The sequence below is a fragment of the Rattus norvegicus genome, chromosome 19 (assembly GCF_021556685.1).
Source record: "Rattus norvegicus strain SHRSP/BbbUtx chromosome 19, alternate assembly SHRSP_T2T, whole genome shotgun sequence".
NCBI classification, from domain to species: domain Eukaryota; kingdom Metazoa; phylum Chordata; class Mammalia; order Rodentia; family Muridae; genus Rattus; species Rattus norvegicus.
In genome coordinates this window covers 4,919,017-5,063,195 of record NC_141552.1, presented here as the reverse complement: position 1 = coordinate 5,063,195, position 144,179 = coordinate 4,919,017, and the positions used below count along the sequence as shown (strand labels likewise).

General features: G+C 36.9%; 1 long non-coding RNA gene and 1 pseudogene across 2 annotated transcripts in view; one reads left to right on the top strand and one right to left on the bottom strand.

Moving 5' to 3' along the window:
• On the bottom strand, positions 25,354-126,974 carry RGD1563412 (similar to death effector domain-containing; annotated as a pseudogene).
• The window catches only part of LOC102546689 (uncharacterized), an 18,145-nt gene continuing 2,898 nt past the window's right edge, over positions 128,933-144,179 (top strand). Inside the window, exons 1-4 of one of the 2 annotated variants that reach the window (XR_015643517.1) lie at positions 128,933-129,176; positions 129,803-129,965; positions 131,215-131,266; positions 131,723-131,798. This is a non-coding gene — a long non-coding RNA (uncharacterized LOC102546689). Of the gene's footprint in view, positions 129,229-129,802; positions 129,966-131,214; positions 131,267-131,722; positions 131,799-144,179 lie in introns of both variants that reach the window. The other variant, XR_015643516.1, reaches the window with a different exon arrangement.

Here is a 144,179-nt window from a genome sequence, read left to right as displayed (position 1 = left end):
TACTACAACAATACCAGAAAGAATCAATCTATAAGGTAAGATTGGCTCAATATTCTAGAAGTCTCAATCCATGATTAATTGATGTCATTGTTAGATTCATGGATTGCAACAAGATTGAAAACCTAAGTTATCACAAATCAGGAAACACAGAGAGTCACAGGGAGTGCTCACATTCAAGGGCATGCATAGTCTCTTATACTCCCACATCTTAATGACTTTATCTCTTTCCAATGACATTGACCTAGAGTCCAAGTTTTAGCACAGAGAGCTCTCGGTACAGAACACTGTAACAGAGCACTTTCTTATCACCAGAAAAGCCATCAGAAAAACTGTTTCACACTGCACTGGCGTTTTGCTCATGCTAGAAGCATCCATCTCGTGAATAGCTACAGAAAGACCAATTAGCATTTGAGAAAGTGATTGGCTATCTCTCAGAATTTGAAGTCAAAATCCAGAAATCTTGACTATGTGTAAAGTCAGGAGGTTTGCACATTTAAGTTTCTGATTGTTGCTACTATATTATCATTGTCAGGTAAATATATTTGGATACCATTGAAAAAGTTATCTCCAGAATGATGTAAAATCTTTGCTGAAATAATTTTCATGTTAGTTTGTCAATTTCACTTGGACATTTAAGTAAAATAACAGCACTTTGTAAACTAAATCTTGATTCTGAAGCACTCCCTACATCCTTCCTGGATGTGGGGTTGGAACTGTCTCTTCCCTTAGACAAGATTTCAGCAGCAACAGCGTCACTTGGGATTATTCATATCAAAGACTATGAATTCATGATTACCAGAATATAAAGCAAATTCTTCCATTTGGAAGTCCTCTGGCTCTCAGTTCATCACTGAGTAACTTAAGTAACAGTTTACGCCAGTATTTGAATCTGCACTCTTGTTTTTCCCTGAGTGGATTAATCTAATTTCATTTGAGACAGCACAATTCCTGAAATCATAAACTTGAAGTAGGGATAAGACCTTCAGAGGTTTTCAGACCAAACAGGAACACACAGGTGGGAGAGGGTTGTAGAGAAAAGCTACTCATATCATGTTTCTGTGTAAGCAGAGACAGAAGAGAGTTGAAGAGCTTAAGGTACGACCTTCTAGGCCATAACTCCAGCCACCTACTTCCTCTAAGTAGGTGTTACCTCCTTAAGTTTCTCCCTGTTCTCAGTAATGCCACCAGATGATAAATGGAAAGTTAGAATTCAGTCATGGATGGGGCCAGGGTCTTTACAACCAGTGACCTTTCAAATCTCATCAGCTGACAACTAAGTCTTTGGCACACAAGCACAAACCACACGGGCAGCATTGAGGATGCAAATCATAATTCTATGGTAATATGTAAACTAGTCATTTCATGTTCACCTGTGAAATGGAGAACTATATTGTTTCCACCTTTATTTGGCAGTACAGATGGCTTCTGACACCACATGAGAAAAGTTGCTTATGATATACATGTGAAAAAATACAGTAGAGTCCTCTCACCTGCCAAAATGTCTGTCAAGGATTCTTTATAGATAATTTGGTAAATCGTCAAAGTTTTGATTACTTATGAAGTCTGTAAGATCTTGAACTTGACATGAAAAAAAAAACTATCACTTTCTTTATTGCCTCCTGAAAAGAATGTTTAGGAGTGGGGAGTACAGCAGTAGATAAGAGTTGGAATGATTGTGATTTGAAGTGTTCCTCAGATTTGTTGTTGGATTGTGTGTGTGTGTGTGTGTGTGTGTGTGTGTGTGTGCGTGTATGTGTGCATGCGTGTGTGTATATGATGAACATAGTCAGGATATATGAACACATACATGCTGGAATATGTGTACATACATGAGTATAGAGGCAGGTAGATTTCACACGGTATTCTGTGTTATTTCTGTGCACACTCACATGGGCCAGAGTCTTTGACTGAACCTAGAACTACACTAGTGTCCAGCAAGCTCACGTAATTTTTCTGTATCTCTTCTCCATTTCCAGTCCTGTTACAGTAACACTGTAGATCATGTTTGTCCTTTAATATCAGTTCTGGAAATTTGAATTTAGGATGTCATTCTCTCCCAGCAAGCACTTGCATCTACTATGAAATTCAGAGGGTCTTTGTTTATTTAGGGTTTACTTGTATGGGGTTGAGAGATGGCTTAATGGTTAAAAAACACTGACTGATCTTCGAGAAGTCCTGAGTTCAATATCCAGCCACCCCATTGGGTATGAACACAGCAACAGGGTGCTCACATACAATAAATAAATAAATAAATAAATAAATAAATAAATAAATAAATAAATAAAACATAAATAAATCTTTAAAAGTTTATTCTATTTTGAAAAGTGTGTGTGTGTGTGTGTGTGTGTGTGTGTGTGTGTGTGTTTTGGAGAAGGGATTATTTGTGCATATATACAGTGTCCTAAGAATAACAAAAGTGAGTGTCCAGTGTCCTCAGGAGCTAGACTTACAAACTGTTATAAGCCACCCTATGCAAGTGCTGGGAATGGAACCTGTGAGAAAGATTACATCATATCTTCAGAGTTTATTTTATTTTAATGCTGATTGCTAGGGCTCTGTAACATTATTTGATTGGTTCTGCGAGGCTATGTTCAGGATTTCTATGTGATTTCAATGGATTACATTAGCTTTCAAGATTTCTAAAACCAAAATTGTCTTAAATGGACATTGTATCTTCCTTGTTTGTTGTAGAAGGTCAACGTTCCTACAGACAAACTCTGAAGCAAAATTAGTATGCAGACCACTTTGGAGTTTGTTTTCTTACTTCACCACAAATTTAACTAGGATTGGGGAGAAGAAGATGGGGCTTAAATGCTAACTTAGGAAAAGGTCAAATCTATCCTATGGGAAATTCTCCAGCTAAGGCTGTAGAATTACCCTAAATTAAGTCAAAGAGAACAGGACCTTCTACTAAGTCTATGAGTCTGTGGGGGTGGATGACTTCTCAATGGGGATCTGGTTTGGAAAAGAAGTCCCATACTTATGTGTTTAGGTTATGCTTAGCTTGGATCATCTTCAAAAGATACTATACCTTAAAACATCAGTCTCCAACCTCATCTTCAGCAGCTGTATTTAGTGCTTCCAATATGAGGGAAATAATCAGAGCATTTCCAAAGTACTTCCAGATTAACAACACTAGAAAAAGAGCCTCTGTGGGGGAAGAGTGCCTCCTTAGAGGCCAAGGTGAGGGCTTTAGTTAGGGTGGCATGTTTGTTGGGAGGGGAGACTGGAAAGGTGGATAACATTTGAAATGTAAACAAATAAAATGATTAATAAAATATCAAAGAGAGAATGCAAAGTAGAGGAACTTCTGATGGAGGCAAAACCGTAATTTTTTTAAGTGAAAGAATCGGGCATAAACTTTTAATATTTGCGGACTCACCAATATTAGAGCTAGGAAACTGTTTGCACCTTAGAATGTCAAAGAGTCTCAGTTAGTTAATTATGCTGCAGGTGGCCAGATGTAGATAGGAAGAGATATTTGCAGATGCAAATCGTGAATTGTGCATGTGCGAAGGTAAATAGCTAAGATGATTAGTGAAGCACAGTGGGAAAAATAAAATGATACATAAAATGCTAATGTATGGTGGCACTTTGCTGGTGAACTTTGACCTTAGTCGGTTTAATGTCGCTGCAGTTCTCTCCTTGCTCTGTTATTTGCCATAATAAGAATGAGTTTCAGAATGTAGAGTTCATGCCCTGCACAAGACACTTGCTTACCCAGGGCTCAAAGTTAACACTTTATAAATTACTTCTTCAAAGCAGGAGTCACCATTTGTGGGCAGCAGGGTGAGGTGAGTTTCATATGATATCAGCACTATCCTTTATGTATGGTCCTGTTTCGGGTTTATTAAAGAAGTCAGCCTTTCTTTCTAAGGATCAAGGGCTTTGTTAAGGAAACAAAATGAATTCTTCAAAATTAATATCTTGAGTGTTTATTGCCAAATGGCCTAAACTCTTTATCATTTTGGACCAGATAACACTCATACTATATTATTTCCCAAAATGCAAATTCTCATGCAAGCTCATAATCTGGCACCTCAACTTTTCCAATCATGTCCTTACACATATCTACATGAAATTAGTCTATTCTTGTGCTAGTTCGCACCCGCTCCTGCTCCCACGGAATGACTTTTCTCCCTGTCTTCAATGTCACTCTTCTAATCACACACTCACTCCCTCAGGTGCTCATTAGAAACATTTTCTTTAAATGAAGCTTTTCTCCCAGGCAATAACCTGATATTTGAACACAGAAAAATAAATCAAGTACGACCCTTACCCTCACATTTATTAGGAAGCAAACCTTGCAATCAAATAAGTTAGCTAAACTGTCTTTGGAGTTCAGTTAAACATACATATATTAAGGTGCAGAATTAACATTGCCTTAGAAATGGAAGTATATGGGAAGACTTCATGATGTTAATTATTTGTAGTTTCAGAAAACACTATATATATATAGTGTAAAAGTAACAGGAAGCTCACGTGGGACAGGGAGCGGTGACGAGCAGCCCTCTGATCAGGGCGTCATTAATGAGGCAAATGGAGTTTGTTATTGTAAATCCTTATAGGAATATATAGAGTGGTTAATGTATGTTCAAACCATACTAGTATGCTTCTTATAACACTTACTATATAAATATTATAGCAAAGTAGCATACTATACTCATGTTACATGTCTGGTTTTATTTGTGTGCAATGTGTATGTTGAAGCTTCACACTTCAAAGACAGGTACATGTATCAGAGTGTCTCAGTTAATTATCTTATGTGTCCAATTTCTTCAAAAAAAAAGCCAGATTTGGCCCAAGACTAGGTAAAAGCACAACTCCACTTGCTGTTGAAATCGCTCATTTTCAGTTATCTTTCTATGAGAGAACATCAGAGAATGAGATTAGAGAATATGGATTTCAAAACATGCTTCACCTGTAGAAGCTTTGGTACATTTGAAGATGTAATTTGGAAATGGATATTTTCTCAGTAAACTCAGCAAAGAAAGAAAAGTAACCTCTTTTTAAGTTCACTGAGGACTAGAATATCATGCAAGATTCATTTTGGATGCTCATGAGAATTCAATGCTGTGGGCATAGTAAATGTTTTACAATACATAATAAGTTATGATCAGTATATATGTATGTATATACACACATACATATATATGCTTTACATATATATTTATATGTAAATATATATCTCAAAGGATCTAAAGGCTGAATAATAATAAGTTATGATCAGTATATATGTATGTATATGCACACATACATATATATGCTTTACATATATATTTATATGTAAATATATATCTCAAAGGATCTAAAGGCTGAATAGAAAGGTCTAACACCTATAATAAAAGCTTAGATCACTCATTGGCCATTTCCATCTTGACTGGGCTTTAACAGACTGAATGTTAAATTCAGCCTTATAGGAGAAATCCTTCTGTGAATGACAAGCATAATTTCTCATACATTAAATAAGATTTGACCATGGATAAAGCCCAGAGGCAGTGATTTGGACACTTTTCAAATGATCATGAATTAAATAAAATGTTGAAGATTTTCAGGTTAATGTATTAGACATATAATAAAAATACCATTGGATTCATAATTTGTCTCAAATTTGAAAAATAACTATGTTAACATATAATCAGTACTTATTTTTAAAATGGAATGTTGAACTTTCCAAAACAAAGTAGTCTTCCCATGGACATACGGCTCTCTACAACAGTTCTATTTTAATTTTTTTAAATTTTGTTTTGTGTAAGTGTGTGAAGGAGGGAGGGCTACTATATATAACTATATTCACTAAAGCAAATATTTACAGAAAACGTTTCTTCAAACAATATAAATTTTATTACCCTCTTAAGATAAAATTGAAGAATTTATTGAATGTCTATTGCTCCTCAGCAAACCTTGAGATTATACATTATGGTTATTGGTATAGTAAATGATAAAAATCATCTCATGTGGTTTGGCTCAGAGTGTTAAGCTATTTATTCTAGGCTACAGGGCTACCAAGTGCTGAAATCATGTCCTAAGACTCCCTTAGGATCCTACCCACAGAACTTCTGCTTAGGAATTTACACGGTAAAACATGATTGTGCAAGGATGAGTAGATTCCAAAGAGTGACACGTGTTTACAAAATAAAAAAGGGTGTTTTATGCAGGAGTACAGTTGTAGGGATCTAATGGCAGAGTAACATAAAACAGAATGAAAGGTAGGCAGGCTCTAGGTTAGAAAGATCTGCATGATGCTTTCTAGTTCCATCAATATGCCTGCAAAACTCAGGATATCCAGTTCTTATTAACTGAGTAGTATTCCACTGTACAAATGAACCTTATTTTCTGTATCCGTTCTTCTGTTGTGGAATATCCGGGTTGTTTCCAGTTTCTGGCTATCACAAATAAGGTCACTATGAACATAGTGCAATGCATGTCCGTGTCACATGGTGGGGTAACTTTTGGGTATATGCCCAAGAGTGGTATAGTTGGGTCTTCAGGTAGATCTATTTCCAGTTTTCTGAAGAACCTCCAGATTGATTTCCAGAGTGGTTGTACAAGTTTGCAATCCCACCAGCAATAGAGGAGTGTTCCCTCTTCTCCACATTCTTGCCAGCATGTACTGTCACCTGAGTGTTTTATCTTAGCCATTCTTATTGTCTGCCCTCTGGAAAGCCCAGCAAGCAGCTGAAAGAGTCAGATGCAGATATTTACTCCTAACCAATTGACAGAAGCTGGTGACCCCTGTGGTTGAATTAGGGAAAAGCTGAAAGAAGCAGAGGAGGAAGGCAACCCCATGGGAAGACCAGCAGTGTCAACTAACCTGGACCCCCTAGATCTCGCAGACACTGAGCCACCAACCAGGCAGCATACACCAGCTGATGTGAGGACCCCAACACACATACAGCAGAAGACTGCAGGGTCTTGACTCAGTCAGAGAAGATACAGCTAACCCTCAAGAGCCTTGGGACCCCAGGGAGTGGGGAGATTTGGTGTGGTTGGGGAGGGAAGGGGACATCCACTTGGAGATGGGGCAGGGGGAAAGGAGGTATGGGATGAAGAACAGTTAGAGAATGGGCAGGGAGGGGGATAAAGTCTGGACTTTAAAAGATTAAAGAATAAGTAAGAAAAAGAAAGATCTTCATGACTTCGATTTTACTCTAAAGTCTTCCATAGCTATAGAGTGGCTTTAACTAGATGTGTTACCCTGGATGGGTCTTATGGAGATCGTTCCAGGAAGAGTGTGAAATGTAGATTGGAGACATAAGAATGGAAACAGTCATCATAAAAAATCACTATCCAGGAGTCTCTCTCAACTATGCTTGTAGTAGTTGCAGCCCAGGTGTCACTCATTGTCTTATGTGACAATCAACATATATGGTCCCTGTTCTATTATATTTCTGGAATCTTGCTACTCATGTGCAACCATTTATTCATATCTATAGTGCCATAAAACCATTTATCTTATATTTTAAGGCATTCCAAGGAGGTTGCATGACATGTATCTGTCTCAACACAAAACATACTGTCAAATTTAATTTTTTGCTAGGGTTTACAAGAAATTGAATAAGGAAGCAACATTCCATGTATTATGATTTTAATTTGCACAGAAAAATGTTGTTTTAAGTGTTACTTAACCTGCGATGGAACATATCAAATTTCAAATGACAAATATTTGTTTCAGTTTTTCTCGTCGGCAGTGTTGTGGTATGTATATCTTTCATCCATATAATTAGTCTTTCATTAAAAACAAGGAAAATTCACTGCATTGCACTCAGTCAGAAGTTTTGTTGTTGTTGATAAGGCAAAACTTACCATAGGGAGGGGGAGGGGCAAAGTCTAATTTGCTCGAAGAGAACCGAATATAAAAATAGCATTATCCATTCAGTTGGATTGAAATTTTGGCAGCTGCTCTTCAAAATGTTGCTGACGTGGTTGATATTATATTAAAATTCGGAATTACTGCATTTTCATCAGTTTCTCTGTCTGCAGCTGGCATATGAGGTTGTCAGCATCTTGGGATTTTACAAGCTTCCACTGTTCTAAGAATGTTCCTTCAAATGGGCATTTTCTATGCGTATTTGTTTATTGACAAGTGACAGTTTTGTAAAGTGTAAACATATGTTATATAAAACATAATGTTTTAAAGTATAGTGGATCAGTTAATGAGTTGAAGTTTTAACCGAAAATTTGATAAGATTTGCTGAAACATAAGTATACCTGGGATTTTTCTAATTTTTAATTTTGTTTCAGTCATTGATTATTTCAATAAGAGATATTGCTGGAAGTTTAAATGACAGGCAAAGCCAGAACGTTTCATTGGTTTAAAATGTAAATAACGAAACTTGATGATCAGAACAAAATAATTTCAAATAAAGAAATATAACTTAAGATCAAATAGTGGAATTACTGATTTTACATATTAAATGGATATATTTTCACTAACATCATAATAAACATTTTGAAGAACACTGTGTTAGTATATTTCTCGTGAAGAATTTAGAGTTCTTTTAAAGTTATCAAGACTACCAACTCAACAGATTCATAAGACTTTCAATAATGCTAAAATATGTATGTCTACACGTGGATTCTGCAGATATTTATAAGTACTTATGTGGTTATGATGATAAAACTAAATTAACATATTCATATCGACTTTAGAGGATTCTGAAAAATTGGATTTGAGGCTAAATAAAGCTGACTTCCTTTGTAGATTGAAAACGCTTGAAGCATCTTTGATTGTACCTGAAGAGCATAGCAGATGCATATTTGGGTTTAAAAATAATAGTTTTGACTTTCCATAATGTCCATTTAGAATGCACATGGAAAGATCTAGAAACACAGTTGAATTGCCTGCTGTTTCCTGTTGAATGGAAGCCTAGGCGAAACACAGGCAAGCATGATCAGAATGACAAAAAAAAAAAAAAAAAAAAAAAAAACTAACAAGAAATAACCTGGCCATTCTACTTGGATATTTGTTCCAAAGTAATGCCTCTGCACACACACACACACACACACACGCACACACACACACACACACACACACACACGCACGCACACACACACACACACACACGCACACACAATCATGGTGTTGACTCATCTTTGCATAATAACCTAAGGCTGTGACATATTAAATTGTCATCTTTGTTAATTATATAAACTATAGCTTCCTAATGATGACTTCTAAAATGCTTATAAATCTACAACTGGTGATCAAATGTAACGAGGAAGAAGAAAAGATGAGGTCACAGTTCTGTAGTTCCAAATCCATTCTCAGCATGCGTACACACAACTTTATGGAACTGAGAGGCTGACTAAAACTGATAGAGTAAGATTTTTTTTCCTACCCTCAGTGAGACTGCAATAATTGCATTTCGATGGAATTGATGTCATTAATTTATAATTATTACTTTCTTTACTTAAAAATATGAATGTGAAACTTTTGGCCCAAGTGCAATCTCAAGAGTGAAATTAGCACCCTCATGATCAATAGCAGCAGAGTATTCTGAAGCTCTCCCAGCTTTTCATTAGCTGGATGAGAGTGCCTTTAAAGGAATGCTAACAAGTATTGATGTTTAAATTTGATTTATCAATGCTATTTAAATGTATATTTGCACTGTGCTGAGTTTATTTTTTTCCACATTAAAGATTATCCAGTGACATCTCCTGAGTTCAGACAACTTCTAAACAAGATAAAGCGCCCCGTGAATTAATTCATTTCAGAAAAACAAGAAAACTTAATCTGTGTCTTCTTTTTCAATAAATTATCCTCTTAGTGGATCGATTTAACAGGATCCAAAAACTTATTTACCTAAGAAGACAAAACACAGATATAGTATTCTGTCATTGTGGGAACTCCTTTTCTGCAGAGAATATGGGCTCATATAAGAGAACATGGGAACTGTGTATTTATGCCTGTTTCTGTTTTGTGCTGCTGGTTTATAAGAGAAAAGTACGATTTAGTTCCACAGCCTCTGAAAGGGACAACGCGCCTCTTTTCATTGTAATTGTAATCCACATAAACAATAAACTTATTGTGATTATATTATCAAAATGAAAACAGACAAGCTGAGCAACCATTTGGAACACAAACAATTACGAATACCCCAAGGGACCACCTGAGACCTCCAGATAACTGTGATTTTTCCAATCTATTCCATCAACAGCTAACTCAGATGTCAGGGAATTTTAGAACTGACAAAAACATTAGTCTATTCTGTAGGAACTATTTCCTCATATGTGCAGCTTGTGTGTGTGTGTGTGTGTGTGTGTGTGTGTGTGTGTGCCCGTGTGCACATGTGCATTTATATTTGTGTAAAGATGTTATTCATCAGTTAATTTTAATCTGTACAGAATACATATAAATTACTATTTACTCAGGAAGTGTTTAGTCTTGTGAACCTGAAGAGGTGAATGGTTATTAAATCTGGTCTCTTAAGAGCAGTTACATTCTGATGAAATCTTGAAGAGTGAGCCTGCATAAGCTATCATTATGTGTGAAAAACTGCCCTCTGTAATTAACTTCCGATATTATACATAGGGCTCCAGTTACAGTAAAATCCAATTTTCCATGGTGTACACACCAGGCAGCTTTGCTGAATATTATATTTTAATGAGATTTATAACCTTATTCATAATTTAGTCTTTAAGTTGCGTTAATTTTGGTTAAAGTTAAAAGCACTATCAAGAAGCAGGAAAATAAAAACCAAAAGCCAGTCACCTCTCAGACATTAGTGTGTGAATTCTGAAAACAGAAAACAGCTCATTTGGTTCTCAAAACCAAGTTACCCAAAACAATCCCAGCTTTGAGATAGAAAACCGATCTGGTAATAGGAATTATTATTTGACTGTTTGGGGGTTAATGCTGAGGATGTGACATAATGGATCTTATTGGGTGGGTATTGGGCAGCTTGAAGCTATGGTGTTATCTAATCCAGCAAGCCTCTAATGATCCTGAGCAGTCAAGACCTCCAGAAAACATTGGAAGTTCATTAAGCATGAAGAGGACTCTCCAAATGGAGGGAAAATGGTGAAGTTGGTTACTACCCAGGCGAGGACCACACACTGAGTAACAGGAGTCTAGCCTGTTACGCTACTATGCTGTAATGTAGACAGCTCCCGTAACCACTTTTGTTTGGCCTATGAAGAAACAAAGACTCAAATTGATGCAAAAATACCTTTATTTGAAATAGTAATTCTTACTTGAGATAGATAATGTCAATCACCTGGCAAGTATTTACTGCAATACATATCTATATCTATATCATCTATATCTATATCTATATCTATCTGTATATATATATCCATATATATATATATATATATATATATATATATATATATATATATATCTTACTTCACACCAATAAAAGTCAGAATTCCTGGGAACAACTAATTTAAGCCTTCTCTTAACCAATGAAGTTGTTGTTGTTGTTGTTGATTTTGTTTTGTCTGTTTTTTTTTTGCGGGGGAGGGGTTGTTGGAAAATTTCTGTAACCCTGGTCTCACAGTCAGAGTGAAAGAAATGCTTGGCTGATTGACTGATGGACTGGTTTATTCCTGATGGATTTCTGTTTCTCCTAGGCACATATTTGTTGAGGTTTGTTGCAGATAAAATCAGATTCTTGTAATAAACAGAGTCCTCTCTTTAGTAATATCTCAAAAATAATAACTCCTCACAAAAACCTCCTAAAACTTATATCTAAAACCATGGCTTCTGTCTGCTCAAGCCATGTAGTCCAATTTGGTTTAGAAAGAATTCTTTATTGATTTCTGAAAGTAAATCATGTGTTCATTTTTATTGTGTGCCTTATATAGCTGTACCTCTCACGGAGCACAGAGAAAGACTGTCCCACCTGTGACCAGATCTTTTATTTATACATCCCAGAATTAGGATTTGTTAAATAACTGTTAAATTGAGTCAGTCCAACTTACATACTGCAACTTGCAGGAACAGCTTCCAGACAGAGGCGTTGTGTGTTGATAGAGATTTGACTGACCTTCCATTTGATGTATTTCTACTTACATAGTAGCCTCCAGCTACTTCATAGAGTTGTTGTGGTGTAGAGATGATTGGTTTAGAATGCTTAACCATGCTCAGTGTCTGACACATGAAAGACTCAGTGAAATACTAACAATGACCACCAAATTGCCTGAAGTTTATGACAGTTGACGTTCTATCCAGTATCAAAATAGCTGAGGTCAAAAACATAGAACAGAGAAAGGGTTACCTTGCCTTCTGGTTTAAGTTGATAGTCCCTTTGTCTCTACTACATTGGGCATGTGGTGAACTAGAACATCAGGAGCATGCTGTGAGAGAAACTTGGCAACCTCATAGTAGATGGTAATCAAAGATAACCAAATATCCATTTCAAAGGCACAGATGCTACTGCTTATCTTCCTTCTATTATGTTTTATTTTCTCTTAAGTTCCACCATACCCAGTAGCTCCAAAAGCTGTACATTAAATCTTTAAAACATGGACCTTGAGTTATATTCAAGATTCAAGGTATAGAAAAATTAAGTTTAGTTATTCCCATCTGGCAAGTGGAGAAATGTATCTGTTTCTGTAAAATATAGCTGTAATATATTCTTTAAGAGATAATCTGTACAAAGTTACAAAATAGAATTTGAGATAAAACTGGGCTTAATATGAAGTTATTTATAAAAGTCTTACATTACATGTTGACTGGTTAAACCCACATTAGATGATACAACTAACTATCTTTGGAATCCTAAACTGGTGTTGTCCACCTTTTTGCAACTTGACTAGAAGCTGAAGACTCAACACTTGTATATCATCAGCTGTTGCCCAAGCCTAACACTTATTGGTGAAGCCAACACTGCAGGCACTACCACATACTTCCCTATAAGATGTCTGACTTGGGCTTTTGTTCAGAGGACCATCCATCTTCACAGAGTCTTTGTAATGTAAAAACTGTAACGCTAAATGTATACACAGAACATTCCATGTCAGAAAAGAATTAATGAGTCAGTCAGGCAATTACAGCTAATAATCACAATGCAACTGTATTTAACACCCTTTAGTAATAAAAATGAAGGAGGAAATAGTGTGGAGTCACCATACTTCATGAAGACAATGGACTAAACTTTCTGAGATATCAAACACACTGGAATCTCTATTTGTCTAATCTTCAATGGGGAATTAGGAAGATCCTGCAGAAGACTTGAAATTCCTTCAAATTATACATACATACATATATATATATGATACATGTGATATAATATATATGTTTGTATGTAGATATGTTAATATGTGTATGTATGCACAAATACATATTTGAATATGTATATGACTATATTCTGTATTCTGTAGTAATCTTTTTAATACATATGTTGTGTATAAATGTGTATCATTTTTACATGTATGTCACACTAACACATGAATCCCATAACATGGATACTGAAGGGGTAGATACTTGTCCTGCTGGGAAATTTAAATTATGAATTGATCTTCACTTTAAAGGATCTAATTTAAAAATGAACAGATACATGCTGTAACTGAATTAGCCATAGGGAACCATTGTTGTTCAAAGTCCTGAACCAATTTGGGAAGGGCTCCCAAAGGAAGTGACTTTTAGATATATCTTAATTTTGAAATTGTGAAGTTAATTATAAAAATATTCTCATAAGCAAAGCAAACATGTGCAAAATTCATAACACACAAGAGGTTGATGTGTTTGGGGAAATGTAAAAATGTTTGTTGTTGAAACTTGTGATGCAGCGGCCCATATATTATGATGAGAGAAAACAGGCTTCCATTCATAACATCTTAAAAAATTAATCCCCACTGAAAAGCTATAAGATGCTTCCTGTACTCTTTGCTAGTCAAAGAACAGCAGAGGTGAGCAACAAAAATGTCTGTGAGAATTCTGCCAACAAGGGTTTCTGTTACCCTACAGAGCAACTCAGGAACAGCTAATACAGCAACATTTTAGAATGTCTTAAAAGATAGTTTTAAAATTTATTTTTCATATGCAAGGGATTGACATTTCTCTTTTCTCTTTGCTCTTTGCTTGTTGATCTGTCAGTATTTACCTGGCACACTTACCAGTCTGACGAATCAGTTTACTTATGTCCAAGAAAAGAAAATGAGAGTCATAATACCCCTTAAAGGTAACAACATGAAATGCCCCCTTGCCCTAGAAATTCAGAAAGTCCTCAGCTTCTGGAGCTGAGATTCCCACTATGCCAGAAGAGTGGTTTTCAAGCACTCCACACTAGAAATGACTTTCTTCTTTGACAAAACCTACCTTCTCACCGATGAGATTTACAAAGGGGAACACAGACATATTACAGAATTTGGATTTCCTGGTGTGGCTTACCCTTTTTTCTAATATAAAATAGTTTGCATTAGTATCAGAAAAATTAAGCATTTAATCATAGCTTTCACACATTTTTTTTCTGTTCTGAGTGAACTGAAGAAGGCTGATTAACCACTCTGGACTATGATTTCATTATCTACTCTCAATTATAATATTATTATATTTCATACAAGATTGTTATGAAGACCAGCTGATAGATATGAAGTGCCTAAGGAGAATAAGGTACTCAATTAATGGTGATTATGATGAGAATATATTGATGGTGATTAGATACAGGGAAGAGCGAGGGAGATGAAGAAAGAGGAAGGACGTGGGGGAAAGATGAGTATTTTTCAGAGTAGTGCTTGTAAATGAACCTATGCTTCATTACCCACTATATAAACTGGGGTTCTGTCCTGGTTTTTGAGTGCCACTTTAAACCAGAGATCAGGACTAAAAACTAGGATATGGTACATTCCTCTATCTCATGGTCTCTGAACATAATCTTACCTTCTCTAACTTCAGGAGTAGGAGTATAATTTGTTGATGAATAAGACTATGTATAGGTACTTTCTTGTTTACAAGTCTTGTAAGTAGAATAAATCACTTAATAAACTATGTCATAATAGGCAGTTTTCTGTATTTATTTCACAAAGGAATATTAAACTGCAAACATGTTATGTGCAACTCCCCAGGACTGCCAACAAGAAGGATTGCATGTGTACTCTCTGCCAAGTAAACTAGATTTCTTCCATGTAATTCATCTTGAGCCTTCTTCCTTTTTCAATTGTATGTTCCTGTTTTATTCTTTCACAATAGTTAGTGATATTTTCCCACTGCTATATGTGTTACAAACACGTCCATATCTGTCCAAGATCAGCTAAGAAGTTAGAGGAACTAGTCATCAGAATTTCAAGACTGGGAGAAATATTCAAACCCATTGTGTAGTCTTTTGGCAGCCACTAGCCAGTCTAATCTTACTTTCTAGAGCTTCTTCCTCCTGTGTGTGTGTGTGTGTGTGTGTGTGTGTGTGTGTGTGTGTGTGTGTGTGTGTGTGTGTTATGTTTATATCTATCTTTGTGTGTGTGTGTACACACAGTGGTACATGGGGATATATTTTGATGTATGTATGTGCAAAGATTCAAGGCATTTTGGGGTATCTTTGGGTTTACACTTCATTTTCGAGTATTTGAGGAAAAAGTTTCTCACAAGTATGAAAGTCATTGATTTTATTATACTGGCAAAACAGTAAGCTTTTGGAATGGAGTTGTCTTCTCCCTGAATCTGCAGCTGTGGTTATAGCACAGGTTTTTACATAGAATCTGAGAATCTGGAAGTCGGCCTTTATGTTTGCACTAACAACTTTTATCAACTGTGTCACTTCCTCCAAATACTAACCTCATTTTAGTGTCCTCGATGCCTCTGTTGTTTGCTATTTCATACACCATTGAAAAGTCAAGCCATTGCTCTACCAAATAGAATGACAATAGTAATAATGGTATCATCATTAATAATAGTAAGGCATTTAGTTAAAGAACAAAACACAAAATAGTGTAATTCCTGACAGTAGCCTAAGTTACTATCCTTTTTAGTAATTTAACCAGAGAAACGAAAGAGTTTACTGTGCTAATACTTTAGTTTGGAATTAGGGATTGAGAAGAGAGTGCCAAATTTTACTTCCAAGTGTCAATGTTATTTATGGAGCCAGCATGAAATTCTCAGATATTCTTATCTTTCAATTTCATTTTACTCAATTGTTAAAATCATCTGCTCACATCATAGAAGTTTTGTAAAATGGAGAACCTATAAATGTAAAGATTCTTGTGACACTCCCACCTGAAGGTAATCACTGGGAACCTTGTTTGCATTTAGCATGTACACAGATATTTTACTTTAACTTTTAACAAGTAAAGTACAATTCATAATGATTGGTTGCAATAAAGGCAAAACTGTAAAACTCTTGAGGACTCCCCGTACTTTCATGGCCACGGCTAATGGGGCAGGCAAGCATGGTGAGAGGATGGGGAATAGCTTATCCAATACACCACACCATCCAACCTAAACTGTTCAGTTTATAGGTTCCCCTGTGATCACTTCAACTGTTATGGAAATTTCTCTGCCCCAAAGCTCCATTTTAGTATATTACATAACTGTCTGCCTGCTGCAGAAGCATCCCTTTCTAGCAGCCCCAATCCACGATGCACAGAACTCAAATTGGTAGATAAGTTTATGGAGACCCCATGGTATTCTAAGGATGCATGGTGAGAATTAATTTCCCATCAGTGTAGAGCAGCACATAGAAATGGCCACTCCAGAAGCAATTTGGTGACACGATCCATTTGTGGGCCAACAGGGAAGAAAATAATCTCAATTCAGTGGTGCCCATGAGAAACAGTGGTTCAGTGCTTTAAAAGTGTGCATGAGTGGAGCAGGGAATCCACTCACCAGAGAGAGAAGCCTAGTGGTTAGATTTCCTTTGATTTTTATATTTGTTCAATCCAAGAAATATGAGGATCCCTTTTACAATCCCTTTTAGTTGTCTATTTCATAGAAATACGTGCTCTGGAAGAAATGGGTTACTTTCAGTCCAACACATCGTCATCTGGCTTCCTAAGCTAAAACATTAGTAAGAAAAACAGAGATTTTTGTACTGCTCATGGATTACGTGCTAAATCATTGTCCCTAGGTGATTTATTTCTTCTTGCACGCTCCAATTTTTAGCAAACCCTAAGGCTGACTGAACATATCACCATATCATTGCAGCAACTTAACACAGTGCTTGGATGATTCACTTAAAGGGTCTTGGCAACATTGGGGACATAACTTAGGCTCTCTTTCTGCTGCAGCCATTTTCAGGCATGATTATGTCCAAGTGCATAATTCTTTTCTTTCTCTTATATCACACATGTGTGAACATGCACAACACAAACACACACACAAACACACACACACATGCACACACAAAATATGTGAACAACTTTAAACTCTCTTTCTCATGACTAACAAGAATCATGGCTAATAGGTAGAAAATTCTTGAAGTATCTGTATATAGCATGTTTGTGAAACTATTTTCACGCAAATAAAACAAAACTTTACTAGCTCTTAGAAAACATCTCTGGATATGTGAGCTAAGGACTAATTTAATTAAGAAATTATTCTCTCTTGAAAATGATAGTGTATTAATATATATGAGTATGTGTGTTGTATACATACATGTATACATATATACATACAAACACACACATATATATGTATATTTATACATATACATACAAACACATATATATGCCTATATGTAGTACATCTATCCATCTATCTATCTATCTATCTATTTATCTATCTATCTATCTATCTATGTATCTATCTATCTATCTATCTATCTATCTATCTATATATATATGTATAAATATATGTAACAGTGAAATTGCTGTGGCCTCAGCATAATCAAGGTTTTAACATCGACTCTCCTAGAGCTTAGTACATTTTTCTTTTACTGTTATGCCCTTGAAGTTTGAAAATCCAGTGGTACTTTAAGAAGAGCCTTTGTCAGCATTCTTTGTTAATATATGGAATGTTATACAAAACACATCTACCACATCCTTCATATATTTACCCTAGAGAAGAGCTCATCTCATACAATTCTATGTAAGCTATATCATAGAATAGTGTTTTTACTTGAAAAAAAGAATAAAAATTGTGAAATTACAGAATTAGACTTCTAAAATCAGTCCCACCTTCTAAAATGAGCTGCAAATACAAGGGTGCCCCAGAAAAAGTTAACTCATTTAATTAATTGACAGAAATAGTCACAGAAGTAGATGGAAAGTGTTAGTTAAAAAACCAGCTACAATTTTTTTTTTCCGGAGCTGGGGCCCGAACCCAGGGCCTTGAGCTTGCTAGGCAAGTGCTCTACCACTGAGCTAAATCCCCAACCCAAGCTACAATTTCTTAAAGTGCCTCCTTTATTCATGAAGAACATTGCTATCCTGGCATTAATAGTATACATTATTGTCTTAGTAAGGGTTTCTATTACTGTGATCAAAATACCATGATCAAATCCTGAATGGGAAAGGGTTTTTCACTCACAGTTCCATAGAACAGTTCATCAAATGCAGTGAGGGCAAGGACTCAAACAGGGCGGGAAGCTGGAGGCCAGAGCTGAGGTACAGGTCATGGAGGACTAGAGTTTACTGTGTTGCTTCTCATGGCTTGCTCAGCCTGATTTCTTATAGAACCCAGGGCCACCAGCTCCGGGGTGCATCCTCCCTCATCAATCACTAATTAAGAAAATGCCCTGAAGCCCAATCATAGGGAGGCATTTTCTTAATTGAAGTTCTCTTCTCCCAGCTGACTTTGGTTTGTGTCAAGCTGACACAAAACTAGCTGGCACAACTGCATCATATAAAGTGTGTATTTCCTCCAAAAGTTTGGCAGATTCTCAGTATTTAGAAAGTTTCCTGGAGAAATCAGTATTATTATGAACAATCTGTCAAGTATTCTGTGATTAATTATGTCAAGAGAAGGAAGGCCTGTTTATTCTAATCAGCCAATGTTTTACAAATGAATAATACATAATGTTACAAGCCATGCAATGATAAAAAAAAAATTCAAAGTTTGCGATAGCTGTTTTAGAAGACAGTATAGGAAAAATGACTAGAATGATCTTTCAATTCAAACATTTACTCACCTTTCAAGAAACTCACAGATATACTCAGATATTGTGGCAGCATTCACAGTCCTGCTCAAGTTCAAACACACAGAATTCTAGCCCGAAGAAGGATATGTGAACAAAAGCTCCCAGTGCTAACTGCAAAGGCTTAATATCTCCTGGGAAAGAGAAGATTGTTTTATTCCACTGCAGTGTTACTGGGAATATCAGGCACTTGCTTAGTAGCAGTTGGCCAACACAAAATTTATTTCTGTGTGTGCATACGAGTTCTTGGATGCATGCCTTTCCATACTCCTTTCGTTGTTGTTGTCCTTTGATATTAGCTATCAAATCATGTGTTTGTTTTCTTGTTTCTGTAATTTTGTTTTGCGCTTTTGCCCTTTTTTTAAGATGGAGAGAAATCATGAAGTTGTGTGCCTAGAGAGGTAGGGAAAGAAAAACTTGAAGGAGTTGTGGTAGTAGAAAAATATGATCAAGTTAGATTATAAAAAAAAATCTTTGAATAAAATATTTCATTACAAAACAGAAGCTATCAATAGGATTATCTGTGATTACTTGATAAAGCTATTTAACTAATTTCAAAAACATCTATCACTTTAAGATTCACTTTATATACTATGCCATATTGTTTTGAACACAAAGTATTTATAATATCTATGTTCTGTTAAACCAAAAGTTACATATTGACTAAACAGTAAAAGCAAGCTTCTCTCATTAGGAACTGCCCTTTTTTAACTCCTTTCTTTTTAATTATGTTATTGTCATCAATGTGCACTTCTTTTTAATAAGAAACATAACATATAATGTCTGTTTTTATAATTCTCAGTTATAATTTTAATTTTCTTATGATATGTAAGACATTATTATGTATAAGATTTATTAGAAAGCATATGTGGAGGTAGTTGTAAGTGTAGGTCCCTAAGGTCACTAACCCAAAACTTTGAAAATTCTTAATTAGAATAAAGTATTTCATGTTTTAAAACATCATATAGGACTTAGTCAATATGATCTCTTACATGAGAACTCTGGTGTGGGGAAAAACCACGTTTATAAATAAAGTTTTATTGGAACACAAGCATTCCCAATTGTTTAGGTATTATTTATGACTGCTTTCAGACAACAATGACAGAGCTGAAGAGGTACAGTCAATGTTTGTTGGTATAACACACATTCTGCATACAGCTCACATGACCTATAATATTTCCTCTGTGACTTTTCAAAAAGAGATGTTTGTTAGTTCTTGACGCTTGGAGACATGAAATTACATTGTGGTCTCTCAATCTGCTGTGTCCTGTAAACTTAAGAGTATCTTTGAAGAAAAAAGAAGGGGAAAAAACAAAGAAGATGTTTAATAAGGGAACGCCCTAGGAGGAATTATTATTTTGTAACAAATTGATTATATAGTATATGTGAAAATCTATATATGTTCATCTGCCGGGTTTAGTATTATGTGCTATTTTTTGTTTCCCTCTAATCCACAGGGGTTGGAGAAGAGATTTCATCTGAAATACAGGACAAGGCATATAGAATTAAAGATTTCTAAAATTGCATTTTTACTTTGTAAATCACCTTGGATTTTCTACACAGTAGTAATTGGTAGCAGATGAATCTAAAATATAAAATTGATATATTTACCTCAATCTTACTGCACATTTTCACAGATATTTATGTAAAATCACTCAATAATTTTATAGACTGCAAATTACACCAACCCGTACAGTTAGGGTTATGCTTCGTGGTATTATTTTAAGTCTAAATTAAAGTTATTTTCTTTACAAATCATTGTAGATATGTTTATTATTTCCTAGACTAAAATTAGTCTACTGTGTGATATGTTATGCACTTATTTTCATTGTAATATATAAATATAATTTCAGAGTCTACATTTAAAGTTGTTTTTCAGTAAATCCGTACATCAAAGATACACCTTATAAGAACATAATATCAATTTTTTTCAAAACTAAATATAGTCATGCAATAACATAAAATGTATATCTTTTACAATGCCATTTGAAATGTTCTAGAACTGCTTTATTGAAGTTGTTCTTTTGTTGAACATATTACTAGAAATTTGAGGATTTATTACATGAATAGAACTATTCCTTACCATCAAGCAGGAGTGTGTGTGTGTGTGTGTGTGTGTGTGTGTGTGTGTGTGAGAGAGAGAGAGAGAGAGAGAGAGAGAGAGAGAGAGAGAGAGAGAGAAAGAGGGGGGGTTCAAAATTAAACAAAACAAAAAAAGCATAGAAAATATCCAACACCACCTGCACTAAGGAGAGTGGACACCACACCTCAACTGGGAAAAACAGCCTGGGTAGAACCAGCTCTTGTGGTGTGGTTGTGGATGTGCCAGTCCAGGGAATATGAGAACAGATTTGATTTGGCTCCTTTTATTCTGGAGCATTGGGTGAGATAGCTGGGGCAGTGGCGGAGAGCCAGAACTCACTCTGGTGGTATCTGGTCAGGAGAGCTAGCAGGCTGACCAACTAGGATCAGATCCAGGGCTTTGAGTTGGCCTACCCAATATCCACCTCAGCTATGAACTGCTGGAGTGCGTTAAGGGCCAGTCTTGCAGATTCAAACCACAGATCCCTCATGGAATATTTTCTGTGCTTTGTTTTGTTTATTTTTTTAGTTTTGATAGAGTACACAAATGTTCCCTTTTTTAATGAATCTGGACATATATTTATACAAACAGTGATATAAAGATAAGATATAATTTTTACACAAACATAAGCACATGTATAATATGTGAAAGCATAGAGGCATGTGTGAGCATGATAGTGTTGTGTTCACCTCCGTGTCTGTCTATCTGTAGAGAAATGGGTGCATGTGTGTCAAGTCCAGAAGACAGAGAGCTTGGTCTCTTGTGTGCAGACACCACAATTGACTCCTCTAAGTTTTGTCTAATTTTTTTGTAACACAGATTTGATAATTTTTTACATGTCAAGCCTTGACCAAACATGTTTTATTTTTAAAAAACAAAAATAACAATTGCAAAAGCAAGTAAATGAAAGCAACACAAAGCAAGAAAACACAGAATCAAAAATAAATATTCGTCACCACTAATGTGTTCAATGATTATGTATTTTTTTCCTGGAAAATGAAAATATATAGGGTTCAGGAAAAGGAGCTGTAGAGATTTTTAACTCCTTCAATTTCCCTTAGAGTGTAACAGAACAAAAAGATGTATTATTTGTCAATGACAGATAAGGAGAAATACCTTATGGTATCTGTAACACCATCTAAATTTCTAAAAGCAGGAAAAAGTCTGGGTGATGTCTCTATACTCTTTTAGGCATTTTAGCTTTGAACATGAATTTTAACAGCAATACTATGAATATAAAATTCAAATATGAGGGAAAAACAAGAACATAAAGAATTCCAGCCCATATATTAATAAACCTCTGAAGCTGCGGTCAGTCACCATCTACCAGCAGCCTTGCTTTTGAGTTAGGAAAATAAATTAGTATTTGTTTAAGCACATGTAAGAAAAATCCATTAGAGTATTTCTAGGGTTAAAGAGATAAGGCTTTACTCCTGTTAAGGTTAACCAATTACTGTCAACAATGTCAATGCCAGGCAATTTGTTTGTAATTTAGACAATTTATCTATGGGTTCTTTAAGTGTTAATTGCTGAAAAATCAAGGCTCTATAAGTGTGTGGAAAGACACAAAGAGGAATTAGAGAAGATGCACAGTCATTTGCCACAAGACCTTGAAAGTGACTTAGGAAACTGAGCATAATGAGGCATGAGAGAACTTCGTGCCCATAGCAGCTGGGAGGAAGTAGGCAGCCAAGGATCACCTAGGAATTGTGCTTAATTTATGGCCTGGGTTGAAACTACACCATCCTGATGGTTGCAGAAACTTGAGAAATGACTTCCCCGGTTGTAAAGGAGTATTAAGCAAAGGTTACCTTGTCTTCATCAGAGCCACCTGGACTCTGGGAGTTCATTGCCTCAATGGCACGACCATCACCACCACCTACTGCTCCAGACCAAATGAAAACAAAGCTAAGTTAACCCACAATCCAAAACCAAAAATAATGAAAACAAAATAACTCTGATACATTTGATTACTAATCTAGAAACATATATTTTCAAACAAGCATAGGAAATATAATGTATATTTATCTTATCATAATTTCCACTTTATATAAACAATTTTCCATTTCATCTTGGGCATGGAGGATGACACAACTATTTGACACCACTCTGATGTCCATTAAGGAAGAATATCCATTTCTGTGTGCTATGGTGGACTCAGGCAGAGGAAAGTTAAATACATCAGAAATATATGGAAGCTAAGAGAGAAAAAAAAGACACTTTACTTCCCCTACTTTTGTTATGTTAAATATCATTAAACAATCTTACTGGAAGCCAATATTCCTGTCACTTAGACAGTAACTTGTAAAGTATGTTAAATGGTCTACTCTAAGTAAATACTGATTAATGATTAACCAACCCCAGCATTTCTCATTTTTAAAAGACGAGAGTGGGAGCTTAACAGAGAATACATCTACAGTGAAAGAGAGATGTACAGAGGAAAGAAGTGAGCAGAATCCAAATAGTGAGTAAGACACAAACATGTGGTGGCGATGATAAGAAGAATTAACATTCTATATTAGCTGTCTCAGTTAGTAATAATGACATAGCAATAGAATGTCCCAATACATATGACAGATATTCTCTTCAACACATATATCCTTAGATGACTTGAATCACAGATTTATGACTGTTACATACTATCTCTTCATTCCACGTTTGCTTCCACTATAGGAAGCTAATCATTCTCTTAGATTAAACAACAACAACAACACAAAAAATGAAGTTACTTGTTTTATACTTGTACCTTGATTGGTCATGTGAACAGTCAGTCCTGAGTGACAGAGGGCTTGTGAAACTATCAGCCATCTTTGATGCATTACTGACAGGAAGAATAGAGTCATTGTATTAAGTTGTGCTTCCACGGGTGAGCCAACCCAGCTCCATGAAAGAATTCTGAACACCAGTTCACAGAGAATCCTCATTCCAGCTCAGTGAGCCACAAAACAAAACCCAGGAATGTGGAAGAAAGGGACTTGTAAGGGGAGACTGACAGAGATGCAGGGACATAAGAGATCTAATGAGTGGTTACAGTAGACTATCTACATGTATGAAAATAGCACTTGCAACTTTAAAAACAAAAATTCATTTAAACCTGTGTAGGTGGAAAAGTTTGGGTGTTGCTGTGAGAGTGTTAGAGGACAAATTTAATTAAAAAAGGAAAACCATTTATAGAGTATATAAGTGGAAGAGTTTGGAACACAAAGAGTGGAGTTCAGAGTCTTTGTTATTACCTGTTCCATAGCATTGCCTCTCATGGGGAAATGTGGACAGGCCAATGATGCTTTGGGGCTGACCTTAAGGGCAGGTGCTTTGCTGTTTCTGTTCATTGTTTGGCTCTTGTATCCTTAAAATAAGCCCTACCTGCCTTCCTCTACCTTAGAATCTTAAAAAAAACACTCTTTAATGAGATTTTAGGCCAACTAGTGCTGGCAATATGAAGCTTTAGCATGAGAAATCATCTACAGTATCATTTGACCTTTGGCTTCTCTTTAATAACCTAGGAATAGGAACATCAGCAGTGTTTTAGTGGCATGCCGGGAGAGAGAGAGAAAACTCTGCCAGAATCAAGTTCTACCTTTTGTCATATGCGACTCGGCACAGCAGTTTCCTACATCAAGTGTTTTGTTTGATTGAGTTCACACAAATTGAAAATGTTTAGAAAATATTGCTAAAGTCTCATAAAGGCTGTGAAAGTCTGTCAGTGAAAAACCTACTCATTTCTTCTCCTCTGGTATGTTTGCTAGATCAGATTAGGGATCACTTCCTGTGATATAAAATGGATCTTTTGCTTAGAGGGAAAAATGAAAAGTCCTGATATGTTCATCATTCTGCTCGTTTGAGAGCATTTTTTTCCTTTCTACATTAGCTCCATGGCATCTCTATCATTTTTTTTATCCCTGTAGGGACCAATCTTACAAATCACTCCTTGGTTTTGAACAGATATTAGAGTGAACAATACTGCTGGGACCACTCTTGCCTCTAGGGACAACTTATTGTCAATCAGCTGTTGGAGTGGCTGAGAAAACATTGTTTCACTCAACTAATGGCACCTTTTGCATCAGGTTTGGAAAATATAAATGTGAACAGTGTCGAACCAGAAAGTCTTATTCTTTATTTTGTTTCAATCTTTTAATTTTCTGTGGCTTTGTCCAAGTTTGAATTCTTGTGCATGGTGCAAGTTTATGGCTCTATTTATATTTGGTTGTCCTATCATTTATGTTTAAGGTAGGCTGTCTTGCACAGAAACAAAAAATAACCAAACTAATATGTTAGCTGATGCATATGAACACATGCTCATGTTAAAACACTAGCACTAAAAGCAAGTCTGAATGAAAAGAGGAAGTTAACAAACATCCAGTTCAGTTTATTTAGCACATCTCTAAACAGACAGATAGCAAGGTCATCTGAAACATCTCATATGCCTCCTAATATTTCTTTGAGAGATAAATATTAATTTATTTTATGAAAATAAAGCTGATAGGAATTATTCTGAAGGCCACATAGATGGTAAATAATCATGATAGGAATTTGAACTCATTTGTATTTGACTACAATTTCCATATTCCATTTCAACATTATTATTTCTAAACCTACCCATTTAACTAATACACTATGTATGTATGAAAAACATAAGAAAGTTTATATATAATCTAAGTTAACTCAATTCCCTTATGACTTCTGAGTGGTATAAAATTTTGTAACACTTACTGTTGTCCAAATTCTTTCAGAGACCTAAAATTGCATGCAGAAATTTAAATGTTTGTTGTTATTGTCTTACTTTTTATAAAACATCAGGAAATAAGGTGGCATTTTTCAGTAGAGATCGTGTCCCTCTAACTTTACATAGGGAGGTATGACTAATAACTACCCATGTTTGTTTGTAATATCAATGGGACTACATTTCTAATGAACACTATCTTAATCAACTATAATTAACCCAATAGAATATATAGCAGTGAATGGCAAGTGGAATTCATTTTCCAAACTTTCGAGGCAGCAAGCCTGAGTCACTGGGTGTCAACATGATTAACTTCCGACGAGGGCACCCTTTTGGATTTTTGCATGGCCATTATCTCATGGTATATACAGTGCCTTTCCATATTGTGTATTCAGAGGGGTATGCTTATGGGTGGGAGAGCTGGGGAAAAAATACAAAGAGGAAAAGAAGAAACAGAGATATTTACAGGAAAATGTATTTAATAATGATACTAGTTTAACCTATCATGAGGTAACACATTTGCACAAATTTCTCAGGGCAATTTCTTAGAAATACATAAATGACAATTCGCTGGGCATATTTCTAAAGTAGATTTTATATTGGGTGATTTGATCTGCGAAGACCAACCATAATTTTGAGTGACATCTTTCCAGGGGTAGGAATCCAGACTGAACAAAAAAGAGAAAGCAGTATGACTGGATAAAGAACTCAGTACAAACTTTCACAAGAACGTATATCTGAATTTACAACCCTGACACACATATGCATAATCCAGTATAGTAGAAAGTATGTAAAAATATGGGATCTGGTAAGAAAACAGAGACACATACCTGTTAGTCATGAAACACAGTTCACATAGTTGATAATTGCTTATATGCTCAGTACATAAGAGTTTCCTAGCACAGTGTATTAAACTGAACAGATAGCAAGCACCGACAGATACATCATGCAAACCCATTTAAGTCTCAGCAAGATAAAGTCAATGAAGCTTGTGGTATATGTGACAGTAAACAAACCAGTCCTTAGGACTGCCATCACTGCGTCCAGTCAGGCGCTATATCACAGTGTTTTGCTGTATAACAGACAGAATACAAGTACAGAAATGTAAATATACTCACACGAGTAAAATTTATACTTGGATAATTCAATGGAACAATGCCCATCTGAAATCCAATTATGGCAGTTTTCTAGAAAACCAAGACCTGTCATTTATTTGGCAATGATATTTTACAGTGTCAGATTGACCCTGGATTCCTGGTTTTAGTTTTAAATTTGTCCCATGAATGTTCTTCTATCACTGAATATGTTTTCCTGTACTCTCTTAGCATAAATTTTTTATAGTTATTATAAAACATTACCCAGAAGTGCCTTCAAAGTATATGTTTTAGATAAGAAATGAGACAAGTGTATTTTCCAAAGTTCTGTGTTTTGTAAAATAGATATTTCATTTCTTTCTGTAAATATCTTAGTATGTCATTGATTTGATGTATAAGAGTGCTCATATTTTAAAATGTTAAGTTAAAAATTTGCATTATAATGAAACTGTTAACTGTCCTATGTCTTATTCTAAACCACAAAGTTCAAGTATTCTAGCTTCAGGGAACAAAAGCCAAATTTTAATCTAAACTAAGTAGTATAAAAAAATCCGAAAATTTAAATGTCTTTCATTATAATTTTTAAAATAGTTCTATCTCATATTTTCTTATTTTTTACATTGTCTTCATCTATGTAAGCCTATGACATAAATTTTAATACATGATTTATGGTTACAAATTCATTTTTTCACTCTCATTTATTATAGGGTGTCACATTTTATCATGCCTGCATTTAATCATCTCCTGTCTGCATATTAATGGTTACAAATATGATACCTGAATAGACCCAAGAAGCCAGGAGTTTAGCTGCTGTCTAGGAGAGTAACGGTTGAGTGCCTTGAAAAGTGGGGTTGGAAAAAAAATCTCACAAGTCTTACATGCATATGCATTTAAATAGCTCCATATAGTAAGAAAGGTTTTCTACTGTGTAATGTCAGTTTGTGTAAATTGATTTTTATAAGCCCCCTTAATTTGTACATCCATAACTGTAGTGAACACGTAATAAGCCTAGTGTCGAAATCAGCTGGCATTGTAAACAAGACAGTGCTAGGTTTTAGTGTTAAGCTTAGACCACTGAGAAATGCACTAACACCTCTTGGTAACCTTCATTCATGTTGACAGATTCATTCTATCAATGGATAAAGAACGTAAATGAAAAAGCAAAATTTGACAAAGACTTAATCTAAACTTGATGACATGAGGTTGGATATGCTTGCTAGAGAATTTACATTTAAACACTAGACAATGAAATATGTTGCTATTAAAATGTGGATGTGCAACAGGAAGTATGTTTTAAATACAATCTTCTTTCTGACTTTTGAGCACTAGTTCCAAGATCATTCCATTCTCTACCTATGGATTCCAGTATCAGAGTGTTTGTAAGTCCCTCCTATCAGTTGACATAGAATTTGCCTATAACCTGTACAAATCTTCCCAGACTCTTTCAGCCCAATGCTGCACATAAATAAATGTTGTTATGTTAATTAGAGAATAATAAAAAGGGAAAAATGTTTGTAGAGTACAGGCAAGTTTATCTGGGATTTCTGACATGTAATTGAATCTTTGGATATGGACACTACAGCATGGACAGTGCATGTGTGTTGAATTATTTTTATTTTCTGTTTTCAAAAATAAAAGAAAATAAATAAATAATGACAGGGTCACGTCTGGTGGGTCTTAAAGCAAATGAGCTGTAAATCATTCATGAAATAGCACTGCAGAGTAGGCATGAATGAAAGGCCAGACTAAGTATATGAAAGTATCTACCACAAGGAGAGATTAAAAAGTAAATCACAGGCAGCATAAATTTAAAATCTCGAATCTAAATCATGACCAGTGAAAGCCACAAAGATATAGAAACCAGGCTAGAATATATTTGGAAGGAGATGTAGCCTGAGAATTAAAGTACAGAGAATTAACATAATTGAGAACACCTGTCTGTGATCAGCCGCACAGACTATGCTGACTATGCAAATTGAGGTTAAGTCTGGGTTCTTGAAGAACCCATGAGGAAGGAGGGGAACACCTTAATTAAGAGGAACTGCATGCATGATTGAAATTGTGGCAGACAAGGGAGCAACATCATCTGTGTCCTTCAAGGCATCCAAAGGAACCCCCTGCCTTGCTATAAAGAAGATCCAAAAGAAAACCCAAACACAGAAACAGCAACAACCAAACTTTGAAGCCACAGTGTAGACAAGAAAGGCTAAGAAGAGAAATAGTGATTCATTGTGGATATTTAGGCAACAGCATCCACGGACAACGGATAAATAGACACGGTTAGTAGGCCTATTTTTAAATGCATTGTGGTCTTCAAATGACCTACACAATGCCCCCAAATTTCTACTACACTATTTTTCTGAAGGTTATCCTAATTTCTCAAGGAGAATACCTTCCAAACAGATTTCATTGTTGAAAACTAAGATAACTACTTAATCTGTCATGGATCCTTTATTTTGTCCTTTTAGGTAAAACTGTAAGGTTAAAATCTCAATGTAATAAAACAGATCTGTGAATTTAATTAAGCCATTCCACTGATGGAAACGGAGATTTCTGATGAAAGGGAAGCCATGCTTACCTTCCCCAGACGTTCTTTGTAATGACTTCTGTCTTTTCATACATGATCAACTCCCCATGAGTAATAACCACCATGGCTGTTAACAAAATTGACAATCATTTTCTAAGGGTATAAATTTTTCAATTAGAAAGATTTCAACAGCTTTGAGCAGAGTGATAGCCCTGTAGTTTGATGTTATGGGTCTGTGAGGTATGTGGATTTTCTGACGTCCTGTATTTAAGCCTCTCTTGCTCTCTCCCATCTAAGAACACAACCCGCTCTGCCTCTTCACAGGTGATTGACATTATTATATTGATAACTTCAATGTGTCCTAGTCTATGAACTCTAATGAAGTTTCATTTCCAATAATTGCTTATGATGACATGACAAAGGTCATCTTAATACCTGAAAACTTCACAAGGTTTCCTTTTTTCCAATAAAGTAATGGGACAAACCTAGTAAGACTCATTGAAATGCATGGTTGATATCAATGTGATTTCATTACTGTCGGTTACAGGTACATGGGTATTTTTAAATGTAATTTAATTATTTGTAACATAATACAGTCTATTTCCCAAAAGCAGCTCAAAACTATTTAATGAAGTTGTATTTTAGTATTTTAAATAAGAAAACAAATATATATTTGGCTATTATTAAATATATAAAACATTTCACTATTTAAAAATATTAATAAAAATCAAGTTTCACCTTAACTATTTCCTGAACCTCCAGTTCTAAGTGTTATTTTATTTTGTTATTGTTTTTTCCTGTAGAAATTGAACAGAGATCCCAACACAGGCTAACTGCGTGTATAAGCACGTAGGCTATATGCCAATAGCTCAGGCTAACTTGGAAGTTTTTCTCCTCCTATCACTGTCAAGTATGAGAATTAGAGGTATGTGTCATGATACCTGATTTAGAATCTTAGTCTTATCATTTTATATAGTCTTATCATTTGTCTAACTTCTTCCGTGTGTCTGGGAGGAAATGCTGTGATCAAAAGCAACTCAGAGAAGGAAAGGTTTTTCTCTCACCTTACATTTAGAAGTCAGCCACACATTGAGTCAGCCACATATTGAGGGATGTCAGGCAGGAACTTAAGCAGAGTAGAACGATAAATGATGGTGGAACAGTCCTTACCAGCTGACTCACTTTGAGACACTCCACTAGCTCTCTTATATAGGTCAGGGCCTCCTTCTTAGATGTCTACTGGGCTCTCCCACATTCATTAGCACTCAAGACAATGCCTTTTAGACATGTTTGCAAGCTAATCTGATGAAGGCAATTCTTCAATTGAGTTTCTCTCTCCCCAGGTGTCTTAGTCAGGATGTCTATTCCTGTGATGAAACACCATGAACAAAAAGCAAGTGGGAAGAACAGGGTTTATTTAGCTTACAATTCCAGATCTATATTCCATACCTGAAGGATATCAGGACAAGAACTCAAGAAGGGGTAAAACCTGGAGGCAGGACCTCATGCAGAGGCGATGGAGGGGTGAGGCTTAGTGGGCTACTTCCCATGGCTTGCTCAGGCTGCTTTCTTATAGAACCCAGGACCACAAGCCCAGGGATTGCAGTACCCACCATGAGCTGAGCCTCTCACTTTTGATCACTAATAGAGAAAGTTCCCTTCTTCTGAATGTTATAGAGGCATTTTCTCAACTGAGGCTCCTCCTTCTCTGATAGCTCTAACTTGTGACAAGTTGATAACCAAAAGCATAAAGAATAACTGACCCCTTGTCAATCTGACACATAAATATATCACTATTATGCAACAACTTTTTTTTCTTACTCATACACAAGATCTCATATTAAAAATATGAATAGCTTTAAAGTAACACAAGTTATGTGAATTAATATACACATTTTTAGTGTTTTTAAAATATACAATCTCTCTAAAAAAAACCCCAAATCTCATTTAAATATTAAAGGACTTTCAACTGTGAACTCATAAAAATCAAAATTAACTACCTTTTTTAAAGATCCAGGGCACCGTCATAATAGGAACTGTCTTAGTCAGGTTTCTTATTCTTGCACAAACATCATGATCAAGAAACAAGTTGGGGAGAAAAGGGTCTATTCAGCTTACTTCCATGATATTCATCACAAAGAAAGTCAAGAACTGGAACTCAAGCATGTCAGGGAAAAGGAACTGATGCAGAGGCCATGGAGAGCTGTTTCTTACTGGCTTGCTTCCCTTGACTTGCTCAGCTCTCCTCCCCTCCTCTCCCCTCTTCTCCCCTCCTCTCCCTTCCTCTCCCTTCCTGTCCCTTCCTCTCCCCCTTCTATAAGCCCCTATCCCATCCCCTTCCTCTTCTATAAAGGTGTTCCCCTCCCCATCCACCTCCCCTTTCCAGCCCTCCTGACATTCTAATACACTGGGTGGTCCAACCTTGGCAGAACCAAACGCTTCTCCTTCCATCAGTGCCCAATAAGGCCATCCTCTGCTACATATGCAGCTGGAGCCATGGGTCAGTCCATGTAGTGGTTTAGTCCCTGGGATCTCTGGTTGGTTGGCATTATAGAACCCAGGACTGGCTGGATCCTCCCATCTTGATCACTAGTTAAGAAAATGACTTACACCTGGGTCTCATGGAGGCATTTTCTCAACTGAAGCTCCTTTTAGAAATAACTCAATACCCAGTATCTGGGATACACAGACTCTCTTCTGTACTCCTCCAATGGGCAGCTTGCACCTCCGCCTTCGGTTGCATACACAGATTATCGTCTCTGTACTGGCTGGCTCCACTTTACCTCTGATGCTATTATTGCTGCTCATCCCATATTATCAGGATCTTGAAAACTGCTGGAATTCCTTCTTGCAACTGGGTTGCACTTTCACCAATTGCCTGTCATAAGCTCTCTTTCTGGTGCCAAGATTCAACTTCTTTGTTCAACTCCTTTAGTCCTTAAAGCAGTCAGTACCTTCACCAATGGCCTCTCACTGTGCCAAGTTTCAGCTGCTGATTGAGATCCCTTCATGCTTTCAAATTCGGTACCACCAAGGTAACTCTTACACATAAGCAATTCAAACTGCATGGCTGCTTCTGTAACACAAGTTTTCTGTGCTCTCAAAAAATACTGCCCAGAATATATCACCACAATGATGCTGGTCTCTTCTTAATCACTGCTAATCTCTTGGCTGCTTCTAACTGGCATCAATTGACTCCAAAACACAAAGGTTTACCTTTAGTAGTTCTGGTAGCTTGTTATTCAGATCTGATTCTTCATCCCAAGCTAACGCAAAGCACAGAATCTTAAATCAAGATAGCAAACAACCCTAATAGTCACTAAACTTTCCTCTGAAATTTCACAAGCCAGGGCTCCATCTTCTACACCACTGCTCTCAACATGCATATCTTCCAAACTCCAAAAGAACTTCCCACTGAACTCTTGATACTCAATTGCATTTTCAACCCAAGGTTTCAGCATCCTTCCACAATCCTCCTCAAAACATGGACAGGTATGTTACAGCAATGCTTCTCTATGCTGATACCTATTTGTCTCATTCATGATTTCTATTGCTATGAAGAAACACCATGACCAAAAAACAGGTTGAGAATGAAAGTATTTATTCAGCTTACACTTCCAGAGTTATAGTCCATCATTAGAGGAAATCAGAAGAGGAACAAGCAGGGGCTAGAACTCGGAGGCAGGAGTTGATGCAGAGGCTATGGAAGGGTGCAGCTCTACCAACTTGATACCCGTGGTTTGTTTAGCCTGCTTTCTTATAGAATCCAGGAGTACCAACTCAGGGATGGCACCATCCACCACGAGCTGGGCCTACCCCTTTAATCACTACAGAAAATGCCTTACAGCTGGATCTCAAGAAGATATTTTCTCAACTGATGCTCCTTCCTCTTTGATGACTAACTTATGTGAAGGTAGCTCACAAAATGATAAAGTACAACTTGAGTTCTGGTTCTGACTTCTTTGGTGATGAACAGTAATGTGAAAGTGTGAGCTAAATAGATCCCTTCATTCACAGCATACTTGTTGGTCATGATGTTTCCTCAAAGCTATAGAAACCATAAGGTGCTAAATGACTCCAGTTTTGTCAAGCTGACAATAAAAATTAACCAGTGCAATGTGTAGAAAACCCCTCTGAGCATAGAGGAAGTAGATTTGATTCTAAGAATTTCCAATTTCAGATTTATCCCAGTGCACAAGATTGTTGTTAGTATATCTTTTTGGATTTTAAAGTCTACTCATTAAATTATGACTAATTTTTGGTATTGGGGATGGTGATGTTACCTACGAAGTTCCTACTTAAGACTCAATAATAAAGAAAGAAATCAAAAGAAAAGAAAAGAAGGCTGACAAGACAGAATCGTACACTTGACCAGGCTGGTATGTAACTTAGAATAGCCATCACCTCCAGACAATTTGATGACCTCCGTCTCCTCAATCTAATTTCATGGGATTGAATTGAGTGGGTGAGTTGAAGGAATGTCGTCATACTGCAGAATCACAGTCCTGACCCCACACTGAAGTGTCATAATAGATATATGTTGATATACTTTACTTTTGTCTAATACAATATGCTCCATAGACACACAGAACTGCTAGTACATTTTGTGCTATTATGAATGAGTACAGTGACTAATTTATAATGAACAGTAAGGTATTTCTTCCAAGATTTGTCTTCTGGGTAGTTCTAACTGGAGGCATTGGCCATAAAGAAGTTAGTCTTTGCAGAAGGCTTGGAAGCAAGCTTTTTCTAAAAGTCTTCTTTTAGAAGGGCAGTTATCCTGCCATAATTATAAAGAGGAACCTATCTGCTCTAATCACCTCTTTATGACAGCATCTCTTAGAAATGTCATAATGAGCTTTGCACTAGAAACATTCAAACCACAGCAATTACCAATTTTAGAAACACCAAATAAACAGATATAAAGAGAATTCAATAAGTTGTCCAATCTAAAGAAATGTATATAGATCCTCTATGGTGTGTTTGGTCTATTAGTGAAATATAATTATTATCTGAGTGCTCACACATGCCAGGTCTGCCTCTACAAAAGAACATCTGATGGCCCATTGTACATGCAAGAACAAATTTCTGTTGTTGACAAGTTTTGCAACAACAAAGCAAAGAGGGAACAACAAAAAAAAATTAAATGTGTGCACACTTTTGCAGGCATGAAGAATTGTAACCAGACCAGAAAAAGAACATAAGAGCAGTCTAAATCATTGAAACTCTTGTGCAGAGTAAAAAAAAATTAATAACACCATGGTTTTGTGTTTGAAGCTTTTTAAACACAACAAAAGCTCATGGGGAACTTTGAAAATACTGCTGTGCTCCATCAAGTCTTTTTGACTACTACAGGAGATAAGGCTTATTATTTTTTTTCATTATTGATTATTCAGGCTAGTGTGTGTAAGCATGTCCTTTTTGTTTCTGTTAAGGAGCAAAAAGGAGGTAGGTAATTAGGTAATTTAACAATAAAGCAATTCTTAATTTTACTAGGCTCACAACGGGACTAAATATGTTTTGTGAGCAAATGTGATTACATTATTTTAAGGAATTGATCGTTGGAGCCTGAGTTCTGTAGCCTATGTAGTCTCCTTTGGTAAATGGAACAGAGAAAATTTATTCTTGGCTTCTTTTGACAACTGATGCCTAGATTCAGGATGTGATTTGTTCTCAAGGCTAAATCCATCTCTATTCCCAAAAAGGCACTGCTAAATCCATCTCTATTCCCAGAAAGGCACTTCCTCTCCAAAGGGGCAATATTGGGTGGTATATTCTCTCCCCCAAAATACTACAATTATTTTTTTAACTCTAGGAAATTCTAGGTTAATGCAAAACACACACACACACACACACACACACACACACACACACACACCTGAAAATGTACATCGGCATCTTAAAATACAATCTTTTCTTTTTGCTGTTTTCTGTATTCCTGTTGGTGCCCTAGACAGTTTGGTTGAATTAGACAAGTTTATATGTCTCATTATTTTGAAAGGACTGGGGGCTATGTCGGTTATATATTTTTCCAAATGATGAAAAAGATATAAGAAGATAGGTATCTCAGATATCTGTCGCAAAATATCCAATGAGGTCATTTCCTATCACGGGTACCACATAGCCTGGAGACTTTCAGAACATTGGCAGATTTGGAAACAGATGTGCCTGATATTAGCAGCATCTCCTTCTCACTTTTTTCTTCTAGGAAGTGACTATTATAATAACATCACTGGAAGATTACTTGGGGAATCAACTGTGAAAAAGACGCACAAGTTTTAATGGACCATTGTTTACAACATGGCTGGTCCATTATACCCAACAACTTTTCTCTTATGTTAATGACCATATTTCATGTGGTTAGTTTGAAACTTCAGTGTACTCTGCCTTGGTTGTCTGCCAGTTGATAATGAAAGATGCTCTACATAAGACTACCTTCCTGAATTCAATCAGTCATTTCTTTGAACGCTACTGGCACTGCTTACTATTGTGAAACTCTGGTCAATAATTAGGTATGGCCCTAGAAGAAAGTCCTTGCAATAGTGTCACAGTAGGATATCTTTCATAAATACTTTAAATAATAAAAGGAATATTACTTAACTCAATACCTGACATATATTAAATTATTAGTGCTTCACTTGCAATATAAAATGTTGGCAGCTGTAGAAATGGTTAATTTTTCTTTCAATGTGTTTTCTCATCCAGGTGTCTTTGGGAAGACTCATAAAATCTGTCTTGTGATCAAAATATGCAGTACCATCAGAAATGACTGGCAAGATTGGTTTATTTGGGGGGGGTGTTAACAGAGATTCAGAGGAAGATTTTTGTATGGAGTTAAGCAATAGAAGCAAATATGAAGTAAAATAAAATTTTAATTCCACAGAATGCAACACTGTGCAGCATAATGTTTGATCGGTCGCAATTTAACAGAGATTCATGTCAAATTATACTCTGGACAATTCAAAGATGTTGATGACCATATGCTAAATTCCTCAAGGTACAATAAGAGGGCCTTGCATGTTTGTTAAGGACATTTGAGGCCGTCACCAACATATATACTAGATGGCTTCATAACACATATGCTCTCAAAGGGGATTGCATGGGAACATCATACACTGAAAGAGGAATTTATATACCCCTTAGTGCAATTAGGAAGATTGTAATTTCACATTAAAACTAAATAAAGCCTTTCAATACTTATTCTTGAAATATGTGGAGTTTTCTAGATCTCTCTTTAGTATTCTGCAGTATTATTTCTTACATGTTTTGTCCATCTTTGGAATGGACAAAATGTTCACTAAATGGTTATTATACATGTTTTCTGTTGTCCCTAGCAGCCCCATCAATAGCATCATTTTCAAGTCAACAATTAATTTAGTCTGAGAACTGTTTTATATACATAATTGTATTTCATCTTCACATCAACATTGGAGATTTTTAATCTTCATCTTTTAGGTCATAAGATCAATATTCAGTAAGCAGCAGTTTCCTCAAAATCACCCAATTGATTGAATGGGTCTAGATTTTGATCTCAAGTTAAGCTGGGCTCCTGTCTACTTGAATATGAATAATGAACATGCATATTTAAGGGATAAGGATATCTTACAAATTTGAATAAGTTATTATCATGATTTTATATCAGAAATGTAGGACCTATGGAGATATGAGAAATGCTTGCCTGGTTAGATAAAATTGTGTTTTCTTGACTTTTTACTCTCAACTAAAACCACAGTTTGTGTAGAAGCATTCTGATAGTGACAACTCATTAACATCATAATTTAGTTCTCATTGACTCTAAGTGAAGGGTTTGTGTTCATAATCCAATGCAAATGACAACTCTTTAGTCATGAAGTTCAAAATATGAGTTGCGGAATGCAGAAGATAGAGGAAAAAAGAATATACATTGTCTCCTTCATTAATATCCTAGAGAGCAGTTTCTCATGAGGGTGATTAGACATAGGAGTCTATGGCTTCATCAGGCTATAGGTGTTGTATTAGTTACTCTTCCCATCGTGTGAGAAAATGTCTGACAAAATCATCTTGGGGAGAAAGGACATACTCCATGTAAGAAGTCAGGGGGTCAGTTCATAATATATTCCTCCCACGTGCTTGGGCAGAATATCCTGGGAGCATGAACAGGTGACAGAGGAACATCTTCTCAAGAGAAATAGGATAAAGAAAGATGTATTGGAAAGGAACCAAAGATAACATAAGCCTTAATGAGTTCATATCTCCAGTTCTATCTACTTCCTGGGGTGTTTTACATCTCTACAAGTAACACTACTAGGTTGAAACCCTTGAATATTTGAATCCTTCTGGAGGAGCATGACAATTCACACCCAAACTATAATGAAGATAATTGGGAAATATGACCTCTTCTGTGGTTAGTAATACACCCAGGTAAAAATACAATTCTGTAAGTTAATCTGAAGAGACAAATTCATATTGCATAATTTGTAGGCTAGATAAAGTAAAATCTTAAAATGTAAAATATTTAAAAGTATGCAAAACTATTTTTGCTATAAAAGTAACAGAAAACTTTATGTTGGTATGTTGTAGATAATATGAATTGTCAGCCTTTAAGCTATTTTTTAAATATCAGGTTTATATTTGCACTTCTGCATATAAAAGTCTGAGTAGGAATTTCTTGAGTATAATGAAGGAATAAAGAGAAACCTGTGCTTACTTTCCACCACCTGGGAGATATAATAGTAACATAAAGATCATAGTTTTGATCCTCAAAGTAGCTACAAACATAATAATCGAACTTTCACTGCTTGCCAAGAAATAGTCTTGCTTTGTAATGTGAATTGTATAAATTGTAAATTGTATGTGCTTCATCTAGGATATTGTAGCTGTTTCTTAGAACTTTCTAATGATATTTGGTGCATAAATGTATATGAAAATTATTTTAAATTGGTGCAACTTTTAGATAACCTATTCCTCCTAAGCGCCCACCTCTGGGCTTTATTCAAATTTTGGAAGCAGACACTTAATGTTCACAAAAGCGTGGACTGGTGGACTCATATCAGGCTCCCCGAAGAATAGACCCATTCACTTGCCGCTAGGCTGCACAGTTTCCAGTTTGAGATTAATTGACACTTTTCTCTTCAATTCCCTCTTCTCGAAATCCATCATTTCCTTCGGTGTCCCCTGGGCCCTTGTGCCATTGATCAGGAAAGATTTAATGCCAGTACTTTTGATTGCTCATTTTGAACACTTTTGAAATATAGGATACGTGGAAGCCCGTCTGGACATTTCATATGAGTGAATGATGGATGGGTGAAGGGACCATGTGAACACGCCTGAGAGATCCTGTGGTATGCAGATGAGCTTGACAAACCATAATTCAAGTAAGGAATTTCTACCCAACAACTGGAACTCTGTTTAGCTTCTACCCCATTGCTGCAATTGGAGGTAGGTGTTTTGAGTGCAGAGGTTCTTTGCTGCCTGCATGAGGTGAGATAAGAAACCCTTTTGGACACATGGAAGGACAATGTGGGCTGCTTCGAGGCCTTGTGGAGCATTCATTTCAATCTCTCACCTCATTTACTGCTTCCCCTCAACTCCTTCCACTGATCCTTAACAGCCATCGTATGAGCCACAGTGCTTCTCAGGATCTGCTCTGGGGAGCCAGGACTATAACCAGGAGGGATAACTCTGTCGTAGGTCCTAAGTTACAGCGCTTGCCCCTCATCCAGATCCACAGCCACTCTCTTGCCTTCTCTTTGATTCTCTAATAGTAGTTTTTCACGAAGTGCACGTATCACCTGCCTGCTCTACATAAAGTTAATGAGAATTCAGTGAAAATTGCTTAGTCAAAGTCACACAACGGGTAAATAATAAAGCCAAAAGACACTTATGACTTTAAACCTACTACTCTATTCATTCATTTTCTGCATACCTTAAAGAAGATTTAATTAATGTTTAATTAAGGTCTGAAACAGTGGTAAACTTAAGGTCTGAACAGAGTGTAAATATGAGCAGAATAAAATAGATGGCCTCCCCTGCCCATGTGACATTTACGGTCTAGTCTGGAAGAAGACAAAGGCATTGCAATCTCCACACATGGTTAGGAGGACTTATAAAATAAATTTGAACAATATTAGGAAATTACTGTGGACCTTCACACAGAAATTATTCAAATGGTCTAGCGAGTAGCTAAAGTATTTGCCTTGCAAACAAAAAGACCAAAGCACAGATCTCCAAAATGCACATAAATCCCAGTTAATTTTTCACAAACCTGTTATTCCAGAATCAAAAGTCAGAGACACAGGAGACCTGAAGCAAGATATTTAGAAGATATTTAGCCACATAAGTGGACTTCGATAGTGAATGAAAGAGTCAGCCTCCAGAATATTGTTTGTAAGGAAATGAGAAATATTTCCTTCATTTATCTTGCTACTCTATAGACACATCACAGATAGACACAATGTGAAAGTAAAGAAAAGAAACATCACTGTGTTTTATATTAACATAAGTTTTAACTAAGCAAGAAAACAATATTTAATATGGAACACTGTGTGTTTAAAGTTCATTGGGAAGGAGGTTTCACGTTGGTAAAGAAAATCTCTAAATCCACAGCAAAGAAGGGATCAAAACAGAACATGATTAAGCCAAGATTTCTCTTCATGTTTAAGAATGGCTAGAAGACATTAAATAATTACAGACAAATTTGATTGTGAAATCGCCACCTTTCATCCCTCTCTCCCCCTTCCATTCATTCTGTCCTTCTTTCCTCCTTCTCTTGTTAGCCTCTTCTTTTCTTCCTTCACAGGGTTGGCTTTTGGAGAGGGATATGAATGACCTTCTAGGAAAGTCAATCCCTAGTTACCAAGGGCTTAAAGTGGATAGAGTGGAAAAGGACTAACAATTAGCACTTAGCTTTCTATGTTGTATAGGAAACATACAATAAATATAGAAAAATAAAAGTAGATGGTGTTTGGGAGGCAAATAAAACCCTTGGAGTCTCTAGCTAAGTAGGTCAGAGTATTTGCTGGATTAAGCACTGCTGTAAAGCAGAGGAAACCCATGCCAGTCAGCCTATAACACGCTGAAGAGATAAGAGGGAGTGGATTCAGAGAAACAAGTGGGCTGAAGAAGGTGGTGACAGCAATAATTCTTACCACTGTTCAAGCATTGAAATGATCATGTGTTATACTCATCATTTCACAGCATCTTGAAGAGTCATTCTGTTTTAGTGACTTAGCTATTGTATAATGTAGCCTCAAATTTATAAATATGAAGTCTGATTTTGGTGTTGTATAATGTAGCCTCAAATTTATAAATATGAAGTCTGATTTTGGTGTTGTTAATTATCAGTGACCATTAATTTCCTATAGAATGAATGCATTCATAGTGTTGCCATTGGCTAAAGTATCGTGGTGGAGATCAGCCCCTAAACCTTAAGTGTTGGCAGGTAGAGGTATGAGCCTTTGCTGTAGATATTAAACCTTTTAGTTGTCTGTATGGTGCTTATTGATTTGTCTACTGCGTTCATCGGTGCTCCTATATTTTCAAGTATTCTAAAGATGATTTATTTCTATGAGTGAGATTTTATCTCAGTAAAACAGATAACAAGCTAGCAAAAAAGCCTTTCTTTTCAAAGCAATATACATGTTTTAACTTGTACAAGTAGTGTTGAGAGCTACAAGACAAGGCTGAGGGAGATAAATCAATATTTGGAGCAATAAATACTCTACTTTGTTCTCAAGAAGGGACACCATTTTTTATTCCTCCTCATCCTTTCATTTTGCCCCATCCTCCATATCAATGCATGTTTAGAAACTAATTTAATCACAACTGGATCATGCTTAAAATCTAGTGGTCATTGTCTGCTTCATACAGAAAAATACACACACACACACACACACACACACACACACACACACACACACACACACACACCACATGTATTCCCTATCCTGAAGTTTAAGGATCTGCAAACTTTGATGCCAAGCTACATTTCAACTTTCTTTTTAACATATATATCTGCATGAACATTAGTTTGTTCTTCCAGAATTATTAAGCTTTTCATCAAAATGTGTTTTTCAATTGGTTTTTCACTTCTCTCTTCCAACATGGAATTCCCCCCTTTTCCTGTAAATTAGTCAATTGGAATACATTCCCTCCTTCAAATGTCAGTCTCTTCAATGGACATCCTGGAGTATCCCTTTCTTCTATGTTGCAAAAGCTTATAAATATCCCTATTATCTTATTTATCATAATTTTGTATGCTGAGATCTCTCTATTTTTATCTTCCCAAAGGACTTTTTCTCAGAAAAAAAGGCAGGGAATTGGATTTAAAAGAAAGCACCTAGTCTAATATTTAATGCCTCTCCTTCTTCCCCTCCCCCTCCTCCTCTTCCTCTTCCCTTTTTCCTTTTCTTCCTCCTTAAGAGCTTTGTGAAAGCACTTTAATATCATTTCTAAACTGGTTCAAATGGTGCCAGATAGTTAAATCAAGTGGATTTTCAAAACACTTTGCTTTGTTTAGAGTGTTATTTTCTAAACTAGGGTAAGTTCTGCAGTTAAATATGTGTTGCTTTAAAATTAAAAGCTTCATGCCTTCTTACAGAAAATAATGAAGTGGTTTGAAAATACCAATCTTTAGAGGACACCTTTTACTGTATGTGAGAACCATGATATGGCTTCTAAGTCCATTGGTCAATATAGTCAAATAGACATTTGAATTTGATGAGTAGAAGTGTGGACTAGTTTAAATGTATAGGTTAGGATTTCTGAAATCACATTGCTTTCACTTTAGCTTTTCCTATGAAATCCATCCGTGGAAGTAGGGGCTTAAGAGTAATCTCACCAGGGGAAAGCACTTGTTGTTCTTCCACAGGACCAGAGTCTGATTCCCAGAACCTACATGTTAGCTCATAAACTACTATAACAGGTTCCAGGAGATCCCCCGCTTTTTTCTGGCGCTCAGTCACCAGGTAATAATAATAATTAATATAATAATAATAATAAATAAGTGAAAGAAGATTTTCTCTCTGAATTCTCCTGCTAATGTCCTAGGGAACTGTAATCACAGAACATAACTAAAGTTAATTCTTCAATACATGCTTTACCTCAGAATTAAATTTGAAAACTTCCAGTCAGTTGTGAGAAGCAAGTAGTGAAGTTTGGACAGATCCTTTCATTCTCCCAAAAACACATCAACTGTCCTTACTGTACATGCAAATCTTTTTTATTCCTGTTTTCAATCTACTTCCTTATATAATTTGAATAAAGAAAACATTGTAAAATTGTAAAAACAATGGAATTATACAAAGCTCGCCATGGATCAAATACCTACTCTGAATGAAGCCATAATCCTTAGGTTACACCAAATGCCATCTCCTTCAACTCCCATAAATGTCCAGAAGCTACATATTTAATTTCCTCTTCTCATTTTTATGTGATTGGGCATGCCATTCTATTCTTCTCATTCCTTAAAGAACAAGTTATGGGAGCATAGTATTTGCTAAAGACAAAGTTCACATGTATCTGGAACTCTTAGTGGCAACATCATTTTTTCTGAGCCTAAGCAAATCCCAGCATCTACACCATTCTTATTAAATAACAATTCTTGTGGTTATATTGTGTAAAATAATATCATGTCACTATATTTCTAAAATGACATTCAAAGGCACATATTTTATTATCTTGGTTCTATGTCGCTTTTTCTTTGGTTGTTTCTTTGGTTGGTTAAGTTTTTTTTTGTTTGTTTGTTTGTTTGCTTCATTTTGTTTTTTCAGACAGGGTTTTTCTGTTTAGCCTTAGCTGTCCTAAAACTTTCTTTGTAGATCTGGCCTTGAGTTTACAGTTTGCATGGTATTAAAGGCATTCACACATGCGTGCTTGGGTACACACACACACACACACACACACACACACACACACACACACACACACAAAGTCTCCTGGCTAATGTCCCACTTTATAAAGAACACTTTAGTGCTAATGGAAGGATGACTATGTTAACATATGGTAACTGTAATACAGATATATATTTTATTCAGGGGTTAATTCATTTAGAGACTATATGCAGTGAATTGACTCTATTTTCTGTTATCTGGAAACTTTAGGTCTTCTTTCTTGTATTGTTTCTTCTCTTTTTCTTGCTTTTCTTCTCCCACTCTGCCTCCATATCTCTTCTGTCACTTTCATTCCTTATAAGATTTTGCTATCAAAATCATTTGACATTCTGTCTCTTAAGTTAATTTTGACAAACTAAGCATTGGCACTTCGTTGGTGCTTATTTTTTTACATGTAATTTCTCTTCTCTTTGAAGATAATATTATACAGATACTCCAAAATCCAAATCTGAAGTCTGAGAAACTCAGCTTACAGCTAAACTTCTGATCGTTGGAAAATGTACAGTTTATTTTTCTCATCCACAACCCTTACTCTGAGCATCCAGTGAGTGATGTGTCCCTTAGATGTGTTGTCTGTATTCACCAAATAGAGTGGGTTACAATGGAGCTTTTCTTCTCTCATTTTCTATATTTGGGCATTTGGAAACAATCTAGTTGTTTCATAACAACAAAAAAATACCTTTACAAAGCAAAAGATCTTTATACCTCATTTCATCAGTACCGCTAGCCCCAAAACCTCTTCATTTCACTGTGACTTCAAGCTGATTTAACTGTATGCAATATTCGTTTTCGTGCGCATAACTCAAACTGGAACATTAAACAGAAGAGTTTGCCCAGAGCTCATCATAATCTTGCCCTAAGTTGTTCAGGGCAAAGACAGATTTCTCCCATAGCCTTGACACTCTCTATACTTAAGTGTTGGTATCACTTTTTGCTGTCATCAGAAAGAGTGCTTCCCTCAAATTTGCCAAATTAGAGATTTGCAGGGCATTGCTTCAAAACATCTTGTCTCTACCACTGTGATTAGGGATGAGGGCCCATGGCAGAGATAAGCATCTTTGGAGGAGAGGAGCTTAGAAATCTGTCACAAAAGCATTGAGGGTAAAGAGTGGGAGGGAAAGATCATGTCCAGGATGATATGAAATGCCAAGAAAACCAGTCGATAATCACCAGTGAGTGGAAAATGAACAAATTACCAACTTGATTCAAATTACGTTTATTGCAGGTGTCTTTCCTGTAAAAGGCATACTCCCAAACTAATTACATCCAAATGGCTACTTAATATTGCCAAATGGCTTTCCCGTAGCCCTTTCAGTCTTCTATCCAAATGTGCACATTTTAAAGAATATGACCATTCACAAAAAAAAAAAAAAAAAAAAAAAAAAAAAACAATATTTTCCTTTCCATGAAGCTAAAGGATGATTTTTTAGGACACCACTCGTTGTTCCATGGTTAATGAGAATATTTAACGAGAAAGTTAAGCTTGGCTGCAGTGCCACATTTTCTTTTGTTTTTAATGAACACTGACGTTTTTGCTCAATTAATGATGACACAAATAATCATGCAAGCCTTTGCTCTGATTCCAACACAGTAATGCCAGACTGTAAGGAGTTCTCCCTGTGTGATCAGATCAAAGCCCCTATGCAGTGCGAATGCTCAGAGCACGGCCGAGGCAAATTAATCATTTCTCTCTAATTTTAAGTAACATCGTTAAAGAGCCACTGGGAAAAATGTCAAGGCAGGGGCATAGGTTCAGGTCATGAAAGAGACAAGGTACCATGCCTGACAATATCTGTTTTCAGCTTTCTGCTTTGCAATTTTGCTCATGGGCATATCAATTAAATTAGCTCACTACCCTTTTAATGAAAGATAAAAAAAATAACTCTTTGGTCATGATACATAGCACATTAGCCACAATTATGTCAATATGTCTTTTTTAGTTCTTTATTATGATTTTATTACTATTTTTTTCTCTCCACCCTACTTTCTGAGCTCTTTGGAGTAACTTTAATTGATAATGAGAAGATTGTCCTAAGGGGATCGTTTGAATTGTTATGCAGTTCAAATAAATCATTAGTTCAGAATGCTAATCATCAAAATTTGTATTCTAAATGTGAGGTAATTACAGTGACCCATCACAACTGGATTGATTAATATGTAAATGAAGCTAATTCTCCTTCCAAAAGTCAATATTAAACAATGTGTAGATATATATTCAGAGAAAGCAGAAGTCCTGTAACTAAAAATTTTCCTGTTGCCATGATAAAATACCCTGATAAGTGCAACATAGTAAAGAAAGGCTTTATTTAACTTCACAATTCAAAGGTAAAGTCCATCTTGTTAGAAAAGGCATGGCAACAGGAGCTTCAAGCAATTTAACATAATCCTTCCATAATCAGGAAGCAGAAAGAAATGAATACTTGGGGTTAACTCATGCTTTTATATATGGCCTAGGATTCCAGCTCAGAATTATGTCACCCACAGTGGAATGTCTTCCCATCTTAATGAACCCAACGAAGACAATTCTCTAGAGTTCTTCCCAGAGGCCTTTCTCCTATGTGACTTTAGATCTCATCAAGTTGAAAAGTAAAATTAATCATCACAAGAATTTTGAGGGAAAATCTGGTATTGAGTGAACAACATTTAAAGTTACTGCATGCATTGCTGTGTGTATACTCTTGGCATTTTTTTTCTTAAACTTCTACATTATTTCATTCTTTAATAGTTTGAACTAAAGCTCAATCAATTATGAATTCTCTTTCAACCATGTTACATAAAACCGATTAGCAACATGGTAATGTTACCTGCCTGAAACAAGATAGAACACATTATCACTCTCATCTAAGACACTTAGACTGTGGTACCAATGCTTAGTGAAAGAAAACCTAACAGGCAAAAGATAAAGGCAGGATGAAGAATACATGGGTCACAAGGCAACAAACACATTCTAAGACTCATAATTTTAATGAATAGTGTAACAAAGTCAAGAACATGTCTGTATTAAACTCTACAATTCAATGGAAGTTGGATTTCAGATGTCTTTCTTCTATTTTAGATAAAACCTGCACCTTTTCTAGTTTGAATTTCTTCACAATACAAATTAAAACTTTTGGTTCTTTTTAAAATACCTTTTTGTGAGTTTTAAAAAGCAGATTAAAGTTCTTTTGTGGGTGAGATTTTCAGAATACACCCAGGAAGATTCAGGTTTAATTTACAGATTAGTATCAGTGTTTCAAAGCAGCACTCAAGTAGAGAAATACACTTGAGCCTCATTCTCTCTATTTTCTAGGTATGTTGATAGAAATGTATGTACTTCTAGGCTAATAAGACAGAATGGCACTAGGATGACATTCAAGTATTCATGCTGGTTCAGGTCCAATACATACTGTGCTATGCTCTGCTCCAGCAACCTTGGAGAGTGCAGTAACCAAATTAAACAATTCTTCATTTCAGAAACTTTGCTGTGCGATGGGAAAGATGATAGAGATGCTAATAAGGTAACTTGTTAGGCAAATGAGTTTGTCTAATAATCTCTACAAATAGAAATGCCAGGAGCCGATGACAGCACGTGCTCAGATATAGGAAGAAGATATTCATGTTAGGTATGTTTATGAGGGGACATCTGAGCGGTAGACTTAAGATTAGCAGACACATAGCACGTAAATATCTAAGAAAACCCTTCTATAACGGAGGAACCAACATAGGCACTGTTTTAGACTGAATATTTAATGTCTCTCAGAGGATAGAGTTTTAAATGTGAGGTCCATGTTTGATGATGATGCTTACGGGGTTATGTAACCTTTACAAGGTATGGCCTTAGCAAGAGGAGGTAAGCCAGTGCTATAAGGTATTCAATGGTCACTTCCTGTCTCATTCTTCTTCTTTATGTGCTATGAAATAGACAACATTCCTCTACCATATCAGGCTCAAGCCACCATGGTATTCTGCCCAATCACATGGGGCAAAGAGATGATGGATTTTCTTAACTAGAAGGCAATAAACAAAGAAACAAAGAAACAATGACAGCAAACAAGGGCACAAATCCTTTCTCCTTGTATTTAACTTGTTTCTGACTTTCAGGCAGCCTTCACTTAAGAGCCTTCACTTAAGGTATTTGAATAGACACTGTACTGTGAAAGTGTTCAAAAGATTAAACACTGTGGGACTTTTAACTATATTTTTATTGTGGTAGTAACATGGGATAATGGGGACAAGTAAGAAATGAAATGTTATGGCTTAACAATGATGATTTTTGTGTCAAGTTGACAAGGGATGGATGGTTCCAGCTTACTTATGGTGTCAACTTGACACAGCCTGTGATCATTTGAGGGATATAAACTGGGGGACCGAGCATATCAGATTGGTATGTAGCTAAATCCGTGATGAACTGTTTTCACTGATGATTGATATTGGAGGCTCCAACCCAATGGTATTGCATTGATCTTAGGAAGGAAATCCTGCGCTGTATAAGAAAGATAGCTGAGGGATGGAATAAACCAATAAACAGCATTCCTCCATATTTTCTGCTTTAGTTCCAGCCTCTAACTTCTATCCTCGACTTTATTCTATGACTTCTTATAGTTATAAATAGTTATGTGGAAGTTTAAGCTAAAATGAGCACTGTTTCCTAAAGTTGATTGCAGTCATGATGGTCATCAAATCAATATAAAAGTAACTAGATTAATACAGCAAGGATTCCCTGCCTCCACCTCTCAAGGATCATTCAGAGCCACCATACCAGAAGCCACTACGATGGAGCAATGGAGAAATGGGAAAGATGTAAATGTGGAGCTGTACTGTGCAGGACATGTGGGGGGGAGGGAGAATAAGAAAGGGGGAGGGGGAGGGAGAGGGAGAGAGAGAGGGAGAGGGAAGATGTGGGTAGTGGAATGAGTTGGCAGAATCAGTAATGAGTGAGGGATGTTGTCAACAGTGATATAGGTCATTAACCTGTGTTGTTGGCAGAGTAGAGTGCAACATCTGGAACTTATGTAGGTCCAATTCAGCCACCAAACACACTGGCCTGGTGATTATTCTTGCTCTGGGAAATAAGGCTGAGTCCAGGAATAGTCTACTTTCTGGACTGGACCTCAGAGAAAGACTACTATAGTCCTTGATACTGCTGAGAGCTAAGTATGGCTCAGTGGGCCTGACTAGACTGGGGGACTTCTAGATCTCGAAAGCCCTGTTACTACCTAAAACCATGTGGTCATCTGGGGTCTGTGCCTCAGCCATGAGCCATGGCAATTACCACGCTACCACCAAAGACTATGACTGCACTGTGTTCTTGTTGCATCAGGATATGTTGATATCCCTGGCCCCTGTTATTACTGGAGGCCATGCAGATGGCCATGGTCTATGCTGGTGCCTGAAGTCATGTTGATATCTGTGGCTTGTGCTGCTACCATAGGCTATAAAGATATAAGGGGCCTGGGTTACCACCTGAGGCCATGGTGATATCCCCACCTATGCTGCCAATAAAGGTCATGTTTGGGTCCTTGTGCCTGCTGCAAGAGGGGTCTGTATTTATTTCTGTGTTCATTCTACCAGAAAAGGCCATTCAGATGTCTATTATCTGTCCAGCAGCCTGAATCCATGATGATGTCTGTGGGCTGTGTTGCTACAGGTGGTTAAATGGATGGCTGTAGTTTTTGCTACCAATAGAGACCATGGTGATACCCAGCATATGCTGCCCCCCTAGGATGATGTGTTACCCTGTTTTCTTACAGATCTGAGGTTATATTGGTGTCTGCATACCACACCAACCTCTGAGGACCATGCAGGTGTATATAGTGTGTACTGCATCCTGAAGCCATTCTGATACCTGTGGACCATGATGCTGCCTGGGACTGTGCTGATGTGGGTGACCTATGCTACCACCTGAGGTCATGTTGACATCTGTGGCTCAGGCTGCCTCAGAGCATCTTGACTGGGTTCATGGTTCTACTTTGGCAGTGGGCAGTGTTTGTCATCTGTGCCATCATCGGATCTCTAGCTAACTTTAAAGAGCAAGGACAGTACTTGGGTAATGATATAAATGGCTACTGATACACAACTGAGAAAAAGGGACATGGAATGCTTCTTTGGTAACCCTTACTCCCCTCAACCCTCCCCCAAACATTACAGCCTTAAAAGGAAGCCAGCAAGGAGATAGCTTTGGCGTGGCACCCAGTTCCACATAATTCCTGCACCTATAGCTGAGGTAGTTTTAGAAAATGGGGCAGAAGGAGTGTAAGAGCCAGGTCAGGAATTTGATATTGAGCTTGTCTGCTAGAAATGTGTGAGATGCTATTTCCATGCTGTCCCATCAACGCATATATCTAAACAAGATCTGAACCATGAGGATAACATTGGGCATGCAAACCCAGAAGGGGAAATGTGTATGAAAACAATGCTAAACAAACAACAACAGCCAAATGTTGACAACTCAGGAACTCTGAGTTCAAGAAAATGGTCTTTCCTAAGAAAGAGCACACTGATTATGCCAAACCCCAGCCTCATCCTGGAGAGGGGTTCTGAGGAAGGGTAGTTTGAGAATCGTGAAAGACAGGACTAGAAGTCGAATTGTGGTACAAGCTAACAGTCTGTGTTTTGCTCAAGACAGCTGTCTCTCTGGAGATCTTAAGATAATTTATCCAGATAGCTCAGCTCTGGCAGAACAAAGCCCCGGGTCTTTTATTTACATATCAGTTAGATCAGCTATCCCAGGAGTCTTTTTGATTATCAGTATTTTATGACCCCTTGACTCTTGGGAAAAGTTTGCAAGCACTTTTTCTTTCTTTCTTTTTTTTTTCCTTCATTTTTTTAACATAGCACATGAATTCAGAGATCTGCCTGCACGGACAGTAATTTTAGCTGTGTGGTATAGCATCCTAAAATTACCATTCCAATCATGTCAGGGCCTAATCTAGCTCTTTCGTAGGCTGTCCTTGAACTCAGCAATCTGCAGACCTTTGTAAGCACACACAATACATTTAACTGGGTAAGTTCTTGCCCTGCAATCACTACTCTGCACATCTCTATCTTCTTCCTTAATATTTTCTAAGAAGTTCGCTCATGGAATAATGCTTCTGCTCTTTTAGATCCCTAAGCCCCTCATGCGATTCATATTGCATTGTTATATTTTGCATAGCTGAGAAATTTTATATTTTTGAACTTAAGTTTTCAGAGTTTTTTCCCACACCCTTAAGAGCTGTCCTGAAGGTCACAGAATTTACCCTATTTTTGCTAAGGATATAAACACAACCTTGTTTTCCTGACTCCTGCTGGCATTAATTATCTCTGATTATCAACCTTGGCAGAGAGGACATTCCCTGATAATCTTGGCAGGGAGAATATTTACATATTTCCTAAAGAAACATGAATATATATATACACATATATATATATACATATACATATATATATATATCAACCTTATACCCACCAACTAGCAACATTCATGGAGGCCCTGTTGACTCTGCTTCAAGGACATGAACTATGTCACACCATTCCTTCCATGACCGTGCCGGACTCAGTATGATTGGTTACATAACCAGTGGCAAGCTCTGAGAATATATAAGTAGAAGTAACATTATTTACACTGAACATATTGTGTTTATGCATTTGTGAGTATTTATAACAACAATCAAAGAAAACGAGGGGAAAGATTGAGAAAGAACAAGGGGGTACATGAGAAGAGAGGGAAGGAGTGGAGGGACTGATACAATTATATTTCAATTAGATTTTAATTCTTAAAATCTAATTCTTTCTAGTACTCTATAGGATCCCATATTTTATCAAAATAAAGGTGATTATTTTGTGATTTCTGCTATATCTTAAGTGTACAGCATCACTAGGACACTGTCTGAGAGGGTAGCTATTCATATTATTATGTTCATCTGGAATGTTTTTCTCACTGCATTTCAGATTTTCAAAGCATATTACTCAGATATCTGTCTTTATTTAATACTTTACTTTGCCTTGTCTTAGTAATTGCTTTAATTGTTTGTTCCTTTTACTGTTTACATGAGGCATAGTTTACTTATGCATTGACCATATAGCCCATAGAAAGCCTTTTGTATGCTAACTACAGAGTTTGGAATGTGGAACACTAAATGTCATTAAGATAAAATCCCAGCTAAGGAGTGAGGTCCAGCATTACGTTTAATAGACTAAGGAACCCTGACAATGAGTGTGAAAACTCTTCCAGAAACCTCTGAGGACAAGTTTGTAGTAAGTTGAATGAAGCCTATGAATATTTAAATGTCTTTATCATGTCACAGATAATTTACAATGAATTTCTTTTATTGTTTGAGATGATAATTTTCTGTTAGCCTTTTTGTGCATGTCACTTGTTTTTCAAGTTTATCAAATCAAAGTTTCCATCATATTACCGCAGTATTGTTTAACGTATCACATGTTTTTGAAAAAAATATTTGAGAACTTATACAGCTATATATTCTCCAAGTTAAATTTTCAAAGTACATGCTATGATGCTCAAGTCCTTTCATGTTTTTATTTGACAATGTTTCATATACTATAATAAATTACACATAGAATTACATATTTGGGAAACAGTGAAAAAAATCTTCCAGTAATGATTCAAACTACTTAGAGTTTACAAATTTGATTTCTATTTTTGATAGCATCCATCTCGTAGACTTCAATGCATTTAAAGGAAGACTTTTTTTTCTTCCAATGGTATGCCTACAGAACATGACAAGCCCGTTATTTATTTATTTATTTATTTATTTATTTATTTATTTATTTATTTATTTATTTTTATTAACTTGAGTATTTCTTATTTACATTTCGATTGTCATTCCCTTTCCCGGTTTCCGGGCAAACATCCCCCTAGCCCCTCCCCCTCCCCCTATATGGGCGTTCCCCTCCCCATCCTCCCCCCATTGCCGCCCTCCCCCCAACAGTCTAGTTCACTGGGGGTTCAGTCTTAGCAGGACCCAGGGCTTCCCCTTCCACTGGTGCTCTTACTAGGATATTCATTGCTACCTATGAGGTCAGAGTCCAGGGTCAGTCCATGTATAGTCTTTAGGTAGTGGCTTAGTCCCTGGAAGCTCTGGTTGCTTGGCATTGTTGTACATATGGGGTCTCGAGCCCCTTCAAGCTTTTCAGTCCTTTCTCTGATTCCTTCAACAGGGGTCCCGTTCTCAGTTCAGTGGTTTGCTGCTGGCATTCGCCTCTGTATTTGCTGTATTCTGGCTGTGTCTCTCAGGAGAGATCTACATCCGGCTCCTGTCTGTCTGCACTTCTTTGCTTCATCCATCTTATCTAATTGGGTGGCTGTATATGTATGGGCCACATGTGGGGCAGGCTCTGAATGACGAACCCATTATTTAAACTGCATTGTTTTAGGATCCTATGTTTTTTAGATCTCACCACTTGTATGGCTTAAAAGGTAATCACAGACTCAATGACAATTTCCCGATCAAGCTATTATTTGAACATAGCACATAAAAATGTATGTTTCATCAAGTTTACATATTAATATAAAGTATCTAGATGAAAAGAAATACCTGACTTTTGTGAAATACAGAGAAAAATCGAAAACACTTGACAGTGAATCTACCTCTTCATTTTCCTTTAATTTTTAACAAATATGTGACTTCTGGTAACACTGTTTGATAATGATAATTCAGGAGACACTTAAGTTGTCAATATCCATTAATTCCCTGGCTAAACGTTTATTCCCAAAGCCCAAACAAACCTGTATTCCATTGTAAGTGGTCCTCAAGCACGTTGACTTATATACCCTCTTGTCTAAAACCTTCATGGATTATGTTTCTTCCTTGGCTTGTGCAGGATGTTTTTTGTTATTGTTGTTGTTGTTGTTATTGGTGGTGGTGGTGGTGGTGGTAGCGTTGGTGGTGGTGTTTGTCATTTTGAATGGACTGTACTTCAATTGCTTCCACTCACATGTTCCTTCAATGATATTCAGTATAATAGTTATTGAGGACAGATGAAAATATATTTAACCAAAAACCACAGACCAAACTGAAGATAGGAATACAAGAAAATACAAAAGTTCTCACTTACCCAATATCATGTAGATTATCCTTAGGGGAAAAAAGTGTCTTCATATTCTTTCAGATGCTCTGGGACTTGAGTTCTGCTAGCTTGCACAGTTCCTTTCTCAACACTGCCAATAAGTCTTATACTGTGCCCCATTTAGATATTATTTATCTTCCTCCACAGGGAGGGCGGTTCTTCTCTGTTATGTCCTATACTTGTGACCCCTTCTCTCCTGTTCACTTATAATCAGCTCCAAAGAGGTCCCCATCCAGTCTTTCTTTACAACTTCTCTAAGTGTTAAGGACCCTGCCTCAAACTCTCAGCATCATTATTATTTGCTATATTTTGTATTTTCTTACAAATGTAACTATCCTGTTTTGCTTATGTGCTTATAAACATCTTGGAATAAGGGCAGTGCTTTTAACTTCTCTGTATTTCTAGGATTTAATTCCACCAACTGAGTCTGTCTACTGAGGAACCCATGAACCTAAGATAGAGACACAAACAACTATCGATACATCAAAACTCATCAGTTTTGACTGGGAAAGCACTCTAGGATTTTACTCCGAATCTAGCAGTCCTAGCTCAGGAATGTCTGAAAGGGTTTCTTGATTGATGCTAAGTAGGAAACTGATAAAGAGGGAAGATTTCCAAAGCCCTTTCTGAGGTTGGCTGCAATTAGGGTATCTTTCCATAAAGGAAGAAATAGAACATCGACAACAACATCAACAAAACTGAAATAGACAGGAAAGCGATTGTGCCCTTGAAAACTATAATATCCATACAGGTTAAGAAAAGACTAAAGTCACAGGCAGAGTGGTATTTATAGTAACTAACAATAGGCAAGAATGGCCTTTGTCACTCTACATATTCAGAAGTTATGACTTGACTATGTCAGTGTTCAGTAATCCTTATAAATGATAACACTACTTTGAAACAAATGCATTTTGTAGTAGTATTTGTTATTGACCAATTGCAGAGATGTTTCAGAAAACAAATATTCTGCATTGTTCACACTAGTGAATAACCAGGAAAGGCAGGAAGCAAGGGTCTTGATTCTAGAATTACAAGAATTAATAGACTCAGAGGCCAATGAGGGCGGTCTTCTCACTCTTAGTTAAGTCTGGACCCCTTCCTCTATTTATGTGATATCACTAGAAAGGAAATCCCCTCCTTCGGGTTGAATTTACCATAGAAAAAATGTACAGAAGTAGCTTTTGTTGCAATCCATTAAGGTCAAATAATAATAATAAAAAAGAATCTAGTTCTACCTCGGCCCTGGGCAAAGATAGCACATTTTTATCTAACCAAAACATTAAATATTATCCTCCCCTCATTTAAAGAGTTAATTTGAATTGGCCTGTCAATCACCTGTTCAGGAAGACACACTCCAGGGAAAATGGTTCACCAAGGACAGGCTAGGAAGACAGGACAACTAATTAATTGTACTTCAGTTGAGATAATGTAGTTGCTCGTTTCAGGATTCCCTTCCTCCAGGCAGCTTTGTCCAGTGATTTTATCATGTAACCCTGCGGAAGCTGCCCGTTTTCTTAAGTATTACATGATTGAGCTTATTTCCCTAACAGAAAAGAAATAAAAAAATATAATATTTAAGTTTTAATGAACAACTTTTAGAAACAGGAAGAAAAGGTATATTTAAATGAATTAAAACAACAACAGAAAGGCCTTGTTTTAGGCCTATGAGTCACAGAACTCAGAAAGGACATAATTAGCTGTGCTTGTGGGGGCAGATCGCTGCTCTCTGTCATGCACGAGTCAATAGGAGCTCAGTCAGTCTGTAAGAGAAATATCCTGAAACTCCGTGTCAGTGTTTCAGCTTATACCAGTTAGAGCTTTAGATAAAACCATCATTGAAATGACATGAAAGGGTTAAGGACAGCATGGTAAGAAACAATATTTCTAAGCATTTCAACTTCATTTTCTTGAACTGCCTTCTGGACCTTGCACATTTTATTTCTCTCTTATATTGAGTGACTTTTCAAGTGGTCCTGCCGTGAACCAGTAGAATTACTAAGAGGGTTCTGATTTCATAGCTATTTTTTATTATATTTGGAAGCTGGTCTTAAGTAGAGCGAAAACTCCAGGACCACTATTTTAGAGTAGCAAAGATTGACATCTAAATTATGATCTCAAGAAAGGACCAGGCCATAGCTTTCATTGAATGTACGGGGAGGGAAAATGGATTTGTCTCTGAAAATGTTGGCTATTTGACATCTTTGAGGAATTTTTAAGCATGTTATGTTTCAAATCTCAGCAATGAAAATGTAATAGACATTTGGCTTACATCTATTATTCTTGCTTAATTCTGAGTTAAAGTGCCTTAAGTATGTTACTAAATGGCTTTCCCTTTTCTTGAGGAAAATATGGTTGTATATGATTTAAGAGTCTAAGGTGGATATTTTAGGGATTAGTAATAATCAATGGTAAGGCTTAGTATGAAAACATAATTTGTTGCAAAAGGAAACAGGAGAGACAAATGCTATGATGTAATTTCGGTTCCAGTTGTAGCCACAGCACCAAGAAATTTACATAATTTTGCATTTAAATCTATGCAAGTAAGTAGGAGATGAATGTTTTATCTTCCATTAGCCATGTGAACAAAGCCCAGAGAAGTTAGGAAATCACATCTACATTGACTTGGGTAAAAATCCTAGGCAGCCACAGTGAGTTTCTACGTCATTCTATTCATCTTTTGAAATGAATTTAAATAGTACTTCTAAAGGTATTCACGATTTCATGATTAATCTTAATGATTCTATGTGACACAGATGTTTAGGCTTTGTGTTACCCTTGCTATTTCAATCTAGAATAGAATAATAGGAAATATGATCATTTTTAAAAGGAACCAAATGCCTATCTTAACAAATTATATGTAGTAAGAAATGAGAACCAAACAATAGGTACATAAAATGGCATCATTATGAATCAGACGAAGATCTACATCTTTCCAAGGCCCATGAATTTAAGGAAAAGAAAGTCAACCATAATTGGGAAGGACTGCTGTACAACCCCAGCAGCAAACTAATGATGGACTAGGTACCCTCACATAGGATACTTCTTTAGCTTGGCTTAGAACAAGCTTCAGGTAACTATTTGCAAAGCTAGTTTAGCCATGGTAATATCTATGTATTCTACAGACAAAGATGGACATGTAGTTTTTTAAAACACACACACACACACACACACACACACACACACACACACACACAAACACACATACTAGTGTACCAATGTAATTACTCAGGGTTAGGTATTAGAGATTGATGCCCCTCCAAATGATTGAGGATGGAGAAAGGAAAAATGGACCAACACAAGGTACTTCCCACCATCATTGCTCAAGTCTGAACTCTCAACATGTATGTGCAACTTAATGATCTGACATTCAAAGCAATATTATAAGAATGGGAGCTTTCCTTGAAATCTGTATGTATCAAAATTGATTCAAAATGGGACAGTAACATAACAAGACCTGCATTCTATTCTAATCATTTTTGTGTATGATATACAGTCTTTAATTTTTTTGAACATCTGATCAAACATCTTACACAGGAAAATGGTGTTGCTTACTACAGGCTGTGGGAATGGATTTCACCTTCTTCTGAGGTGCTGACTGTGTGTGCAAGAGCAGAGAATGACAGAGGTAAATATATAGTTCTCAGGGTTGCACATAGCAAGGATTAAAACCCATGATTGCTAATATCAAGGGTTTAGCTTGTTAATTGATATCTCGAAATGTGAATATGTATGTGAAGTTGTAGCACAGAGAGGAGCTGAAGGGACAAAGGGAGGCCAGTTCAGATATGTGAGAAGATGGCAGAGAAGTACAGTGGTTCAGGAATTTGAAAGGAGGTGTGTAGCAGTGGGGGAGGAGGAACTGTGGATAGCCATGAGAAAGACACAGATGCCAGGGACCCAATAGGTTTCCAGGATCCAACAGGGAAGACATTAGCCAAAATACCCAACAAAGGGAAAATAGAACCTATAGAGACTATATCCAGTGGCTAGGCATGGCCTCCCGGTGAGGGGTGGGGCCACCCGCCTACCTCAAAAATGTTAATCCAGAATTCCTCCTGTCAAAAGGAAATGCAGGGGCAAAGAGTGGAGCAGAAACTGAAGGAAGGGCCATCCAGAGACTGCCCCACCTAGGGATCCATCCCATCTACTGACACCAAACCAGTACACAATTGCCAATGTCAAGAAGTACTTACTGACAGGAGCCCAGTACAGCTATCTCCTGACAGGCTCTGCCAGAGCTGGAACAATACAGATGCAGATGTACACAGCCAAACATTGGAATGAGCATGGGGACCCTAATGAAGAAGTTAGGGCAAGGATTATAGGAGCTGAAGGGTTTTGCAGGGACTAAAACACCAACCAAAGATCACACACGGGGCACACATGGCTCCAGCTGGCTATGTAGCAAAGGACTGCCTTATCTGGCATCACTGGGAGGGGAGCCTTTTGGATCTGTGGAGGCTTGATGACCCAGAGTAGGGAAAATATTAGGGTGCTGAGTCAGGATGGGTTGGCAGTTGGGGGAGCACCCTCATAGAGGCAGTGGGGGAGGGAGAAGGAGGTACGGACCTGTAGAGGGGAAATTGGGAAGGAAGGTAACATTCGAAATGTAAATAAATTAAATAACCAATAAAAATGAAAATAAATAAATACATTTTAAAAAGAGAGTATATTTGTAACACTTAAATTCTGGTAATAAACGTACTCAGAATGTAGATTCTTACGATATATATTTCACAGCCTTACTTTTCAGAAGCTTCTGTTATTACGGGTATTATATTCATTTTTTAATAAATACTATATCCAGAGTAGGTTAAGTGAATTTCCCAGGCTAATACTAATAATGTAGAATACAATTCAAACTGGTAATGCCTGTACTTTCAAAGCCCAGGTTTACGATAGTAATCTGGGTATTATGTCACATAATTTTATTTTGCTTACTACCTACAACATGGTCATTTTATGAAGAGACAAGATTCTATGGGATGAACTTTCATGATTAGTGGCTCATCCTAATTCCAGCACAATATAAAATGTCTGAATAATAGAACTGTGGTACAACTAACTACTTGGGGAGGTGGTGACAAATGCTTACCATTGATTTGCAATTAGTCAGCTTAAAGGCTAGTGCTTTGAAAGTGTAACAGGGGCAATAGAAGCAGGACTTAAGCAAAAAGGAGGGATTAAAAATAAGGGATACTTATTCTTCCTTTTCTTCCTTCCTTTCCTTTCCTTTCCTTTCCTCTCCTTTTTTATTTTTAAGTTGTGTAGCTGAGGCTGGCTTTAAAAATGTGAGCCTCTGTCTCTTCAGCATATCTTACTGTCATGTGTCATTGTCTTAGTCATGGTTAATATTACTGCAATGAAACACTGTGACCAAAAGCAATGTGGGGAATAAAGGGTTCATTTGGCTTACAGTTCCATACTACAGATTATCAAAGAGAGTCAGGAAAGGAACTTAGGCATTTTAGGAACCTGACACAGAGGCCATGAACAAGTGCTGGTTATTCAGCCTGCTTTCTTCTAGAACCTAGAACTACCAGCTCAGGGACAGCATCGTGCACAATGGGTAGAGACCTCTCACACCAAATGCTAATTAAGAAAATGTCCTTTAGACTTGCCTACAGCTCAAATCCTTCAGAGGCAATTTCTCAATTGTGGATCTTTCCTTCGAGATGACTCTATCTTGTGTCAGTGTGACATAAAAACTAGCCAGCAGTGTTATGAACAACCAACATTATTTTATAATGTTTAGATAAAAATAGAGGAAGACAGAAAGAAAGAGGGGAGAAAGAATTGGAGGAAGTGACTGGTGTCATCAAAGTATATTATACCTAAAAGGGAGTAACATATTGAAGTCCTCCCTTTGTGTAACTAATAAACATTAAAAATTCAGACAAAGAATATTATAAAAAATTAAAAGAAGAGTCCTATGATTTCTAGGCTGGATTGATCCTGGTAATTACAGTAAAAATGATTGTGAGTTTCGGTCTGATTTTACTACCAAATCCATTATCAAATAATGTGCATTCTTTCTTTTCTTCCATACGGTAATGGAATATAGATATACCTCATGCATTACACACACACACACACACACACAGAGAGAGAGAGAGAGAGAGAGAGAGAGAGAGAGAGAGAGAGAGAGAGAGAGAGAGAGAGAGAAACATATACTCCTACATGGAAATTCACACATTCATCACTTCTCCTATCAGAGACACTTTCTGTTATATAGTTTTTTGGAGCGGGGGAAGTCTCGTTGTTAGTTAGGTACAATTCCTGTAGGAGAAGAAATAACTAAAATTACACTAATTAAAGCAAAGTCACATATCACATACAAAACCTCCTAGATGGAGTAACACTAATTTATCGTTAAATGTTCTGTCACTTTTCTGTAGATTGTCAGACAGACTAGCATGTCTACCCTTTTTCCCCTAGGATAGTCTAGATTTTTGTTTCTGTTTCTATATAATATTTAGCAATATACCTTTGAGTCTCTGTCAAATAAATTCTTCATTTACCATGTTGATCTTAGCTATGTCTCTAACATTTTCAAGTAAAATCGCTCAGGTTTGACCTGGATTAGATTTCAGACAAACACTGGAATGAGAGACATTGAGGCATTTTAAGGTGTTCCTTTCCAAGCATATCTCTCTTTCATTCAGGACAACAACATAATCTTTAGGTTATCTGTGAGCCTCACCCATAGTACTCCATCCTTTGGGTGGTGTGTCCCATCACTTCTATTAACTTAATTGCAATATATATTCTTAGACATGAGTGCTGTGATGTCTTACAGACAATATCCCCAGCCTCCAAGCTGACCATTTGTCAATGCAAACACAGAGAATTCCAAACAATTCTGAAGGTGAAATTCAACAAAAGAAACAAGCAGATATCAAATGGCCACATGTAAAAATGTCTCTGGCACTCTGTTTGCAATTAAAATACTGCTAAATATACCCAGCACACGTCTGCATCCAATTAAAAAAGGAAAAGTAATTTGTAGAATTTATTTCCTATAAATAGGTATTCATTTAGTATTTTAATTCCTAAGAGCTTACAATTATAGTTCATTTCTAAAGGAAGTCCCAGTTTATATAGGTTGTCACACTTTATAACATATGCCCTTTAATTAAATGCATTAGTACTTTATAAAAAAGAATTCAAATATAAAATAATCCATTTTATGATCCATTTCTTTTAATTGTGTGTTTTAGCTTACCTTAAAATACAGGTCTAACTGTACACACATATTTTGGTGTCAGTATGGGACTTTCATTTTGACCAAGAGTCAAAGCTTTTTTATGTTCATTAAAATAGCTCTTTATTTGTGAGGCCAGAGCAAAATGAACAAAATACCGAGTGGTGGAGATAGGTGTATAAAGAAAATATCTGGCCCAATCTATCAGTTAAACAATTTATTATTTTATAATGAAAAGACGTTATCACTAATAGGTCAAACAAGTCTTTCAGACTCACTCTGTTTTCTCTTTTGTCATGGTAAATACAATGCTGTTATCACAGACAGGATGACAGCTTCAGGCAAGAGATACAACTCTGGGGACTAGAACTTTAATTTAAAAAGCCACAAGGAAAAGGCACAGGAGGAAATCAGACAGGACAGGTCTAGAGACAAAATGCTGCACTTCATAATCTAAAGCCCTGCCTGACTGCAAGCCTCCCACAGAAGCTGGACTTTTACCATCGAAATGAGAGGAAATGGGATCCAGCAGAAGCCTCTTTGGTGAGAAAGTAGAAATGAACAGTTAATCACATCAAAATGTTACCCCAACCAAGATTGAGGCAGTCAAGAAAGACAGGTGACATTAAGGGGACAGAGGAAGAGAAAGGAGCCCCTCCCTCTGAAGTCTCTCACCAGGTCAAACTAAAGAATTCCAGTATAATTCACAAAATTCTCTGTAAAGACCACCTATGTGGGAACAATATTCCTTTTATAAAGAAATTTGAAATGAGAATGCTAAACTAGCCACGAGACAGGGTTACAGACTATGCATGCAAGACCTTTCTCCTGTCCTAGATAAAAACCTATAAAATTCTGACAATTTCACAAACAAAACTATAAATTGCACTACTAGGAAAAGTAAATAAAAGAATTTTAAGACCCTCCTGAAATCCATATAACTAATGGCTTTACCTGTACAACTGCAGTCCTGCAGTGTACCATAGAACATGATCTATGACTTCACTTTCTAACAGGAAGGGAGAATAGGAATATCCATTCTTGGCTTTCCCACTGTTTTCACTAAAGATCTGAGATCCTGCCTCAGTTAGAATTTCTAATACTGTTACAAAGCACCATGACCAAAGGAAGTTAGTGACAATGAAAGGAAAATTATACAGATTTAAGGTTTAAAAATATGAAGTTAAACGAGTATGTTTCAACTCAGGATTAAACACTGTGAAAAGCAAGTCCAGGCAGCCCCGCCCTGCCGCTAGAACTAACAGACCATAAAAGGAAAGGAATGCAGAACAGACCAGGAGTACCGGATCTGACTCACAGGCCACCTGGCAGGAAGAGATAAGCCCCCAGCCCCCGACATCCAGGATGCCCCAAACCTGCCAATGTGTGTAGCTATACCTTATTACCTCATCATGTGAAATAGCCAATCATATGTGAACATGTCTATGTGCCTCGTTTGAATCCACCAATCCCCGTAACTATGCATCTGCTTCTGTACGCCCGCTTCTGCTTCCCCAATCCCTATAAAAGCCCCATGCTGGAGCTGCTGGGCGCGCAAGTCCTCCTAAGAGACTGTGTGCCCGCAGGTACCTGTGTTTTCCAATAAACCCTCTTGCTGATTGCATCCAAGTGGACTCGGCTCGGTCATTGGGCGCTTGGGACTCCTCCTGAGGGAAAGGTCCTCTCCGGGGGTCTTTCAACAAAAGGGTGCATTTCATTGATTTGTCTTTCTAACAGTCTATCATTTAAGGAAGTCAGGGAAATAATTCATGTGGGGCAGGAACCTAGAGCAGCAGCTAATGTGGAGGCCAGGGAGGAGTATAGCCGCTTTGTTTGTTCTCCATGGCTTGGTGAGCCTGCCTTCTTAAACCTTCCAGATCCATCAACCCAGGACTAGATCCCGAGAGAGCTGGGGTCTAACATAAATCATTAATCCAGAAAATTTATTTCGGATACAGTTGCAATTTAATATCATGGGGGTATTTTTTCAGTTGATAATCCTTCACTCTTACATAACTAGATTGGGTCAAGTAGGCATCAAACTAACACAAGGGGCTGGAGTGGCGGCTTAGTGTTTAAGAACAGTGGCTGTTCTTGCAGAAGACTTAGATTTCAGTTGTAGCTATCCACATGGTGGCTCACAACCACGTGTAACTTCAATTACAAATGATCCTATCTCTTCCGACCACACACAACAGGCACCCATATGGTTCACATGCTTATTTCCATATTGATAAAATATTTTTAAAAAGTTGGAAAACAAAACTAATGCAAAACCCTGAACCCACTTTTTTTCTAGAGCCATCGACTCTAACTCAAAAAATATGCCCTCCCCCTCCTTGTCATCTTTTAGCTCTGAACAATTGTGAGAAATTACCTATTGCTTGCCCTGGTGTCTATTTCCTAAACTACGTTCTTAAAATATCAAGAATTTTATTTTTACTTATGTTTTTAAAAGTCTGCAATGGGTAAAATACATTTTTTTAATTAACTTGAGTATTTCTTATTTACATTTCGAGTGTTATTCCCTTTCCCGGTTTCCGGGCAAACATCCCCCTAATCCCTCCCCCTCCCCTTCTTTATGGGTGTTCCCCTCCCCATCCTCCCCCCATTGCCACCCTCCCCCCATAGACTAGTTCACTGGGGGTTCAGTCTTAGCAGGACCCAGGGCTTCCCCTTCCACTGGTGCTCTTACTAGGATATTCACTGCTACCTATGAGGTCAGAGTCCAGGGTCAGTCCATGTATAGTCTTTAGGTAGTGGCTTAGTCCCTGGAAGCTCTGGTTGCTTGGCATTGTTGTACATATGGGGTCTCGAGCCCCTTCAAGCTCTTCCATTTCTTTCTCTGATTCCCTCAACGGGGTCCTATTCTCAGTTCAGTGGTTTGCTGCTGGTATTCACCTCTGTATTTGCTGTGTTCTGGCTGTGTCTCTCAGGAGAGATCTACATCTGGTTCCTGTCGGCCTGCACTTCTTTGCTTCATCCATCTTATCTAATTGGGTGGCTGTATATGTATGGGCCACATGTGGGGCAGGCTCTGAATGGGTGTTCCTTCTGTCTCTGTTTTAATCTTTGCCTCTCTATTTTAGAGGGCTCTTGAGGGCAGCCACACCCATACCTCCCTGTGTACTAACTGATCCTCCAGTGTCTCTTTCTGTTAATTCCTCCTTCCACTTTAACCTATGCTTAAGTATCCTCTTAATAACCTCCAGTTCTAGTTCTAACTGACTTTTTCTGGAAGTCTTTTATGTGGAGACTATTAAAAATCCCCTGTTCACTTGAACAGATGTCTGTGATAAGAAGTCCTGGGTCTGTTACAGGGGTACCAGGAACTGGGTCTCTAGTGCTTCCTCCAACTGCCACTGATTCCCAAGCAGACATTTAAAAGAGAGAAATAAAACTAAACTGGTTGTCACGTGTAAGACAACGACTTTCTTGGTTTCTTTGTTTCTTCAAGGAGAATACAGTCACATGTAACTTGGTGGCCCGGTGTCTATGATTTCATAGCCTATTATCACAAGTGGGATATAGAAAAAACTGTTTCATCACTTCTAGCAAGTAAGAAATCCCCCAATTTCCTGTAGGTATTTCCCAAAGCAGTGCCTCCCAAAAAATATAAAGTAAGGTATACTTAATCAGGAAAATATACATCTTCCTCCAGGAAATCCTAGCTGACACAGTAGAGGTGGACACAGTATTGAGTTACTGTTGCAGATCTGTCCTGATTTGAATAAGAAGAATGGCCTCCATGTGCTCATTGTGTTTGAGTGCTTGCTCCCCAGTGGATGAAGCTCTTCAGGCAGGGATAAGAGGTATAGCCTTTTAGAATAGATTCCACCCCAACCTGCCATCACCATTTTTTTTTAAGTTTTTGCACAGGCTGCTTCTAAGTTTTCTGCCTGTACCTGTTTAGCAACTGTACTGAGAAGTTTCACCCCCAGCCAACATCACTTATATTTAAAAAAATGAAGTAGATTAATATATAGAGAGAATGAATGAAAAGAGAACGGAGGAGTAGAAAGTACTAGAGGAGGTAACTGTGCTCAAAGCACATCATCTCCATGCATGAATACTTTTCTTCTGCCATGCCTTTGCTCCACTCTCACGGACTCTGAACCATAGAGACCAATTAAATCATGAGCCCAAATAAATGCTTTCCTTTTATAAAATGCCTCGGTTATGATGTATCATCATAATAATAGAAAAATAACTAATATATAAAGGCTATTAATACATATGTTATCAAAGAGCACATTTTAAAAACAGCAGTGGACAGAAATGCCATGTACGGAGAGTTAGCATTACAATGAGCAAAATTACTCTAGGTCACCTAAAAAAGTGAGTTCGGCTGATTCTGATACTTTGGCTGCTTCATGTAAAAAGTACAGCAGGACTCAGTTACCCTGAAAACAAACCTAGGTCGTTGACCCTAAAAGAAACTTCTTTAGTACAGATCTATTATGTAATTATTCAAAAGTAAATAAGACAAAAATAAAGCAAACTAAAATGATTGTACCATGCCTTCCTTTACTTTATCAACACATTGTCATTTTTGATGATATGCCAAGTAGTACATACAGGAAAAACAGAAAGATATACCGATAAAAATGGATTTTATGCATTAATGAATTCTCTAGTGTGAAATGTTCAAGATGCTAGAGTTTGTTTCTGAGGAGCATTGCAGGTGGGGTGTGGATTACAGACTGGTAAAATAGGTACACGTGTACATGCAATCTACTCTATGCAAATTGCAAGGAAGTTAATTCTTGCTTATGAGAATCCCCAAATATTACAGAAGTAAATTTGATAAAGGAACAGTTTTAAAGTTGAAGAACCTAAGTATGCTTTACTGCTGTTAGAGATATTATTTACAATAATTCAGTTTAAAAGAAAAAGGCTGTCTCGGTGTAGGCCACCTTTACAGTGAGCATTGCTAAGTGTGCTGAGATTCTTGCATTTGAGCCAGCAAAATAAGGCAACCAGAGCCCAAGGAAAAGGGGATAGGGTGTTTATCCCTCTCCTTCATCCTTAACGCCTCCTGTCTTTCTACTGTACCATGTAGATTTGACCCGTGGAAATGTCTGAGAAATAAAAATATGAAGCACCCAGAGCATTTTAAGAACATCACAGAGACATTCCAAGAGAGAAACCACCACATTTAATTCAGCCTTAAACATGAAGACATTGCTAAGTTTACAAGGAAAGCTGTTCTCGCTTCTGGAGACACAGAACAGTGTGTAGTCCTGTTGGGAACATGTACCATGTACAGTGTAACAAGGACATAGTTATGGGATAGTGTTAAAAGGATGATAGGGAGGTGAGAAAAAAGGATCCAGTTCGCAAAGTATCAACATTTAAAATTCCCAATGTTTTCATTGACTGTTTTAAACTTTTCACCAACCTTGCTCTGATTCATTAATCATCATAAAAATCCAATAAATTTAATGTAATTCTTAGGACAAACTGTCAGTATTTTTAAAAGCCTAGAGGAGAATCTTAATAACGTTACACGAGTTAAATAAAATAACATCTTTCATATTTGCTAGAAAGAAATGATATCAATTTAGTATGGGAACCCTGGCTACGTATCTCAAGGTAATTAAATGTTCTGAATGATGTATGTACATAGCTTTGAAATATAAGAATAGAGAAAAATAGACATTGATTTAAAATGCAGTTCATTTGGTACACCAAATAAAACATGGGTTTATAAGAGGATAATAAACAAAAAATTTAGTTGTGAAACAATTCAAAAAACAATGTAAGACAGAAATTCTACTTGCTACCTTGGATTTTTCTTATAAATCCCCAGGCTTGAATGAATTAAGATGCCTCATACGTGGACATGAAATAAGTGCAAATGGTCTATGGACATCAACGTCTTTTGATTCTGTGAATCATACAAACAGCTGATATAATATTTTCCCTTATGTTTTAAATCAACTGTTTGCGTGTATGTCACTGTTTATGAGCAAGTCAGAGAAGTTAATTCGTTTTCAGTTAATATCTGAAATGAAAGTTTCCCCTGTTCTTTAATCTTTTGCCACAAATTAGCAAACTAACAGAGAGAGTCCCATCTATTTTATATCTTTACTTTGAAGACCAACTCTGTCCCCTCCCTCCTTGCAAAATATTGACTCTTCCTTAGGTCTGCCTGGTCTTAGTCACATGGAAGACTTACGCTGCAACTCTATTACCTTTTCCTTATTTGCCTAAGTGGGATGTTGTAGTAGCTAATGTGATATGCCTTTTGTTTAAATAAATATGCAATCATCAAACACGTCACACACAATGTAGGCAAATGGTAAAGAGTTCTTATCGTATATCTGTTACCTGCTTTCTCTTATCTTTCATTGGTGTGGTACAATTATTATACTTGAATAATAATACTGATTCATTATTATTTACTTATGTCTATAGCATACATAAAGATTGACTCAGTATTATATATAGTGCTGATAATGTCAAATAAATAACAATATGTATCCACTGTTATATTACTAGGCTGACTGGTTTGCTCATCTCTTAATTCACTACATAAGTAAATGAAAAAATAAAATGATGAAAATTACATTAAAAATAACAAAAAAACTCAGCTATCAAAAACAACGACTTTATGAAATTCGTAGGCAAATGGTTGGAACTGGAAAATATCATCCTGAGTGAGCTAACCCAATCACAGAAAGACATACATGGTATGCACTCATTGATAAGTGGCTATTAGCCCAAATGCTTGAATTACCCTAGATCCCTAGAACAAAGGAAACTCAAGACGGATGATCAAAATGTGAATGCTTCACTCCTTCTTTAAATGAGGAAAAAGAATACCCTTGGCAGGGAAGGGAGAGGCAAAGATTAAAACAGAGACTGAAGGAACACCCATTCAGAGCCTGCCCCACATGTGGCCCATACATATACAGCCACCCAATTAGGCAAGATGGATGAAGCAAAGAAGTGCAGACCGACAGGAGCCGGATGTAGATCGCTCCTGAGAGACACAGCCAGAATACAGCAAATACAGAGGCGAATGCCAGCAGCAAACCACTGAACTGAGAATAGGTCCCCTGTTGAAGGAATCAGAGAAAGAACTGGAAGACCTTGAAGGGGCTCGAGACCCCAAAAGTACAACAATGCCAAGCAACCAGAGCTTCCAGGGACTAAGCCACTACCTAAAGACTATACATGGACTGACCCTGGACTCTGACCCCATAGGTAGCAATGAATATCCTAGTAAGAGCACCAGTGGAAGGGGAAGCCCTGGGTCCTGCTAAGACTGAACCCACAGTGAACTAGTCTATGGGGGGAGGGCGGCAATGGGGGGAGGGTTGGGAGGGGAACACCCATAAGGAAGGGGAGGGGGGAGGGGGATGTTTGCCCGGAAACCGGGAAAGGGAATAACACTCGAAATGTATATAAGAAATACTCAAGTTAATAAAAAAAAAAACAAAAAAAAACAAAAAAACAAAATAAAATATCTATTGATAAAAAAAAAAAAATAACAAAAAAAAAACTTTGTTCTTATTTTGTTCACCCTTCCTCTCAAACATACTCTTGATAACCACCAAATCTTCTCACGTTCGCTATACTTTTATTTTCCCCAGGTTGTTATCTACTTGACATGATATATTACACAGGTTTTCATGGGCTGTTTTCTCTCATATGCAATATGTAATTGAGAATACTTTATGTCTCGTCTTCATTTAAACATAACTTCATTTTCTTATTGTGCAATATATTCCATCGAATGGATATACCATGGTTTGTTTAGATTGATCTACTGAGTTACAGCTTGGGTATTCATATTTTCTGGCTATTTAGGATAATGCAATGTTAAATGTTCATGAGTAGATTTTTGTATGGATACAAGTTTTCAACATTTGAGTGGATACTAGAATGATTTATCACTGGGTTTTGTGTAAGATAGATTTACCTGGGTATAAGTGGTGGGAACTTTTTTCATTCCCTCCAACAGTAACAGGATGACTGCTATCTAGGACCCTGGGTAACATATATATATATATATATATATATATATATATATATATACATATACATATATATGTATATATATATTTAGGGGCATTATAGAGTGTTGATAGACTCGGGCAGTGAAATATCATTGTTAAAATTTTCAGTCCCAAAGGCTCATAATATTGAATATTTTCTCAAAAAGTTATGTGAACTTCTTAGGGCAATTTTGACTAAATGACTCTATACATTTGGTCAATTCTTAATTATTTCCTGTCTTTCTCTTAAGTGTTTACAGTGCCTTCTCACTGGATATTAAAGGTCTCTGTTCATCATCTTAGAGCTCCCCCATAGCAAGTCTTTGTCTCAGTAAAAGTCTCTTTTTTAAAACATTGAATTCAAGTCCTATAAGAGACATGCACTAAAATCTATCTCTCATCATTGTGTTGCCTGATTTTCAAAATACATTGCATGTTTATATACTTATTTTAAATCACTATCAACATTTTTTTGTATAAAGCTTGAGAATTTGAACAAGTTGCATCAATTTTCTATAGTTAATCAATTTTTCCAACAAGATTTGTTGAAGAGCTTGTTTTCCTTTTCTATGTTGTGTTTGTATTTCTGTTAAACCACAGAGGATCAGCATCTGCATTGACTATTTTATGCTTTTCCAATGACCTATGTCTCTCTACAAACACCATGCAGTTGTTACTAGGGTAACTAGATAATCAGTGATGATATCAGAAAAACATTTTTTCCTCCATCCTTAATTTTTGGTTGTTTTAGTTATTTTATACTTTTCATCTTTTGATATCAAATTTTGAATAATATTAGCTATGCCTTTAAAATTTTTGCTACTGCAAGGTCTGATGGTACATACCTATAATTCAAGCAGTTGGAAAAAGATGCAGGGGAACAGCTGTGTTAGTTCCACATAGTCTACAAAACGGGTTTGTTGAATAAAAGGCTCACATGTGAGACAATCTACAAAGCAACAATAAAATATGTAGCTTGAACTGTTGTAGGAATTACCCTTAACTTATGAATTTGGGAGAGTATCTTTACCTTATGTTGAAGTCAATAGTGTGGTGTGCTTCTAGGTTTATTTCATCTTTAAGTTTCATTAGCATTTTATGGATTTGAGAGTAAACAAATCATGCACATGTTTTGCTAAATTTACATAGAAGATTTTCATTTATTTTTCAGTGATGAGAAATTATATTTCTTTCTATTTCTGGAGTATACATCTCATTGCTTCATAAGCATAATTACTTAGGGAGATTTTTAGTCATTACCAGAATTTTTTATTTTTATCAACCATGCAATCTGCTAATACATTCAAATTTCTTCATTTCCACTCAGAATAATTTTAATTTCTATTTTCTGTTACTTTCCTTGGCTAGAATTTCTAACTCAGCATTACATAACAGCAAAGAGAAGCCCTTATACCATACCTTAACTTCAGGAGACAGTTTAACTGAGGTGTTTTGCATATGCTCTTTATCGAGTTGAAAAGGCACCATTCACTTCTGCTTTTCTCCATTTTTACCTGTAATCGATGTTGTTCTTTATCAAATGCGATCTCTACACTGACTAATCTCGTCATGCTTTTTCATTTATAACCTCTGGAATACTGAGCCTCACATGCCATAGTGGAACAAATCACGCTTGTTGCATATAATTTTACACACTTTTGCATTATATTTCCTAAGACTTCAGGAGTTTCCTTTCTAGCTGGTGATGCATGTAGCTCAGTAGTGGAATGCATGCACAAAAACCTGGATTCAATCTCAAACCCACACATGTCTGGAGTGGCCCATGCCAATAATCCCTGCACACAAGATGTGGAATTGAGGGAACCGGAAGTTCTATGTCATTGTCTACCATCCAATAAGTATATGAACCAAGCCTAGAAAACATGACACTAAACGTGAAAACAAGCAAGCAAACAAAACAGTCTTTCTTTTTATGACACTCAGAAAAATTCGCTGATTCTCTAATCTGATTTCATCTTCCAGATCTTCACTCAGAGTAGCACCTAGTTTTAAAAAGTAAACTAGAAATTGTTTCTTTTTACTTCCTGGAAGATTGTGTGTAAAGTTAGTGCTAATTTGTCTTTAACACTTGTTCGAATTCTCCAGTGAAACCATCTGGGCATCGGGATTTCTATTTTGGGAAATTTAATTTTATATCCAATGTCCTTAATAGGTGCAACATTATTCAAATTATATATTTCATATTGGGGGAGTATGGTAGCCTGTATTTTTTTAGGATGTGGTCCATTTCATCCAAGTTTTCAAATTAATGCATATGGATGTCTCAGAATGGTCCATGTGCTTCCTTCTGTGCTGAGCAGAATTAGGAGTAAAATTTTTTGTTATTTAAGATTTAAGAAATTTGTGACCTCTTTTTAAAAATAATCAGTTTTTGAAGAGCTTGCCAGATTTGGCAACTTTTCTTTTATTCTATTGAAACTTTCATAATGATATGTTTTTAGATATCAATTTTAGTCCTGATTATGGTTTTAATTTTTCTTCATCTCTATTGGGAGCACTTTTTGTAGATTATTAAATATGAGTGGAATTTATTTAATCAGCTAATACTCCCATTTTCCTGTTTAAATTTGCATTTTCTCTGATAAACACCGTTTGATTTATGTATTTCTGTACACTTTATTTTCATATCCATTCAGTTGAACAGTATTTGTTTGCTTGTTTATATATTTACTTACTTATTTATCAATTTTGGACAGTCTGTAATGTTCACTGTCTGGAATTTTGTGAATTACTCAGGCTGGCCTTGATTTTGTGGTCCCCTCCAACTTGGTGTCCCAAACCCCGGAGTTACAGCAGTGTAACCTCATCACTGACTGTCTCCTAACACTTTCCCTTTTCTAACTTTCCTTGAAATTTTCTATTTGACTAAAGTCCAATTGTGCTTTATGTTTTTTGGAAATTTAAGACACTGTGATGTCTGTTATAGTGTGTAGTAATCTAAACATGTCAGCTATATATAACTGAATTTGCTAATAATTTTAAAACTGTTCTGTTTGATCATCAGGGTTGATGAGCCTATGACTATGGATTTTCCATTACCGTTCCCTTCTTATTTATTTTTGTTTCTCTTCTGTTTTGTCCATGTATTATGGTAAGAAAATGACTAGGACTGCTCTGTTTTCTTGCTAGATTTACCTATTTATCATTGAAGAAAGCTACTCTGTTGCAATTATATTTTACTGAGCTCTTCTTTATAAGATGTTAGTAGAGTCACATTTTGATTTGTGTAATCTTCCTTTCCATCCTTTCATTACACCATAAAGAAACATGTTCAATGAGTTCATGGAGAAAGAAGATGAGACAAATTACCATTCATTAATTAGTAGAAATAACACTTCACAAACATGCTAGCCTTAAGGTAGAAAAAACATTAAAAATAAAGGTAGTAGATCTTTCCAGAGATAATAGATGGGAGATGGGCCCTTATGTTGCATGAGCTTTATAGGTACTATGAGAATATGAATGAAAAGGAAAAAAAAACTTAAAAAGAGACACAGTCTCGATGGCAGCATAACTGAGCTGGAGGTGGGGTTTCATAGGACTGATGAAAGGGGCTTTCCCACTGCACTGGCAAGCACCAATCCCTGACACTATTAATGATACTCTGTTATGCTATAGACAGGAGTCTAGCACAGCTGTCCTCTGAAAGGCTCCACCAAGAAGCTGTCTCAGATGGATTCAAAGAACCATAGCCAAACAGTGAATGGAGCTTCGGGGCTCTTATGAGAGAGTATGGAGAAGGATTGTTGGGCCCAAATGGGGATAAGAACTCCACATGAAGACCAACAGAATCAACTAACCTGGATCCTTTGGGCTGTTAGCGACAGAATGATCAACCAAATAGCATAAACATACACAGGATGGACCTAAACCTTACTGCACATATGTTGCAGATGTACAGCTTGGTCTTCATATTGGTCCTGAACAAATGGAGTTTGAGACATCCTGAAAACTTTTGCCTGTCTATGGGATACGCTCTTTAGCTGGGCTGAATGGGAGAGGATGTGTCAAGCTGCTCGGAGACTTGATGTACCAGGTGTAAAAACACATCTCTCACCACACACACACACACAGAGGGGGCAGGCAGATAGGAGGGGGAGAGAGTAGGAGGGAAAGGGAGAGGAAGAAAGATTCAAAAATGTTGCTTTTCTGGTTCATGGAGAAGGAAGATAACTATTATCTTCTAGTAATGAATGGTATGAGGAGCAAGAGCACCTCACAAACACTGGGGCCATGATTGGGCCTTAAAGTAATCTGCAATTAAGAAGAGAGCATATTTTTAGAGGTAATTATGTTTAGGTATGTATGTGATCATGACTCTATGTGTGTTTGTGTGTAGCTGTGTATGCATGTATGTGTGTATATGAAACAGAGAGGGGGGTGTTGGAGGGGAGTTAGCAGATTGGGACAAGGCATCAATATTATGTGAGTTGAGCAGCAGAGATAAGACAGAATATTAGAATATTGTGAAAAAATGGATCTTTTTCCCTCCAGATCTTGTATAACCAAGATACTTTATAAAGTATGGTATTAGGAATTATTAGCCAACCTAAGTAGGAGTAAAATAATTGATCATAATGTATTAAAATCTGTTTAAATTGGTGTACAATCTCTCAACCTCTTTAAAAATGTATGCACGCACATACAAACACAACACACATATACATACCAGTGAAATAATAAAATATCTGGATTCAAGTAGAAGAACATAAACTCTAAAATACAGATTCTGGTAAGGAGAATTTAGAAATGGAAGGGGTCTTGCCCTAACATTCATGGCTACTTTCTGTAATTTATAAAAATTTATTGAAAGCAGAAAAGTACATGTTGCTAAAATGATGACAAGTTAAATTTTTGTGACATTATGTTATAAGCTATCATTTTTCCACACATAAACTCTCCTAAGGAATTGCTATATAATTAATTTTGAGTGACTTTTAAATTTTTTTCTGGCAAAACTCCTTTACTTCAGAATCTTTTCCATGGAGAAACTTTGTATTATGTGACTAGTTAAGATGTTTAACTAGTCTATTTACATTTAAAGAAACAACTATTTAAATATTCTTTGCCAAAGTGGGTGTAATTTTATCGCATCCTTGCATATATATTGGTTCTTACATAGATAAAATAAACATAATGTATATAACCTTCTATATTAAGTCTAACTTTTGACATGGGAACACTGAATTATCCAATCTTTTACTTCTAGTTACATTCAAAGACCAGTTTCTATGTGTTAAATTTTTTTCCTTTTATGTACATTTTCTACTATTATATATAATGTAATAAAATAGTACCCTCTGTAGTTAATTCCAACATTGTAGCTTGAGCAGAAGTAGCTCGTGAATGATGAATGTGTAGCCATCACCCAGGTTCCTGTGTGGCAAAATTTCAAATCCATCATTTTCTAATGTCTCCACATTGACAGACATCCTGTAATAAAAAAAGGATATGTGCCAGTTACTGGATTCAATGAGTAGCACTGCTGGCCACGAGGGCTAGGGGGCTCAGTGACATCAGGTATGGGGCCTATTGGTTTCTTTAAGACGAGTCTGCCATAGTGAAAAGTGACATCTTAGAACTAAGTCAGTGATTAAATGTAGCAAAAAAAAAATGATAGCCATCTTATTGAGAGGCAAGGAGAAAGAAAGGAAGGATGGAAGGAAGGAAAGAAGGAAGGGAGGGAGGGAGGGGGGAGGGAGGGAGGGAGGGAGGAAGGAAGGAAGGAAGGGGAAGGGGAAGGGGAAGGGGAAGGGGACGGGGAAGGGGAAGGGGAAGGGGAAGGGGAAGGGGAAGGGAAGGGAAGGGAGGAAACTGATACTTTCAAAACAATTGCTACAGCCCCTTATAATCTTTTGGACTTCTACAACATAATGTCACTATCTTAACTTCCAGTTCTGGAGGACAGCAGTCCTAGGTCTTTGGGGCTTCCCTTGTCTCCTGAAGGGGCTTTTCTCACAGATAAACCCCTACTGGTGTTTCCTAAAATAGGGCAAGGATGCAAAGGAGATAGAGGAATCTCACTTATTCATGTACCACAGCCATACACAAGGGCTGCACTCTCTTTTAGCTTCATCTATCAAAGTCTCAGCTTCCAGTTCTCCCACATGGTGATTGAGGTTGTCCATGCTTGCACTTTGCAAGTAAACACTCAGATCGCTGCGGCAGAGACACTCCTCTATCAATCACTGTTCCTTACATTTCCTCAGAGATAACGTCCACATGTCATTGGTTATCTTTGCATCCAACAGAATATCCCCTACGACAAACGGAACAACGTAAAGCTATACCGAGTCTCGAATAAACATATTTGGGAGTCAATTATATGAACGAAGTTATTTGAAAAACTAATGGAAAGATAAATCTATAGTCATTAAGTTGGGGCATTCTTCTTTAGGCAAAAAGATGATCGATTATATCAGGACACACAATTGTGTTGTGAAGGAATTTAGAGGTAAAACAAAAATAGACACAATGTAATTATAAGAATAGTAGACATTTCGATGATCGAAATATCAGAAACTAACACAAAAGAAGTACTCCCAATGCCTGAAGCTCTTAGTCTATACAAAGAAAATGAGATCATTTGAAACATTTTTTGCAGGAAATGGAGGTATTAATATTAATTTCATATTCGTAAAGGAACATTGAAAATTTTTAACGTAACACTGGATGTGCCATCCATACACATGCAAGACTAGTGCTATATTCTGTCCCTACATTCCTGTTTCCAATACACTTCTTGGTTTTTTGGGCAGTAACTGCAAACCTGTAAGAGCTAAGCTGTGTTTTGTTGCTGATATTGTAGCTGTATGTTTTGTTTTTTATTATGCCTGAAATACACTGACATAATGAAAGGTACACCTGGTAATTAAATGAAGATTATATAAACTAGTTTCTGAGCACAGGACATGAAACTAGATTATTGAAATCATTCTTTTCACTAGAAGAATGATTCTGATCTAAGGTGACTTGAAGTCAAGCAAAAGAAAATGAACACTGGTCTGCCGGTGTCTTACAAGAAGATGAGGAAACAATCATCAAGAACCTAGACACCAATGTGTGTCTCCTTTCATGTTTAAGACGTTTGTACAATGAATTAACAAGTGAAATAACATTAATATTTTAAAAGTTAGTGAGTAAGTGGCATCGTTTCCTCCTTGAATCTGAGGGATTTATTCAAATAAGTATAGTTCAGAAATATTTGATAATTATTTCAAGTTATATGAAGGGAATAGCATATTAATATGATGAAATGCTTCGTAAAACTCAAGAAATCACTGATATTTTATTAATCATGACACAATAAAACCCCACATAAATATATAGTAGCTATCAGATTTAGCAATAAAATCTAATTATTTTTATAATATATGTTGATTTCCTCAATATCGATTTTGCTTTATTTATATTGGGCCTTTGAAATTACACATTAGTTATACTGGTTTCTATTTAAATTGGCATATTTATACCTAGTCTTATGGTTACATAATTGGTTTTATTTTTATTATAGTGCATTCTTGCTGAAATTCTTTCCTTTATCATTGACTTTATTTTATCATGTATTGCCTATGCCAAGCTCTTAAATTAGTTCTTGCAATACAAACAAAAAGAGAGGCACATACAAGAAAAAGCTTAAAATATTATTTTCTTTCTTTCTTTTCTTTCATGTGTTTTTTGTTAATAACTCTGTCAGGTTCAGAGCCAACTGTTATTGGGTATTTTGGAAAAAAATCCCTAAAGTTTACCTGGTAACAACAATCTTGAAATCAAGGGGTTTTAAAGAAACCAAGGCAAAGTCTGGGTACTGAGACTGTACTCTGATCTGAGCTTCTGCAGGAAACATGGGGGATGATCACAGAGCACCACAGAATACATGAAGCTAAGCGGTTTCGGGATGGGGGGAACTGAAAAATGGACAGGATGGACCGTGTAAGTAAAATCTTCAAAAGGAAATCCAGAGACTTCACCATGATCACATCCTCAGAAACACCGTAAGCACTCACATGCTGAGAAGCAAATCATTATGAACTTTGTCACATGCCTACGATAGATTATATAATGAATTTTCGTAAATTCTGTGTGTGTGTGTGTGTGTGTGTGTGTGTGTGTGTGTGTGTGTGTGTGTTTTAGAGATGGGTATGCTTGCTTATAGATGTTAAGGCTCAATAGTAAGTGTCACCCACCATGTTTGTGCTTCACCTTATTTCGTTGAGACACAGTCTCACACTGAGTTGGATTCTCATAAATTCAGCAGAACTGGCTGTCTACTAAGTTTTGGGGATCTGCCTGTCTGATAGTTGTATTATAGATACATGCCACCACTTGATTTTTCATGAGTTGTAGGGATCTGAACTAATGTCCTAATAAGAAGCATACACTTAACCACCTGATCAATGTACAGGGCTTTTGTCAATCTAATAATAAAGATGGGAAACTCAATGTGCTCTTTGTTTTGTAACTGAAAGGATGAGTCTGACTGTTTTGCACAGCCATGAGGAGAAAGGTTAGCTTAAAAGAGATCTGAGATGATGAGGAGATAAAGTCAATGTGCTGTGATGAGTTTTGAAATACCTTCAACTCAAGAAGCAAGAAAACAGGAAGACTATACTAGGAAGATCACAAAAAATCAGATGTGGTGTTCCTTAACAGAGTAGTTCATTCCACTGCCTCTGACCTAACATTTCCTTCCTTGGCATTTTTTCTACTCTTGTGAATTAAAAAGATCATAATAATTGGAGACAGAATCTTTGAATTTCTCATACTTCCTAAATAATGCTAATGGTTTCTTCTACTTGACTTCCTGAGCTGCATTTTCTTCCTTGCTGTGGGTAGCTCACATGGTCCTGAATTCCACTCTTCAGAAAATATAATCATTTTTTTCCCTAAAAGACAGACTAGAACTTTACTTGCTCCATGACTTTTGTTAAGTACTAACTACACAGCAGTTGTGCTAAATATCTAACACATTATCCAATATCATTTTAAGTAAAACTCTACCACAGAAATTTTTTCTTTACAGCAAAAAAAAATAAAGACAACTAAATACTAGAGAAAAGCAAAAAAAGTACAAAACTATCAGTTCTGTATTCAGATTCATATATATTCTGATTTTAATGTTATGCTCTTTGATTTACACTCTTTATCATCATGGTCCTCATGATAAAATCCTATGTCAGAAACTTGCTGTGTGATGTTGTCACCAATTTTACTGGATTTACAGTCATCTAGGAGATGAACTTATAGGCATGTTTCTGAGGATATTTTCAGAGATGTTTGAGACAGGGATGGCCACCTTTTGTGCAGGTAACACTGAAAACATAGGGATACAGATGGGACACAAGGGAAAAAAGAGAAAGCCAGATAAGGTCCAATATCCCTTCCTTTTTACCTCCTAACTGCAGATGCAATGAGACCATATATCTCATGCTACTGCTACATGCTTTCCCTGCCATGATAGAATGTATTCTGTTAAATAATAAGCCAATCTCTTCATTTTTCTAGTTGCTTTTGTCAGACTGCTTTTCTACAGCCCCAAGAAAAGTAACTAGTATGCTAAAAGATGAGATTCAAGCATCTACAGAACTCTGAACATGTCTTCCTTAATCTTCAGATTCTTTTTACTATCACTACTAATAAATTTATTTATTTATCTTGACAATGTTTTGCCTAATGTCTGTCAACAACTGGATTAGTCAGGGTTCTCTAAAGTCTCAGAACTCATGGAATGCCTCTATATATTAAGGGAACTTATTGTAGTGACTGATAGTCTGTAGTCCAATTAACCCAACAATGGGCAGCTGTGAATAGGAAGTCCAAGAATCTAGCAGTTCCTCAGTTCCATGAGGCTGGTTGTTTCAGCTGGCCTTCTGTAGAAGATGGAATCCTGAAGAAGCAGTTTCCGACAGATGTGCTTGCAAGTAAATGCAAGCAGAAGAGTGCATCTTCCTTCTTCCAATGTCCTTATGCAGGCCTCCAGCTGCAAGTGTGACCCAGATAAAAGGTGTGTACCACCAAGCCTAGGTTGGAACTTTCTTTATTCCAAGCTGGCCTTAAACTCAGAGATACACTTGCCACAGTCTCCTGTGATTGAAGGCATGTTCTACCTTACCTGGACCTAAGCTTTTCAAGGCCACTAATTCCATGTCAAGATCCAGGTCAGAAACCTTTGTCTTTGTGCCTCAAGGTCTGGATTTCAGGTGTGACCTCCATTTCTAGATTGTAGTTCATGAATGACAACCAGGAATAGCCATCACAATAACAGAACCTTACATTTAAATAGGAAAAGGATATTGACGACAGCTGTCAACTTTTACCTACCAGAATCCAAGATAACATTTTTAATGTGCACAAATTCACAGTCTGGATTCATTAGAAAAAAACACCAGAAGACAAAAGATGGAAGAGGTTGTTTTGTCGTTATTTCGTTGGAATTATTTCTAAGTTATTTGTTGTATTGATTGAGCTGCTTTATTTACCATCTGCTTTTGAATATTTTAAATTTATTATATATCTAATATATATGTTTATCACGTACATACACAGTTTATGTACATGTATAACCATATATATTATATTTCATATATACATTTAAGAAATATGCCTTTAATTTCCTTCTAGAATCATTTCATGGGCACACTGCAGTTCCTATCTTCCCAGACACAGAATAATGTGTACTAAATTTTCCTAGGTTTGGCAATTATAAGATTTAGAACTATATTGGAAAAGAAACAGTAAAAAGATAAAGATGAAACATGAATTAGGAGCTAGCAACGTGTTGTGAATCAAACACAAGACAAAAGAGTCAGAGAACACTCTTTGACCTGACCTTCAGGTGTGAAAAATAAAAGGATGTGTCTCAGTCATCTGATATGTGGGTGATGTCATCGGAGCTCGCTGTAGCAATTACATTTTTACTGATGTTCTCTATCTGTCCTTTACGTGTCAGCTGTAATAGAAACTGACAGCAACCAGTAGAAAGAGTAAGTCAAAATTTCAAAGCCACTTGTGAATTATAAATAAAGTATAACACCATATATTGAATTGTCACTCCAAATCCCTCACTCAGTGATGATAAGGGTGTTTGAACCTGCTTTAAAGTTTAATATGACCATCACACAGTAAAGTAAAGGGAACTTACTTCATAAAGTGATTCGCACACTATTTCACATTCATATCCTTTCCTTAGCCAGTTTCACAAATCTTGGTCCCTCCTGCATTCACCTGATACAAATACTTGTTCACAGACGTAAGAAAGACATTTTCAACTGACATTTTCATGGGATGAAAATCACTCATGTGGCTTGTGATGTATTTGCACTGAACAATAAGACTTAATAGTATAAATCAAACTGCCTTAAATGTGAGTGTAAATTTGTGCTTATGTGTAATTGTATGTATTTGTGTCTGTGTGTGTCTCTGTCTCTCTGTCTCGGTCTCTTTCTCTCTTTCTCTCTCTCTCTCTCTCTCTCTCTCTCTCTCTCTCTCTCTCTGTGTGTGTGTGTGTGTGTGTGTGTGTGTGTGTGTGTGTGTGTGTGTTCATCATCCATGTAGAAATCATCTGGTCAGAGTGATAAATTGGAAGTTTATGTGTGAGTAACCTTGAGAATTTGAACCCTCTTTCCTTATGCACAGACCAAATTAGTTCATTTTTCCTGCTTAGGGGTCCACAGTTTTTCATTTTACTTTAATGCATTTTTTAGAATAAATAATGTGAATGTATTCTGACTGGAGTAATTTCTATCAAAAATATCAGAATACCAATATTAGCAAATGAAATTGTCTGCTTATTCATAGAATTTTAAGTCTCCTCTTTGCCAGCCTTTTCATCAGTCTGCACCCTCAAAAATGAATAATATAGGACTTCACCATCCACTTTGGTTTTTTAAATACAGTAAACTATTGTAAATGCCAAAAAGAGAAAGTCACTGGAACTTGAAAAGGCACATATTCTAGTCCTAATTCTGTCTGCATTAACTCTAAGTGATGAAAGAATTTCTTGCTCTAAGGGTATGCATGTAGTTTTCTAATGTATAAAATATGAATGTTTTTTTATCTCATGCTTTGTTTCTTATCCAATTTTGACAATACATGTTTCTATGGGATCTAAATGAGAAAAGCAAAGCCTACTTTTGTCACATACTCGATTATTACTTAATCTCTTAGAACCTTGATAAAAATGGTCAGGATATTTCCCATTAGTCTCATGAGTATAAATATGACAAAAATATTTATATCTGCTACTTTTAAAGATCTCCATAATTTTTAAGTGTACAATTAGTTTTAATTTATTTTATGAAAATGTTTCGTTAGTGAAAATCTTTTCACAATCTGTAGTTTGCCAATTTTGTCTTATTGACAGTGTCCTTTGCCTTAAAGGAGCCTCTCAGTTTCATGAGGTACACTTTGTCTATTGTTGATCTTAGAGCCTGAACCATTGGTGATCTATTAAGGAAAATTTCTCCTGTGACCATGCATTCAAGGCTACTTCCCACTATCTCTTCTATTATATCCAGTGTATCTGGTTTTATGTGGAGGTCCTTGATCCATTGGGACTTGAGCTTTGGACAAGGTGATAAATATGGATCAATTTACATTCTTCTACATGCACATGGACCAGCACCATTTGTTGAATGTGCTGTCTCTTTTTCACTATATGGTTTTGGCTTCTTTGTCAAAGATCAAATGTTGATAGGTGTATGGCTTTAATTTTAAGTCTTCAATTCTATTTAGTTGATTGACATGTCTGTCTGTGTACCAATACCATGTAGTTTTATCACTATATTTCTATAGTACAGCTTGAGGACCAGGAATGGTGTTTCCCTAAGAAGTTCTTTATTGTTAAAAATTGTTTTCACTTTGTCATTCCATATGAAGCTGAGAGTTGTTCTTTCCATCTACGTGAAGAATTGAGTGGGAATTTTGATGGGGATTGCACTGAATCTGTAGACTGCTTTTGGTAAGATGGCCATTTTTCTCTATGTTAATCATATCAATCCATTACTTTGGGAGATCTTTCCTTCTTCTGAGGTCTTCTCTTATTTCTTCACAGAGTTGAAATTCTTGTTATATAGATCTTCACTTGCATGGTTACCATTATACCAAGATATTTATATTATTTGTGACTATTGTGAAGGTTGTTGTTTCCCTAGTTTCTTTTTCATCCCATTAACCTTTTGTTAAAGGAAGGCTACTGATTTGTTTGAGTTAATTTTATATCTAGCCACTCTGCTGAAGTTGATTATCAGGTGTAGAAGTTATCTGGTAACATATTTAGGGTAAATTATGTATGCTATCCTATCATTTGAAATGCCTCTACTTTAAGGCTTATAAACAAAATATATAAAGAACTCAAGAAGTTAGATTCCAGAAAACCAAATAACCCAACTAATAGGATGCAAAACTAAAGAGAATTTTAAAAAGAGGTACCTTGAATTGGTGAGAAACACTTAAAGAAATGTTCAACATATTTAGTCATTAGGAAAATAAAAATTCAAAGTACTCTGAGATTCATCCCTAAACAAATTAGGATGATGAAGAGCAAAAATTCAAGTGGCACCAGATGCTGTCAATGATGTGGAGAAAGAGGAACACTCCTCCTGGATTGCAAACTTATACAACCACCTTGGAAATCTACCTGGTGGTTCCAAAGAAAGTTGGAAATAGTTCTACCTGAAGACTCAGCTATACCACACCTAGGCACATACTCAAGAGTCATTTTACCATATTACAAGGTCACATGCTCCATTACGTTCTTATGAGCTGTATTTGTAATAGAAGCTGGAAAAAAAAAACACAGATGTCCATCCACCAAAGAATGCATACAGAAATGTGGTTCATTTGTAAAATGGAATACTATTCAGCTATTTAAAAGGAGGACATCATGAATTTTGCAGGCAAATGGATGAAATGAGAAAATATCATCCCTGAGTGAGGGAACTCAGGCCCAAAATATGATATATATTCATTGATAAGTGGATATTAGCCAAAATCTTCACAGTACCCATGATACAACTCGCAAACCATATGAAGCTTAACAAGAAGGAAGGCCCAGGTGTGGATGCTTCAGTCCTACTCAGAAGGGAGAACAAAAACATCACAGGAGGCAAAGGGAGAGAGGGAACTGGGTGAACAGGGAAGGCAGAGGGACAAAAGGGGGGATCAGGATCAAGTATAGCTGGAGGCAGGAGAAAAGCCCAGAGGGTCTGGAGAATGAATAGAAATATACAGCAGTGTGGGGCAGAGAGTCCATGGACCAGGAATGTGAGAGGCTCCCAGGACAAAATGGGGATGGTCTTAGCCCTAATACTCAACAGTGGAAAGATGGAACCTGAAAAGAACACCTCCAGTAGAGAGACAAGGTCCCCAGGTGAGGGATGGGACCACCTACACATCTCAAACTTTTTTGACCCATAATCATTCTCTCTAAAGCAAATGCAGAGACAAAATTGGAGCAGATATTGAAGGAAAGGCAGCCAGAGACCACCCCAACTTGGGATCCATCCCATGCTTAGGCACCAAGCCCTGACACTATAACTGATGCCATGTTGTGCTTGCAGATAGGAGTCTAGCATAGCTGTCTTCTGAGAGGATCGGCCAGCACCTGACTGAGAGATGCAGATACTTACAGCCAACCATTAGATTAAACTTGGGGACCCCTCTGGAAGAGTTAAGGGAAGGACTGAGGGAGCTATAGGGAATGGTCACACCATAGGAAGAAAAACAGTACCAATTAACTGAACCCCTCATATTTCCGAGGAACTAAGCTACCATCCAAAGATCATATATGGGCTAGTCCATGGCCCCCAGAACATATGTAGCATAGAATTGTTTTGTCTGGCTTCAGTGGGAGGGGATGCACTTGGTCCTGTGGAGGTTTGATGCTCAGAGAAGGGAGATGCTAGGGCAATGAGGTGGAAGTGGGTAGTTGAATAGGAAAGCACCTTCTTAGATGGGAGGGGAGGATGTGTGGGGTGCTTGTGGAGTAGAGACCAGGAAGGGGAATAACATTTGAAATGTAAATATGCAAAATTATTAATAAAATGTTTGAATGTTGATATTAGAATTATAAGAGAAATATATTTTTCACTTAAATTCTCAACCTGTTCTTCATTTTTTTTTCTATGTAATCTTTTAGTTTCAGGTACATAAAGCCTATGTAAAGAGCATAGCATGTCTGAAGTGAAAAGATGGCATTTTGAAGGCTAGGTCTAAAGTTCTACCATTAATTTCTTAGCTTATAACCTGTGTGTGTGCATGACACTTACTTGCTCTACAGAACCATCTAGTCATGTTGAGAACTGATCTGCCAAGAACCATAGATCTACACTTTGGACAGCATTTTTGCCACTGTTTAGCTTAACAGATTATGATGAATTGAATTCTTCCAGCAATCACATGATTTTTCCATGCAAGTGGATACTTCTCAGTGTTTGGGTTTGACTCTTATCGAAAGCATCATTGTTAATAAACTTCTGAGAAGACTAGTGAACCAAATACCCTGCAGGACATTTAATAAGCAGAAAATAACCAAGAAAAGGAATCCAGTTTGCAGATACCACCTTTGACACATTGTTGTGTGGAAAGGAATACTGAATATACTTTCCTGACAACACAGAATGTGACTATCAACACAGGTGGAAGCAAGAGAGTCTGAATATTTATTCTAAAAATGATTACAACAGTGAAGTTTAGCTTCCTTTTCTCCATAGAAATTTGAATTCCTAGATTTTAAAAAAAGGATGAAAAAAAAAAAGAAAACTAAATCTGGAAAAGTGGTTCTGGCATTATCAAATTTGAAGTGAATAAATTTAGAAGTGGTTCCCCCCGGTATTTAAAACATTGTTTCACAGTTCGAAGTGTACACATCTGTATGATTAGATTTAATTTTCAGCTGACATAACATAGAATCAGAAGGCAAGAAATCTCAGAGAGAGGAGAGAGATTATCTAGAATATCTAGATTGTTGGGATTGCTTTGTTTACTGTGAGAAGACACAACCTATGTCTGAGGAACATCATTCCCTGTTCTGGCAGCCTGGGCTGTATAAAAATATGAGCTGAATATGAGGCATTTATGCATTTAAAAATTCTGCTATTGGTGGCTATAACCTACTACATACCCTGGCCACTATTACTTCATCTACAGGATAGACTACAACAACAAACTATAATTTAAATAAGCTCTCTTCTCCAACATTTTTTGTCATGATATTTTATCACAGTAATGAAAAATGAAATGGGGGCTCAGCATTCAGGAGACTGAAATAGAAATGAGGCACACAAGTTTAGGTGACAGTTGAGAAACCTAGGGCCCCCTGCATTTGGCTGTACATATTATTCTATGCAAATTGCACCTGACAGGTAGTTAGCAGTCTAGGATACAGCCTACCTGCCTCGAGCTTCAAGTGTACTTGTCTTAAACAATGAAAGTATGCTACTCTTCTTTGAATACCACTTCCTTTTCTACTCAAATTCATCCAGAAACACAGTTCCTGAATTATAGACAATGAGCAAATTCAGTTTAGACTGTTTTGTTTTTTTGAGGGGTGGCTATACAATAAGGTAAATTGTGCTGGAATGTTAATTTTTAGGGAGAATCTCTTATTTAACCTCGTATACCTTTGCACATTTTGGCATGTGCATGATTAAAATCATACATATTTTACGGAGGAACACACCCAGTAGGAAAGCAGTTACGTGGTCATATAACTTACCCTGTAAATCAAGAGAAGGAACTACCCACACTATACCCTTTAAGTAATCAAACTACACTACTCTTTCTCTCGAATCACATAAAAAGAACTTCCAAGCAAAAATGAATACCTTAACTACGGTCACTCATGTGGTCCTCTGTCCCTCTTGACAGGATATTACTTTCTGAAACTAATTAAAGACAATTTTCTCAAGATATATATTTTTTTAAAGCACCTACCTTTTAAGACCAACATGGCAAACATGAGCCTACCCATTTGCCTTCTTTGTATTAAATATTTATGTTATTTTGAATTAGGGGGAATTGGGAGTATGAGCATGTGAGCACAGGTACCTGCACAGGGTAGAGGTGAAAGGTGTCTCTCTGGATGCTGCTGAGAGTTGTAAGTCCCCTGGCATCAGCACTAGAAATTGAAATTTATTCATGGCAAAACAAGGAAGTACTCTTAATCATCTACTTTAAGTTAGTGACTGAACTTCACACAGAAACTATAAGGCATGGCCAAGATAAAGGGGAAGTGAGGAAATAAGTGAAAATATAATTTACAAAGGAATTAATGTTTTGGATTTTAAATTATTACTGTGAATATAGTTTTCCTAAATGTTTATGTTTTTCTGATACCTTATAAGCTGTGAGAAAAAGATGTATATGTGTTTTGATACCTTCTCATTTATATAGATTTGATCTAACTTCTCTTGTGGAAAAGCCTGTGTCCTTTACTCTTTGTTACTTCCCAAAAGACCACACCTGTCTCATAAGCAGAATACAGTAAAAGTTCTGCAATGGAACTAAGTTGAATTGACAGTAACTTGAGATAAACACCACAATCTACAAAGGTAACAGGTAACCTGGAGAAGTAAAACAGCTCTCAAGATTTGACTGTCATTCTGACTCATAGCAGAACATGAAAGAATAAAATGAAATATTTTTCTTTCTCAGAGCATTGTGTGGTTGATGTTAAATTAAAATTTGTTTACACTAAAAAATATTGATATTTTATCAAATGCAGTAACATCTAAGTATCATAATTTTCAGATAAAATTAAGAAAGTCTATAATATCAAGTAAACATCAAGGGATGCTTTCATTTGCCTGCACCATAATAATCCAGAAGAATGATCCAGAAATTAGATTTCACAGAAACTAGAGTTTCATTTTTTCTTTGCCACTGTTAAGGACATGCATTAAAGTTCATTTAAGACGATATATAGAGGATGGATGGATAGATAGATAGATAGATAGATAGATAGATAGATAGATAGATAGACAGTTCTACATATTGGGGGAAAATAAATATGACAGTGCATCAATTTTAATGTTATATAATACAACAAAATAGCTAAGTTATATATTTTGAAGACTGGTATCATAAGGAAGAAATAGAACCAACAAATGTTCCAAAATATCATAAATGTACTCTTGGTTTGTTAAAAAAATGATTTCTTAAAATTTATAAATACTTTACCACTGGATTCTTCTTTATGAATAATTATCTTCGTGATTCTAAATAATAGATCTAAATGGTGTCTCCTATGAGACAGAAGACAAAATTGCATGGAGTCTGTAGCACCCACAATGATTGACCCAATGGCAGTTACAACCATGGAGGCAGACTTGAAAGAGACGGCACTGTAGAACTCCTGCAAGCTTGCACCAGTGATTCTTAGAACCATGGTTAATGCGATTGCTAAGCTTAAAATTGAATAATTGGTCTGATGGAGAGGTGTCTGAGTGACAGAGGTAGAGCTCTTATGAATCTAATCTGCACACTTACAGTGCACACTTACACATAAACACACATATAGACGGGAGAGAGAGAGACAGAGAGAGAGAGAGAGAGAGAGAGAGAGAGAGAGAGAGAGAGAGAGAGAGAGAGAGGGAATATTTTGTCACCCATGTTATGTCACAGAGAAAAGAAAAGAATTATGAAAGTATGTCTTTGACAGACTCTAAATCAACTGGTATCAAAATATTAAACTTTCAGCTTCAGGAACTATAAAGAGTTAAATTTCTGTTGTTTGTAAACCATGAATTATTGTGAAGGGACCTCACTTGGTTAAACGAGGAAAATGAGAAAAAATAAATACAGACAATATGGATCTAGAGGATTTCAGTGAAAAGTGAAAAGCAAGAGAGAGAGAACTGCCCTATGTTAACCCACTCCCTTCAAGAAAAAGTTGCATAATTGAATAAGGTGAGTGAATGTATAAAGAAAGAAAAGAATGTCTTTGTGGGGAATGGACTCTTATTCCTTGACAGACATGGTGATTAAATTATTTAATTAATTTTGATATTCATGAAAATGCCTAATTTTATTCTTTTGTGTTTTGTATGGGAGAGGAATAATAATTTGAGAAACCAACTTGACCAACTGATAAAATTTAAAAAGATTTGAATTCATATCATCTCATTCAAAAGACAGCTTTCAAAAATCAGTTGCTAAAATGGGTGGCATGTTTTAAGGGCTTGCTTGGTTATATCATTGAAAATTTAAAATCCATATCCATAATAGAAGGCAGATTCAAGCACAATGATTTTTTAAGGCTAATGGAGATAATTAAACGGCTCGTTTTTAAATAGAGGTGAATATTGAATGTTAGTTCCTTAAATTGAATGTTAGCATCATTTGGGAACTTTATAAGAACATTTAGATGACACCAAAACTGCAGGTAAATAAAAACATTTGACTTTATTGTCCACAAGTCTCAAAGACAATAAAAGTGACTGTGTGTGTTCGCTTTCGATAGTCTTCATTATAGGGCAATTCCTCTCGTCTCCTTCAAAAGAATGTCATTATCTTTAACGAAACAAGTCTTTGTAGAAAGAGTCGGAACTGAGCCAAGCATTTTACATATCGGAATACAATATTTAAATCATAGCATATTTGAACTTATATGTGAGAGTATCCTTGAAATCTAATGGGCTACATAAATGTAACATATTCATTATATTAGAAAGGGTAGGTGTTATAGGAAACTAGGGAATATTCACCTTTTCACTGTGAGAATTCTATAATACGTTGAAATCATGGCATAAGTAAAGATTCACATCGGTTTGAAGTTATATCAAGTTATATCTTGACCTTACCACAGCTAAAATCTTGTATTTCTATTTTGTTAATAGCTGATTCATCAATCTGAACTGTCCAATGAATCCCATCTGCAGTTCCATGGGAGAAATTCACACAGTGACAACAGAGGCTGAAGCAGAAGAGGTGTTTATTAAGACTGATGGACTTCCACATTACTGTATTGTCTTTGGGAGATGGAACTGATGCAGACTTGTTTATCAAACTAGACATATTTAAGTTGTAAGTTTTTCCAAGAGCTAAAGGATTCAAGGGTTGGGATGGTTTTGAATAAAATGAGTGTCTATACTATGCCTATTTATAACTTCTCTGTACCTCTGGTATTGTTTATTCAACATTAAAATTTCTGTAGTCCTGATTGCTACTAATACTAATAATTATATTAATGCAGATATTATATATATACATATCTTATATTGAAAGAACAGTGATTTTACTATATATAACTTTACCACAATATGATCCACAGAACTATTTCCAGTATCACTCCAATTTACCTTTCTAGTATTACCAACCCACTGTTTCAAAAAACCAAGACTTAGGTTAAACTTCTCAAGTCCTAATTTTTCCATGTCTTAAGACTCTATTAAGTTGCATATATTACCGATTTAAAGAGAATTTCAAATCACCATTTTTAACATCATGCTCTGTTACCTGGCAATTGATTTCATTGAAACCATTTTCAAATACAGAACATAGTTTGTTTGAATTAATAACATGTGTGCTGGGTTCATTTCATGCACACACATACATTTATGCTCTACATTTGAATAACTTCATCAAAATACTACTTTCCAATTTTATTTATGTATGCATGTATTTATATACACATATATACATATACATGTATATGTGGGTGTCACACACACACACACACACACACACACACACACACACACAAAATGTTTTTCTGTAGTCAAATGATTAGTGGGAATAGAATAAGTAATTGAATCCAGGTCAATTAGACTCCAAAGTCCGTTTTCGTCTTATTAAGCCAGATTGCCTTAGATATTTTTATAGCAAAACAAATATTCAAAGTAGTTTTAAATTAGTTTGGAACTTATCTTAAAGCTTGTGTATAGTGACTGTTGCCAAAGATTTTCCATCTTTATGTAAAAAGGATGCAATAATGCATATAAATTATCTTGATCTCAATAAGAACCAGTTCCTTTCCGACTCTTCCCGTAGCATCTGTGATATAGTTGATGATGGATGTTTGGAAGGTCGCATGACAGATGGGGGCCAACATGTCTAGTTGTAGATTAAGAATTTAAAGTTGGAGATTAAAATCAAGTATCCTAACAGGAAGGATTGGAAATCTTCGAGTATGTGTGATGCTCCAATTCTCATCAAGATTCCATCACAAAAAATAAATAACAGTCTTTTCATTTTAATTAGCACCTTTTGGGAGTAGAAATACCACTGTACCATTCATCTAGATGATGAGTGGAAGATGCTTTTCATGATAATAATGAGATGATTTCTTGGCCATCAACATGGCCTCCAAAAGCCATCTGTTCAGCGAGTTGGTGAGCAATAAGGATTTATGAACGACTCCCAAATAACTCCATGTGCGACAGGGAAGGGTGAATACAGCTGCTGCTTATTTTCATCAAACATCTTGATCTGTTCTTCAAACATTGCAAATTTGATGAAACCCAAACAGTTTGTCAAACACTTTTCTTCTCTAATTGGGAAAATGATCTAAATGTTAAGAGCAATTGCAAAAGATGGTTTTGAATCATTCTTATTTGCATAAAGTCACCCATGTTGTAGATCTTATCAACGCCCAGATTCCCAGTGTCTACCACAACAAACAAGCAAGCAAGAACATGTAAACATTCTCACACAGCAACACAAATGCAAATATATTATTCCTTCTCATATGTCCAAAGCTTTAGGGCAGTATATAATTCATCTCTTCAATAAAAAAGTTAAATGAAAATTCCAATGAAGGAATACCAACATGATTGCTGATGATAACCCTTAAAATTTACTCAGCATTTTATAAAGTCAGTACATTCTTAAGTTTTAACTCAATGTAATAAGGTTAAAAGGATGAAATTGAAACCTATCTTAAGATCACAAGCCTAGTCTAATAATAATAATAATAATAATAATAATAATAATAATAATAATAATAATAATCAACTCCATTAAGGTATAATTCACATACATCAATGTGTGAACATTTCCTTTTCAAAAATGGTAATGGCTCTCTGAATATTAACAAGGATTATGCTGTAAAACCACTGCTATGAGAATATTTTACTATTTCTATCAATGAAATTCACTGCCATCATTCTTCTTTCTTTTTTTTTTTAATCTTTATTAACTTGAGTATTTCTTATTTACATTTCAATTGTTATTCCCCTTCCCGGTTTCCAGGCCAACATCCCCCTAACCCCTGCCCCTCCCCTTCCCTATGGGTGTTCCCCTCCCCATCCTCCCCCCATTACCGCCCTCCCCCCAACAATCACGTTCACTGGGGGTTCAGTCTTGGCAGGACCAAGGTCTCCCCCTTCCACTGGTGCTCTTACTAGGCTATTCATTGCTACCTATGAGGTTGGAGCCCAGGGTCAGTCCATATATGGTCTTTGGGTAGTGGCTTAGTCCCTGGAAGCTCTGGTGATTGGCATTGTTGTTCATATGGGGTCTCAAGCCCCTTCAAGCTCTTTCAGTTCTTTCTAAGATTCCTTCAATGAGGTCCCATTCTCAGTTCAGTGGTTTAATGATGGCGTTCGCCTATGTATTTGCTGTATTCTGGCTGTGTCTCTCAGGAGAGATCTACATCCGGTTCCTGTCGGCCTTCACTTCTTTGCTTCATCAATCTTATCTAGTTTGGTGGCTGTATATGTATGGGCCACATGTGTGGCAGGCTCTGAATGAGTGTTCCTTCTGTGTCTGTTTTAATCTTTGCCTCTCTATTCCCTGCCAAGGGTATTCTTGTTCACCTTTTAAAGGAGTGAAGCATTCGCATTTTGGTCATCCTTCTTGAGTTTCATGTGTTCTAGGCATCTAGGGTAATTCAAGCATTTGGGCTAATAGCCACTTATCAATGAGTGCATACTATGTGTGTTTTTCTCTGATTGGCTTACCTCACTCGGGATGATATTTTCCAGTTCCATCCATTTGCCTATGAATTTCATAAAGTCATCGTTTTGATGGCTGAGTAATATCCATTGTGTACATGTACCACATTTTCTGTATCCATTCCTCTGTTGAAGAGCATCTGGGTTCTTTCCAGCTTCTGGCTATTATAAATAAGGCTGCTATGAACATAGTGGAGCATGTGTCTTTGTTATATGTTGGGGCATCTTTTGGGTATATGCCCAAGAAAGTGTCTTTTAAAACCTTTTATTCATTAAGAACATGAGAACAACATTCTAGTTAATTTCATCTATACTTTATGGTCTTAAACATGTTCTCCTTGCTTCTATCTTACAGACACTATAACATGTTGAATCTTATATAGTGATTAGCTGTATAAAACAAAAAAGATCCAAGTACAGAGGCTAGAGGGATAGCTTAGTGGTTAAGACTGTGAGGTGCCCCTCTAGAGGATGCAATGTGATTGCCAGCCCTCTAGTCGAGATTGACAAGGGTGACTACATTTCCAGGCTATTGGATGTCATTCTTTAGCCTTGGACACATATTTTAAACAGACATGCATGGAGACAAAATATAAAGTGAAACTGAATAATTCTTAAAATATAAAATAATGTGAACTGACATGTGGTACAAAGCCAGGTATAAGGGATGTGCTTTACCACATCTTGAAGCTCTGTGGACAGCTCATTCTTACTCTTTTTGGAAGTCTTTCAAATGACCTGTCTTAGAAAGTTTCACGGAAATATGCTGTTTTCAATTTTGTGATTCCCACTGGTGCTGGCAGAGAAGCAGTGGGCCTTAGTGACTGCTCACAAAGGAATCCCCCTCTAGAGCCTTAGGATCTTAAATTCTTATGTGAACTTGAATTATACAGACTATATAACTTTGAATGCATTGTGTAGAGAGTGAGAAAAAAATGACACAACTCATGAAGTAGATTCCATTTTTTTCATGGATGTTGTTTAGCATAAAACTCTGTCTCCAAAAAACAAAATCTGAAAATCAAACTAAACAAATAAACAGGAAAAAGAAAACATAGTAACTTACATATATTTGAGATAGGTTCTTAGCAGATTTATTTCTACCATCCCTGCCCATATATGTGAATGTAACTGTATACACACACACACACACACACACACACACACACACACAAACACACACAAACACACACACACAGATAATAACCCCCTCTATCTGTAACTATGGCAAGTCAAATTACCCAAGAATCTCAGGAATATTTCATGTTTTGTGCATTTACAGAACTCAGGCCATTTGTACTGTTATCATTTGCTTGAGATTCTTCCTAAGCAACCGTAATGTCTGCAAGAAGTTGACTGCTCCTTGTTCCAACACAAGTATGAACATTTAACTTAGAGGAGATCTGGTTTTTTTTCTGTGTTTTTAACTCAATATATACACATAGAAATGGGTATCCTCAGTTTGTCTCTGCACGTAGACTATGATAGCAGTTAGACAATTTATTCTTTTATTGGGGTTGGGGATTTAGCTCAGAGGTAGAGCGCTTGCCTAGCGAGCACAAGGCCCTGGGTTCGGTCCCCAGCTCCGAAAAAAGAAAAAAGAAAAAAAAAATGTCGCATGCCCAATGTCCCGTCAGCAAGAACGACACGCGGCAACAGGATTCTTCTTCGAGCAAGCCTTTACTGTATTACAGCTCTTCTTAGTGTTACAGCTCTTCTTAGTGTTACAGCTCTCTTGAACAGGGACCCCGAGCAGCAAAATCGCTCGACTTATATAGACAACAGTATGCTAATTATCTCTCAGGGATTGGTGGGGCATGGATCACCCCACTACTTGTCCTCCAGGGATTGTCGGAGAGTGAATCACCTCATTAGCATATTAACAGTCAACTGACACCTGGTGCATAAACCGCACATGTGCAGTACTGCTGTTCACAACTAGAGGGAGCCCTAGCAAGGGGACAAGCCTGCACATGCGCAGTAAGTCATTTATATCCAGACAAGGCTGGATGTCGGCGCCATTTTTGTTTCGCCGCGCAGCTCTCTACAAAAAAATACAGTGACAATTTATACTTTTATTTTTAAAAATATTATTCTCTCATATTACATTCTGATTACATTTGTCCTCTCTATCCTCTCCTCCCAGTTACCCCCACTACTTCTCCTTTTCTCCATATTCACTCCTTATCCTCCATTTCCCTTCAGAGAATGTCAGACCTCCAATCAAACATGGCATATCAAGTTGCAATAATACCTGGTACCTCTCCTCATATTAAGGCTGAACAAAACAATTTAGTAGGAGAAAGTGTCCCAAAAGAGTCAGAAACTGCCCTTGGTGCTACTGTTAAGAGCCTCACAAAAGACCAAGTTGCATAACCATTTTATATATATAATATATATATATTATATTTATATATATATGCAGAAGGCCTAAGTCAGACCCAAACAGGCTCTTGGATTGCCTATTCAGTCTCTGTGAGCCCCTGTGAGCCCAGGTTGGTTGACTCTGTTTTTTTTTTTTTTTGATGGTGGTGTCCTTCTCCCCTCTGGGTACTGTAATGCTTCCTCCTCTTCTTCTGCAGGGTTCTCAGAGCACTGTCTAACGACTGGCAATGGGTCTATACATCTGCTTCAATTAGTTGTTGGGTGAAGCTTCTTTATTGATAATTATGATAGGCTTCAATGTATAGCAGAGTATCATCAGAAATTTTATTTATTTTCTTTTTCTCTTTCTAATTAATTAATTGATTGATTGATTGATTGATTGATTGATTTCAGTAATGTTTGGATTTATCCTACGTCTCTGGGATACCCAGTTTTCTGGTTGCTGGCTCTCCAGAATCTACTAGATGCTGGTTTCTTCTTGCAGGATAGGTCTCAAGCTGGTGAGTCATAGGTTGCCCACTCCCACAATTTCCACACAACTAAACTTTACCACAGAATACCTTGCAAGCAGGGCAAATTGTAGATTGACAGTTTTGTGGCTTGTTTGGTGTCCCAATTTCTCCAGATATTATACTCCATATTTCCCATTATTAGAAGTCTCAACGAGGTTTACTCTTGTAGATTCCTGGGAGTTCTCACTGTTTTTGGTTTCTAGCTTATTCTCTGTATCCCCTACCCCTTTACATTCAACTCTTCTGTACTCTTTCCCTCTATCCTCCCCCTGATTCCTTCAATCCCCTTGGCCACCAGTCTACCTGCAATATATATTTTGCAGGGAAATACTTGTGTCCACTGTAGCCTTCCTTTTGCTTCTTTTGGTGAGTTCTTTTTTCCACCCTTCTCTGTCCTTTTCTTCTTTAAACTCCTAACATGCGATAAGAGAGAAAATAAGAGAAAAAAGGAAAAAAGTCACCCCAAACAACCACAGGTATTGGAAAGAGGATAGAGTTAATTTTAGACTATTTCCTGCTATAATTAGAGACTTTAAGTTCTTTGGGAAAAGTTTTACCTTTGCCATCAGACTATCTAATTTCTATTTGTTTCCTCTTTGGGCTCCACTACTTAAGAAACAGAGATGAACACCAAAATCCAACAAACCACCAACAATGAACCAACAAACCACCACCAACTCATCCTGCCCCTAGGGAACCTAGAATTTCCTTTCTTCTTAAAAATGCTTCACTCCTTCTTTAAAAGGGGAACAAGAATACCCTTGGCAGGGAAGGGAGAGGCAAAGATTAAAACAGAGACTGAAGGAACACCCATTCAGAGCCTGCCCCACATGTGGCCCATGCATATACAGCCATCCAATTAGACAAGATGGATGAAGCAAAGAAGTGCAGGCCGACAGGAGCTGGATGTAGATCTCTCCCGAGAGACACAGCCAGAATACAGCAAACACAGAGGCGTATGCCAGCAGCAAACCACTGAATTGAGAATAGGACCCCCGTTGAAGGAATCAGAGAAAGAACTGGAAGAGCTTGAAGGGGCTCGAGACCCCATATGTACAACAATGCCAAGCAACCAGAGCTTCCAGGGACTAAGCCACTACCTAAAGATTATACATGGACTGACCCTGGACTCTGACCTCATAGGTAGCAATGAATATCCTAGTAAGAGCACCAGTGGAAGGGGAAGCCCTGGGTCCTGCTAAGACTGAACCCCCAGTGAACGTGATTGTTGGGGGGAGGGCAGCAATGGGGGGAGGGTTGGGAGGGGAACACCCATAAGGAAGGGGAGGGGGGAGGGGTATGTTTGCCCGGAAACTGGGAAAGGGAATAACCCTCGAAATGTATATAAGAAATACTCAAGTTAAAAAAAAAAAAAAAAAAAAAAAAAAAAAAAGCCCTCACAATTCCAAACCTCACACAACTTTAGAAACTACCTGCAGGAGGCAAAAATCACACCTCTACTACACCATGAGGCAAATTAAATCACAGTCAGATGCTGCAGAGTGAAGCAGACTCATATCCCACACCTGGGATTAAAACAAAAATATCTTCTAATAATATTATACATGTGAATGTAACTTTTTATTTCCTCAAATAACTGATTAAGTGAGATCCATACCCAAGCTGTGGAAATACATAGGTTGGGCCGAGCCTATAATCTAATCTTCCTAGATGACTGATTCAGTCCACTCAGCTTCTGACTGAATTTCTCTGCTTGGCCTCATGCTAACTTTGAAAATACATTCTAATCTGCTTTCTTCTCATTCTCTGGCTTGTACTGTCTTGACCTGTGTCTAGTGTGTTCTTTCCAAACTGTCTCTATAAAACTGGTTCAACAAAACTGCCAAACACACACACTACACCTCCTTTTTCTCCTTCTCATTTCTTTTAAGTTGCCTCTTTTCCCAATGTTGTCCTCATGTGAGTTGTATTTTTCCTGGGCTCTCAGCTTTGTCTTAAGCTCTTATTTTTCTCTTTTCTCTCAAATCCACTAAATGACTTTGCTCTATAGTAGAGTCATTGAACTGAATGTGTTCTTGTATCCAGAGAACTGCTTTTTACCCAGAAACTGATCTTTTACTATGAACTGATTTTTTACATTATTCATTCTCTTTGCTCAAATGCACTGTTCAATATTATATTCAGGTTCTTTCCTCTACTATGTTAACCATGAGAATTGTAGCTAAACCTCTAGTACAGTTGTTATCAATCCCTTCGTGTATTGGGAATAATTGTGTTTTGAGTATACCAGTTATTTAGAATTTGTTCCAGATAAGGCAAGTGCATCTCATATGAAATCGTACTCTCAAAAGTGCCTTAGATTTATAATTTCTATAGGACAACATTCTATCTGGCCATAACCCTGTACCCCACCATTAGTAGCCATATGTTCCATGGCTACTGGGAAAGACAACAGTGATAATCTCATAATCTTGGGGTGCCACTCCTCTCACTATGGTTCAAGATTACCTCTTCCTTTCTGTTTTATCAGCCTGTTCTCTCAGCCATTCTGGTTTTCTCTGACCCAACTGCCCTCTACCACAGTTTCTTTCCTTCTTTACTCTGTGGGAAACTTCTGCTCTCTTGGTTAGTCACAGAACCTGAGACTCTATTCAAAGCTCCTCACTTCTCCATCATTGCACTTATAGTTCTTCCCATTTCATAGGCAACTCTGCAACCTCTTGAGAAAAGAGCGAGATCAGAACAAGCCCCCCCGTTTACCTGCCTTTTAGCAATTATTTGTTTCTCAGGTCCCTCCACCTCCACCTCTGGTTTTCCCAGTTGCTCAGTCATTCTCCCAAACTTTTTTTTTTGAAACAGAATATAGAAAGAAGAAATACATTAAAAACAGAATATTCTATCTGGGAGAAAAGGGGGTGATATCCCAGCAGAAGCAACTGCGATCAATTTTTTGGTGGTGATTAGAAAAAAAAAAAAACACACACCTTTTTTCCCTGCTGTTTTTTCTATGACATTTGAAATCAAAATTTCCATTTCGTCTATCCCCATGTCTAGGTGTCTTTTGCTATTTTGTGGTTTCTTCTTTCTGCCACCCTTCTCCTGAACTTTTCTTTCACCCTTTAAAGCCCCTAGATGAGAGATTAAAAAAGGAAATAGGGGACCCACCCCATCTTAAAGGGCCCTAGAAACAGCAACCAACAATGAATCAACAAACCAACAACAACCTGCCTCATTTCTGGGATCCTAGCATTTACATAACCCATGAAAGGTACCCAGAACTCCAAACTTCAGAGAATTTCAAAAATTATCAGCAGCTGGTAAAAATCATACCTCTCTGCTGAGCTTGGAGCAAATCATAATCTGGTGCTATGGACATTTCCAGTATATTCTATATTTGGGATCACAGGGAAAACGTATTCTTATAATATTTTGTGTGTTTTTTTTTAAGTAAAAGTAAAACTCCACAATTGTCATGAGAGTCTATACCTTGAGACTTCTTGTTACTTAACCTCTTTATGTTTGCGGGTTTTAGCATGATTCTCATATTCTTTATAGCCAGTATTCACTTACAAATAAATATATATACTGTTCTTCTGGGCCTGGCTTGCCTCATGCAGGATGATTTTTTTTCTAATTCCATATGTTTTCCTGCATATTTCAAGGTATCATTTTTTAACAGCTGAGTAGTACCACATTGTGTTAATTGACCACATTTTTTTACTTACACACTGGTTGTGGAACATATAGGTTGTTTTCACTTTCTGGCTGTTACAAATAAAGGTGGTATGAACAAAATTGAGCAAGTGTCCTAGTGTTAGTATGAGATACCTTTGGGTATATGCCTAGGAGCATAGCGTAGCTGGGTCTTGAGGTAGACTGATTCCCAATTTTCTGAGGAACTGTCCTATTGATTTCCAATGTGCCTTACAAGTTTACACTCCTACCTGCAATGGAGGAATGTTCCACTTGCTCCACATTTCTCCCCTGCATTATCATTCATTTGTGTTTTTGATCTTAGCCATTCTGACAGCTGTAAGATTATATTCCACAGTCTTTATGATTTGCATCTCCCTGATGGCTAAAAATGTTGAACATTGGAAATTTATTCTTATGTCCTGAAGAGGTGCTGATTCTTATCGTTTGGAAAAAAAACACACAGGGAAGAAAGAAAGAAAGAAAGAAAGAAAGAAAGAAAGAGAGAGAGAGAGAGAGAGAGAGAGAGAAAGAAAGAAAGAAAGAAAGAAAGAAAGAAAGAAAGAAAGAAAGAAAGAAAGAAAGAAGGAAAGCTAATAGTTAAAAGAAAGTGAGGTCATTGAACGTAAGGTGTTCCTGGCAAAATTATCGACAGCTATTACATACCACTGTTAATGGAAGTAGACTCCATACATTTCCCAAGGATAAAGCAGTATATATATTATTACCTTGTCTCTAAATCTTGGTTTTCAAGTTGTTTTATAGACATCTAAGTCCCATTGTTGCCTCATTACCAAGAGCAAACTTTAATTATATGGTGTTGAAATACTGGACACCCATGTTCTAATAATTTTTTCTATTTGACTAAGCTTAATTCTCATGGTATGACTCATGTTGAGTCTAATTTTTATTATCTCAAAGTGACAAATAGGTATGCATGGGATGAAAGCCACCAAAAGCTAGCCATTGTACCACAATGGATGAGCCCAAAGCATTTTCTATACCAATGTGTAAAGTTGTGAAAAATGAGAATTCCCCTTAGCAATAAAGCATATTGCCAGTGGCAGTTCTATTTCTTTGGACTTCTATAATTCACCTGAGATTGAGCTGAACTTTAATGCTTTCTTGCCCTTAGTGACTTCCTGGATTTCAGACCCTGTTTCCAAGACTTCAGTAAAAAGCAAAGTGCATTTTCTTGGTCCAGTGGGTCATGCTTCTTCAGGCCTTACTCCAGAAAGATTCTATTCTTCCTAAGAGGAGCCCAGATGTATGCATGATCGAAGCATCCATTTTTATAGTTCAGGCAAGGTTTCTTACAACTGCAACTGGGGCAGACATTTCAGTGGCCTTCATTGTTATACACATGTTTCTATTCTGCAAGCTGGAGGCTTAAACACAGCACAGGCGGTAGGAAAAAAAAGGAAAAGGCATTTCCCAAGATTATCATTTTCTTTCTTTCCTTCTTTCTTTCTTTCTTTCTTCTTTTCTTCTTTCTTTTGTTCATTCTTTTTGATGCATTTTTTATTTTAAAAAATAAGTAAAACAAAATAATAGAACAAACTACTCACTGTATCTTTTAGGTAAATTGTCACTTTAAGAGATTATCCTATTTTCTTGACTCACACTCTGAATATACTAAAAGATACCCAAAAGGACACCATAGAAAAAGAGAGAAAGTCAACGGTTGGATTGTCCCCAAAAAACAATAACCATGTTAAAGATTGGAACCTTTGAGTTGTCATAATTTGTTCTCTTTAAACATTTAAATCATATAACTGCCTTTCACACATAATTGTAGAGTTCACCTAGCAATTTATATGATTATTTCTACCCACATATTTTTCCTATAAGAATCACTCAAATTACTGACAAATATTATGTATAACAAGAAAACTTCACGTTCCGTTAAAGGGACTCCGAATTCTTAAGACATATTACTTAGACAAACTTGGAAGGCTGTATTTGTAGTTGGGCAATACTAGCCAACATGTAGTCATTATTTATGATTTGAAAATGTCCCTTGATATAGCCAACTCACGTTTAAAAAACAAGGGCATATTCCTACTACTCCAAAGTAAGCAATGGATTCTTGGCAGCTTTTATTCCTCAATAAGATAGGGACCTTTATCCTAATTTTTTATCTTTTGAAATTGGCTCTATAGATAGAAAACGATTACATACAACCAGAGTGAAATATCACAAAATAATCTACAAGTCTTAATTCACACTAAGCCTACTAGATACTAAATAATATCTTGGGAGATGTGTGTGCAGAGAGCAGTCTCTTCTGGTTTCCCAGGCTTGTCTGCCTCTCTTATCTTGACTATTCATTAATTTAGATAAATTGAGCAATGGTTAAACTATTAGAGTAACAAAAGCATTGTTAATTACTATCCTTGACTCCAGTGACCAGTATTTTTAGTACTTGAAAATGCAAGACTCATCCTTTCTTATGTGCTATAATTTAAATCATGCTAGAAAACTTTCAGCTTTATCTCCCTAATCAGAACAGCACTGGTAAGACTTCATTTCTTCTCAATACACAGATCTAAATTTCAGATAGTGTTTTATTTTGCTTGGTGATTGTCCCCATGGTGATTTGTCTGAATAAAAGAATCCTGCCCTCCATCAGAGCACCCTGGTTTTCATTTTAGGAAATTCCCCTAATGGTGCTGAATGATACATTTAAGGCCATTGCATTGATTCAGCTTGATATTCAGACAGAAAACTTGACAATCATCCTGATGTTCTCCTTTTAAATAGACTAATATGCTTTATGTGAGGATTCCCTTGAATCCAAAGACATATTTTTAGTGCCCAAGCCACTCAAAGGAACATTGATTCAGAGGGGAAATAATGCTAGGGGGAGGTATATAAAAAATCTCAGTATCAATAGGTCATCTTCAGCATTTCATTAGGTAGCGCATGGAGTTCAGCATCTCTCATAACTTTACCTAGTCAGAAATGTATTACATAATTACTAAGAAATATGTACAATTCAGAACAAAAATGGGAGGAAAGGAGAATAGGAGAAAGAACTGGGAAAATAAAAGAAGGAAGAAGTGAAACAAATATTTAGATTTTCCTTCCCTCACTAGAAAATTATAAGCTCTAAGGGAGAACATATTGATGTTTTCTAAAGCAGTTGTTCTCAATGCTGTGACCCTTTGGTACAGTTTCTCATATTGAGTGACCCTCAACCATAAGGTTACATTCATTACTATTTCACAACTATAATTTTACTACTGTTTTATCATAAGTATCTGATATGCAGGATGGTCTTAGGTGACCCCACCCTTGAACAGGAACTCCCAAAGGGCTCATGACACACAGGTTGAGAATCGCTGTTGTGAAGGATCATTTTGTCCAACAACTGCTTGCAAGTCTGTGTGTTTATATCTGTAGTTGTATACTGCTTCGAACTTTCTCAGTATGGCCTCTGTTGATATCTTTATCTGTTCCCATTTCTTAGCTATTGTGAATATAAAATCAATAACCACAGCTGCATAAGTATCTATGTAGTGATATATAAAGCCTTTCTGGTGTAGAAAAATAAGCAGTATAGCTGGTTTACATGGTTTTGAGGAAAACCTGACTGATTTTGAAGAAGCTATTCAAGATTACACTGTCATCAACAGTGTGTGTTTCCCTTTCCTTACATCAGTATCAGTAGCTGTCATTTAATCCCTTATGTTTACCACAGTGATATGAAATTTTAATGTAGTTTCAATCTTCAAGGAAATTCAATTCCTAAATGTTTTGTTCTATATTTTGTCTCTAATTTTGTCTTATTGGCTAGCCTTTACTATTTTGTAGAACATGAGACAATTTGATGCTTCCTGAAATTTGAAGAAACTTGTTCTTTTGAATATTTTTCCTTTCAAGAGTATGAAGATGACTTTTTTGAAACCATCTAGAATACTCAAATACGATTGTTGGTCATCTTTTCAATGAAGATGTTTGTTGCTAAGAAAAGAAAGAAAGAGATGAATGACATGTCTTATCGTTTTAGGGATAAATACAGTGAATGACAGAAGAAGGGAATTTGAAAATTGATTTCTGGGAATTCAACGTGATGATTTTTACCACTGACTGTGACCAAGGTAAGTGATTTACATCTGAAATTAAAACAGAATATGCAAACTTATTGCCTAAGGTAAGAAAAATACAAAAATAAATTATACATCTGTGCATACACACATAACTATAGAGAACTTTGTTGTAGAATTTCATCGAGGCCAATTCTTCATGTGGATGCCGGTTCACAGTCTACCTTCTGGAATTAGTATACACATTAGCAATCCAATTGATAGAAAAGCTGTACCAACTTTGTTTAAACTACTAAAGAACCAGAAGCATACATTTCTTTCTGCAAACACATTGTATCGTTCAACTCTCTGAAGCAGTTCTATAAATTGTTTTGTTCTGATTCAAAGAATAAAGCCTTCAGAGAAACCAATTGTCATTAATCCAGTGTTACAATGTATTGTTAAAAATAGCTGCAAACTCTCTATTGAGAGTCTTGGACAAATTCCCTTTTCCTTCTTCCTAAATCTATATATCATTTCACAATACTCTAAATAATAAAGTACTCATGCGTTCAGTGGAACTTGCATGTTAATTTTAATATTGCATGAACTATAAGAGCCATATGTAGTAATTTACATTTCATTGGTGGCGTTGGTTCAGAGGAATTTAACTTGTCACAGTTCAAATTATCAAGAGCCATTTGTATTCACTCCCCTGTAGGGATTTACTCTAAATCCTATTTCTATATAATCTTCCAGTCTCTTCTTATTTGAAATATATTTATCCTAAATGAAACACATGTACCTCTAAAATCATAAATTTATCACTATATAGCAATATAATAGCATAACTCATCTGAAAGCAGAGTTTGAATAGAAAACAAGATAATGAAAGATATCAAACAGTCATGTCATTGTAAACAGGAGAAGACTGTCCAATTATATGTATATTTCATTGTGCTGTAGAAATATTACTAGAGTAGTACGTAGAATACATCTTACCAATAACAACTATGTTCTGTTCTTGGACTCACTCCTTCTATGTATAAAATTAGTTACTAGGATAACTCAAGGTCTTTGAACACTCAGAGCATCAGAATATTAAAAGAAGCCTGTTGGAAAATATTTCAGGCCATATATTCTGAAACATTGAAAACAAAGGTGTATGTAGGGTCCCTAGTTATGGAGAAAAAGACATACTAATTTACTTAAAATTTTTAAGAACTCTGCTGCAGCTATTTTTCCTTATTTGTGTTTGATGCATTCTAGATTTATATGCTACAGGTACCCAACCAGAGAGTTCCTCCAAAATAGAGTTGACACCCAGTTGGAAGTCTTTATTCCAGTTGGCTTGTGCCACTCTCAGGGACACTGGGACCTAGACATGGCCCTGCATATCCAGAACATGAGGGTTTTAACAGCAGAAACCAAATCCTTCCATCGTGTTCAGGAGCTGCAGTGGGCACTTTACAGAAGTTGAAGCAAATGGTTTTACAGAAATAGGCAATTAACCAGACCTTTTTTTTTTTTTTTTTTTAGAATAGAGTTGGATAACTTTCTATCAATAAGGTCAAATTCTAGTTAAAGCTGGAATGGGCTAAACAAAAATACAAGATGGAGGAAACTCTGCACTGTTTTGACTAACCACAATGATTTTTTTATACATTGAAATCATATTCGCTTTAAGGATCAGAAAATATATTTTAAGAGTGAGGAAATGATTCCATAACTCAGTTGTGAGTCCTATAGTCATGAAATAATAATAAGAGATGTCAATATGCCCAAAAGATGAAACGGATTTGGGACTGTGCTGGCAATGTGTATCATATGATACTCAACTAAGATTTTTGTTGTTGCTTTTATTTTTCTTCCTTTAATTTTTTTTTGGCTATTGACATAGAAATCATTTTATTACATTTTTCTTTAGATCGATCGATCAATAGATAGATAGATAGATAGATAGATAGATTTAGATATTTTTATATACATTTCAAATATTATCCCCTTTCCTTGTTTCCTGTCCATAAACCCCCTATCCCTTCTCCCCTCCTCCTGCTTCTACCCACCCCTTCCCATCTCCGCACCCTGACATTCCCCTACACTGGGGCATCATACCTTGGTAGGAACAAAGGCTTCCCCTCCCATTGATGCCCAACAAGGCCTTCCACTGCTAATATGCAGCTGGAGCCATGGGTTTGTCCATGTGTCCTCTTTGGATGGTGGTTTAGTGCCTGGGAGCTCTGGTTGGTTAGTATTGTTGAAGGGGTTGCAAACCCCTTCAACTCCTTCAATCTTTTCTTTAACTCCTCCATTGGGGAGCCCATTCTCAGTTCAGTGGTTGGCTGAGAGCATTTGCCTCTGTATTTGTCATGTTCTCACAGAGTCTCTAAGGAGGCAACTATATCAGGCTCTATATGTCAGCTTATACTTCTTGTCATCAGCAATATTGTCTGGGTTTGGTGGCTGTATATGGGCTGGATCCCCAGGTGGGGCAAACTCTGGGTGGCCTTTCCTTCAATCTCTGCTCCAAATTTTGTCTCTGAATTTCCTCCTGTGAATATTTTTGTTCCCCGTTCTAGGAAGGTCTGAAGCATCTGTACTTTTCCTTCTTGAGCTTCATGTGGTCTGTGAATTGTATCTTGGGTAATCCAAGTTTTGGACTAATAGCCACTCATCAGTGAGTACATACCATGTGTGCTTTTTTGTGTTTGGGTTACCTCACTCAGGTTGACATTTTCTCGTTCCATCCATTTCCCTATTAATTTCATGAAGTCAATGCTCTTAATAACTGAGTAGTACTCCATTGTGTAAATGTACCAAGAATAGGTCATAATCTATGTCAGAAAGTACTTCTGTTTCTTTTCTCTGAGCACTTGACCAACGACTATACTCTGTATAGAAAAAGGCTACTACTTAATTAAGAAACCAAAAATATTAAATATGGAAATGCAGGTGCTTAAAATATAAGTTTGTATTCAAAACCGACAAAAGCTTAAACACTGTGTTGTCATTACATTTTAAAAAATCTTGTTCTAGTTTCATTTATGTTGTAGTGGTAAAACATCATGAAAAAACAACTTGGGAAAGACATGGTTTGTTTGGCTTGCAACTCCAGGTTCTGACCTATTTTTATTTCTGTATCAGGAGCCCAGAATTCTTAAGGTGTGGATCTTCACTTTTGTCCTTGCAGTTGACTTTCTCCAATCATATTATTCAGGGCCTCCTGCCTATGGGATGAAACCATCATGATGGACTGGATTCTTTTACATAAATAAACAATGAAGATAACTTTCCACAGACATGCCCACTTGCCAACATGATCTAGATAATTTGCTTCCCAAATGATTTTAAGTTTCGATGAGTTCATAGTTAAAACAATGTATATAGACATTTTCTATATATGTGAATACAAGTAAGAAAATACAATATTTTATTTTATTATCTAAAATACTAGAATTATGGTCCAGATCTATTCTTGTTGATGTATGTGTGTATGGGTGAGTATGCATGAATTACTAGAATACATTACTTTAGTAATACTTGTATAGCACAATGTAATATCCATATAATTATGCCAAATGGTAATTTTAGGTTATTCTTTTACATTACCCATTTTTATTATTATACTTTGTCCAAAATATTGATAAAATATGAAAAAGTCATTGCTAATATCAACATAACAGGAAACTAGCAATATCTCTGGGGATTGCTAAATAGTTTATGAGTTATCTTAAGTTTTAATTATTACTCCATTAAGAGTTGATTTTTATGTATGATATGAAGTGAGTGTCCAGACCTTCTTCTGTCTATGGATATCCACTTTTTCTTACACATTTGCTAAAAAAAGTCTCCTTTCCCTAATTAGTTTGTGAGTATTGCACTTACAGAAAAATGGAAGGCTGTCTACAATTGACTTACTTGTGCTCTCTGTTTATTCTGTTACAGGGTTCTCTGCTCCACAGGTATTGTAGTGACTGTTAAAGGTACATCTTGGAAAAAAGAAGTTATTTACTGTAGGGAAAAACTAGAAGTGATCTATGTCTACTAATCAGGGCTAATTCTGGTTTGGAACACAACAAAAACTGTATTATTACCAAACAGTATCCTTTCACAGTATAGTAATTGTTTTTATATTGCTTTATGCATTTAAAAATAAAGTTTGAAATGCTTATTTTGCTATCACATTGTTTGAAATTAACTAAAATTCTAAAACATTCCTATTTCAGGATATTACCAGCTTTTTTAAAATCCATGTTCTTAGATCACTGAAACTCAGTCCTAGATTTTTTTTTCTTTCTTTTTTTTCTCTCAGCCTCCTTGGAAAATCAGGCAGGTGGTGAATCCCTTATCCACATCACCACATGATGTAAAATATGTCAAACAGGTGGGTGGAGCTTGCAATTTTACCTATGGTTGTTTTCCTTCTTGTAAGAGATTCATTGAGTGAGAAAACAGTCATAGATGATTTGCATTTGAACCAAGGTTTAAAACTGTATTAGAATATGTTTGCTCCTAGGATAACTGTATTTTACATTCTTTTTAAATCAATTTCCCCCAATACTATGGCATATATAATTAGTGTTACTTCTTAGCATCTATTGAATGTGTACTAGTTATTTCCCTTGTTGCTAGGACAAGGTACATGAACAAAACAACTCAAAGAGAGGTGGGTTTTACTTGGCTCGTGCCTTGAAAAAATACAATCTAAAATGGCAGAAATGGTGAAGCAAGTAACACTCACAGCAGCTTATATCTCTTTGTACCTGTAATAAGGTAACAGAAAGAAACATGGAGCTCCTCACACATTGCCCATCTTATACAGTTCAACCTATCCAATGGGATGGCGCCAACTGTTCTTAGGGAGGGTCATTCTTCTTCAGTTGAATATCTCCGGAAACACTCTTTCAGACTCTCCTGTAGGTGTGTCTTTTGAGGTGATTGGACAAGTTGAAAATAAGAATTAATTGTCAGAAATGAAAACATTCCACCAGCACAGAGTAAGTGTGATCGTTTGTATATGCTCGGCCCAAGGAGTGGGACTATTTGAAGATGTAGCCTTGTTCGAGTAGGTGTGACACTGTGGGTATGGACTTTAAGACTCTTATCCTAGTGACTTGGAAGCAGTATTCTGCTAGCAGCTTTCAGATGAAGATGTAGAACTCTCAGTTCCTCCTGGATCATGCCTGACTGAATGCTGCCATGTTCCTACCTTAATGATAGTGGACTGAATCTCTGAAAAAGTAAGCCAGGTCCATGAAAAGTTCTCAGTGAGAACCTTCCCTCGGGAAGGAGACCCTCCAACCCAATGACCAGACCGAGACCACAGGATGCAATCAGCAAGAGGATTTGGTTTATTGTCAGGATACACAGGCACCTGTGGGCGCTTCAGTCAACTTGGGGGACTGGCGCGCACAGCGGAACCAAGGATGGGCTTTTTATAGGGTTCTGGGGAGCAGAAGCAAGCATACAGAAGCAGATGCATGGTTACAGGGATATAATTGGTGGATTCTAATGTGGCAAGGGTTCAGCCCGGGGGCAAGTTCCCTAGCTGCCTTCCTGGAACATAAGGGGTGACTCGGCCCCCCACCAGGGTGTGAGACCTCTCCCTGGGCTTTCCACATTCCTCTTTCTCATTGTCAGGCGCTCAACCGCAGTCATCCTGTCGCCAGGCTCTCAACCACACACATCCTGCTTGGCAGCCGATGTGTACTCAGTGTTCTAACCTTTCCCTGAACCAGTCATCTTAAGTACAGCCTTGCAAAATGGCTTTACTGCTGCTAAGCTGGGGTCTTTCAGTCCAGATAAATGTTGTCCTTATAGAACTTGCTTTGGTCATGGTGTCTGTTCACAGCAGTAAGACCCTAATTAAGACAGAACTTGGTAGTAGGGACAGGAGTATTGCTGTGATAAACCTGACAGTACTTTTGTTTGGAAGAGTGTGGATTTGGGGACTTTGGATTTGGTAAGCAGTGGAATGCTTTAAGTGAAGCTTAATGAGCTATTCTAGTAGGAATATGGAGGACCTTGCTACTGAGAGTAGTTTGAATTGTGTGAACCAGGCCCAAGTGGTTTCACGGAAGAATTTTACTATGTGGCCTAGAGACTGTGTGGTATTTTAGTGAAAAACTGTGGCTACTTTTTGGCATTATTTGTAGAGGCTGCCTGAAGGTAAGGTGAAAAAATTCAGATTAATTTCATTGATAAAAATGAAGTCTCAAAAATGTCCATCACAGTCTTTGTTCTCTGGTTAAGTCTTATGAAGAGCATTTTAAACTTGTATAGCAAACTGAGAAAAAAATATAAAATATGTGATTTGAGTATTAAAGGGGCAACAGGAAATGAAATATAGCTCAAATTTGTTCTCAAGAATAAGAATAAGAATAGAATTAAGGGAGTAATGAACTTGGGGCAAGATCCTAACCAGCTAAGTTTAAGTCCTGGCAGGGTAGTACAGGCCTTTAATCCCAAGATAAACAGATCTTTGATTTCAAGGCAAGTGCAGAAAAGTGTAAATTCTAGGTAAAGAAATATTTAAATCCAGGCTCGATGGACCACACCTTTAATCCCAGGGTTTAGGAGACAGGAATGAAGATCTCTGGTTTCAAAGTTACTTTGTGGAGCAAGTTCCAGGACAGCCAAGCTTAGGCAATGAAGGAGTTGGAAAGTAGAAAGTTGATAATGTAATAGAACATGGGAGCCAGCCATATTCCATTCCCAGCAAGCGTCCCCAGCAGCTTTGGCCATGTAGCTCTGGCTTTAAAGTCAAGAATAGAAGTGGGACTATTGATGCTGGTTAGGTGGAGATAAGAAATTAGTGGTGATTAAAAGGAGACCAGTATTACTGAGGTGAAATCTTCTGGGAAGTGTTTTCAGAGAGCACAAAGAAGCTGTATTCCAGAGTTAGCCAAGGCTGTATCTTAAGCTTCAGCTGTACTTGTTATTGTGTAAGAGTCGCCAAGGTGGTACTAGTTTTGAAGCCATGAAGGCATTGAAAGACCCCCGGAGTGGGGAGACCCTCACTCAAGTCTCGGGATGATGCAACACCCCAAGAACTCACACAAGACCGTCCTTGTTGTAATCACATGAGGTTTATCGATAGCAACCAGTGCACTGGGGTCAAGACTCGTATCCCACGCAGGGGCAGTGGAGTTCGACCCCGAGAGGCTGGGAGAAGAGGTATTTAAAGGGAGAAACCACAACCCGACGGGGCAGGAATGGCATCATAGAATAACAGTGAAAAATCACAAGGAAGAACTCTGTCCCCCAAGATTGTTTCCTAGGAGAAGCTGTCTCCTACTTCTCAGATTGTTTAACTTCATGGTCTGCTAGTTCCTAGGAGAAGTTGTTTCCTGCTTCTCAAGATTGTTCTCTAAGATTTATGGTCAGCTAGTTTCTGAGAGAAAGCTGTTGAGCTGGCCAATGTAATTATCCATTCTATAGCCCTAGGAGAGGCTTCTTGGAACATACAATTCTGGGGCCTAACCTGTTTTCTTTTTCTGTTCTAAACTTTGTGTCTAGGGGGGCAACTTTAAAACTTTTATCTTTCAGCATCATAAAGAACAGCTGAGGCTGGGCACTGTGAGAGGCAATGGAAGGCCACTGGTGACGGTGTAGCCTCAGTTGCGGTTGATAGCCCAGGACTTGAGGATTGGCACCATCAAGGGAGCCTATGAGAGGCTACTGATGAAGTGTCGTTACACTAAAGATCTCAGAGCGTTGGAGATGCCAGTACCATGGAATAATCACCACAAAAGCAGCAGTAGTGGAGTGGATCAACCTGAGCTTAAAGTGCTACAGAGGCCAGAGCCAGAGAAGTGGTGCCAGCCCTTTGGAGGAGCCCAGAAGATTGTGTGTGGATCTCAGACACTGAAACAAGAAGCTGTAACATTGAAGTTATCTTGAAGAACCCAAGATATTCGAGGTGCCAGAAGCATGGTCTATCTGTGGAGCAAAGCTGCTAACAGGGAGTAGAACCAACCCAGGAGAAAGAAGTTTGTTGCAGTCAACAAACCTGAAAAAGTAATTGGAGATCTGAAGAAGACTTTGACCTCAGACATGGAGATGCAGACTTTGGAGTTTGCCCAGCTGGGTTCCTGTCTTGCCTTAGAGATTATAGTTAAGTGAGTGGGTGAATCTCAGAAGAGACTTTGACCTTTGGACTTTTAACACTGTTAAGACTGCTACAGATTGTGGCGACTTTTGAAGTTGGATTGAAGGTATTATGCATTATGCTATATTTAGGTATGGCCTCCAGAGACTCATATTTGAACAAGCTTATGTGGGGCAGGGAGTGGAATGTGACGGTTTGCATATGCTTGGCCCAGGAAGGGGCACTATTAGAAGGTGTGGCCCTGTTGATGTAGGTGTGTCACTGTGATAGTAAAGAATTCTTTTCTATATATAAACACTTAATTTCCAGGATGATCTACTCAGTAGAAGTTGCTGGAAAGAGATCTATTGCAAGAAGACACAAGATTGAAGCTGGTAGATTTGATGATGATTAGTTAACATTCCCCAAAATATATAAATGTTGAGGTAGTTCTGTAACTGTTCAAAATGACTTATATGAACCATCTCTTAATCTGATCTCACTGATTTCTTCAACGGGGGCCCTGTTCTCAGTTCAGTGGTTTGCTGCTGGCATTTGCCTATGTATTTGCCATATTCTGGCTGTGTCACTCAGGAGAGATCTGATCTCACTAAAAATCAAGTTGATTGTTGTCTTTTTCTGTTTCTCAAACTTCCATGACACCATATATTCTCTTTGAGATTAGTGTAAAATCTTTGAATACATATGAATACTATATGTTTAGATTTAGGGGAAAACATGCACCACTAATTATTTGTTTACCAAATAACATTAATAGGGTGTTTGGATTGCAGTCTTAACTTCCAAGAGGATAATGATGTCCCTACTCTCACTTGCAAATTGAAATGTGGGAAGACTTTACATTAGGTTTATAAAATAGTAAAGGTTTTAAATTTAGAATTCTAGTGAAAAAATCTGACAAAGAAAAGGCTGCTTATCAGAGATTAATAAATTAACAATTATTTAGCACTAAGCACTCTTTTTTTTCAATTTAATTCTCAGATTAAAGCAACATGATAGACATCAATTAGCGTTCATTTTACATCAAAGCAAACGATGTTCATGGAGGTTAAGGAAGTTAGTCCAATGGGCACAGCTGCTGGAGCATGTAACAAGTTAAGATTCAAGACTCTAATTCTACTGAACATTTAGCAAGTGAGTAATTTTGGATCCAGACTGATATTGTTTACATATTCCATAGCCTTGGCTTACTACAGTGTATCTCAGGCTCTTTAAATATTAATTCACATAGAAAGCCAAACGTAGTGTCTTTTACTCAGCAGGCATTCAAAAATCATGAGTTACAGTAATGTTTCTGAAAGTAGTTGGATAGGGTACTACTTCACCATTCATCCTTCACTTACTGAGATTCAGTGCTTCTTTTTCAGAGATTTATAGACGTGAGGAAAAAATTACTTTTTTCAGAAAAAAAGAAAGAAGAGGAGAAGAAAAGATAGAAGAAAGAAGAAAAGGAATAGAATGTGGGAAATCAGAATGTTTAATCCCCGTGTTATTTATTCTAAGTTATATAATTAGATAAAGGCCAACTCTAATTTTTTTTTTCTATTGACTTTTCCATGGCATGAAAAGTTAGTGGAAAAAGAATACCCTTGGCTGGGAAGGGAGAGGCAAAGATTAAAACAGAGACTGAAGGAACACCCATTCAGAGCCTGCCCCACAGGTGGCCCATACATATACAGCCACCCAATTGGACAAGATGGATGAAGCAAAGAAGTGCAGACCGACAGGAGCTGGATGTAGATCGCTCCTGAGAGACACAGCCAGAATACAGCAAATACAGAGGCGAATGCCAGCAGCAAACCACTGAACTGAGAATAGGTCCCCCGTTGAAGGAATCAGAGAAAGAACTGGAAGAGCTTGAAGGGGCTCGAGACCCCAAAAGTACAACAATGTCAAGCAACCAGAGCTTCCAGGGACTAAGCCACTACCTAAATACTATACATGGACTGACCCTGGACTCTGACCCCATAGGTAGCAATGAATATCCTAGTAAGAGCACCAGTGGAAGGGGAAGCCCTGGGTCCTGCTAAGACTGAACCCCCAGTGAACTAGACTATGGGGGGAGGGCGGCAATGGGGGGAGGGTTGGGAGGGGGACACCCATAAGGAAGGGGAGGGGGGAGGGGGATGTTTGCCCGGAAACCGGGAAAGGGAATAACACTTGAAATGTATATAAGAAATACTCAAGTTAATAAAAAAAAAAAAAAAGAAAAGAAAAGTTAGTGATTTGTGCTGGGTTTGTGGTAACACTTTAGTCTTTAGCTAAGTACGATGAGGCCTATGCCAGTAACAGGCACAAAAGTGCAGAAGGGATCAGGAAATCACACTACAGTGATCATGTAAGCAATGTAAGAGGCTCACCTCTGTGTGATCACCAAGCACAGACAAAGGGTAAATAGGTACAGTACAAGTACATAAAGAGAGCAAACAAAGTGAGCACTGCAGTCCTTCCAAAGCAGTGTCCTCCATGCACAAATCAAGCATGATGCTTTTGCTCAGGCAGTTTATATGTCCTCATATAGGAGAGCAGTATGGGGTAGGCACAATTCTGAGAATGCTCAGTTTGATACGAATGTGCAGGTTATGGTTCAAGGACAGAGAGAAGACATGTTTCTAGGCAGACTAAGTTCAAAGTCATGGACTCCATGAACAACAGGATGAAATGATACAGGAACCCTTTCTGAGCATGCTCAGTTCTTTTGATTCTTGTTTCTTTACCTTTCAATGTACTCTTCTTATGACTAAGACAAATTTAAGTTTTAAGCCTCAGAAAGAAGGAAATTAACTTACCTTTACAGAAACAATGTAAGCAAACAACTTAGGTTTGATATTTGAGATGAAGGACCAGTCACTGTCAGCTAATGACAACACTATTAGTCCTTTAGAACATTTAGGAAAGTTGTGTTAAAAAGTGAACTGAAATTGTTCCTGTATCCTCTGAGGGAAAAATGCTTTTTCAGACAGTTTCATATTTCATCTGCTCCTGATATAAGGAAATTATAATAGTTGCCATTGGGAAACAAGACTCAAAGTGATATCTCTTAAACCAAGATCTAGAGAAAGGACACAGGGGACAAAAGTTGAAAAAGGTAGGGAGAGAGGGAGGGGACTTGGAGGGGAAGAGGATATAGAGAAAAAAGAACAAAAATATGGGCATTTTATAATTCTATGCTGATGAGATTCTTCTCATTCTACTCCTGGGTTAAAAAAACATTTGAACACAAAACAAATACTGTCATTAGATGGACAACTAGTTGTCTCCTGGGCAAATTAAGACATCTTGCTCTTAATGAGACAAGAAAGATCACTGGAGAATTTACTGCCCAAATATTTCATTATGCCTTTATAATGTAACTTACTCCTCCCTGAGGAATAAGTAATATAAGTAATATCTTTACCAACTATTGAACACAACTATTGAATAATAAAACAGATTCTGAAATGATTTTTGTATTTTTTCCTGCTTAAAAGATATCTCTAGAGGAAGTGTGGACATTTAATGTGGTAAAGATACAAATAATATTGTAAGCTTGAATGTTCAAAAGTTGCAAAAATAAAAATTGACTTTTTGTTCATCCTTCCTTGAAGCACCATGCTTTTCTATCTGACTTTGGCTCTAGCCAGGCTTTTATTTCTGTCTTCTGATATGCATAGTGGAAACTTATTTTTTACTTAGTTTCAGAGCTCTACTTCAAATACTACTCAAATTAATGATTGGATCTTTGATTTCTCCTCATTTTTTTGTATTTTTATATTCTCACAGTAGGTATCTTCTCTTCTTCATGACGTTGCTTGAAAAGCAATGTCCATTAATCAAACCAGATCTCTCATTTTAGAGTGCATCCTACTGACACTTCCACTAATGTCTCGTCTGTTATAAACAATGAAAACTTCAGGTTTAACTGTTATCACATACTACCATATTTTTCAGTTTTGCAAATGGACCTCTGGATTTTCCTGGAAGAATTCACAAGTTACACTCATCAGAATCTTAGTGATGCTGCTAGTTTCTAGGTATTATATACTTACTGACTGTCTTAATTTTATCTCCTGTCATTTGCAGGTAATCGTTCCTCAGATGGTTCTAGAGGAGTCAAATATCATCTGCCTGGGCCCCTAGACTCTCCATTTAGGGCAATAAGTCAATAGGGTTGTGTATTTTAAATCCTGTGTGAACCATTTGACAGGAAGTAACTAGCTTCACTTGATGCCAACCTCTTAGATTATTTAAGAGTCTCAAATCCTGATTGTGGTTTGTTAGAAATCTATTTAGATATTAATAATATTTATGGCTACTGGGAATGAATGCCTTTTCCAAAACCAGTTCCTGGAATCAAAAAACCAAGTCTTTGATTACTAATCAGAAGAATATAGCATCTGAGATTTATCTCTAAACCTGGGTGGAAACATGACATTCTGAGCTTTCTGAAGGTCATTTCTACATAACCTAAGCATTCTAAGTTTTGTATCTAGCTCGAGGCTTTCTAAGACCTTGAGCCCTGTCAATCACGTGGATAGGAAAAAGTCCACAACAAGAAACAACTACTTCTAGAGTCTTCAGAAACAGTGTATAGTTTGCCTAAAATGTAGGCTGGAATGAAGAGCACGTTGAGTATCATTCATTCTCACCACTTGATAGAAATTTGTTCTGCAATGAGCCTTTTAGCCATTGTCTTCTGGTATCCCTTGGGAGTGGTTCACTTTACTGTGTAATAACATCTATTTTCTAAGTAAAAGAAGTAAAAAGATGGAGGATGATCAAGCTTCTGGACTTGCTCAGTTTGCCAACAGTGACAACAAGGAAAGATAGTAGAAACTCAGGAAAGGGATTGCTGCTTATCTTAGAAGATACAAAGAGAATGCAAGGTATTCTGGACATATAGTTTCAATTATGTTTGCTCTGGAACCTTCACTTTTCTCTTGTGTTATCCAGAGTTCAGTAGTATTTGTAAATTTTTGGCAGAGCATATTCTCTCAGATTACCTGTCATCCATCTGTCTTTCTTTCTTCCTAGTTATTAATATTATTTTCTTTAAAGCCCCTTATCTGTCAAGTTAAGTTATGCTTTCAGTTTTCCAAAAAATATAAAATTCTTGAAACATCCTCCAGAAAAATATATATGCATTTCCTTACTACTCACTGTTCAATCTCAGTCAGTTTCTATGAGATTAAAGCTACCTTTCATCATCCCCCTTAATAACCAGGGGGATGACAGATTAAATATGATTTTAATTTTTAGATGTGGTCTTAATTTAGCCATTTTGGGGACAATAAGAATATGAACAGTATTTTAAATGTGCATTTATTTTTAAAAAATAGTAATTGAGGAGTCATTGAAAGGAAACATTTTATTTTCAGATTTTTGAGAATGTTACTTCTTAACTTAATGAGTAATTGAAAGATAAACTTCGTTTGATTTGGTTCTGATTTTTTTCTTTGCTTGTTTTTTTTTTCCCTTTTCTCAAGGTTTTCATATATTCTAGGCTAACTTTGAACTCACTACAAACAGATGATAATTGTGAACTTCTTACCCTCCTACTTCCACCTCTTAAGTGGTAAGATTAGAACCCAATGTATTTGGTACCAGCCATTGATCTCAGAGTCTCCTGCATATTAGACAAGATGTCTTCCAACTGAATGTCAAGGACTATACCTGATATCTGTATCTGAATCTGAATGAAGCTGTACCTTTAATGAGAACATTAGTGATGTATTAGAGAATAAGGAGTATAACAGATCCAGCTCCTAATTACAATTTATCTTTATCCCCTTAAGTTACCCATGTTTAGCCCACCTCTGTTGTCCACAGCATCCCATGACTAACAGTTACAAGAGCTTTGGAATGTAGTAGCTAATAAAATCCTAGGTCTCATTAAACTAAACACTAAAAGTCAACAGATAGCATCTGAGAAGTATAGCTGTGATTTCTCTGTTCTGTTATATTCTACTTAATTTTTCTAACAATGTATTTTCAAGATGCCTTGATTTATAACATTCATCCTTACCACCACAAATATTTCATACAGCTACACTCACATTGGAACATGGTATTTGGGGAAACTAGGGTCTGCTTCCTCAAGCAACAATCACTCATATTTGACTCTAGAATACTGTCTCATTTCACCTTGAAGTCATACATGTGTTTTTTTCCATTGTCATGAGCTATATTACCAGGTTGAGACAGATAATTTTAAGAACTGCTAATATTGCTAGGTATTTTACACAGTTATTTCCTATTGATTGTATAATACTAGGCATTTGTCAAGACATTGAAAAGTTATATTTAATTGACAGAAAAATAATAGTCTAAGTGTATTATGTAAAACTCTACTAAAGTGGAAAATCTGTTATTTGTAACAAAAAGTGATTCAAGACAACAGTAGTCTTCTTTAAAAAAAGTACAACAAAACTTAGAAATATGTAGCAAGTAGACTTTGTTTAGGGGCAGTGGAAGGCTAAATGTAGAGGAAGGACACTGATACATATTCTCAGAACAAACAACTTTCGTTATTAAAAATGGTTAAAAGGGCAACTTGATGCCAAAGAGACCTAACTTTTGATTGGAATGAAACTCCAATTTAACAGACACATTTGGTCCTGCAGAGGTGGTTTGGAGACATGCTGTTGTTGACTTTAATGTTGCCAACGACTGCCATTCTGTTGGGGTAGGCAGGATTGAATGGAGTATAATTTATAATGCAAAACAGAGCAAAAACAATCAGAAGCAGACCAGATCTCACCAGCCTGCTCTGTGTGACATGAGAACATGTGGAGGAATGAAGTGTTCGTAATTATGAATAGCAACTATATTACCATAACTACATTATTCATGGCTTCAAATGGAAATGCTGGCAAAAAATTCCATGCCACTGATTTTTTTCATTTTAAACAATAATAATTTCTTTCATTCATTGTTTAACAGCTCAACAGCTTCAAACCTCTGTAATGATGGGAGCTCTTCCCTTTGACTTCTAAATATGACATGCTGATTTGGCAATAAACAATAGGTTCAATGAAATGAGACTTGTGAGAGGGAGTGTAGGCAGAGGGGTAAAGCCTATCAGACAATTAATATCTTCCGTCCACAGACAAGTGATGAAATGGGACGCTGATTGCTGCTCTCAAGAGCTCTCTCACCCTTGGGTGCCAGGTCAAGTTTGGGTCAGCAGAAATGTATTCTGTCAGCAAGACTTTCTCTCCACTGTCTGGAATGGAGCTTCAATTCATCGCCTGTAGAAGAACCTGGTGAACGCAGTATCTCAGCCAAGCAGGCTTTGATTTTGAACAATTCAGAATTAAGCACAAAGGAAGAAAGACAAATAGAAAAGACTACCTCTCCTGTGCGCACCGGTGTTTAATGGGTTAAAAAAAGGCTGTATCACATCATTGTGCTTTGCTGTAAGTACTATGCTAGAGTGAGGGTGTGGAGGAGGTGGGTACTTTGACATTAAAATGGAGTCCACTCTGTTTTCATGTTCTCCAAGGTCAATAATGAAAGGCGGTGGTGGAATACATGTCCTGGGACAGAAAGGCAGGCTTGCTTCATTTTAGTATTCCTCAAAATATGTGGTGAAAGGTGTTATTTCTATAGGTAAATTCTCTAGTGTCAATTAGTTTATTTGTAAAGCTTGCTTGTAAATTAGGTAGATAATGCCAGTAAAAAAAATTGAGGCAATGTTCAGTAAGTGTACTGGCTGGTTGTGTGAGTCAACTTGACACAAGCTGGAGTTGTCACAGAGAAAGGAGTCCTACGTTGAGGAACTGCCTCCAGGAGATCCAGGCATTTTCTTAATGATTGATAAAGGGGGAGAGGGCCTGATTATCCTGGGTTCTATAAGAAGTCAAGTTGGACAAGCCAGGAGAAGCAATCCAGTAACCAGCACTCTCCATGGTCTCTACATTAGCTCCTGCCTCCAGGTTTCTTCCTTCTGTGAGTTCCAGTCCTGACTTCCTTTGGTGATGAACTGCAATGTGGAAGTGAACACTGAATAAACCCTTTTCTCCCCAACTTGCTTCTTAGGCATGATATTTTGTGCAGGAATAGAAACCCTGACTAAGACAGTAAGTCATTATCTTAATGAGAACAATGGTGATTAAGTGACAGACAGACATGCAGACAGACAAGTGGAACAATGGCAATATATGGTAGTTAAGTGGATAAACAGATAAATATCAGATACATTCACAAGCACACACATAAACAGGTGCTTATGCACATAAACCTGTATATAACTTTTATTATTAAAAGCCTCAAAATATTCAGAACCAGCAAAATCAATGTCACAAATTTATTTAATTTTTTTTTTGCAGCCCCTCTACAGGCTCATTGCATGGGTGGTTCTAAATGTCAAGTTCACCGTCAATATTAACCATAGAGCCAGCCATTGAAGTCTAGTAGTTGTGAATTTTTTATTTACCTATAATCACATTCTCTTCTCTTTATTTTATATATACAAGCAAACCTGATAGATCATGGCTTCCTGAACCATGCAAAAGGACTAGGATTATCTGAGGTGCCAAATATTTAGTAGACAAACATGGAAATAGTTCTAGAACTGACATTGTAGCCGGTAGAGCTGAGGGTGCAACCCAACCGACAGGAAGGCACTTGCCTGGCATGCGCAAAGGTATGGACATAATCTCGGTCCAGGCAAGTAAGCAACAAGGGAACTGCCTTTGAAGAAAAGTGAACATGTTCAAGGCTGCCTTGAATTCCTGATCTTCCTGCCTTGGCCACCTGAGTGCTGGAGTTACAGGATGTGTCCCGTGGCTGACTCTGAAATTCTTGTTGGTGTTGTGATTTCAAATACAAAATATATCCTGTGTTTTGTAGGTAAACAGGGCATCAGATTCCCTGGAGCTGGAGTTACAAGTGGCTATGATGAGTCAAATATCTATTTACTAGCTATAATAGAGTAAGGACTCATATTCCTACATGTTATAAGTTTTACTCTATTGGAGAAAGAATAAATCAAACAAAGATTAGGCCAGAGGTTTAATGTAATAATTGAACCCTTGCCCAATGTGTTTTAGATTCTGGATTTAATTATTAGCTCTTCGATAAAGAAAAGAAAAAGTAGTTTAAAAACACAGACCATGCTAGTGGTTAAAGAGTTGGCTCAGTGTCAAGAGCTAAGAGTGCTGACTGTTATTCCAGAGAACCCAAGCTTATCCCCAGCAGGCAAATGTCAGAAATATTATTCACCAACCCCTAATGTTAGAAAGTTATCAGTATTCCAGTGCAAGGTCAGATCCCTCATGATGGAAAGAGAAACCTGAGTCCTAGAAACAGTCTTCTGGGTTAGTATTCTGTCTAAGTTTCACCCCACATTTACCAGCAGCAGCCCAGAAGTCTCAGCCTCATAGTTAGTTGGCAGCAACTGCTTGGCCCCTCCTGGCTTTCTTGCTGTCTTGCTCTTGCCTTTCCTGCTCCTACTCTGTCTTCTCATCCCTTCCCTCCTCTCTCTCCACGTTTTCACAGTCTGTCTTGACTTCTCTCATATTCTACTCTCTCTCTTTCTCTGCCTATACTACCCAATTGACTCCTCTTCCCCACATCCTGAATAAACTTTATTCTACACTATATAATCCTGTGGCTGGTCCCTAAGGAGGAAGAGATCCCTCAACATGGGCCCTGCCCCCATACCTCACCACCCCTCCACCAAATACAACCCCTCCACTCTGTCGATTTATAAAACCTTCGCTCTGACCTCCACGCCTGTGGCGATGAAAAATGAATGTATGTCATCTCATACATATTCATTTCTCTAAAGGTATTTTAGTTTTTATTAAGACAAATGTTTATTTCTCAAGAAGAAAGCTCTTCAAAACATGTTTTAGACACCTTCACATGACCTTGGTTTGGAAAAACAAGATGTAGACTGTTCATCTAGAAATCCCTATGGGTGGACATATCTGGATCAACTTCTACTGATAGATAACTCACTTAATGCACACATGAGGATACCTGAACAATGATAATGGAATCAATTATTCAGTGATTCCTAACTGTAATGTCATAAGTAAAAGGTGGATTTCTTTAAAATTAATAGAAAACATTAACACCATTTAAAGTTAAATAGTAGTAATAATATTAATGAAAAATGTTCCAGAATCTCAACCATCCAGAGGTAATTACAATTAATTTCCATTCAGATTCTTCCCATGACATAATTATAGAGGCAAATCTAAACCTAATTCAGTTAGGGTTGGACTCTATGAAATGAAAAGATAAACAGAATCAATTCTTTGGCTTTTCCAAAAAAAAAAAAAATGATCTCTGACTGAAGACAGACTTAGAAGCTTAGAGGTACACCCTGGAGCTTGTCTGGAGGGTTCCAATTACTTATGCAAATTTATGCCAGGCTGACCTCTGCCTCAGAGTGAATACACAAAGAAATCTTTGTGCAGCTGTGAAGTCCAGGCTTCTCCTTACCACACTGAACTGTGAATAGAAACAATTTGCATCCGAAGTCCCTGGTTTTGGGGTTGTGCTGCTCTGTGTACTTTGGGGAGGGCATGAAGAGGTAGAGTCAGAGATGCAAGATGCACTCTTCTCTCAGATAAGGACTCAGATCTAAATGGATAGTGTTAACACCAAACACAATTTCAAGTGTGTACCAAAAGGCTGAGAAAATGATCTCCACGAATGTAGAAGACACAGAATGCTTGCTAGGCCATGTCTGGTGCAATTACACAGCACCATGTTCAAATCCGAACTAGGATTTGCTTCTGTTGGCTTGAAGGTGGTTCTATGAGTGTGAATATAGGTATGTGCATATGTGTGGGTGATGAGAGACACGGTTTATTATAGAAGAAATCATTGTACACAGAGGAGGTGCCCACACAGAAACAGCAGCACCTTACTACTGGTCAGTTACGTTCTTTCCCTAAAGACAGTAACAGCAATAAGTGACATATCTCTCCTGGAATTTGGGTCCCTAAGCCTCATTATTCTATATAGAATAAATAAAATGCTTCATAATATCCAGTTCATGTTTCTGTGATTCCAAAAATATTCCTGTATTTCAATGAATGACTGAATCTATTTAAAGAGAAAAATGGATAAAGGGGATGTATTCATCTAATTTTAATTGTGATGTATTATGATGATTTTTCAGCTCTATTATTAATTGTAATTGTTAATTTCTCACTATGACTAATTATGAATTAAACTTTGTGATACATTTGTATGTATAGGGAAAAACTCCAATAATTCAGTGCTAGTACCGTTTTTACCTTCTAGCATATTCTGTGGCCTATGTCTTTCTGTAAGGTGGAAGACGGTTGCTGTCGTAGTAGACAATACACACTTCTTTCCAGACTTCCTTCTGGTTTATCTGGTGGATTTTGACACAGAGAGTCTACTTGTAGGTGTTGGAACTATTTCTCCTGCATGTCCCTAAAGTTTAAAACAGTACACCCTATTAAAAATCTAACAGGTCAAAATTCCATGGAAAGAGAAAATTAAGAAACAAATGTTCCTTGGTTTAGAAATAACTATGTGGCATTCTGAGAATCTATATCTATAACCAGAACACTGAAACATGACCAAGAATGCATTTGTCCTCAATCCCCAGAAAGATCACACAGACTTTTTAGAGGAACACAGGGGGTATAGGGCTGCCCTCTAGATTACCTAAGGACAGATAATGTATAGTCTACATTTTTCCACGTCAATTAAGCCTATAACAGAAATGAAATTGGTATAAATAACAATAATAACATTGTAAAATGAGCACACCACAATACTTTGCTTAAAAATAACTAAGACATTCGTGACTTCTAAGTCCTTCAGTGAATCGCCTCCTTTTCTCTGTTGTGGCTAACCCATAGTCATTATCATTGTTCTCTCTCTGTGGCATGGACTGTGCACCAGTATTATTTTCCATAGTCAATACATGTTCATCTTGCCTGAAGTCAGACACTGATAATAGGAGGCACTGTTTCTGGAGTGACAAATGCATCAAACCTGAGGTAATCTCTCTAGACCTGAGTGTTTAAAGGTATTTCTTGGATGACTGTATATGGGAGGAGTAAGTGCAGAGGTGTCTTCTGTTGAGAGTTTATTAGGTTTGCTGTAAAGGTCAAGTGAATTCAAATACTCAACCTCTGTTCTTATCCAAACCATCGTGTTGTAAGTGAGCTGAAATCTAGGCCAATCGTTATCTCTAAAAGCAGCTCACTGGTGACCCTGTAGCATTTAAATGTAATCTATTGTTCTGTTCCACAAACCTCTGAAAAGATGAGCTTGGATTTAGGCTTTTATAAGAAAGGTGACAATAAATGTGTGATTATGGCCTCTGAATAAGCCTTGACTAAAAATTGGATTCTGAGTCCTTTGTCAACAGCCTCATAAACATAGAGCGTGTGCCTCATATTCCTGGTGGCTTTGGGCATTACCTTAGCTGGGAAGGCACTCAGCCCATTTAAATTGAAAGAAGCGGGAGAAAATAAACAATAACTGTTTTCTCACCTTTTCTATAATAACATTTTGTGTGGGGGAACACAAGGCAGTGGGTATTTATTGCAAACAAAATTTCTTAAACCATTTTACCACCACAGAGAGAAAAGAACCAAGCCTTTTACAGATTATAAAAATTGAGGAGGACATCATTGCATTTTAAAATCCACTTTGACAGTCACTTGTGGTTGCATATAGTTAATTCTGATTTGCTGAATTGTCTGTGAAATTGAATGGACAGATGTGGCAGAAGTAATACCCTCTCAAACACCAGGAAAGGAGACTGGAGACATGGGCAAGTGCCAAGTATGCTTGATTAGGAAAAGGTGAATCATGGGTTTTCTGTTTGTTTTGTTTATTCTAGAACACTACACTTCATCCACATATATTATTCATTCTGGTCACAACCCCATCTCTAAGATGATCCTCCTTTATAGTTTTCTCTCCCTCATTAATCCCCTTTTGCAATATTATTCCCTCCAACTTTTACATCACTTTGCCTTTTTTTTTTTTTTTTTTTTCCGGAGCTGAGGACCGAACCCAGGGCCTTGCGCTTGCTAGGCAAGCGCTCTACCACTGAGCTAAATCCCCAACCCACTTTGCCTTTTTTTTTAACATCACTTTGTTTTTGCTTATATTTATGTTTAGTTACCCACTGAGTTTAACTAGTCAGCTCCTTGTGAGCCGATGTCTAGAGGCACTCACTAGGTGATACCATACCCAAACAAAGAATATGGACAATATTTGCTATGTTTTTATGGAGCTGCTGGTGCCCAAACAATTCACAGGGAAGTACTCCACTCCGTATGTAGCACTGGTAATAATTGCAAGATGTTGACCTCTGTCTTGCTCTTATTATTAGGGTGACATTGCCATTCTGAATGTGGATAGCATGGATAATTACTCCCATAAAAAAATAACAAAACAGTGGCAAAGACTGTGTTTCCAGGTTATCTGAATGAAGTATTTTAGAATATAAGTTTGCTATATTTTTAAGTGGATTTTTTAAAAATGATGCAAATTGGATATTTGAACCGTATGCTGGCATTTTTTATTATAAGACATTCTTTATATTTATACATTCATAGGAAATCCTGAATATTTTTAACACCTATTGAGTTTATTCTTTGACAATTTCATATGCAAAGATGTACAGGTGCTCATGGCTCTGAGAATAAGTGATATCTGATTATTCTAAATACAATATTAATGCCATTCTCCTAAGGCTTAATGCCATGAAATTAATGGAATGTCATGGAAAAGAATCATACTAAAATCTCAGCAAGGATCGAGCAGGGTAGCATGAAATTCATCCACTATCTGAGTATCTACTGGGAAACAAATGATTGTTGAAGTAGGAAGGGTTTGTTTTCTCCTAAATGCTAGCTCTCAAAGTCTACAAACCCCTACACACACACACACACACACACACACACACACACACACACACACACACACACACACAGAGTGACCTAAAAAAGCAAATGTAAAAGTAAATTATCATAAAGATGATTTTTGTTAAGTTTAGTAACAGCAAAGTGATTTTTGGAGGAGGAGGTGGGAAACGTTGGTTGGAAGAGTAAGTAATTATGATACTTGTAATATATATTATGCATGTATGGAATTGTCATAGTGGTATTATAATGGTCTTATCTATATCCAGTACCCATTCCATTACAATTTCTCCTGACACTAGAGAATGAGGTGACCTTCTCTCTCCTGGGTGATCTAACGTCAGCCTTTGTTACACTGAATTGGGGCTCTACTGACTCTTCTGGTTCTATCCTGGACAATCGAATACATTGAAAAACTGAATAACATAATCCTCGTGACACTGTATTACTTTTCTTGTTCAATATATTCAACAAAAAGAAGAAAGGGTTATTATAACTCAAATCCAAGGATGCAGTCTACCTTGATAGGAAAAGTATAGGTGGAGGAACAGAAGGTTGCTAGCTGCATTGTATCTGTAGTCAGAAAACAGAGACATATGGTAGAGAGGAAAGAAGGGGAAGAGTTATAGTAGTTCCATAGGATATATTATGACCTGAGTGCTAAATCCATGCTCTAAAATCTGTCCCAGAAGTGAATGATTGCACAAAGACAAAATGGGTAAGCCAATAGTTACTTTTTTGTTAGCCCTATAAGGAAAAAAAAGTGGCCATCCTGTTATGCTTGCTCTGTGGAGAGTAGAAAGTGATTTAACACAACTCAGCAGAGTTTTCTCCTATTTCATTCACTCTGGGGCTCTAGTCCATGGAATAGTGTTGGTAACATTGAGGAGAAGTCTTCCAGATGTTGTGTCATCCCTGCTGTTATATTGCTATGGAAACACTCCATGACCAAGTTACCTTACAGAAGAGTTTGTTTGCAGCTTGGCAGTTTCAGGCAGTGAATCCAGGACCACAAATCAAAGGGAGTGAGATATCACTCAAGCAAGAATGACAGTGAAACTATGGACTTTCAACTTAACTCGTGAGCAGGAGGCAGAGGGATCACCAGGAATGACGTGGGATTTTGAAACCCCAACACAGGCACTCTGTGACACAACTTCTACAAGAAAGCAGATCTCTTATTTCTTCTCAGATGTGTGTTCCAAACAGGGGACCAAGTTTTCCATTACAAAGTACTGTGGGTAACATTATCTTTTGAACCACCACACTCAGTAAAACCCAACTAGAACTCCGTTTCAGACATTCCCAGATATCTAGCTATACTTATATTTTCACTTTGACCATATGAACCGTTTTAGATGGCAAATTATTTTTTTACTTTTCTTTTGATAAAGGCTCTAACTTTATAGTCTAGTGCAGTGATTCTCAATCTTTTAATCCTGTGACCCTTTAATAAATTTCCTTATCTTGTGGTTTCTCAAACCATAAAATTACTATGTTGGCACTTCATCACTGTCGATTTGCTACTGTTATGAATCATAATATAAATATCTTATATGCAATATATTTGATATGTGACCCCCCCCACACACAAATGGATAAGTAATGACCCATGGGTTTGGAAACATTGCTCTAGGAGAACTTGATCTCTGTATGTAACATAGAATGTCTTTTTTGTTTGTTTGTTTTTGTTTTTAAAAAATTCTATAATTTGGAAGAAGGCGGCAATTAATTTTCAAAATACACTTTAGAGTCCCACCTTCCAAATAGCTCTTTTACTCACAGCACTTTGGTTTTTCAGACAAAATTCATGAGCCCTCATAAAGCCATAAGTATTGATTTCCTCTCAACGCACCTGAAAGCAGTGTTCAATCCCTTACAAAGGCTATGTTCCAGAGACTCTGTCCCTATACACTTGTCCTATGGCTCAGTGGTAAGGTGGCTGTAGACATCCATTAGGGTAAGTGGCAACAGGAAATGGGGACGCCCAGGCACATGGGTGCAGGGAGGGCAGGGACACACAACACTTCCACCTTCCTTTGTCTTTTCCTTAAAAAAAAAAAAAAGGCGTGATTGGTTGGAAAGGGTAGAGAACAAACCCCAGAACAGTAATGTCAGCTCTAGAGGTGAAGGAGCGAACAGTCCCCAGAAAGGTGAGGCAGGGAAAGGTCGGGGTAATGCTTGCAGCATCAAGTGCCTCAGGAGTTTCTGTCGGCCCAGCTCCTAGTCCTCCTCATCCACGTTCACCAGCAGCTTGATGGCTTCATGGCCCCCAGCTTGCTTGAGAGAATCTGTGATGAAAACGCCTTTCCGGGCCTCTAACAATGAGCCATTAATGTAGTCTCGCCAGAACGCGTCGAGGTAGGTGAGCTCAGAGAACTTGATGTCACAGATGATGGAGCCCAGGCCCCGGGACTTAAGGATAGTGTTGGCCTGGTTAAAGCGCTGAAACTGGCGCTCAAGTGGGTTCTGCTTATTAGAGAAGACATTGCCTTGCAGAGCTGTCTCGTGCTGGCAGTATTCCGCCCATAACAAGATCTGGGCACACAACCCGTATCTTCTTGAGAGTAACCTAGGGCAGCAAGTCATGGCTAGTGATGATGCACAGCGAAAGTTACTCTCATCACAGCGACCCTCGTGGTCCAGTGCCAGTAAGAAGTCATGTCCATTTCGGATGAGTCATCGTTCATGGTCATCAATAACATCAACAAAAAGGAAGGAAAGCACGCGAACATCTTTGTGTGTCAGGTGGGTGTCCACAAAAGTCAAACATGCAGTGGAGACTGTAGAGCCCATGTTCCTGCTCAACATGCTCTTTGGGCCACACGTGGCTTGCCCGCCTCTTTAGGCCCGCCATGCTAGAGGCTCAGAAATGGAGTGTTTTCCAGAATCTCTGCTCAGCAGCTACAATCCCCAGCGATCTTTGCAAGAAACTTAATCTCCCAGGGCTCTTCTCTCGGCTCAGGTTCGGCGCCGCCCTGTTGGATCCATCCGCACTGCTCTCCTGGGCGTGTCTCTCTGTGCCGCCAGAGGCATAGAATGTCTTTAATTAAAAATGTCCCTGCTTCAGCCACTCAGGTGCTGTGAAATATAGAAACGTACCACTACATCGTAACATTACTGTTAATATTGATGACTAATGTGATTGGACTGAGAAACATGTAGGTAAGTAATAAAGTTCATTTATGGGTCTATATGTGAATGTATTTTTATGGACAATTAATTAAGGGGCAAAAGCTGGCCTCAATGCTGCCATCACAATCTAATAAGCTGAAGGTAGGAGCAGTGGAGACAAAGGAAATGGAGAGAATGACCAATTAGGGAAGACATTCCCTCTCTCTGCCTCCTGACTGCCTGAAGTGAGCAGATTCCTCTGTTGCATGGTCTGAGTACCCTGTTTTTCTGCCCGACCTCAGGCTCAAAGTAATGCAGCCAGGGTGTCAAGAAGTGAAGTTATGAAGCAAAATGAATATTTTCTTCACTAAAGTTGTTTATTTCATGTATTCATCACAGTGTTGAAAATACTGACCAATAGAATTCCATGCTTAGGCACTGCCTGTAAGGAAGCTGTAAGATGTGTTTGAATACTTTTTTTAAACAGGAGAAATCAATACTTTTTTTCACTAAAAGATGATGTAACAGGAATTAGAAGAGGAGGAGGAAGAGAATAGCAAGAAGCAGGCAAGGAAACATGAGGAGGAAGATGAGGAGTGGAGTGGATGTGAGGATCGGAGGAGGAAATGAAGGGGAAGGAAGAGAAATGTAATTAAATGTGGGGATACAGCTTTTGCTCCAACTCTAGTATGTTTTCCCATCTTCAATTACTCAGTTAAAATAGGCCGATTAAACGTAAGCAGAAAACAAAGGATATTTATTCAATAGAGCCAAATTGGGAAGGATATAAAAGAGATTCTATGAATCCCACAAGTACAATTGGGCTTGAGAATTGATATCAAAGTTTAAATAAAAACACCAAAGATTCTCATAGTTAAGCAATTTTAGTCAGTATGTAGTCCTGGTCATTTACTGCCTCCAGTCTTATCCTATAAAGTGGTTTGACAAACTATTACATCTGTGTGAAATTTGTTTTCTCCAGACAAGTTCTGCCTCTGGCTTTGGCTTTCCCTTTTCTCATTATGTAATTCCTAAGGGAATTTCATCCCTTTGGTTCTGTTATTTCAAAATTATGATGTCTCTTTAGGATATCTGCATCGCTGGTTATCTTGTAGAGGAGCAGGATGGGAGGAAAACAAGAGTAAGAGGAGGAAAAGAAGACAGGGAGGAGGAGGAAGAGGAGGAGGAGGAAGTGGGTGGATGGGATGATGCCAAAAGATGATGAAAGTCAATAGCCTTGTTAGAAGAAAGACCCTGTGTATAATCCAATCCCCGCTTCCATGTTTCTAGCACACCCTAAACTCTCAGAGCCCTCCAACATGTTTTCTAGAGTGTGTAAGTGTTGCTTTTATTTCCTCAGATGAATAGATGAGAGCAGTACTATGCCCACATATGTGAATACATGGCTTGAGCTGACCCAGAGCATTTCTATCTACCACTAATGAGCATAGGCATGGGAAGCTTCTAGCCTCTATGCAATCTCAACTTCTGAAAGCCCACACCTTAAAGTCTTCGGCTTCAAGACAGGGCTAAGAGTATTTTAAGTGGCTGGGGCTTACTGTTGAATAAGCTTGCTCTTTCACAGCTCTGGCTACGTGGTTCAGCTCACCTGTCCTGTCTCAAGTTCCTCTGAAAGCTGACTGACTCAATCTAGCCTTTCTCATCTTCTCTCTGAATTACTATGGCTATGCTTCAAACTAACTCTGGAAATTTGTCCTAATCTTCTAGCTTCTTATTCCCTGGCTTCAACTGTTGACCTGCACTGAACTTTATGACCTCACAGAGGAACTCAACTCTACTGTTCTGCACTCCCTGCACTGCCTGCCAACTGACTCAACTCCCAATTCACCACTGAATTGACTAAATTTACTCTCTTTCCCTCTGCTGCTCTTAAATATCTTTTCTCCCAAGAGTTGGGTATATCCTATCTCTGACTCATTCCCTAAAATCTATCTCTGATTCATCACTTTGTCTGCCCTTCTATCAGATATTATTGTTTGGGATTAAAGATGTGAAACAAAGGATTCCAACCAGATGGTTGAAAGGTGTGTACTAAGGGTGTGTCTGCATATCAGCTGGATAGCACAGACATCCAAGGTATTTGTATATGATAAAAACATCCGTGTTACTGTTTAAAATTCCTCTATAATAGTGATATTCTATATATTAATTTCTTAGGCCAAAATACTGAACTTTAACAATATGATGCTTACTCCATTTCTTGTCAACACAGAGTAGGGTAAAGAGCATGTATATAGATTAAGGTAGCATGTGAAGAAATTCTTCTACATACTTGACATATAGTAATTTTCAGTAGTTATAACTGATAGTTTAGAATTATTTGGTATTTTCAAAGAAACAGCACAATAACTAATACTCAGTTTAATTCAGTCATCTGGGTATATTGATAACTTGTTCTCTGGCTTTATAATTACTTCTGTCTTATGTAATGTACTCACAATTAATTACTTTTCTGCTTAAATAAGATTCTGAGATGTGTTGGTTTTGCACCTCAGTCTAGTTATATATATTTCTCTTTTCCTTCTTTAGGAATAGATACCGGGATATTATTATTTTTTAAATCTATGTTACTCTATGTCTTCACTTTAGTTTCCTCTGTAACAGTAATTTATTATTTCTTCTACATATTTTCTCTTTTTTTTTCTTCTAGATATTTTCGTGTCAAGTTTCCTCTGAGCTACCAGAGGGAACACTTGCTGGTCTGTCTTCCTATACTAAACATTACCATCTACCATCTAGCAATAGGATAGTCAATGGATGTTTGCTGAATCAAGAGAAGGTTATGGATTTCTTTATCTCAAAACAAAAATGAGGTGATTAACATTTATGACTCTTGGTTGAAACAAACAAAAATCAAAAAGCTCTGTTGATGGGTGTTAAAAAGTCATCTTCCACATTCCACATATCATGCATACCTGTTCTCTTTCATTTTTCTTACATCTGTCAACGTTGCAGAGTTAGTGAAAATAACTGTAGGCTTGTACATTCTGTCTTCTTGAAATCATCCACATTTTGAATAGAAAATACATTTCAAAGCAGGGGTTTACACTGAAAAGCATAATACATCTCCTGTAGTTGCTGTAAATGTTAATTGAACCTAATTTAATAACTCAGAATTTGAACGTTATGAATTTTCCATCTTGGAGAAGTAAAGTAGACCACAGTAGATATTGAAATATCTTCTTTGTAATCCCCTAGTTCCTATTTTGGACAGTAAATATAAAGCTTTGGCAGTTATAAGGCCTTACATCTCAAACACCTCTTTCTTTCTTTCTTTTTTTTTTTCTTTTTCAAATATAAATGTCTTTATCCCTATTTGGTACTTTTAAAGTGAATATTTACAAGGAAATAAGAAAACTTTGATCAAAGAAAGAGCAAAGGCAACTACAACTTTTGAAAATAAGTTCAAAAAGATTTTAAACACCAAAGAAAATAATTGAGTTATGAAATTGTTTTTCTTAGTAAGTCTAAGTTCTAGAGAAAAAAAATCTTATCAAAAATTTCAAAAACTTCCTCAAAATACAACATTTATTTTTGTGTATGAAAAAGTACAATGGAAAGATAAAAGAAAAATAACTGTTCTTTTTAAAAAAATAGTTTTTAAAATTATTGTAACACATGTAGAAAGAAAAATGAAGACATCTCTCAACTCCTGACCTCATCACGAATACCTAAATTTCACAAATAAGCAGTTTATGTAGAATTGATCATAAATTATTAAAAACATGTCATGTTCGATGTTTCCATTGTTTGGTTAAGATACAAATTGGAAAATATAATAATTCTATGACTTAGTTCACCCCTGCCATTACTGGCTGACATTTCAAATTATATATTTGTCACACTTTTACTCACCTTTAAAAAATTCAAGTAGATTAAATAAAATAAAGAAAATACACTTAAATCTTTAGCATTTCTGTTGAAAGGGTTTTCATAATATTTGCCATCACATTTTAATTTATAGTAAGAGCAGATATGAATAAAACATTCACCGAAGAATAGGACATACAGTTAGTTCAATTCCGTATCTGTCCTCATCCTTTCTGTTTCTTCCCAATATAGTCATTTCCCTGACTGTCAGAAGATGGTCTCTCGAGACAATATGTCATAAAAGGTAAGATCAAACCAATAGAAAAAAGTAACAATGTGCATGTGCACTGAGACAGACAATGGAAGACTCAATGGTGGTTTCTCAGTGTTAACTGAGAGGCTTCATTTGTTTCCTTGTTGATTGAGGCATGGTGAGTCATGTCAAGACTGCACCCTGTTCTCTCTCACGTTTGCTCCACTCTCCCTTCTCAGTGCATCCCTGAAGCCCAAGCATATGCAGGGGTATTCCGTGGCAAACCTGACTTTTAGGCACTTCTAAAACATCATGTTTCTCTCTTCCTGTCTCTGCCAAAGAGCTGTCACTTTCTTGGAAAGTTAAATTTGTCACAAGAAAAGAAAATTCCACCGTAGCCCATTTAAATAAGTTAGGGAGTAGAATCTTCTCCCCAGTGCTTTTTCCACAGCAAGCAAATGTATCAATCATTTTATTCTCTGAAATAACAATTTATTATCCATGCAGGAGGCCATAGATTCAATCTGCGCAGAGTTCTGAGTGTCGCCTCAGATACGAAGACTTGTCATCCGTCTTTATCAGGGTAATCACTCTGCACTTGTCATCAGGTTTTAATAATAAATCTATTTATTACCTCAATAATTATTTATGACAAGAAGTCTACCATTGGCATCATGAGTAAATATTGATAAATTGCTTGGTTAATAAACTGGTACTGCCTAAGTGGCTTAGAGAATATAGAAATGAAAGTCGCATTACAAAGTATTATTACACAGAATGGCAAAATGTTTATCTTCTATTGAAAAGATTATATTTGCCCATCAGGAGCCCTGTGAAAAGAGAAGTAAGAAATCTAATTTGTTAAAGGACAAAGATTCACTATGAAATATTGAAGAACCAATATTAATCCAAGAAAAAATTTCCAGTTGTTTTCATTTTTATCTAGAAGCTAACTTAAACCAATGAATAGGATTCAATTTTAGGTTGTATGCAGTGTGTGCATGGTACTGTGAGTGTGTATGTTTGCACATGTGCCTCTCTCTCTCTCTCTCTCTCTCTCTCTCTCTGTGTGTGTGTGTGTGTGTGTGTGTGTGTGTGTGTGTGTGTGTGTGTGTGTGTGTTTCAAGGAAAACTTAAAGATCTAGGCACTACATTAAAACATTTCTTTTTATTTAAGATCAGGTCCCAGGAACAACAAACTTTGTAAGGGCTTTTATGACAGACTGGAAAACTGAGTTTCAAATGAAAAGAACATTAGCTCTTGCCCTCTGAAGAGCTGCCATATAGATATAATCATTACTTACAAAGATTCTCCTTTGGGGCAGTTTTATGTAAATCACAATGGACTCAGAGTGCAATTAACAGTGACCTGGCCAATGAAGCTGGTATTGGACATTCGGCTCAAACGTGAAATTTGCTACAAAACCACTTCTCTGAGAGGCAAATGGTGCAGACTTCTCATTTATGCTGGTTGCATATCTTATTACATCAAAATGGAAAATAATCTGTGGAGGAGAAGCAATAGCAGAAGAATGGAAAGTAGTGTATTAGAGAGAGAGAGAGAGAGAGAGAGAGAGAGAGAGAGAGAGAGAGAGAGAGAGAAAGAGAGAGAGAGAGAGATCGATCCTGGCTAAAGGGGTCCTGTGGAGCTCCTCGAATAATCAATGCTGCTCGAAGACTATAAGTCACTCTCCAAAAACTGAGAGCAAGGCCCTATTGCTAAAGACAACAATTACATTACTGTACGTGGAGGGGTCTAGCTGATGCTTAAACAAAACTTCTAGTCCTACATTCTAATGTCTTTGGGACCAGAGGTATGCTTTGCAGGCTTACCAAATGAGAAACATAAACAGTAGTTCAGGCATAAACTCTGTGATCTGCAATGCTATCCAGCCTGGAAAGTATGCTAGGGAAAATTTGGCAAAAATCTTGTGGAAGTAATAAACTAGTGTCTGATTTCATATGGGACCATGCAATGAGATCGAACTCATACACAACACTGTTTGGGTGGCCAAGAACCAGAGTTTAGTTACTCCAGAGACCAATGGAAAGAACAGATACTACTGGTCAGACAAAAATATATAGTGGTGTTAAAATAACACTTAATTCCATTCTGTATACTCATAGATCAGTGCGTTTTTGAGCCATCACCAGAGAAGGTTCATCGTGCAGAAGATAGGAACAAATACACAGACCCACTCCCATAACTTGCACACACACGAGGGGTGGGAATGTGGTGGCAGAGGGGAACTTTGGAACCTATGACCCTAAATGAGGTGTTTCCATCACATCCCTTCACTTTTATCTCTGAAAATCCTGTTGAAATGTAAGCAGACTCTTTGAGGAAGAGGTCCCATAGATAACAAGTCACTGTGAATCAACTGAGCAGAGCTCATATGAACTGACAGAGACAGAAACAGTAAGCATTTGGCCTACAAGTGTCTATACTTGTTTTTGCATATGTATTATAGCTTTCAGTTTAGTAATTTTATGGGACTCACTAGTGTGTGAACAGGTTAGACTCTGATTCTTGTGCCTTCTCTTGGACTCTTTTCCTTCTGTTAGTTTGCCTTGTCTTACTTTGCTGTGATGGGTTTTGTTTTAGCTTTTATTTTATTTTATTACGTTTTGTGATCTGTTAGTAACTGGTTCTTTTCTAATAAAAGGGGAGAACGTGGATAGGAAAGGAGATGGGAGGAAATGGGAAGAGTAGAGAGAGGAGAAACTAATCAGAATACATTATGTTTTTTTTCAATTATTTTATTTGTTTATTCAATTTACATCCTGATTGCAGCCCCATGGGCTAAGGTTAGTTGACTCCATAAGTCGTCTTATGCTGTCCTTGATTCCTCTGGCTCCCCCAATTCTAACCCAACACTTTCACCAGATTCCATCAGGTCCCCCTAAGGTTTGGTCGTGGGTATCTGCATCTGTTTCCATAGGCATCTGGAAGAAGCCTCTCAGAAGACAGTTATGCTCCTGTCAGTAAGCATAGCAGAGTATCAGTAATAGTGACAGGAGTTGACCCTCTCCATGGGATGGCTCTTAAGTTGGACCAGTAATTGGTGGTCCATTTCCTCAGTCTTTGTTCCTTCTTTGTCCCTGGGCGTCTTGGAGGGAAGAAAAAATTTGCATTAATGGTTTTGTGGGTGGGTTGATGTTCCCCTCCCTCCTTGGGGAGCCCTGCCTAGCTATATGAGGTGTTCACTAAATTATTCATATCACCAGCTGTTAGGAGTCTTAGATAGGCCTACCCCCATACAGTCCTAGGTCTCTGATTTCCATTCTCTCTCCCCCCTCTCTGCCCCTCCACACAACCCCACACCTGATCCCCATCCCCATTCTACTCCCTAGCCCCTCAACCACCCATTTCCCTCCATCCATCCACTTCCAGTGTCTATGTTATTTCTGCTTCTGCATAAGATTCAAGCATCCCCTTGTTACTTAGCTTCTTTATATCTGTTTATGTATAGTTAACCTGTATTTTATGGTTAATATCCACTCATAAGTGAGTACATACTATGTGTGTCTTTCTGCTTGTGGGTGGCCTCACTCAGAAGGACCTTCTTGAGTTTCATTCATTTGCTTGCAGATTTTATGATGTCCTTGTTTATTATATCTGAGTTGTATTTCACTGTATAAACTGTACCACATCTTTTTTAATCCGTTTTTTATGTTGAGGGGCATTCAAGTTTTCTCCAGTCTTTATCTTTGATCACATAACAAATAGAGCTGTTGTGAACATAGTTGAACAAGTGTCCTGTGGTATTTTGGAACATATTTTGGATATATGCCCAGAAGTGGTATAACTGGCTATAAAAGTGGACTTAATCCCAATTTTTAGAGAAATCACAAAATGGATTCCAAAGTGAATTCGAAAGTGTACAAATTTATACTCCTAGCAGCAATGGAGGAGGTTTCCCTTGCCCCACATCCGCACCAGCATGTGCTGTCTCTGAAGACCTGATATTATCCAATTTTACAGATATAAAATGGAATCTCAGAGTCACTTTGATCTACAACTTTCCATATGACTAATGATGTTGAAAATTTCTTTAAGTACTTCTTAGTTGTTTGAGGTCCCTCTATTGTGAATCCTGTTTATCTCTGTAACCATTTTTTTTAAACTGGGTTACTTGGTTTTGGTTTTTGATGTCTAAGTAATTGAGTTTTTATTTATATATTTTGGATATTAATCCTCTTTTGGATGTAGGGTTAGTGAAGATCTTTTTCCATTTTTTAGTCCTTCCCCAACACTTTAGATTACTTTTCATTGAAAAAAGAAAGCATCTCTTATTAGACGTGAGAATGTTTTGATCATTATTTGGTGAGAGATCCTGTTTTCTAGTCCTATCTATTTAGTGTTCTATATGTTTCTTATATGTTTATAGGCATCTCTTTCTCTAGGTTGGGGAAGTTTTCTTCTGATCTTATTGAAATATTTTCTGGGCTAATATTCTCCTGTTATTCTTAGGCGTGGTCTTTTTAAAGAGATCCAGATTTCTTCAATGATTTCTGTCAGGACCTTTTCATATTTAACATTTTCTTTGATCTATCAATTTCTTCAATCCTGCCATTTATGCCTGAGATTCTTTCTTCCATCTCTTGTATTTTGTTGGAAATGTTTGAGGCTGTACTTCCTGCTCTGTTTCCTGAGATTGCCCTTCCAAGGATTCCTTCAGTATATGTTTTCTTTATTGTTTCTATTTCTTTTTGCATGTCTTCAACAGTTTTATTCATTTCTTTCACTTGTTTGTTCCTATTTTCCTGTATTTATTTATGGTATGTATTCATTTGTCTTTAAAGGTGTCTATCATCTATGTAAGATTGGATTTAAGACTGTTGTTTTGTGCTTTCACTGTGTTAGGTTATCCAGGGCTTGCTTTAGTAGAATATGTAGACTCTGGTGGTGCCACATTACCTGTGCTCTTACTGATTTTATTTATGCTAGACCTTAGCTATCTGGTTGCCCCTGATTTTTCCTGAATGTTCCTTATCTAGACAGGACTGCTCAGGAAAGAAAGCAAAACTCTGGGCCCGACCAAGGATTGGGGAATAAAATACACTCACCTCTACTGGTTGTGCCCCAGGGAGACCTGACAAGCAGGAGATTTGGGGGGATGTGTCTAATCTGGATGCTTTTGGACCCATCCATCCTCTTCTGTAAGGCAGGCATATTTGTGGACCAGATGATGGATCTCAGGGAACAATATAACAATAAGGATATATTGTATGGAAAATGATTTATTTTCAATAAAAGGGAAATACAAAACCAATCAAAGAAATGTATCAATCTCTCATATATAAAAGATATGAAGAAAACAGTGAAGAAATGCAAGACGAAATTGAACTTAATTTAGTGTCTTTTGATATGGAAATATTTGGTACCACTGGCATTTAACATGTATTTGAAGGTCAGCTATGTGTGAGAAGCAAAAGATAACCAGTGTGGCCAGGAAATTAGACTGACAAAGTATCCAGACAAACATCTCTCATTTCATTGGTTTTTATCCAAGCTCTGAAGTTAGACATATGAATCACTGAGCAGTTATTATTCTCACATAATCCATGGAAGAAAAGAAGAAGGTAAGAAATGCAACATAAGATCATCATTACCTACCACATAGTGTTCTTTCAATAATATTTCTTATTGTTTTATTATAACTAACTATTCATGGAAAGCCAAAAGATATACATGACAAGGCTTTAACAAATTCTCCAACTTTCCCCAGTGTTCTCCATTCTTAGACAATCCAGTGGATGTCTAAAATATTAGATAGCATGCTGCTTCCCCCTGTGTATTCAAAACTCTAAAGCGTAGTCCAGTTTTAAATAAATGAAACAAGAAGTTAAGAACAATAACTATTAATAAATCAGCAACATCTTAACACTATAAATGAACATGAATTTCTCTGTAATTTTAGGAATTAAGGATTCACAGTTTCATGACTCAGTCTTTGGGTAAGATCAAGTACAGAATATTTATCTTAAGGTGGATCTTAACAATTGTGCTATATGGTATTTTTGCTACCCCATTAAATCAAAATTTTTACTTTTTTACTTGAAGAAAGTTACTTAAGTTTGATTGATATGAATTGTTGATATCACTACTCTACAATTTAGGGGCTGTTAGGCACTAAAATAAGTTTACTTGGCCACAAACACTGAGGAGCCTTGATAGATGATTGACATAATAATTGAGATAGCTGTTAAGTGACTAACAAGTGCATGATGTGTGGAACATAGATGTCTTATACAAAAGGATGATTCGCACGTTTTGTGAGATAGAGTGGGATGGGAAGAGATTTCATCATTATTCTTCATATAAATTTACAAATTATACCTTAATCAGTTCTTTAGTTTTCTACTGAATATTTTTATACTGTAATTGGGCATGAATAGCTAAAACTTTAGAAAAAAGGAATTTGCTAATTAGGATATGCAGGAACCTTCATTGATGAGGTCTTCATCAATGTTCTAGAGTGTGCTAAATGATTTGGGAAAAAGAACTCCTAAGTGCGTTCCTCAGCCAGACTGGAATAGTAGGATACAAAGGATGAGTATAGACTAGGACATGTTTTGTTGTTATTGTTCTTTCGGCTACTCATTCCTTTGTCTGTTTCATAATGTGTGAGTAGGTGACATAATTTATAAGACTTTAGACTGATTATTTTACACTGGAATGATATGAATGATTTTGTGTTTGGGATTCCAACTATTAAGGTAGCAGATTTTCACAACTGCATGGCTTTCTGAGTTCAGCACAAAATGGAGGACTTCCTTTCTCAGTGCGGATTCCCTGTCTCTGCCTCTGTCTGAAGAGTGTCTTTACCTGAAGAGTGTCTTGGTCTGGAGCCACCTGCACACATGTGTATAGTGACCTTGTACATAACTTTCTGCAAGGCTATGTAACTCAGCACAGGGACCAAATTCTGACTTCCTGCCTATATGATAATTAGTTGCTGTATTATAAGCAATCAGCACTTCTGAACTGCTTGATGATATGACCAATTAGTCTTTCCCTCCATTATCCCTAAAAATAGAAAGAAAGAAAAGAAAAAAAGAAAATCAGAAAGTACTTATATACCATATCCTTAAAACAATTAAGTAGACTCATCTCATTGCAGAAATCTCCAGAGGTCATTCCACTGAACAGCCATCCAAAACCTGCTTTCCAACTCTGCTCCCTTTACCTCAAGCTGGTAGCCAGTAGGTTACAAGGAGAAAGTTTTGGGGGGTTAGTTTTGACTACAAGATTCACATTAATGATACGTGTATCTAACTCTTCTAAATTCTCCTGGCTTTTTTTCTTTTCTCTCACTGACTTTGGGATTATACAGAGCATCAAAACAGACAAAAGACAAATCTATTCTCAAAGAATGTGTGTTCTATTGGTGCAAGCTGGACAACAAAGCAGTCGCTAAGGCATAGAAATGAAAGAACAAAATATCGGGAAACAAAGAACAAAATTTATTCAACCATTATAGAAATGATTTCCTTGTATGTTTAATATCTGTTATGTATAAAATATTGTACTAAGTAACAAAATATGTTAATAAGAAAATATGATATAATAATCAAAAGTCATAGTAAATGATCGAGATGAGAAAACAGTAGGCAGACATATGCCATTGCAGAAGCCATGATGTTGGTAATATCTCAGTGGAGAAGAAAATGGTTTAGCCCCAAGGAAGAGTATTCACTCACAGAAGATGGCAAGGAGTAACAAGTTGTTATAACTGGGCACCACCTTTATATTTTTAATGGATATTTTTTATTTACATTTCAAATGTTATTCCTTTTCCCAGTTTCCCAGTAATAAGTCCCTTATCCCATCCCCCTCCCTATCATCTATAAGGGTGTTACCCTTCCCCAACCACTATCCCCAAGGCTGCCACTCTGCTCCCCGACATTCCCATTCACTACAGGGTCCAGCCTTGGTAGGACCAAGCGCTTCTCCTTGCATTGGTGCCCAACAAGGCCATCCTTTGCTACATATGCAGATGGAGTCATAGGTCTGTCCATGTGCAAATTTTGGGTACTGGTTTAGTTCCTGGGAGCTCTGGTTGGTTGTCATTGTTGTTCTTATGGGGTTGCAAGCCCCTTCAGGGGACCGAACCCAGGGCCTTGCGCTTGCTAGGCAAGCGCTCTACCACTGAGCTAAATCCGCAACCAGCCCTTCGGCTCTTTCAATCCTTTCTCTAATTCCTCCAACGGGAACCTCATTCTAAGTTCAATGGTTTGCAACTAGCATTTGCCTCTGTATTTGTCATGCTCTGGCTGAGGTTCTCAGAAGATCTCTATATCAGGCTCCTGTCAGCATGCATTTCTTGACTTCATAGGTATTATCTAGTTTTTTGGGCTGTATTGCCAGGTGGGACAGGCTCTGGATGGCAATTCATTCAGTCTCTGCTCCAAACTTTGCCCTGCATCCCATATTTTTGTTTCCCCTTTTAAGAAGGATTGAAGCATTTGTACTTTGGTCTTCCTTCTTCTTGAGCTTCATGTGGTCTGTTGATTGTATCTTGGGTAATTTGAGTTTTAGGGCAAATATCCACTTACCAGTGAGTGCATACCATATGTGTTTTTTTGTGATTGGGTTACCTCACTCAGGATGATATTTTCTTAGTTCCATCCATTTGCCTATGAATATCATGAAGTCATTGTTTTTAATAGGCAAGTAGTACTCTATTGTATAGATGTACCACATTTTCTATATCCATTCCTCTGTTGAAGTGCATCTGGGTTCTCTCCAGATTCTGGCTATTATAAATAAGGCTGCTATGAACATGGGGGAACATGACTCTTCGTTGTATGAAACTCTAGAAATAAACCTGAAACCAAAATTAAACTGAATAACACAAACACAGAACCCCATAAAACACAAAAGCAACATCAAAATAAACAAGCTAATGGTCAATAATACAAAATATATGACCTTCCTGAAAAGTAAAATAAAATAAAAAAATCTACCAAAATACCATTTGGTTTATTTTGTGTTGCCCATCTACTGCTGCAATGGGGCTTACTCTAAAGAAACATGAAAATATACAGAGACAATCCAATGGAGTTATCACTGGCAAATATCCCTTTGTTTAGGACTAGGGCACAGTGTCCATTTTCCCCTCAGTGATATAATCCCATCTGATTTACAGTTGTAGGCCTTGTACATGCTGCTACAGTATGTACGAATTCATATGTACATTGGTCTGTTTTCAGAGAGATCCTGTTTTCTTGGAGTAGGCCATTACTTCTTGCTTTTACAATATTTTTAACCTCTTCTTCTGCATATACTTTCAATGGTTTGGGTTTGATAAAGATTCCACTTTGAACTGGATATTCAAATTTCTTTCATTCTCAACACATTGTCCACTGTGATTGTTTCTTTTAATGGTGATCTACTACAAGAACAATCTTCTTTGATGATGGTTGAGTGAAGCAGTTATAAGTATAGCAGTATATAATTATGAGCAATTTTATTTCTATATTGCTTTAGATGAACAATGCTATTAGATGGTTCCTTGTACCCATGTCCTACCTATTCTCAGGCTCTTAGATACATTAGCAATATCAAATACATGTTTTACCTCCTGATCTGAGCCTTAAGTCCAATTTTAAAAAGGTGAATGGTTACTCTCATAATATTTATACCACTATTATTACACATTGTATATTTCATTCAATGCCTTCACCAATGTTGATATTTGTTTCAGCATTATATAAGTGAGTTCAAGTGTATGGACAATGCCAGGGTCTGTCTTAATTAATCAGAAATGCCATTTGAATATTTATTTGTAAGTATGCAAAATTTACTTTTACATGCAGCTCTAAAAAACTGAATAATAATTAACTTAAATTCATAACTCCATACTGTTTCTTGAATGTCTTTCGTAGTTTTCACTTGCTTGGATACGAATACTAGATTGAGTTTGTTGCAAATTAGGATGCTATTTTTCTATCTGCATCACAGTCTGATTTCTCAGGTGTGCGTGTGGCTTAAACATCTGCATTAAATAAAAATTCTATACAAAATTGTGACATGTGTATGGTTTTGCCACCTTATCAACTATGTATTATACAGTTAATTAAACTGACACCTATGAGGGAAATTCCTTTAGCAGTTTGTTACTACCCCAGTATGCATTAAAGATATGGTTATCTATAGCTATTGTAATGTGTGAAATGAACTATAAATGTGTATATCCACAGCAAAGGATAAAGTTGTGTATGAAACACAGGAATGTGGGTTTTGATATTTGGCAAGGGAGAACTGGAGGAGGCTATGTTTGAGAGATGGGAGGAAATGAGCAAATAGTAAGTCTGTCAAATACTTCATAATAATTACAGGCCTTTAACATCTCTTCACTTCTGCTTTTATCACTACTCAGCCAAAATGTTCATAAACATTGTGAAATGAGACTTCATTTACATATTCTGCCAATTATCTGTATTTATGGATAACTACTCAGAGGTTTTCCCCCATTACCCCGAATAATTGAGAATTGGCTATAGAAGCCGTTTTCCTTCCCTGCTGAACGAATGTGCTGTATTTATATTACCCATTACCAGGTGGCAGACGTAATGTTCAGTGATGTGTGTTACTTATCTGAAACTTGAAACTCCTTTCAAGGTTCAAGCTCACCAGTTAATAGAAGATAATCTGTATGGAGCATAAATTCCAAGGAGATGTTACAATAAATCTTTTGAGTATCTCCCGTTTGCCAAGATGGCTCTTGCCAGGGTTGACTTTATTATTAGTAGTAACCGTTCACACTAGAATACTATGACAGTGATAAAGCTTTTGCATTATATGAATTATAGTAGACATGTTCTGTTTCTTTCATTTTCATTTGTTTACTAACAGGCCTTAAGACAGAAAGCTTTCAAATCATTTAGCAAAATATAATTAAGAATCACTGAGACATGTAATTTAATCAGGAGAATAGGAAATACATAAAAGTTATAAATAACTTCACAAATGACTTTAGAATTCATATTCATATGAATTCTTTTATGAGGTAGATTGGCAAAGTAAGTTAGATGGGTTTAAAACATTTGATTTTCATAATATTTTAATTAATCAAGATGAAATTCATGTGGTTAACCTAAGTATGTAAAGAAAACAATTGTGAGTCAAACATCTTTAGTATCCCGGCATGTATATTAGGTCTCACTTAAGTTGAATGTAAGGGAGTTTCACATTGAGATAACAATGGCATTCACAGATAGGAATGACACTGTGGAGTTTCTTTAGTATTTCCTTTATTTCTCCAAACCTCACTTGAAATAAATATGTTTATATGTGGATTTTGAACTTATGGAAATTCTTACTAATTTCTCTTTCATAATCCTTGGAATATGAGACTAGGTCATAGAATTCTAATTTTCTTTTCAGACTAAGTTAGATACACCCAAATCATCTGCTTCCTGTGTCATAAAATTGTTTTGGTAATGATTCTTTTCTATGAAGTTAATCAAATATAAACTCTGAAACAAGGAAAAATAGATAGTTCTCATGTGTGTAGGAAATATCTCTAAATTTACATATGTAATCAGAGTAGCAAAATATCTTTAGAAATAAAACCTAGAGTGACAGGCTGTGACTGTAGTTGTGATGGCAAAACATTCAGCAAACATTTCTGAATCCATCAGCTGAGCCTCTGTCAACCATATCCATACCATCTGTCTACATGTTTCATGGAGAGAGTCCAATGTGACAAAGACATTCATATAGACACTACAATGTTCAATGTTCAACATGACCCACATTTTCCATTGATGACATGTTGTATTAATGCGGATGCAATGTGCGTTGGTTTTGAAAGGATTTGGACCTCTTAAATAAATATAAATTTCTTTTGCCTAAGTAGATCGTTGCTAACATATCTACTCTTCTATACCACTGGGTGTGTGATATGCATTGTTACTTTATAAGAATAACATGTTCCTTTTAAACTGAAATTCCTACATTTGATTGTAAGCTCTATTTAATTTCAGTATTGATCAATACTTTTATTAAATTCTTCATACCGTTGCCTAATAATTTGTAAAATCTAGATAATAGTTTGAAAGTGAGAAGTTGAGCCAGCTGTTACAGACTTTGGCTTTTGATGCTGTCTTCTACATAGGTAGAAAGAATGCATGGTTGTCCATAGAGGTAATTTATCTACTGATTTAGTAATGTTTATAGAGCATCTGTCAGGCTTAAAGTCTTTACAGGTGTTAAGCAATGTTGTCAATGAGGATATAGTTAGGCGGTGAGTCTGCCATCAAACAGCACCACAAATGCAATTGAAAGAGAGGAATTCCTATCAGAATCCATAGATATGGAGGGAAAAGGTCATTCCTGTTTTGGATTATGAGAAAATTCTTTATCAGTCAGAAGGTTTTTAGGTGGATATGGAAGATTACCAGAGTTTCACCAGATGGAGTTAGATTTCAAGGTTTCCCTACAGAGTAAAAATCTAGTAAACTGTGACATCAGTTGGGGATACTTGGATTTATTTCAATTGATTGCCCTACCATTTTTAGTCTGTTTTTGAATTACATCTGTAATATCAGGGAAGGATTTCCTCTGAAATACTGTTAGCCAGATTTCTCTCAATACCTCCATAAACAGCTGACTTTGTTTTCTAAAAACTCAGGTATCAAGTAACTTACTTGATAATTTTAACTCAAATATAGTCCTTTCTACTTTACAGTCATTGCTCTTCTCCAGTGAACAAGAATATTTGAATACACAGTATACCCCTTCTTTACTCCAATGGTGTCCTTAATTATTTTACATAGAAAATATGATTCCCATAATGACTGCTTATGAAATTACAATTAATAACCAGCTGACAGTAATAAACATGCTTTTATTGTTGTTTTATCAGGGTACCTGGATTAACCCAATCTGACTGTAAAAAAAAAAAAAACAAAAAACTTGAAAGGCAATGAAAGCAGAAATCAATTGGTCAGA